Here is a 144,179-nt window from a genome sequence, read left to right on the forward strand (position 1 = left end):
CCTGATCCACCACTTCATCCCTCCAATGGCAGCATCACAGTCACTCAGGTGTCTCTGTGCTGTAATGATCCCTCCTCTACAAATTGAGTGGTGTTTCCCTTTAAAAAAAAAAAAAAAAGAAAGAAAAAAAATGGAAAAGCCGACGTAACGTGACGCAGATGCTTCCATCCATATACCCTTGTGCCTCTCCTCACGCGGCAACCATCCAGCGCACCTCCTGCATCCCTCCCCCCTGGTCCAGCCCCCCCTCCTCTCCCCCAGCCTTCTCCTCTCCTCCCCTCCTTCCCCGGGCGTGTGAGCCCGGATCACACCGCTCCATCCAGCGGAGCTCTCGGCGAAGAACCGCGGGGGGGAAACAATGCAAACCGAAACCATGGAGTCACGACAGGAATAACGGCGTCGCAGGAGAGGGGGGGCACATGCAGGTAAGCCAACGTCATTGGCCGCTGCAGAGATGTCATTTTTGCTGCGGATCAGCCTGTGAAGTGGACACAGGGCTGTGTGCATTAAAGACCGGGAGATTATGTATGAATGGAGTAACCTTGCAGAATTGGTATGGAGCTCGGTGTCATTTGAAGCCGCGGGGATCGCGCCGCTTCCTACCGTGTGTGTTTATTTTGATGCAGCTGGAACAGGGATGCTGCGCAGTGCGCTCGTCCAGATGTTTTTCCGCGTATTGACATCCTGTGCGCCCATGTTTGAGCGTGTAACTCCCCGGGGCCTATGGGCGTCAGATGCACGTTTCCACCGCTGTCAGCGTCACAGCAGGCTGGGCACTTAAACGTAGTTTTTGCCTCTTCATAGAAACGTCCCCTACTGCTGAACTGGCTCCGCGTGGACAAACGGCTCACTGTGTCTCAGACCAAAAGTAAGTGGCGTCCATGTTTTGTAGGAAGCAAAGTCGTGACATGTTGCCTCGCGCTGCAATTTGACCTTGCAGCATTTTCTGTTTTTCAGGAGCGCACATCCCACCTAACAGATAACACAAGCCCATCTGCCTCCTTGTGTGGCGTTAGAGAGAGAGTTCCTCTAATCATATCAAGGCTTCATCCAATTTCAGCGAGGCTGTAGCCCACAGGGTTAGACCAGGGCTCATTGAATTTACTCCAATTTATCCAGAGCCTTGCAATAAAAGCCTAGAGGCCTATTTCTTAATGTGACACCAAAGGAGAAGTCAGAGATGACTGGATGTGGTGTGGGGCTGAGTTTGGTTGGAGGTTCTGTCAGTAACCTTGGAGCAAAAACTAAAGTGATTTACTATGACAAGTGATGGTGACTGATGACTTGTAATCTATTTTTCCTATGCCGCAAGATGCACACTACTGTCAGAGCCATGTGGATACAGCAAATTGACCACATACATACAGTCTGAGCACTGGAGCTGGAGTATGACACAATGGGCCCATGGGCACAGACATGCACCCACACCCAGACTGAAACAGATTCTATCTTGTGTGCATCTTTGTTGCTCTTCACCCCTCTGTAGCCAGTTTGCAGTCATTTTGTTTCTCTTTGTTGTTATATTGTCTCTTTGAGGCTTAGTCTGTTTGTGCCTGTTTTAAGTGTCTTTGTAGTTAAATTGAATCTATGTTGTTGGTATTATTTTGTGTCTCTTTGAAGTTATTTTGTTGGCTTTCCAACAACAGTCACATCGAGCAGATGTTTTGGCTCTGGCCTCTTCACCTGGACCTGTGCCCGAAGGTCTGCTTTGTAATCATTTTATGCATGTGAACATTTTTTTATTTCTTTGATTCATCCTGTCAGATACAGACTACACAGTGTCTGAAATGCAGGGGTGAGGGTGAGACAGAGCTCGGTGCTGTTCACTGTCCTCTGCTACAGGTCACTTTTGTCCTTTGTAGCATGGCCATCTTGTCAGCAGCAGGCTCCTCCGTTCTCAACCAATGACAGCTCTCCGAATGCTCACGTTCCTCACGAGTGGCGGATTGACCGTCTCCATGGTGACTTGGCAGTCGTTTGCACAGCATGGTGTTTGTTCAGATGCTCCCGTGGTGGGAAAATCTCTAATTTTCAGATGATAAGCATCATCACCACAAACTATTATTGATTGATAAGATTGCAGCACTGCAGCAGTGCTTTCTGCTGTACTTCATTGCAGCTCTGAATTTGTGGAAAATCTCCATAGGCCTGTTTCACATAGAGCATGTAGTCATCAGTCTGCTCTGGACTGTTGGTTGTATTGTCACTCACAGCATTTCACTCCACAGCTGCTGGGGAGGAGCGGCATTTTCATCTCTAAGTGGTTTTAGCCTGTACGAGAAGGAAACACGTCACTGTCAATCTCTGGGGTTTGCACTGTAATTAGATATGGTGTTACTAGCTGTGTGGAGAAAAGGACTGGTGCTCCAGACATTGGAAAATATCAATATAAGCTCCGTAATATAGTTTAGGGATAGTTACATACAGCTGAAAATATGCCACTGACATACTATCACCTTAATGTTACTAGTTTCAAGCCATTTCCGTTTTACACATCCAGTAGATGTGGGGCAACATGAGCATCATCATTTGCAGCTCTATTTTAGTCTCCACCAACTCCTGAGGGGAATAGTCGCCCTTCAGCTGCTTCATGAACCAGTCCCTAATGTTGCCTTTCAGCTCTCGGGACTGTGCAGGTAGCACAGAGTTGGGTTTTAGAGTTTTATTGTTGAGAACAGATTTCTGCTGCAGTCATGAGAGTGAACCAGTATACATTAAAGCCTCTGACAAGAAGACCCAAACAGTGAGCTGAAAGTTGCTATAAAGGACAGAGGGAGCTACAGAGTTGAGTGTTTGTTACTTGTACAGTATGTGACCCCGCCTTTCACATACAAGTTGTCATTTGATCACTTTTTAATATAGACCAGAAATGCAAAGGGGTATTCATAAAATAAACAACATTTATTTTGAAATAAAAACAAAGTATACTCTGTCACAGCAGCCGCAACTGTGAATCAATGTAGATAATCAAATCATACAGGTTCTGTAAACCTACAAATGAGGTGACAACTGAGTACCACTCTCTCTAGGCCTAACTGGGCTTTGAGTAGCCCATCATCTCCCATGAAATAGGAGGAGGGATACAGGGCAAACATGTTTTTTGTTGTTCTTGTTTTTTAACTTAGGCAAGACTCCAAACAAAACAATTACAACTTTCAACATAAAAGTATCCAAAAATTAGATAAAAGTTGATTTAAAATATGTTCAACTTAAAGGTCCCGTAGTCTATAAAGTGAGATTTCCATGTCTATATTTATTAATAAAGCAAATCTATGTTCTAAAGTAATACAGTGACAGTATCTGTTCTCAGTCCACAGAGAAATGCATCTGAATCTGAAATAAATCTGAGCCTTAAAACGAGCCATCAACTTTATGATGTCACAGCAAAGCAGTCACTGCAAATATATCTTCTTATGGATCACCACTTTAGATCAAACGCAGGAGAATCATAAATCCAGGGAGTCTTAAAGGGATAGTTCACCCTAGAATGATATTTCGCTCATTATCTACTCACCCTCATTCGCAGTAACCGCACTGACGCCGGCGCAAATCACGCGATATTTGGACGGACCAGGAAGAGGAGCTTCGAGAAGCTTCCGCTACAAACAAGCTTAAAATATAGACTTATTTAATTTTTTTCGGGACAATTACGCAATTTGGGGCTTCAGCACAAGACGGACATTACATACGAGCATCATGGAGGTATTTGGATGTTTTTTTGTGTGTGTTTTTTTACGAAGAGCTCTGGTGTCCCTTTGCAACCGTTGCATTGAAATGCACTGCTACGCCGAGACCCCCTGTAACTCAGAGAAGGGACGGTGGACTCTGATAATTCTTCCAGCCCTTAGTCAACATGAGGGTGAGTAGATAATGAGCGAAATATCATTCTAGGGTGAACTATCCCTTTAAACATTTCTCACATTTTCAAACCCTGTCTGCCTTTATCTTTAAGGTTTATTTGTGACTCCTAAAGCCAGTATCCAATACTTTTCTTTAAGCATTGGACTTTTTGACACGGTTCTCATCGGCAATTGTTACATTAAAATGAGTAGGCTACTTGGCACCTGCCTGATTTTGGAGATATGCAGTGTTTGTTTGCCATTACTTTCATTATTCCGCTACGATCACGCAATAATAAGATGGTAGGCTATAGTACCGTGTAATGAGCTAAATAAAGTTTAAAAAAACATTACAAATTTGAATATAATTCAAATTTTTAACATAAGAAGCATTAGAAATTTGAATCTGATTTGGGGGGAAGATTGGCAGTCCTAGTGTTTTTGAGCTCATTTTAGTTTTAGTCTGCAACATTACCGTGTTTGGTTAATATGAGCTTTTACAGACAGCCAAACTAAACTGAGCAGACATTAGTCTTTTACTTAACTTTAAACATAACTTGCTTATGTTGCTGTGTACTGCTATGTTTTCTTATGTGTGCTGCATCATCGTCTGTGCAGTTTTACAGAATTTACTGGTGTCTTAGCCTATCAATGCATCTTCATCCTGAGTGGAGCCTGATGCAGAGAGAGTGACAGATTAATGTGTGAGCTCATGTCTCCTCCCACATGGTATTACTGTGATTGTGAATATTGATTTCCTGCTTTTATCAATGCTCTTTGCTTGTCTCGCCTTTGAGAGAAATACAGTAGTTCACACAGACTATTAGCATGATCACTTAGGCTGCAGCAGCCTGGCATGCTTTTAATCGCTGCTGCTTGGCTCACTAATGACAAACCCATGGCATCATTTATTTTGAGCTTTGACCTGATTAAGTGCAGATATGAGTTTCCCAGTTGTCTCAGATGAGAGAGTAGTGTGAAGTGGCTCTGCCAAATTAATGCAGTGTGCATTTTACTAAGAATTTGCAGCCAAATGAGGACTAAACCTTATCAAAATCCACTGAGACTATGGTGCAAAAAGTCTGCAAGGCAACTTTTAATGGGGATTATTGAGGATTATTATTTGTTCTTGTTTGAAGAGGTGCTCTGTTCTTTTCACCCTCTGTGCGTGTTGTGTTGATAATTTGTCCAGTAAAATCTGTGCTGTAGCTTTATTGCTGTGCTCTGCTGGATCTTAGCTAAGCTGATTCTTTCACTGCAGCAGCAGGGTGACTCTGCAGGACTGGCCTGATCTGTGTACCACGAAAACTGAAAGTCATCGCTTTAGCTTTGTATTGTGAATTCATTATTTTAAGCCTGCTTTTAAAGAGGAGCGTTCTGATCAAAAGGTGAGTATATTCTGGACTCATACTCTCCATCTTAATTCCTGGAGTGTATGCATGTTCACAGAGCAACAGAGGCTTGAGGCAAAGTGTATTCACTAATCATGTTACTGTCCACTCTGCTCTTGTGCTTCATGTTTTCCATTTCAAGTGAGGCCACTATGGTGGCTTTTACTCTCGATATACCACAGCTCAGCCTTCACCGCAGTATCTGCATGAACCAGCATGCATTGCACATGATTTACACAAAACCAAACGGGGTGACCCAGTGTGGTGGATCAAAGGAATTACTACATACACAACAGTGAGGTAATGGTTGTTAGTGTGGAATGAAAAGCTCAATCAAACCCCAAATTTAAATGTCCCGTATTGTACTGAGTAAGATTTCCATGTGTTGTCTGTTTACAAAGCAGTTTAGGTTGTATATTATTACTATAAAGTATCAAAGCCTCAGCCCACAGAGAAATGCACACATTTTGTTTTCAGAAATAGGGCGGTAAAACACGCTGCTGGGACTTCTGTAACTCTGTGATGTCACAACAAAGCAGTCATTGCCCTCAGTCGAACCCCACCCACCTGGACCTACAGTCCAACCTTACAGGGTTTGATTTCTCTGAGTGCTTTCCTAAAACCGAAAAACAATTGGCCAATCAGAAGAGAGACTCAGAGCCTACTCTCTTCTGATTGGCTGACAGCGAAGCAAGTGTCCATATTAGACCATTCAGCTCAATGTGGCAGCTGCTTTTATCATCCTGGCAGGGACCGGGACCATAAAGACACATGCTGCTGCTGCCAGACACACTAGGCCTACACACTGTTTTAGATAGTATGAAAGACAATCTGCAACAGTGTCCCTCCATGCACTGCATGGGGGGACAGAAACGTATATTATATTGACTGACCCATGGGCAAGTGTGTCTCATTTTCCTTGTCTCTGTCTTTCATGGACAACCAGAGTGAAGACAGTAAAATGTCAACACAAATAATGTGTCTCTTCAGTTATTTTCCACTGCCTCCTGACTCAATCAAATAAAACAGATCTGTCACAACATTAAAACCAGTCACTTGCTTTAGTGTTATGGTTGGTTGGTGTGTAAGTAACAGTGGCAGAGTAATTCAATATTACAAATAATAAATTACATTAATTGGAAAACAAGTCAAATATCAGTCATTTGCAAAGACAGGGGCTATTGGCAATCGTCTAATGATCATCCATCAGCAATATCATTGTCCATCACCATAACTTTAATGTGGTTGAATGGCTTTCTCCAAACCACACAACATTTACTGCAGTCCACATGGACCAAACGTGACATTGCAAACAAACACAATTTTTTAGTATCAACATAGGCTCTAAAGCTAAATTCTGTTCATGCATCATTTTAACAAACCAGGCAGGCAATTAAAAATTTCACAACTGTAAGTATTTATAGCACTAAGAGAACTTCCTCCGAACAGCTGTGTTTTCCAAGAAGCATGTTAATAACAGCTGCTGACGGTGCAGTCTGTCCTGATAACAGCATGAATCATCGTCATCATCTGAGCAGAGAGAGGGACTTTGACTCGGAGCGATGCTGCATTCAGCTCACAGATGTTTTATTTAAATCAGATGAGCTTCTCAACTTATGGAGCTCAGGACATCATGTACAGGGGTTTGGCTAACCTTCATCAGACAGGGAAGCTCACTACAGATTACTGTCTAGTGATGTATTTGAATGCTTATGGAGGAGTTTTGGATAACTCTTATTTATGTGTATGTATTTATTTATTTATGTATCAGCCTATTTATGTGGGGTGTTAGTCAGACATTTCTCACCTTCATGTTGAAAATTAGATCATAAGATTACTACTTGAATTTAAGTAAAGTTTTACTGTTTGTTTAGTTGTTGTAAAAACAAAAAAAACACCATTGTAACTTTACTCAAATAAATAAAGTTAAGACTGGAAATTCAAAGCATGCTGGGAAGTAGGGTATCAATTTAGAAACATTTTTAACCAGATTTGATTAGCTTGGTGTTTGAACAGTTGGATTTTTGGTCAACTCGTACATCATATCTACAATTTAACACAAGCTAGAACTTTCTCACTTTGTAATGTGATGACAGATATTCAAAGTAGATCAGAGGTCGCCATCCTCTCCAGACTGTCCATCTATAACCCCTAAATGATTTGAAATCTATTAACTGTTATGATAGGTGCTCTTTACACTGTCAACGTGACATACCTCAGCCAATCAATGAGCAAAACACATAAGTCTCAAGGATAAGTGGGGAAAGTGGGTATGAGGTACGAAATGGGAATGGACATGATAAAGATGTTCAGTTGTTAAGATTTTGAAATTGTTTAGCTAAGTTCTGATATGAATGATTGCAGTTTTTAAATTTAACTCACGTAGATAAAATCACCACCAATTTTTATATTTTCTAAGTGAAAATTAAAAGCAAAAATGACCACCAGCACTGAAATCGCAATATCTGCCCTTATAATTGCAATGTGTTTTTTTATATCACGCAGTGCTACTTCAAATTGTATTGTATATGAAAAACATTATGAAGCACGTTACCTCACAGTCACACTGATAGGACTTCATTGAAATGGAAGAGCACAGCTTCAGAGTGACATGTCTTAACTGTAAACAATGAGCAGTGACAGCAAATGGTCAGCGAGGTTGTACGCTGACAGGTCACGGCCGCGCGACTCACCGCAGAGCCCTGCCTCAGCACATTGTTGACTTCTGCCTGATTTAATGTCAAGACAACAAAGTGAGAGGAGGTTTAAAAAGTCCAGTGCATCAGTTTCCAAACACCAGTAGGGAGAGGTGTTGAAAAGTAGCTGGGGGCTTTGGATGAGCAGCACTGACTGAGCACACAAACACACCTGATCATTGCTGAATGGGTCTTACACTTCGCAGCAGTGACTCAGTGTTGCAGACCCCGAGGACGACTAACAGTCCTAAACCTCTGTTTGCCGGCATTTGCCTGAGACTCTTTAACGGAGCTGGTGGTGAGTCACACTTTCCCCGGCTCATATACAAGCGCCCTCCCCTCCCCGCTGTGCCTGACCTCAGGTGCAAGTCGTGAGTTGCATTACCACAGTCTGCTCTGTCTGAAGGAGGCCGTGTCTACCCATTGTCTCTTCATACAAAATCTTGCTTTTACTGCATTTCACTAGAGCGACCTCAGCTCTTCTGTGTTTGTGTGTCAGTACACTCTATGTCTGTTTGGCCACATTTTCCTTCATTACAAGGGCACACTGTCTTTCATAAGAGAAACCGCAGTGTCTCGTCCTGTGCAGACCTACAGGGAGGACAATGGCCGTGTCTGTGTGTGTGTGTGTGGTACTTATGTCTTTCATACTTCTGTGCATCCACATTATCGCCCTCTATCTATCTATGCACGTGCAGCCACCTCCTCTCATCTCATTGGCTTCCCTCTCTTCCTCTCTCCACTCCCTCCCTCTCTCCGTCCTATCTCTTTCTTTTTTACCTGCTCAGGGTTTCTGTCGCATCAGCACAGAAGCTGCTTGCGTGTCAACTTCAGTCAGGCTGACTGTGGCTGGGGATGGTGTTACATAACAGGCCTAACTTAATAAATCCTGTATGATGTGCTGGCGTGTGGGTTGATCTGTTGCGACCGCGGCCAGAGATGAAGAACATGCTGCCTTCCTGGGCCTGTGCCACACAGCGTGGAGTAAAAATCCTGTATTATCATAACTATGTTACACAATAGACAAAACAGTTAATGTTGTGTTTTTCCAAGTAATGCAGGACCATGATGTTGCTCTATTATCCATATATGAGGACACGAAATTTGTGTCATATTCACTGTGGCTCTGATCTAAAGCAGCCAATCAGATTTAAGGAAAGGCTGTCGGTTTGTCTATACTCATACTCATACTTCCCTGCTCCATTGCTTTCATTCACTCCATCTCTAATCATAGCTATTCAGTCATTCAGTTACGTCACCTTATTACAGACTGGGTAAGTGGACTGACCATTGATTGGACTTAAAAATGCATTAATGAAACAGGATTAAGACGTATTAACCTGGTTTACTCCAAATTAAGAACACATGATCTGCTGTCTAATGTGTTTTTCATTAGATCAATAAAACTGCCCAAAAACATCAGATAGCTACTGTCAAACTGTATCAAGTCATTCCTCTTCAGACATGTTTTAGCCCTTGTACGCATGTACATACGCATGTATAGGTATCTGAAAAAACAAATATCTTTTATTGCGATTTTGGCTTCCATCCATGCAAAAACTCAGTTTCAGGTCACTGAGAACAATTATTTCTGTAAACGGCAACTATAGTGGAAATTTATGAAAACTTCAGTTTAAAAATTGGACACACCTTCTCGCTCAATGGTCTTTCTTTATTTGTATAACTTTCTACATTGTAGATTTATACTGAAGACATCAAAACTGTGAAGCAAAAACATTGAATGAGAAGGTGTGTCCAAACTTTTGACTGGTAGTGTATGTCTTACATTATACAAATGGACATGTTAGCAGGGTTAATAAATACTGACTTCCATCAAATTGGTCTTTAATAATAATAATAAATCAGCTCCTTGTGGTTTACTATAAAGGATATTGATCATCTGTCAGAATTGTGCAACTGATCTGTTTCTGATCTGTACCGTCTCTAAGAAGATTTGAAGCGTTCATTGTGGCTCCAGACTGACTTTGATGTTACCTACATGTTCTTCTGTAAAAACATAGGAAGAACGAGAGCAGATAATAAACATTCTGATGCTGGCACACACCAGGGTCACCATGAACTGGGTGAAATTTTAATTGTGGTATTGGTTTCGTAGTTGACAGGTGAGGCAGTTGATTCCTTTATAAAATATAATAGTTAGAGGGAGGTGTCGAGGCAGAAAGAGCAACAAAGCCACACATTAGAGGCAAAAGGATCTTGGAAAAATGCTGATTGGAGTGGAGGACAAAAAAAAACATATAGTAGGAGCCCCAGGAGGGGTTCACGTGCACCCCCCTTATTTTTTTTTCTAGTCTGGATTTTTTGCATCCTTGGAACCTCTAAAATAGAGATTTGGATGATCCCCGGAACAAAACCTGTCCAAAATGTGTTTTTTGTAATGTTTTAGTACCCCTATGATACCTGTGGAATTGTTGCCAGGAATGCCAGTCAGACTGTCTTTCAAAGACTGTAGCACGCTCAAATTTCGAGCGAGCCCAAAGATAGAGATATCAATGTATTTGGGACAACCTCAGGTTTCCAGTGTGACCAAGTTTGTCATGCTACCTTGTCAGGAAGGGAGCTAAAAACCTAATGATTTAAAGTCAGATGAAAATTTTGTGAGGGAAAAAAGCCATCTACATGTTTTCAAATGGTCCCTTGACCTGTCACCTAGATGTATGTGAATGGAAATGGGTTATATGGGTACCTACAGGCCTCCCCTATCCAGACATACCTAATTTGTGTGAATCTAATGCAGTTTTGGGGGAGAACCATGCAGTAATTTGCATGCAGTGGCCTACAAATATGTCATTTCCGCCTATATACAAAATGGTGTATTTGACTATTTCTGCACACTGGGGGTTCATAAACAGTCACAGAATTGCATGAATTGGGTATAACTGGATAGCTGAGATGCTTGTGCATCCAATCAGCCTATTCAATTGTGATTTTAGTCCATAAAGTAGTGTATTGGCACAAATGGTGCTTATTGCTTATCATGAGCAATAATTCAATCACTCTTTGAAATGAACATTGGAGGATTTATTCACGTGTGCTAAACAGTAATTTCACCAAATGTAGCCATTTAGTAACTATGTATGAAATGCAATAACTTATGGTCATAGGAGCAAGAAATATGGCAAACATTAACTACTGTAGGAACCAGGGACATGTCCCCTATAGAATTCCTAGATGAAGCTTGATTTTAGTAGTTCTCTTCATCATCATACATTTTTGCTTCAATGGTCTCATCTTGCTCTTCTTCCTCTTCTTCACTATCTGCCTCCTGTGTGAGTATGTCAACCAGAGATGGAGGCATTATGGGTCTAGCAGTCCACACTACTCCACACTACTCCACAGTACTCCATAGTACTCCACAGTACTCCATCTTCATTCTTCTCCCATCCCTGGTGAAAATCACTTTGTAATATATGTTCTTGTTATACATAAAAAAGCAAACACAGTTAACAATATAATATTATTTACCAGATCTAGGTCATTTAGGCTGCTCAGAGATGGGCGTAGCTGCCTGTTTGTAACCTGCCACTCCAAAAGAAAGTTAATGCAGTGCATGTGAAGATGATACACAAGATGGTCAGAGAGGATGAGTCCCTCTCAGCTAAGTCTGAAGTGGACCTTAGACACCTCCCACCATCACAATGCTGTCGCCATCCACCACAGTGCTGTCTCTCCACCCACATTGATCGCTGCAACCATAGAGTTGCAGGTTACAAGCGGGAAGCTACCTTGGACTGCTGGACCCATAATGCCTCCATCTCTGGTTGACATATTCACACAGGAGGCAGATAGCGAAGAAGAGGAAGAACAACAAGATGAGACCATTGAAGCAGAGACTTTTGATGATAAAGAGGAATACTAAAATCAAGCTTCCTCTGCAAGAGGAATTATGTATGGGACATGTCCCTGGTTCCTACAGTAGTTTATGTTTGCAATTTTTCTTCCTCCTATACCATTAGTTATTGCATTTCATACATGAGCTCTTGAGGATATTATTGTGTTAAGTTACTGTGTGTTTAGAGTAATGACTGTTCAGGGGAAGGAACTGTTCATGATTTGTCCTGGACCTGGTGGACCTGTACCTGCTCCCAGAGGGAGGTAGGTGATGGTTTGGATGGAAGTGATCACTGAGAATTGCTGTAGCTCTGGAGAGGCAGCAGGAGCTAGCAATATACTGTAGTACAGGGAGGGAGGTGGACAGCTGATCACTTCTTCTGCAGACCTTATCACTCTCTGCAGTCTCTTCCTGTCAGTCACAGTGCAGCCAGCATACCATACAGATGGCATGGCATACACCAGCAAACTCTCAATTGAGATGAGAAGGTCTTCCTGCAGTTTGTTCCATCTCAAGACCCTCGGAGGGGGAGACGTTGCTGGGCTTTCTGGACGAGGACAGTTATGTCAGCTGACCACGATAGATCCTCTGAGATATGGATCCCTACAAACTTAAAGGTGGAACCCTTTCCGCAAGGTCAGGAGGGGGAGTCAGTCTTGTGCCTCCAAAAGTCAGGATGGAAGAGCTCTTGTCACCAACTTTAACAGACTGTGGATGGTTAGAAAGAAAATTCTTAATCCAAGCACAGGTGGTAGGAGGGAGGTTTAGTGTGACCAGCTTGTCTGGTATGATGGTATTGAATGCCGAGCTGTAGTCGAAAAGCATCCTAACTTTCCCTGAAAATTGAGTAAGTGTGGAGGATGCCACTCTATTCCAGCTGAGATGAAGATGTGCTTTCGTGGTTGCCATGCTAGTGGAGTAAAGGTTAAAGGCCTGGAAGTGGAGATGAACTGGGTCCTTTCTGCCGTCAATTATCAAGGGAAATGTCAACTCTCTGCCCATCAAGAGTGATGAGCTGGAGATATTGGACTCAGAAAGTAGATTGTTTCAAAATCATAACAATTGTGTACATCCCACCAACGGCTGCTGCTCAAGTTCAATGCAAAGTTTTCCATGCAGTCGTTGCTAGGATACAGGCCAAACATCCTGAGGCACTGACCTCAATGACGTTTCCCTGATGGACTCACTGGGGGATGTGGTGGAGAGATGCACACTGAAGATGGAGGAGGCCATTCTGAATAACTTGGATCATCCTCTTCATGACACCTTGATGGACCAGGAAAGCAGTGGTGGTGGACGGCTCCTCTGTCTTCACTGCAGGACGAAGAAAGCCATCAGGCTGAAGGTAGCTACAAAGAGTCTTCTCTTCTGCAAATTGTCAGAAGACTCTTCTGCGAATGGTCGATCACAGAGAAATTGATTTATATTCGTATTTGTAACAGAAGTCCAAGGATGTTCCAGGTAGCATCCTCGGTGGACCTGCTTGTCTTGTAGGCAAACTGATGGGAAGCAGTCCTTGATGTGCTTTAGGACCAGCCTCTCAAAGCACTTAGTGACCACGGGTGTTAGGGTGATGGGTCTGAAGTCAATGAGGCCGCTGATGGTGGTGGATTTGGGAACAGGGATTATGGTGGCTGATTTCAGGCAGTGAGGGGCCGTGGTTTATGTCAGTGAGAGGTTGAATATTTTTGTAAATACAGTAGACAGCTGATCAGCACACACTTAAAATACTTTGCCAGGAACTCCGTCAGGATCAGCAGCTTTCTTCTGATTCACTGACTTAAACACACTTGTGAACCTGATGTTCTTTGAGGGAGAGTGTGCGTGGATATGCTCAGAGGAAACTATGGGCAGCGGTGTGTGGGAGGCTGGAATTCTTGGGTTTCTCAAAGCGGGTAAAGAAGTGGTTTAGCTCCTATGTTAAAATGACCTTACAGACCCAGCCATGTTGCCCTGATAATATGTGTTTTAGGCCTTCCCACACTTGCCTGGGGTTGTTGTTTAACATGTAATCCTTCAACTTGTTCTTATCGACTTTGTTGCTCAAGACAAGCAATAAGCACCATTTGTGCCAATACATTACTTAATGGACTAAAATCACAATTGAATAGGCTGATTGGATGCACAAGCATCTCAGCTATCCAGTCATACCCAATTCATGCAATTCTGTGACTGTTTATGAACCCCCAGTGTGCAGAAATAGTCAAATACACCATTTTGTATATAGGCGGAAATGACATATTTGTAGGCTACTGCATGCAAATTACTGCATGGTTCTCCCCCAAAACTGCATTAGATTCACACAAATTAGGTATGTCTGGATAGGGGAGGCCTGTGGGTACCCATATAACCCATTTCCATTCACATACATCTAGGTGACAGGTCAAGGGACCATTTGAAAACATGTAGATGGCTTTTTTCCCTCACAAAATTTTCATCTGACTTTAAATCATTAGGTTTTTAGCTCCCTTCCTGACAAGGTAGCATGACAAACTTGGTCACACTGGAAACCTGAGGTTGTCCCAAATACATTGATATCTCTATCTTTGGGCTCGCTCGAAATTTGAGCGTGCTACAGTCTTTGAAAGACAGTCTGACTGGCATTCCTGGCAACAATTCCACAGGTATCATAGGGGTACTAAAACATTACAAAAAACACATTTTGGACAGGTTTTGTTCCGGGGATCATCCAAATCTCTATTTTAGAGGTTCCAAGGATGCAAAAAATCCAGACTAGAAAAAAAAATAAGGGGGGTGCACGTGAACCCCTCCTGGGGCTCCTACTAATACAGTAGGCTACTATACAATTTACTATAACATACTACAACATACTAAAGGAATGAAACTAGAGCTCTAGAGCTGATGTACAGAAGCTACAGCAGGATTTCAATTAATGAAAAACTGTTATTAATATAAGAGTGTCAGGCTTTATTGCCTTTAATCCACCTACGTGTCCTCGTTCACAGACTGTAGATAGAGCTTGAAAGAGGAACGCAGGTGTTACAGCAGGAAGGTGAGTTACAGCAGGCGCGTTACACTTACGCACACACACACACACAAACACACACCTCTGGCACCGAGGAATCCACTAAGATGTGTGTGATTCATTATTGATGAGAATAATCCACCTTGTTTCCTCTCTGTGTGCTTTTATGTTGTCACTCATCCTCAGCCTGTATCTCTATCTTACAGTAGATATTGGCAGGGTTTTATTTTATTTTATTTTATTTATGTATCTATTTTGAGTAACCAGACCTGTGGTAGAGACTCTCATATTTGCATTTGGCTTTTACTGGGGCATAACGCGGCGATGAGCTCTGTGTGGTCACGGGTGGGCGCGATGATGAAATGTTTATGAGAGTAGTGGAGGCGGGTGCTGCTCTGTCCTCATCTCACAGCATCCTCACAGCCACGTGTCTCTCAATACTGACAAAGAGGCAGATGATGAGCTCTCATACAGTGTCACATATAAATAAACACACACACACACAGAGATGCAGATGTGCACTCCCTCTGCTCACCTCTGCTGCTGTTGCCAGTATTTGGCCTGAGATGAGACAGATGAGTGATGATTGGTTTGTTTCCCAATGTGGCTGGGAGCTGATTGGCTGCTGAGGCCTGATGCCCTGTGTTTGCCAGCTAAGTGTCAGCTTGAGTCAGCAGCAGCGGGCTCTGAGGCTGCTGAGGCATCCAACGCCAAACACAGCGGCAGGCAGAAAAATCATGTGTGTGTGTGTGTGTGTGTGATCACTCACTTGTCATGTCTGTGTCCTCCAGGTTCCAAGCTCTGACCGGTGAGCTGAAGAGCGAAAAGTGAGGACAGAAACTTGAGGTCGTGCAGGAGGCTGTCTGGGCCCCATGTCTGCTCCTGCTCCAGCCAATCGGAGGTCTGGGTCGGGCTCTCGCCGGTAGGTAGCCAATGAGTGAGGCCATGGGGTTTTCCCTTTTCACTGCTGCTCCCCTGGATATTGTGATGATAATGTGCATAAAAAGTTCAAGAAGGCGTCATTAGATATACACATGGTTTTCTAGAGTAACCCAGAGGTTTGTGTGTGATTTGGTGTTTGTACATGATTGATATGTACATGTGATGAAGTATTGATAACACAGGCTCTACATATGGTGGATAAATAACAACTTTTTTGTTTTCATGTCAAAGTTGGTGTGTGTGTGTGTGTGTGTGTGTGTGTGTGTGTGTGTGTGTGTGTGTGTGTGTGTGTGTGTGTGTGTGTGTGTGTGTGTGTGTGTGTGTGTGTGTGTGTGTGTGTGTGTGTGTGTGTGTGTGTGTGTGTGTCTTAGGAGGGCTGGTGTTTTACCTCTACCTGACCAGACAGCTCTGGCCCTCCTGAAAGGATCATCTTGATCAAAGATTAACAGCTTTACATTATAGTATAGCTCTAGCTTATGTTCCTTTTGGTTTAGTAGAAAAAGAAGAACATGTGACCCAACCCTTGTTATTACTGGCTAATTAACATGATCAACCTGGCAGTCTTGTTAGAAGGTTGTAGCCTCAGCTCTTACTCAGCTCCGTCTTTCTCACTCTGTCCTTTGCAGTCATGGATGTGTCAACTCAAGTTTACCGTAACTTGAATTCATTTTATTGAGTGTAGTATATTGATGTGTTTTCTCCTATAGCTACTGGACTTCCGTTGCCTATTTACTGGACCTGGGTTAAAGCATAAGGCCTACTGAGGTTTCATTGTCTCTTGGGACCAGTGAAGGCTTCTTCTCTGTCCATTAAGCAGTTTAGGGTCAGACTTCAGTGTTCTCACTTTACATTATGCTCCAATAATGTTGTATGCAGTGCAGGCTGTATGTATTATACATGCTGTGTGCAATGATTTTTATTGTTGTACACAGTCAGTACTTGGATTCCACAGAGAGCCAGTTTGACATTGCTATTACTGGCTGGTGAGGATAACGAATTCCACCAAACTTCCGCCCAAACTTCTCCAATAACGATGCTTTTTAAAGTGTATTAATCACTATTCCCATCCAGATGATGCAAGCATAGAGTTATATGTGGACCACAGACTGATAACCTAAACCAAGATGCCAAGATGTACGGTTGAGATGGTTGTGTGGCCCACTGGTGGATCAATCTGTAGCTGTGGTATCCTCCTCTCTTTCATCTCTTTTTCTCAGATTCAACCCTCTGAAGGCGCTGCAGCCAAAACGCCGCTTGCAGCAAATACTGGCGTCCTCGCCCGTGCCGGTGCCCAAGCCGGCGTCGGGGTCGGGGACGACTGCGCCTGCGGCCACAGCGCCAGTGGCCATTCCTGTGCCCGCACCCCCTGCGTGAGACACACCTTACGTTTACAGTCTCACAAAGCATGCTCCATAGCTGTAGCTGTAGCTCCAGCATGCACTGTAGCCACTAAAAACAACCGATTCATGCTACCAGTCTTACTTAGACAAGGTTGCCCCTCTATTCTCTGACTGACTGTTGGCTAAGCCCTGCAGCGCTTGCTTACTGTTGTTACACCTATCAAGCTGTCCCCTGCAGTTAATCACAATGATGAAGGTAGATTTAAACTGTTTTAAAACAGTGAACAGACAAAAGATGTTTCTCATTTCCAGAGAAACTTGTGCCTAAAATGACAGCTTTAAAGGAACTACAAGGAGTTTCGGAAAGCTAAGTGTTTTCACACTACATTTCCCATGAGACTCGCACGGTGAAATTCTTGGACCGGCGCAAGACGGACGAAAGTGAAAGCATTTGCCAAGAATGTTTTCATTAATCAAGAACGAAAGTTGGAGGTTCAAAGACGATCAGATACCGTCATAGTTCCGACCATAAACAGCAATTTGGCGGCGTTATTCCCATGACCCGCCGGGCAGTGTCCGGGAAACCGAAACTAGGAAATGCTGGGCGAGTCGACCACTAAATAATAATATCAAAATAACTATAAAGACTAAACTATATATTTATCGAAAATGGACCCATTAACAAGTGTGGGTAATGTAGATTCATCCACATTACAGTAATATGAGACACTTTTATAACCAAAAGCAAACTTATCTGGATCTCATTAATTAACATTTTAATCAACTGTAGCTAGTTAACGTCAGTTTAGTGGCTGACTTTTTAGAGGCACACGGATATGGGTTTAGGAGTATCCGCAAAAGTTTTTCTGCGTTTCTGCGTTTCGTCCACATGGAAGTGGCGTTTTGGGAGGCCGAAAACAGAATTTTTTGGAAACAACTTCCAGAGTGGGTAAATGTCAAAATATGTTTGTTAGCATGTTCGTGTAGCCACCTAAAACCGATCTTTCGTGAAACGATTGTTACACCCCCTGCCCCTCTTACCAATACAAACATGGCAGAGCATTAATTCTCTAACATTAGCTATACTAGTTGGCTGATAGAACCAGCTTCAGTAGCAGGGAGACACTTCACATGTGCTAGTTGTAGTCCCCACACAATGAAGCCAAGTTAAATGATGACATGCTCCTTGGCTGTAGAAGTTAAAATGTTGTCACTACTGTTTTTGTACGCACATGTTAATGTTAAGACGTTGCCTCTTGTGTCTGTAGTTTTGGAGAGGCTAAATAAAATATACTTCCAAACTCTCTAAAGTCAGATGAGCTGCCTTAGCAAAGCCCTAAAATCCAAAGCTTGACAGGTCTGCAGGCTTGGGTGCGATTGCTTAGACTGGTCATAGAGGGCGGGGTTTAGTGAACAGACAGTTGCTGCAGCTCTGACCTGTCAGTGTGATATAAAGAGTTTAAATTATAACCACTGTCAGTCACAGACTGAGTTAAGGTGAGTTATTATATGAAAGCAACACAGAGATCACAGCTGCTGTTCTCAGTGTTGATGTTGGCATCGGCAATAGCAAACAGCACAGACTTGTGTGTTTGCTGTTGTGTTACGTTGCATCTAAGTTTATCGATGTAATTGCTGGTCAAATCACAGGTGTTCACTTCCACTTCCTACAAGCAAATATGTCACTATCTTAAAGGTAGGGTTGGAGATCCTGGAAAAATGGTTCTATAGCAGGCTACATTTTGAAAATACACAAGTCAAAGGTCCAAGCCCCTTTCCTCAGACTTCTCTCTGAAGCCACGCCTCCAAAGCTCAGGAACATGCAGCGCTTGGTCAGTGTTGGGTTTACATCAAGGTCAATCCCAATGTCAGCGACGCGGCTTTGTCACTGTGCAGCATCGCTAACAGTTCGCCAGCTTTTTCTCATGGCTCATTCATCTGAAAGAAAAACACCTAACATTATAATAACCTAGATTACTGCCTACCGGACTTCAGTGTGGTACATTGGCTTGCTGTTGTTGTCTTTTCCATTTCCATTTCCGGTCGTAACTCGTTGAAGACTCTGATCGTGCACGTGAGTAGTGCACAAAGAGCGGTACGCGCAGAGGAGGGAGGGAGGGACAGAGACGGCAGCTTGATCGACACATCACAATCCAATTGACTTTAATGTTGCATTCACGATGATTGGGTGCTGTTTTTACAGAAAAAAAGCATTAAATTAATTGGTTGCAATCGGAGTGTGAAGAGTATTTCAAACAATTTTGTAAAAAAATGCTCCAGAATAGGATCTCCAACCCTATACCTTTAATCTCTGCACTAGAATCAGAGGATTGTAACCTCATCTGGCTTTGTGTAGTTTTCTCATATCAAGTCGTGTTTAGCGGCTACATGCACGTTACGAACTGAGCTGTGGAAGCATACTGTGATCACCAGTGATCACTGGTTCACCACAGCCACTCAACCAACTGCACCCCGGTTACAAACAGCGTAAAGAAACATTTATGCACTCCATCCACTCAGACTGACTCTAACACCTGACACCTGGGTATCAACTCAGGTCCTACTGCCCACCACCACCACCTCCACCAGACTGACACCCACCACCCACCGTCCAGACACAGGTCTCATCCCAGCAGACGGATGGGATAGACTCTTGTAACTTAAACGCTGTTGTTGTATATTCTGTCCTCCTCCAGGCTCACCGCTTCAGCTGCTTCCGCCTCCTTCTCCTCTGTTAATGTCTTGGCTTTTTGTCATATATTGATCTTCAAAGAAATTCTGAGCAGTCAATATCTGGCCTCCTCCCTCACTTACTGAATCACACAGCACACGTGTACTCAGTCCTATAGCACTCTCAAGAAACTCAGGAAACTGAGTACAAATGAATTAGTTGTACTTTATATTGTTATCACATGATTGTGTTAAATACATCAAGGGTTTTGTGCTACCCATGTTGGGTTTTTATGAAGTTATCGTGTCCTGTGTGCAAATCCTTCATGGCTGCTCTGATTGGCCCCACTGATTGTCCCCTCCTCCCTCTGTGGAGGCCAGTGAATGGGCAACGGTCATGTCATGTTAAAGCAACAGGTCACTAACATTCACGATCACGGATTATAAAATATTGTAATGTTTGTAATCAGCAAGGAATGTCTCGACACAAGTTGCCCATCACAGATCACCCGTCCTTTGTCCTGATATAACTGTACTGTGATATTCAACAATGCTCAGTGGGATAGCAACAATGGTTAAAGGTGAAAATGTGTGTTTATTTTACATTTTTTAAACATTACTCTTAGGATGATATATGATGTTTTATTGGGCTAAAACTGTCTTTCGTAATGTTTCCTCATTTGTCTGGCATGGATTACTTTAAAGGAAGAGTTTGGCATTTATTCACATTCTCTGCGAGATTTAGATGAAAAGATCATTAGGGATGAATCTGGAGCCAACAGGCATTTAGATTAGTCCAGCACAAAGACTGGACGCAGAGGGAAACAGCTGCCCTGGCTCAATCGTAGCTCATTACCCAGATAGCAACGCAATAAATCTCATTGTCTTCTGGCCCACTGTACACCTTGGCTCGAGTCTGGTTCATATACAGACACTCACACATCTGGATCAATTGTGGAGCACAAATAGCAAATCTTCTTATTATGAGTCTACACCAGAGGATAACAGCTGGACTACAGATGTAGAAGTGTTTGAGCCAGACTCACTCTAAGCCACCTATCGGTATAGGTCACATGAGGTCAATGGATAAAAGAGGACTAGCCTCTCTTCCAGTTCCTTTTATAACTAAGGTCTCTTTGCAGTTTCTTACTTCAGCCTTTCTGAACGACTGAGTTGTGTGTCCCATTCTCTAAGACAAACTGGCATCCATAACTGCACTTTGTTAGCTTTTAACAATACTTTCAACAAATTTATTATAAAAAACATAATAATAAGTACATTTTGGAGCTTACAAAAGACTTCCTTTACTCATCTAACCCAGCACAAGTTTGAATAAGCAGTATTTCCCAAATTGTTATCTCATGTTAAATTATTATGGACTGAGAATGGGCACAGTTGTTACTACAGATTATTTTCTGTATAAACAGCCCCCAAGGGCAAGTGAAAGAAAATGTAATTTATTTTTCCCCTAAAGAAAAAGTCTTAAGGCTTAACTTGTTAATAGAGAGTGAAATAAATAAATAAAAAGGTTTGCTTTTCAGGGCTTCTATAAATTAATCTACAGAGGAGGAAGAAGAAGAGGAAAGACGTTCAGGTTATGTGTGGAGAGAAAGATGTTTGGTCTTTATCACTACTCTGACATTTGAAAAACTGAAGTCCCCTTTCCACTGAGATTTAAATGATGTTGCATTGACTAGTATTTGCGGTGTATCAGAAGCTTATTTAAAGTGACAGTAAGGCTCTTTGATTAAATGTTAACACTGTTGCCACTGCTCTGTCTTTACTACTCACTGAAGTCTGGGGATAATAAACCGTTGACTCTGAATTAGGTTATTTTGTAGTCTGTGCCAATACAAACCTTGGTGGCTACAAATATAGACGTTTTAAGTCTGCACTATGAGAGCAGAGGTATTTGTCTTGTCTGCCCTCACCGAGCCACTTCCCCAGGGCCACTTCTGTGTTTGAGAGCTTGTTGATGTTTGGCATCTGCTCCGCCTGCTGCTCACACTCTAACCCGTGACACGCTAGGCCTCATGCAGAGCAGCTTCGCCTCACCTCAGATGTACAGCGTGCACGTTTTTTACATTCAGGTCTGCTTGTCCTCTGTGATTTAACGCCCTGTTGTCTCTGCCTGGTCAGGTTTGACTACTGCAGGTTCATAGAGCTAGACTACGTCCCCATGGAGACAGGCTATATGGTCTCAATGCGCCCGACTAAAGGCTATACATCAACCAAGTCACCGACTAAAGGATATGCTTCCACCAAGTCCCCGGACCGCCACAGCCGCTCCGCAAACTCCCCCTCCTCCACCCCTCGCTCTCGGTCTGTTCTTCCTCCCGTTTCCTCCTGATCACTGTTGAACCTGTGAAGCATGGGAATGACCAGACCCGTTTGCGCTGTTGTGAATGTGAATGTTCCATGATGTTATGTTGTGGAAAACATCTGAGAGACTTGTTTTCACAGCATCACGTCCGACCTGTTCCTCCCTTTATGTGTGTTTCTCTTCTTTTTTTTATCCTCTAGTGAAAGATACCCTAGACTTTTTCTTTCTTGCTTTTGGAGGAATGCTTCTTTCACTTATGTGTCATTTATTTTTTGATGTTTGGTTTTCATCTTTGCAGAGCACACTCCCTCCCTGATAAACTGCAGCATCACTGTCAATGCCCAGAGGAATCCTTGTTTCTCGGGCACAACTGTCTGCTTGGCAGTGTCTTTGGCCTCAATGTTTTGTAATGTGTCTGTGTGCATTTCTGTGTTGTTTTTGGCATGTTAGTGGACCCCAGACTGAAGTTTGCTCCATTCGTGATTTGTGGTTTTGAACACAGCCTTGGTGGTTTTTGCTGAACAGATCACAGCCTTCACTGTCACCTGGAGTGTGGTTTCACATCACACTCATATTAACATTGTCTCCTCTTACTTTGGAGCAGGCGGACGCCAGCCACGCCCAGTAATAGAGATCCCTATGGCAACACCTCCCTCAGCAGCAGCAGCAACTCAGGCTCTTGTAAAGGCAGCGACTGCAGCCCCACCAAAGGGTGAGACACTGCACAGTCATGTCCAATATCCTCCTTTGCATGATTGATTATACTCACTTCAATGTAAAAGTGAACATTACAGATAGAAAGTGAAACTGTGTGTGACTTCCTCACCTCAGGAGAAATGTGAACTTGTTATTCTTACTACATGCATTTTCTATTCCCCTGCTGTTTTATGAGGCTGATAATCAGACTCAACTGATTTTCATTTTCGCTTCATTATCTAAATCGCTGAAAAAGATGTGGGCAGCAATTCAGAAGTTCCAGTCTTACAGCTTTTGTCTGAATTGCTTTTTATTAATTATATCACGCAAGCAAAACAATTTACCCAGATGTAGTTTCCTAAATCTAAAATGTCATAAATATTAAATGCCTTCTGCACCATCAACAGCCAGGGTCGATCATCCAGCCAATCCTCATGAACACAGTACCTCAGTAACAGTTTGGGGGTGTTTCATTAGACTTGAAAAAAAATGGATTTGATTGATAAAATAGAAAAATCAGAAGAGCATGTACTACTAAGGGTTGACCTTGACCACTGCTACATGTCATCCTCCCTCTCTCTCCCTGACTTAATTGTCTCTCTCTTACTGATATAATGAGAAATAAGTTAGGTTATAATAACTGCAATAAATTGAAAAATAGAATAGAAATAATCAAAAAACTCACCTTAGAGGACTAGCACTTAAACTGGATAGCTAACACGTTGTCTTTGACAAATGTATAAGGTGATAATAAGTCTATATTGTCTTTATAGCTGTTTCTTTAGCCTTAAATGGCTGAGAAATTCCTTAATAGATAGGACAGTGAAAGTATGACAGGAAAAGGGGAGAGAGAATGGGGAAAGAGTAAATGATCAACCCGGTCAGGAGTCAAACCAGCAATCTACTGCATAAGGGCACCCCAGTTTATGTCATAGTTAATGCAAGAACTTGTCAATTAAGGGATCATTCAACATTTTGGCAAATTGGCCTATTGCCATAATCGCTATAGTTTTAGGAGTAGGTTTGTTACCTTTAATTGTCAGTGCAAGCTATTTTTAGAACGGCGGAGCAGAGCCGTGAGCTGCTCAGAGCTATACTACGGAGGTTCATGGAATTTCTTGGTTTCCCTCATCAAACTCATCAAATACACAATCCAACAACTCCAAAATGCTCTCTGGACAAGTTGTGACCTGCACATTCACCACGCTATGAGATAATAACGGAACGTTATGAGACAGCGTTGTTAAAAGCGTTGTTAGGTAAATTCATGCAAAACCGCTGATGCGCGTTCCCGTCGGGGGCAGTTTTTTCGGCAAGCAGTCTCTGCATTTACCTCAAAAACAACTCTGTCTTGTAATGTTCCGTTATTATCTCGTAGCGTGGTGAATGTGCAGGTCATGAGTTTGATGAGGGGAAACCAAGAAATTCCATTATCCTCCGTAGCGTAGCTCTGAGCAGCTCGCGGCTCTGCTCCGCCGTTCTAAAGATAGTTTGCACCGACAATTAAAGGTAACGAACCTACTCCTAAAACTATAGGGATTATGGCAATGGGCCAATTTGCCAAAATATTTAACGATCCCTTTAAGGCCAAAGCAGTGTTTTGTGAGGTCCTTTGACCTTAGACCATCAAATTCTAAACAGTTCGTCCTTGAGTCCAAGTCAGCGTTTCTTTTAGAAAATTTGAAGCATTTCCCTCAAAGGTGTTACTGAGATATCAAACAGATGGATTGACGACCCCAAAAACATTATGTTGTGACACTGAAGTTAAATTTAACTCAAAATCACCTCTGTTGACCTGTCCGCCCCATGTATCCTAGACGTCACCAGAAGTACACGTCATGCACAGACAACCATGGTATCCGGCCCCCTCCACCGGAGCAGTACCTCACACCCCTGCAGCAGAAGGAGGTGTGCATCCGCCACCTGCGGGCCCGGCTAAAAGAAACCATCAACACACTGCAAGACAGGTGAGGCTCTGAGCTGTGGATAGAGATGATTGAAATAAGTCAGAAAGATTATAACCGTGACCATTGCATCTTTACCCCTCCCCTCTCCTCTGTCCACCCTCATAGGGACACAGAGATAGATGAGCTGAGGGGCCAGCTGTACAGGATGCAGGAGGACTGGGTGGAGGAGGAGTGCCACCGCGTGGAGGCTCAGCTGGCCCTGAAGGAGGCGCGTCAGGAGATCCAGCAGCTCAAACAAGCTGTGGATACTGTCCGTGCCAGGCTCAGTGACGCCGGGGGGCTGAGTGGGGACCCAGGGGTCCAGAAGTACTTCCAGGACATCAACACTCAGAACCACAAGCTTGAGAACCTTTTGCTCAGCATGGAGTTAGCCCAGGCTGGACTAGCCAAAGAGGGGGCACCGATACCAGGCTGTCGCAGCCGTGTTGGGGGTTCGGCACCGGCGTCGGTATCAGGGGAGAGTCCAGGGGGAATACCCAAACCAGCAATAGGGGGGAGAGGGTCGTGCTCCTGCGATGGCTCCCCAGCCCGCTCTCTGACCCGGAGCTCCACCTACACAAAGTTGACCGATCAGGCATTGGCGGACCAGAACGGCAACGGGCAGGACTTTCCTTGTCTGTCGGGCGACGGCACCCAGGACAGCGGCTTCGTGTGCTGTGGGGAGAGCAGCATCCCCAGCCGGGCCGACCTGCTGCTGGAGGCCGCCTACCTCTCTGAGGAGACGGCATCTTTACTCAACTCCTACACACAGACCTTCTCCCAGTCTCTCCCCCAATCTCTCTCCCAGTCTCTCTCCCAGTCTCTCCCACAGTCCCTCCCCCAGTCTTTGCCCCAGTCTCTCCCCCACTCTCTGCCTCACTCCTTCTCTCACACCTTACCTCATTCTTTCCCTCACAATCTGTCCCATTCTATGCCACACACTATGCCGCACTCCTCCACCTATGAGAAGCTGTGCACAGGTGACCGGCTGGCTCCCTATCGTTGTGGCCTGGGTGGAGTGAGCTGTATGAGCCACCCCTGCCTGTCCCACCACCACCTGTACCTGCACCCGCTGCGGGAGACGGGCATTCAGACTGAAAGCTGCCCCATCCCTGCAACAGCAGGATACCCCTCCGATCTGGACACCATAGCAGAGCAACGCACTTTCCGCTCCCAGGCCTGCAGCCCTACCTCCACCTGGATGTCTGATGAGGGGGAGGAGGAGCTGGACTCCATCACCACCACGACCTCGGTAACCACAGCGACAGTCATGAGCACAGCCACAGAGCCAATCCCACTCTCCAAAACGCCAGTGATCACTCCCTTACCACGCTCTGCTACTGTGGCGTGTTCCATGGAGAGTCCTTTGAGCGGAGGGATGGAGGAAGTTGAGGAAGAGGAGGAGAAGCAAGAGAGGGAAAACAGAGAGAAGGAAGCTGATGCAACAGAGAAGCACGATGAGACAACAGAGAAGGGGCCCGAGGAGGAAGAGCAGCAGCAGCAGGGGCAGACGGGCTCAGTGGCCGGAAATGAGTTAGAAGATCAGGATGTAGAGGAGGAGGCGGCGCCAGAAGAACAATGTGACGTGGAAGACACACCATCAGGGATGCAGGGTGATCTTAAGTTTGGAGGATGCTGTGGAGAAAGCAGACAGGGCGGGACAACACTGAAAAACCTCAACATGGAAGAAGTTGGTCCGTCAACGGGATCAACGCAGGCGGAGACCGGACAGCTGAGTCCAAGTCGCCCAGGAATATCACCAGGTGTAGAACAGCCCCATACCTCCCAGCCCAGGAGAGCTACCTCTCATGAGGAGATAGCCGGCGTCACTGTAGTGGAGGTGAACGATGAGGACAATGATGAAGGTGAAAGTAAAGACCAAGGAGCAGCAGGGGGCGCTGAAGCCGAGGAGGATGATTCGGGGACGATCCAGAAAAGCTACTGGAGTCGTCATTTCTTGGTTGATCTGTTGGCGGTGGCCATCCCAGTAGTGCCGACGGTGGCGTGGCTGTGCCGCGGTCCAGGCCGCAGCGGGCAGCCCATGTACCACATAGGGTCGCTGCTGCGAGGCTGTTGCACCGTGGCACTGCACTCGCTGCGCAGGGGAGGTGGATTGAGGCATTACCCCGCAGGCGGGGGAGACTTAGGCGGTTCACAGATATAATAGAAAGGTTTGTTCACTCTTCTTGGTTGTGGGTCTGAGCTTCATGGAAAATACCTGTAATATAAGGAGAGGAAGAGAAAGAACTTCCTGTCCAACAGCTGAGGGAGCATCCGGAACAGGAACTGCACATTCATGACTGAGATCTCCGACCTGTAAACTGTTGTGTTTGTGCTCCTTATTGTCTCTCACCCTCGGGTTCCTGCTGTTGCAACCAAGATGTCTGCTAATTCTACTGACTTGTGCAAAACTGGATTAGCTGACAGGTGAATGAGTGATCTTTGCTTGGATGTCTAACACCGATTGTTTTTGTTTTTAAGTGCAGGGAAAATGTTAGAGATTGATCGATCTGTCAGTCGACTGGTCTGACTTAGCTTCGGCATGTTAGAAAGATCACGAGGTGCGGTGCGTGTGTATACATGTATACGATTTGTGTATTTGTATGTGTACCTGTATAACCAAATGGTCTCGTCCGCAGTAGACGAGCGACACTCATTGACTACTGAGGGAAAATCCACCCTACTTCAAAATTCACCGTCACTGCAGAAAGTCTCAGCTCCTCTGTGAGTCTTTGCAGACATGGAGCTTATCCAGTATCAAGAAACAGCAACGCAGACACACAACTCAGGTTGATTCAAAGGTCAAAAACACAGTGAACCTCGCAAAGCTGCAAGAGCCATTGAGAACTTCCACACTCAGCTGTTGGAGTCAAAACCAGATTCGCTTCCTACTTGTTTGAGAATCTTATTGGATTTAAAGGAGATTGGTTGTTGTCTGATGTTTAGTTTAAGGAGATCATGATCCCATATGAAGTGGACATTTAGACTGAATGCATTAGAAGAGAAGACAGTGGAGACGCCTTGTTGCAGATACCAGTAAGACACAAAATCCAGTTTGAGTTTGGAGGCTTCAGACACACTGCAGAGTTTATGACACTGTTCAACTCTGGAAACGATTGCAGCAGCCGTTATTTGATTTGATTGTCGCAGTGATTGCAAGATATACAGTGGAAACACAGCTTACTCGTTACAAGGTAATTTACCAGAAATATGTGTGTGCATGTTTGTGATTAGCACTTGGCTGGATAATGTCTCGCTATCTCCGTCGCTGTCTGCGCTGACACCATGGCTGTGTGGTCACTCTCTCGGGGCCCAATCAGTGACCTCAGGGTTCTGATGGATCTAACCCTGATGTGTCCAAAATTATGGTCAGCTTGAGCATTTTGACACTTTAGTGAGCTCGTATGAACCTTAGCCACCAGGCCGTTAGCTTAGCTTAGCATGCAGACAAGTAGGCTAAGACACAGCTAACCCAGCTTTGTCCAAACATAAAGACGAATAAATAGATTTTATTCTTAAATAAAAATGGTACCAGCAAATGAGCATTTAAAAGTTGAAGTCTCGGCTTGTTTGACGCAAACTCAAACAAATGTCAAAACATGTTCATTTTACAGGAAGTTCAGGGCTGAAACTATTTCCTGTTTGTCAAATTTAGAAGTGTTGGTCAGTATAAACCGAGGCTACATCTTTTTTAAACATCTAACCACAGTTAGTGAACTATTCCTTCATGGTTTTACTGTTAGTAGTTTCTATTTGTTCTGGCTAACTGTGTAAATGTCAATTAAACCAATCTGAAAATGTAATAATGTGGCCAAAAAGCTCCTTTATCTGACTCTCACATGTTTTTTTTTTTTTTTTTACCCTCCAAGAAGGATATTAATAACATCTGCTCCTATATTGAAAGATGAGGCTGCAATATCACATGAACCTCTCATAGAGGGTGAATGGGAGCTCATCTTTTCTTTCTTCCACAGAGTTAACCACTGATAACACTCTCATGTGTTTGTTATATTTGAAGGCTGGTTAGCTTAGCTTGGCATAAAGACTATAACCTCCAAAACTCAGAAAATACTGATGTTCTATAATGCATTTATTGACTTGGTGCAAAAACAAACAATAGGTTTTACAGTAAGTTTTCACCTTTAACGATACCACCCAGCCATTTTCTTTATGTTTCTATTACAGTCTTTGATCTTTAGGCTTTGACATGGGCGTCATGTTTTAGGGTGGAATTGCATGTGTGCTCTTTGTATCCCGACTAGGCTGAACTATAGATCACTGAAAACAACTGATCACATTTTGGGTTTCTGTTTCACAAAACACACAGAAGAATCGTTTTACAAGCCATCAGACCTGGTTGGAAAGATGCATTATGACCAGACACTTGTTTGTAGATACTCACTGGCTCAGTTTGACACTGTTGTAGATCTGAATGAAGTGAGTTGTGCTCAGTCTGTGCTCCGTGCTGTATATTTCTGCTCTTTAATGCTCTCGTGGTGTAGTTTTAGCTGTCACTTTGGTAGTGTGTGTTTCAAGTCCACTGTACAAGAGTTAGTCACTGCAGATTAGTCAACTTCATTTGTTTAACTCTGAAAAGCATTTCCAGACACAGAGGGACTACATATTACACGGTGGTTACAAATTGGTGAGATATCGTTCTGGGTTGTGATCACATTTATGATCAGGCTGTTTCTTTTTTGTGTGAATCATGAGAGCACTCAAAGTGATTACTTGATTTGCTGATCTTGTGCAAAGGTTTAACTTTGTGTGCGTTAATAAGGGCAAAATGAAAATTTGTTAAACTGTCAGAGACTCATATGTCAGTTGTGTATCTAGACACACCTGGACACAACCTGCAAAAACAATAAATGGACATCAAAAAGAAGAAAAAAAATTGACACCAACTGAACCTAATTACTAGGTGAAAAAAAATCAGCATGAATCATGTTTTTTTTTTTTTTTTAAACTCTTGGTTGACATATTTTTTGCACTATTGTTCACTTTATGAATTTTAAGCAATTACTTGAAGCTGAGATTGTATTGGTTTCCAAAGTGCGTGTTTGTTGTCCACTGAGTTGTGTCTCACAGATTGTTCTGACCTAGTTTGACAAAGTGCTGACGATGTTTGAGGTAAATAATGACACAGATAACTGAGATGATGCAGACATTTCAGGTAGACCTTTAAAAACAAGATACACATATGTCATTATTTCATCCATAGTAAGAGCTATTCACCTCAGCTCTTGACATTTGTACCTACAGGCCACAAAATACTTGACGTTTAAAAGTCTAACTGCTGTTGCAAAGTCAAACACTAGTAGAGGACGAGTAGCTTCTTTGTTAGAGACAATCATGACATCCCCTTCCTGTGTTTTCACTGCATTGACCTTGGAGCAGCAGCCACTGAGATCCATGAAAAGATTGACTGAATGCCTTAGAGACAAACAGGACTGCCTCCTCTCCACTCAACACTTCCCCCCACATTTCATCCATAACCATATTTGTTATCATGAATTGTGTTGTGCCATCTCCTGACTGTGTGAGACACTCAGCTGAAGTGGATTAGGAAGCTAAAACAATTTCATGTTTTTACAATAACAAAAAAAGCCATATAATTAATCCTGTAAGGGAAGAGGAATGGAGACATCTCTTACTCTTGATACTAATGTGTTGTGTAAAAAATATTCTATCAATGAACGTTATGAGAGTGAGTACTACAGTTCATCTGAAGAGTGAACGTCCAGTGAACTGATGCTGGAGGTTCAGGTCCAGGAGTTCAGGTTTGTTGTCGGTAGCAGTAATCATCTCGAACCCCTTTGATTTACCTCTATGCACCAAAGTCTTTACTTCAGCTGCGTTATGTATATGTGAAGTTTATCGTATTGTGAAGTAATGTACTGATTACTAAAATATTGAATTTGTTCTTGTGTTACAAAGCCCCCAAAGTCCTGAGAGATGTATTTCATCTTGTGCAGTGTGTGGATCTTTGATCTACGATGGGTCTTTATTTATTTATTTGTTGTTTGTTCTATTTAAAAAGAACCACAGAAAAAAAAGACATGAGTAGATATAATTTTTTGCACAAGAGGCAAGTGCACTACAGTAAATGATCTGTAAACATTAAATCATAATATAGCTTGTAACAAGTATTTCTTGTGCCCAAAAATTAAAAGTTAAAGGTCCCGTATTTGACACTTTTCTTGTGTTTTATCTGCAGAGTTCATCCATATGAAGATACCTATGGTTTTTGGAAACCAAAAACCATCTATGTGTAGTTTTACATCCTTTCTCTCTGTTTTCTGAGAGAATAAATACAGATATAACAGATTTCAGGTAAAAACAATATGAGAAGGGGCTTGGTTGAGAATAGCCACTGCTCTGTTGTGACAACAATAAGTTAAAGAAGTCCTGACGGCTCATTTTAAAGCTCAGATTCTAAAACAGGACTGGACTGAGACTTTAACAGTAGTAGGTAATATAGAACCTAGACCTGCTTTATTAACGAAAAGTGACATAAAAATTATACAATACATACTTACTTAATAGATACTTAATACAATATGGAACCTTTATCTTACTCACATTTATCTCCAAACTAGGGCTGAACAATGAATAGAAATATCAAAATTCCAATATGACCAGGTGCAATATTAAAGATCATATTCACAATCATAATTATTATTTTTTATTTTTTGTTCAGTGAAAATGAAATGCATACACACATGCATTCAAACACAGATTGTCTTTGTTTAAATTTTGGACTTTGGGGACTTATTATTCAGTAAATTGTTGTCTTTTGCTTTAATATTGTATATTTGATGTATGCTGGAGATTCTAACAATGTTTTGACAGACCTGTGTTAAGCTTGTATGTCTTCACTATCCGGTCCTAATAGGGGGTTTGGTGACCTCATTAACCCTTTGGGGGAACTTTGTCCTTTACATTCAGCTGTTTCATGGGCAACATTCAGACATTATGGCCTGCAGTTTTATTGTTTTTGGATGCTGACAGTCCAGTAATTTCCCTTGTCAAATGTTCAAGTCCCAGCAGATGCTTCAGTCTCATCAAGGATGTGATTGATTTATCCATTAAAAGTTTGATTCAACTTTCCTCCATTCAGTCTTTAACATACCGCACTTTATCAAGTTCTATTGCAAAGCCAAGGAGGCCATTACCCTGATTGTCCTGAAAGAATGTCTACAGTGAGCCTCTGTTTTTTGTTTCTGTCCTATAATACACCTGAACTTCCTGCTGCAGTGTGAGGTTGTGTCAGTGTACAGTATGCGGCGGTGACTGATTGATTATATACTGCGTATATCCTTAGACAAACATGATGCTGAATATTTCTTGGGGATGACAGGAGGAGGTGGGGGGTGTTTGGCTTTTCTTTTTTATTTGTCAATATTTGAATGTGTAATGTCATTTTATGCTTTATTCCTTGTCTGTCTGAGTATGTGTTCCGTAGACTATGTAATGATAATTAATATATACAGAGGTTATACCTAGTCTTTAACATCCTACCATTAAGGATATTTAATGCATTGTATAGTAATCCAGCTGACGTCATTAATATCTACAGATAACGTATTGTAAATGAACTATTTTAATGGCAATAGTAGTGTGTACAGTTAAAGACATCAGTAGATGACATCTCCATTCACACTCCCACCACACTGTATAAAGAAAGACCAAAAGCCCCTATATTAAACAGCATGGAGGAAACGTTTCTGTTGTGTTCATGTGTGTGTTTGTCTCTGGATGTTATTGTGACGGGGTTGTGGGATCACTTGCTCTAGAATAATGATAAATGTCATGCTGAGGCAGTGACGACAAACTCCATCAAGCTAACATGAACAGAAAGATTGTTTATTTGTTTTACAATATTATCTTGGTTACATTCGTATATAAACTTTTAGATTTTCTAACTTTTTTTTTTTTTACAGAATGACAGTGACGTTTATCAGATTGCATACCTAGAAAATTAAAGGAATACATGCATCCAAACATGAACAGCATTAAAAGGAGCAACTCTATATAACAAGTAGAAATTCACAACTGTGAGCTCTGCTCAGTCTCACTGTGCTCATGAGTCAAGGAAGGAATAATACAGAGGGAAGTCTGCTAACAGCTCTGCGCAGAATAGAGCAGGTTCACAAGCTAAACCCAGAATGTGGAATTTAAATGCCTTTAAATCTGAGCAGAGGATTTTCAGCATCAAATTTGAGCAGATTCCTACAGTTAACATACATTAACATGAGGCGCCACAAACACGACTATCGGACTTGACTGAAATGGATACAGGAAAGTCAACCTTTTCAAAGGTAGTGGAAAGTGCACTTAGTGGGTCTGCCCAGCACAGACCCTGTCCAAACAAACACCAACAAGTCCCTCAAAGGTTACAACAAACACTCGCATGCTGTCCGTTCACCGTCTCGTTGTTGTCATGGTGTTTTTCGGACAGGGCTGAGTTCCAGCTGCATAGGGCGCCAAACGTCTACTGCTGCCCCTTTTCCCTACACTCTCCCCTGGAATGTGCACACAGTGTTCCCAGTACCAACATTATGAACACAGTAGTCTCATCTTGACATATTCCTGCAGAGACAGGAGATGAGATGCAAATGATACGTCGAGTAGAGAGTAGCAGCGTGCACAGCTCCACGTCCTGAATAATCTGTCATAGCGATGTAAACAGACAATAATAATCATCTTCTTTATAATTAACATGATTATTAATTATTATTTGCGAGTGCATGACACATCGTCATCTCTTGGAGAAGGTGGAAACTGCCACGTGGTCTCTCACTTGCATGTTAGAATCCAGGGCCTATAAAATTCATGACAAAATCAATGCTAATGGTACAAACTAAAAACCAACCCTTTGCTAAAACCTATTAGTTTACTGGCCTAGTAAAATGACTGTACACTGTAATCTAGATTAAAGTCAGCAAACTTTTTTTTCTCATCAGCCCCCTCCCTCCCTCCCAGGTGTTAGTTCAACTCAGATTATTAAAGTACACACATTACGGGGCCAAGTGCAGGGACTGAGAGCACAGCTGTGCAGCCATCTACATGGTACTGTGGGGCTCTGATGACTGACCATTGGCTGTTACAGCATTTTTAACAAGGTGAAACCTCTGGTGCCAATGATTCATCTCCACACTGAGGAGGAAGCTCTGGACTCAGGATAGTGTGCATGGCTTTAAAAAAAAAAACATTTTTTGTACTGTCCGTGATCTCAAATACAAAACGAGAAAAAAAACAAAAAAAAAATCATGTAATACTCAGTTTACGAGGTTAACATATAAAAAAGTACAAATGTCAACAGAGATGAGGAAAATGTAGAAAAGGTGAAGAATATTCTGAACGACTGAAGAATAGAAAAAAAGGCATTTTAAGATTATGTTAAGGATGAGAAACGGCGTCGATGATGATTGCGATGCAGGAGGTGATTTGGTATGAAGACAGAAAGAGAGAGAAACAGATAGAGAGAGACGGATCAAGACATGAGTAAGGACAGAGAGAGAGAAAGAGAGAGCAAGAGAAATATCTGTGTGTTGTAGACATCCCGACAGTTGTACAGTCCTCCTGGTCTTCACACCTCTGGAACAGAGTGATCCATGGCTGACCGCAGGAGACCAGTGGACATCCTGGAGAATGAAACCACACCTCACATCAGATCACACACAAACTTCCACAGGCTTCAGGACACTTCCACAGCTGTAGTGTGGATCGGTCGTTCAAACACTTATTATTTTTAATGACAGGGCCGATGCGTAACTCATTGACTGGACAGTTGAGATGATGTTATCCAGCTCTAACTGGTGAAGAGATATGTCTGACAGTAGCTTGTGCTGTACCTCACTTAACCTGATGAGCTTAGTTTCTGTTCTTTAGTGTAACAGAGAGCTCATGGAAAAAATAACTGATTATGAGAATAACCAGTCCAGACTGCAAGTGAGCCTCATAGACCACATGACACGGACATGACACGGATTCAAAGTGGCAGTAATGAGTGAGAAAGGAGAGTTTCTACACTTCGCTGCTTGATGAGACCTGTCGAAACAAGTTGTGACAGGTACTCCGCACATCAATGGTATGACTCCTTTTCATATTCTCATTTATCAGATAAATCCCACACACTCGTGCTGAAACACATCCGCGTTACCATGGTAACCAAAGCACTTAGCATGTTTTTACAATACACACACAGACTTAGACTTTTACATTTAGAAGATTGGACATTGCTCTGTAATGTAGCTTTTGCATGGTACAATCATAAATGGACTGTCGTCAAAACCTGTGTTGGTCCACTTTCATGTCGTAAACAAACCACAGCAGGGAGCGATGCCATTGTTTGTTCATTGTTTGTTTTTTATGTTTAATGTCAGTGTACAGTTCTTCCAAGGACAGCCCCATGGGGTTTAGTGTCTGGAGACTGGGCTGGTCCTCATCGTATGAAGCCTTGTCTGTAATGTTTCGGTTAATTATCTTGCTGTAGGATTAACCTGACTAACCGGCCTGTCCTTCTCTAAATATACAGCTACATATCCTGATAATGAATTAAAGAGTGTAGTGAGACAGTTTGCTCCAACACTGAGCCGACTACATGTGATCGGATCACTGACGATGTAAGTTAACGTAGGTCTGAACTAAATGATGAGTTGATGGCATATGACCAGATAAACTGTTGAAGACTCACCTCTTAATCATGTGTTCATAGATGAACTTGGGCATGATGGTGATGGTCATGGCGGTCGGAGAGGTGGACAGAATATCCTTGATCTGCGAATCCTGGAGTTACACACAGGAATAATGACATGTCAAGACTTTGTGTAATCAGTGAATTACTTTTAGGTTCAAGGTTTAGTAAAAACACATTCACATCACATTATAGTTCTTTTTCTGTTTTTCTCCATTGTTTTGATGTGTTTTTAGAAAAAAATAAACTTGGAGAATAGAAGAAATAAACACTAAAGCAGCTGAGAGCAAAAAGGAAAGCATCAATCTTTTATAATATAATGAACTGAGTCAAAAGTTGAAGCCTGCTGTAAGTTTGTGGAAATAAAACTGAACATTTCTTACATTTTTTACATATTTACAATATTAATTACATTAATATTTTTGACAGTCTGTTTACGGCTCTGTATCTGTGCTTTATGTCAGGTCACAAACGTCACCTGCTGTGACAGTTTCCCTGCTCTTCAGATTGAAAAGATCTGTGTGACTACGTTATCATGGTGTGTATGTGACCTGACCTCAGTCTTCAACTTTCCAAAACTACAGTCTCATCTGAGCCGCTGCACTATAGTTTCACACAAGGTCAAACACAAGGTGACACTGTTGGACATATTCTACAGTTAAAGGTTTGGTTTGTTGCTTGATTCAGAGTGTTATACGCACAGGACTGAGCATTGAGTGCTAAATGTTGTGTGACGTTATCGCTGCATTCAGAAAAGTTCATAAAAGTAGATCAAATCAAAGGAGAAAACTGTAGGAGCCAGCAAAACACAATGTAGATTTCAAACTAACAACACACTTAAAGCCGACTACATGTCTACTGGGGCAAATACTGGACAAACTACTGAGCCATCATGGCTGATAAATGCTTAACACTTGCACAGACTTGGCCTTGGTGAGTGCTGCACTTACTTTATAATCGCTGCAAGTCCCCACGTTTTATTATATTGATATTATGGGAGCAGTCATCCAGGTGCAAACTTAAAATTAGGCACCAAACATCTTATGAGAATCACAAATGTACTGGATTGTTATCTTCTCTGCTCTGACACAGTAACAAAATGACACCATACCACATCACCTCAAAACTGACCAACAGTTTCGTACACACAGAAACAAGTGTCTGACCTTGAGTCCAATGACGTTTTGTCCATTAATTTCACAGATGTAATGTTCAGTCAGCAGACCGTTGCGGGCAGCAGAGCCATCCTTGACCAGTGAGGTGATTTTTCCTGACTTGTAGATGAAGCCCACGTGGCCAGAGCTGTCTTTGTGCATGGTGACGCTGCGCTGGAATGGCCTACAGACACACACAGAAGCAGAGACCGAATTAGAAATCCACAGGTTTGTTACACACATTGGTCATTTATCAAACTTGTGTAGGATCTGGTGTAGATTCTGGTGTCAAAGTGCGCCAAGTGTCACGTGTGATTTACAAAAAGTGTGTACGTTGCCAATTTCAGTGTAGAACTGGCGTGGTGTTGATAAATCCAGTGGCTGAAAACAATTTAAATGTCACGCCTCGATACATTCCTGCTTAAGAGGCCTCATCCTGCCCACTTTACGACATGGAGACACGGAAGACGGCCAAGAAGAGGGACTTTACTGTCATCACTGGTGGATGGAGGATTAGTATGGTAGTATCCATAGTATGGTATGGATTAGTATGGTTTAATAATCATTCCGACACAGCAGCACTCGTTCCTGCATGTTCTATGCTGGTTCAAAATGTGCGTACGCCTGGTCAGACCTGGCGTGAGATATTTGCGTACCCTGCACTCACATTCAGATTGATAAATGCCGATCCTTGCGGTAGATTTGACGGTGTTTTTTTGCTGTAAGCACGTTTCATAAATGTGATGCTGAGGCTGTTTAACTGGAAATTACAGTGCACCTGGACGTCTGTCAAGTTATCAAATACAAGGTGACTCAAGGAGACTCTATGATATGTTTAGAAACATGAGACTAAAAGATGAGTTGAGCAGCAAAGTGCAAGTGATGGAGGAGCCAGCAGAGGGAGCCAAACATTGCAGCTTCTCCAGAAAAACTATGAAACTGAAAACATGATGGACAGAAAACATTGCCAGTTAAAATAGCCTATGGACATGTAAATGTAAACTAATTCACACTTCACAGTTCTATGCAAATGTGATGGCAATGTTTATATCTGGAATCTGTCACAATGCCCTGAGCTCATCAGAGAGCTGCCTCTTATCTTTTCCTCAAATAAACATTGTGTGAGTCAAAGACAATTAACCAGCCTTTCAATTAGAACTGTAACATGAGCTGTTAGAGTAAATAAAGACCAAAATGGTCAAAATCAGGTGCAGTTCAGTGGTGCAATGCTCAAATTAAAGAAACACAAAGAAAACATCTAGCCTTTAAAAAAAGTTTAGGACACATAGGTATAATCCTCAGTCCTCACCTGTCCCTGACCACAAGCTCAATGCGGGTCTCAGCTGCAGCCTTCAGGGCCTTGTGGGCCTTGTCCACGCTCCAGCCGGCACAATTCTGCCCGTTGATCTGCAGGACCTGGTCTCCAAAACGCAGCCCTGCGAGGGCCGCGGGGGAGTTGGCCTGTACCAGCTGGATAAACACTCCCTGTGAAAGGAAACAGGAAACAGATAAAACATTCAAAATCAATCCAGGCCACAGACACACAGAGAAAGAGTTAGGACAGACAGAAGACAGACACTGATAATGTTAAGCAAACACAGGAGTGACTTGAGAAAAGGGAGACAAGGACACAGGACAGAAGAGATTGTATGTTCATAAAGAAGAAGAGAAAAAAACACTGATCATTAAAAATCCAACAGGATCAGCAGAGTGCTCATGTCTGAATTGTTCATTTCAAAAGATTGGTTCCACTCTTTTACTTGACGTCCATTACTGCAGACTTTATTGCATGATGTACAAACCACGAGTGTGCTGTGTCTGGTTCATCTCAGCAGCACATTGATTACCAATACTCTGAATCCTCTTTGTTTGCCAACTCATTCCAGTCATTTCAGCCCTGCCTACTGTTTGTGCAACTCTGTACAAACTGAATTATTAACTACAACAGAAGCGAATTACCACTTTCAAGCTGGTCAAGTATCAAAAGAGAGAGACTGATGATGACAAACACCAGCAAGTCACTCTTTTAGCGAGCACATTCTAATCAAAGAAACAAAACACAAAAACAAATCATGGATTTGAAAAGTGGTTCCAACCATTTTATGCTGAATAATAAACGCAGGTGTCAAAGAGGTTGTAATGCTGACTCACGTTGTCAATGGCCCTGAGCCGGAGTCCCACCTTCCCGTCCTGGTCCTTACAGAGTATAATCTCCCTCAGCCCTGGACGGATCTCTGCCCGTCTGATCCCCACGTCTGCCCCGGTGACGGGCCGCACCATGCCCCCGACACCTGAGAGGGAGGCCACTGCCACTTGCTGAGGAGTGGGGGAAAGGATGCCAGACGGCAGAGGAGGTGAGAATGTATGAAGAGGTGGGTTGAGAAAGAACATGTTGGGGAAGAAGGAAGAAAGAGGATAAAAAAGAAACATTAAAATTCAGCTGCAGATAAAAAGGAATGCTGCATAAAATAAAAGGTGCAGTATGTGGGAGGATTCAATTTTATCTCCTCCACCAGTTAATGTTGTGCTGCTCCAACTTTGGCTTTCTGCTCTGGCCATCTAGCCCATGTGGTTATTCATGATTGTTTCATATTTATAGTGAAAGGTGTCAATTATATATTATACTGCTGGTGCAACATCAGGAAGGAATTTCTATGGAGAAGAATTCCAAAGAGGATATAGAAATATTGCAATATTAAACATATACCTTATGGCTCAGCCCTACTTTGCACTGACAATGTGGAGATACAAAAACATACATATAAATAATTAATGCTAGAGGCAAAGATATCAAGAAATGGCAGAGAGCACAGATGGTTAAATGCCAGCTGACAAGCTTGGGTGCTGCAAGAGCTCTGACATGTTGCAGGATACACACACACACATGCAATTGGAGGGGAGTGAAGAGCTCACACCCTCCCACACACTGCTCCAGGCCTGTGGTGAGTCATTCAGTGTTGTGGATCTCCACAAACACAGTACTGTTTTGCTTTGGATACATGCTCAGCTCATGGTTTTTCATCTACTGAAAACTCACTAAAAACAGTGAAAATCTAAATGTTTTGGTCACCTCAGGGCATCGGGAACAGGTGCTTACAAGACAACTTCATCTAATGTAGTATGTGGACTGGAGTCGTGTTTGTCATGTCACTCACATTATCAGCCACAGGCAACAGGGCCAGGTTCCTCTGGACTTCATCGCTGTTGAGAGCCAGTCCCATGTAATCTCCCAGCTCCTCCAGGTTTGGGTACAAGGCTGGAGACACAAGAGGAGGAAGGAAGAGGAGGGTAGGTGGGAGGGGAAAGGCAGCCAAGACAGAAATAAGGTAAGGGGGGACAGGTGGTTGGTAGGAGAAAAAGAGAGAGAAAACATGGAGGAGAAAAAAAACAAGTTTATTTTAAGATTACCGGTACATAATAAAGAAATGAATACATTAATGCATTTATATGGTAACACAAGCAGGTTGTTCTTAAACCCCTCCCTGAAGTTGAACATCGATGTACCTTGTATGATTCGACTTCACAGGTGCATAAACTCTCTTATATTTGCTGCAATTGAGTAGGTTTTTTTATATCCAACCTTATTCTTCCCTGTTTTATTCATGCTGTTAATCACAGCAGGGTCATGTTTGAGTGACACAGAGACCTCCATTGGAATTCAACTGATAATAACCACTCTGTGGTGCAGTGCAGTCAAACTTTCCTGGCAACAGTATGGAGTTCCTTTCTCTGATGGTAATTAAGTGTTACTGTAGCTATGGTATGAATATCTCCATCCCTCCCCTTTGTCTTTCTCTTCTGTCTATTTAAGTATCACAAAGATACATACATGTACACACACACAGCTTTTATGCCAAGTGGTGAAGTGTGTGAGTCATGAGCAAGTCATGCAACTCCAAACCTGAAGTGTCTACTCTGAAATTAGAGCACACTACTACAGACATGACATTGGGCTAGGACTCAGCCTCCTGTTTACTGTCAGACAGTCAGGTGCATTGTACCTGTCTGTCTCTCTTCTTGCTTGCCTGCATTTCTTTTTTGGCAACAAGAGCTTGATGTTGCCCTTGCGGCAGAGCAATGATTACTGCCAAGGTAACAGAGAGGACAATAGTGAAGGTTCTCAGACGTAGGGAAATAAATCTCTACAGTTGCATACCTGATTGTGTGTGTTAGCCAGTCATTCAGAATATACTGTGGGTGTCTCAGAGGCACACCTGCTATTTTGGTTCATGTGTGTGCACCAGCGCAAACACAGCGTGGCTGAGGTGAAATATAGATCAGAGGGCGTGGTGATTAATAAATACATGCTCAGCCAGTCACATCACCGGTCTGGTCTCTGAAATTAGCTGTGCCACATTGATGCACGATGACAACTCAGCATTCAGATCTGGTGACTGGGGAGGTTACTGAAGGACGCTGAACTTGTCGTCACGGTTTATGAAAACAGTTTGAGACTCCTTTTGTTTTGTGACATGGAGCGTTATCCTGCTGGAACTGGCCATTAGAGGACGTTTAACTGTGGCCATGAAGGGATGCGCATGAGACATGTTGACTGTGTTACTGCTTTCTATCAGCTCCAGCCGGTCTTGTCGCTTCTCCTCTGACCTACCTCGTCAACGTGGGGGTTTCTGTGCACAGAACTGCTGCTCGCTATTTGTTCTTGGCACCGTTCTCAGTAAAAAACTCTGGAGACTTCTTGTGTGTGAAAATCCCACACGAACTCAGCAGTTTCAGAAATACTCAACCAGCCCGTCTGGTTTGTATAATCCAACCAGACCTCTTCCTCAATTGAGGGAAAACTCATTTACAACTTCCTGATGTAGGCAGAAGATAGAAAGCATTAACTGTCATTGTATTACAAAAATATAATGAAAGCAACTCAAGATAGATCTATCTTAATTAGTTTGATTCTCCAAGACTAAATTAAATAGCTTATCCCTTAATACTTAATACATTTTCCTTTCAACTTGAGTGTGCAAGGTGGAGCAGGTGGAGTCAAATCTACATTCAGTGTGATCTGATTCAATCACTTAAACCACACATGCAACAAGAGATCAGTAACCACTCGTTGTAAAGTTAGAGGTGGCAGCTCTGGCTACGGTACAAACAGAGAGAGAAACACCCCTATGCTGGTAAAACAAAAAGTATAAATGATAGAAAAATGGAGATCATGATTCATCCTGTTCTCCTCCTACACTTGACCCTAATAAAAACAGAATGTGTTTCATTATTTCAGAAATCTCACAATGCCCAGTCTTATCAGCTGGTCTGCCCTCTTCTTCTTTTCCTCATTTAGATTTCCTCTTGTTCTCCTGTTGTATCACCTTCTCTTTCATTCACCTCTCCCACACATGCCTGCTCCACATCCACCCACACAGGCAAGTCAAAAGAACAAACTCTTGTTGGTGTGAGACTGAACTCTGCTCTTTTATCCAGTTCAATGCAATTTCTCTGTCCCTGCAGTTTATCCTTTGGCCAACCCCGTTCTCAATAGTCTATCTTTAGCTACAGTATGTGGGAAACGGCCCTTGAACTCAGCCATACTTCCAGATCTGTCAGGACTTATGGGTAGGACTTTTGAAATTCCACTGACTCACTCATTATGAATCTTGCTTTACCAGGAAAAAGTGTCTTGTTCATGCCTTAAGGTGAGGAAAAGACAAATCACAACTGGAGTGATCTTCCTGCTTAGAAAATCCTCCTTGAACCCCTAAAGCTTACTCCTGGGTCTCTCAGCCCTCCCTCCTTTTCAAATAAACTCCTCCTCCTCTCTCTCTTTCTCCCATCATTCCCTGTCCCAGTGCAACTACCAGAGCCAGTCTCCATGGTGACTCATGGTTAGCACTGCTGAGGTAAAAACAAAAGACCAAAAAGCCCACAGAACTCTGCATCCAAAAGAAAAGAGATGCAGAATGAGTGCAAGAATGGGGAAATGGGGAGAAGTGATTGAAAATAAGCAGAAAGGTCGTGTTCTCTCATCACTCAACAGCCCTCTGCCATCTTTTACCCAATTTCCATCCTTTCTGTATGCCTGATTTCCCTCTTTTTTTCTTTCATCTGGACATGACCCACTGCAGAGTTCAGGCCTATTTTGACACAAACCCCTCAAACCCCTGCACCAAAACACAATGTGAGAGACAGAAACAGAGAACTGCACATAGAGAGGGATAGAGAGAGTAATCACAGCCTGTGTGGGGGGCCCGTTTACTCCCATTATTGCGCAAAGACCTCACAAGTCTCCCTCCCGTCCCGGTTTCTCACTCCACACGTCTTTATCTGCCCAAAAGAATAATCAGAGACCGCCCCAGATGGGAGAGCGGGCACAGATGAAGGGATTTCTGCTACAAGTTTAACTAATTTTCCCAAGTATAAAGGAGGTTCTAACACAATGAGAGGATAACATACTCTTCTAAAGTATATGAGAGACTCACTTGATCCTGGCATCCCTGCAGTAGCAAGCTGAGGTTGGTAGGTTCCCTCAGTGATGGCCGGCATGGGGGTGGTCGTCTGGGCAAACTGGGCCTGGGCCTAGAAGGTAATTACATTCAACAGTCAAACAGCAGGCAGTTGTCATCAGCAGTATGCAATAGAGAACTGCAGCAGGGTTATTTAGGAAACATGAATCTTCTTTAGAAAAGCATGTCTTTTAAAAAGTGTTTTAAGTCTGAAACATTTTTTAAAATCAGGATACTGCTATGAATTCATTCATGGATCAAAATTAAACAGTGTACTGTGCGCCAAAGCAACACAAAAGCAACAAATTATATCTTCAATGACATGCAAATGTGACGTTAAAATGGCAAAGTTAAAACAATAAAGAACTCAGATCTAGAAGTCAGAGGCTTTACACTGACGTCCATTAAGTTCTGGGACTCAAAAGGGAGGGACAGATTAAAAAATGAATCGTCTAAATCAAAGCAGGTTGAGGCTAAAACATCCTGACTCCAGGTCAACCACCAAAAATAGTTCAGTTCCCATAAAGCTAGTTCAAGGCACTTTCATTACATTCTTGTTACTTCTTCTCCAAAGCTTTGAAAGCTCCAGAAGTTACTGTACAATTGTTTTCACAGGCTTAACAATCAAACTGAGCTGCATGTGTAAAAAGTCCTTTCAGTTCAAGAATTTGTAAGGGCAATAAAAAGCAGAAAATCATGGATCTATTACATCAGCAGTCAGTAACTTTGGGAAAATGGCAGTGTCACAAAGTTTCACAAAAGCACACTCACCTTGATGACCTTGTCGACCTTCAGGTCCTCGAGAGATGGATACAGAGACATCCTGAAGAGAACACACAAACAGCAGTGAGTGAAGGACCTTGAGAAAAGCAGTGCTTTGTTGCTGTATGAGATAACAAACCATTTGATATGCCTCACCAGACAGCTGACTGAGATATCCTCGTGTTACCTATTGTGATCCATTACCATTAAACTCCATAAAGCTACATTTCATATTAACATTGAGTCAACAGCCTCTCCACTGAACATTAAAACCAGCTCTGTAGCAAACAATGCCTCTCAACTAAATCAACATGAAATGGCACAGAGATTAAACAAATGAAGTAAATCAAACACTGCCAAAGAGAGACACATATCCTAGGAGTTTGACACTTGTAAAACGCAACCTTGGGGGTGGAAGATAAGGGGAGAACCAACTACAAATCACAGTTGGAGGACTGACAGATATATTTGAGGTAAGATCATCCAATGTCCAGGTAATCAAGTACGCAGTACACTTAAAACACAGCTAAGCATTCGTGGCAGATCCAGAAATGAAACAACAGCACCAAATGCCACGACACAAGAGCTAATAGGTTGCGTGCAGACACGGTCAGTGTGTCTACACACCACAATGAAAATAATAGGGGAACTCATTATTATGTGTGTCATGACTCCATGACTTCACAGTTCACCTCAGGCACTTCAGTCTTATCTAATCTCGCTCTCATGCTGGGTGGACATAAGGTCTGAGTGTGCGACGTCTTTGACATCGAGTTATTGCTGTAAATGACGAACATGTGGACCAAAGTCCCAGATGAGAAGAGAATAGAGGGAATGAAAGCAGAAGCAGCTCCTCCATATTGTGTAAGTGCACTTCCGCAAAGTTTCCATGACAAAGCTCCCCGATGGAGTTCAAACAATGACTTGTCACTTTACACTGACAAACACCTGGGCCTGTACAAACAGGTGACCTGTACAAACTAAGCTAGGTTATAGAAACACAATACATGAGTAAACATGGGCGAAGCAAAAACAACAACACAACGCAGGTAATAGTTAATGACTCTGAATCCCAACAGGTTACAGCCCAATTATGACTACTGTCCAAGAACTCATTGCTATAGCATATACTGTAAACTACACAGCAGCATGAAGTGGAAAGAGGAAGTGAAATATAGCAGTCAGTCAGCTGCCTGGGACTCAAGTCAAAACATGCAGCAATGTTATGGCAGGAAACCGGCACAAACATTCTGTGTACTTTGGTCTACAGTAATATGGAACAAATGAGAAGGTGGTGGCTGTTTCTCAGGTACATGTGTTAACACACTTAAAGTCATCTAGGCCTAAGGCACATAAAATGTAAATAGCAATGTTTGACTGAAGGTGGAGACCTTTGCAGCTTGTCAGCGCTCACCATATATTGTCTGACTGTCTACGAGAGCTAACTTTACTTAAATCAACATTTTATAACTCCGAAACTGGAGCAAAAATTATAGCGCATGCTAGTATTTTGTATTTGCGCAAATGTTATATCATATTGAACCTGAACCTGAATTTGAATTCAACATTTGTATATCTCACCGCTCTCACGGGGAGGGGGGAGTCATTTTAATGTTAGGTAACATGAGGACAAACAGAGCTGATGACTGAAGGAGTAATCTGATAAAGGAAGCGGTAACAAACATACTGTGTTTAATGTGAACTGGTCATGCCATGGTCGATACCAGTCTGCTTGAGAAAGAAAATTAATGGCAAAGACACCAATCCAGCGTTTTGGACTGATGAGTCCCTAAAATGATATAAAACACTAGTCTTTCTACTTCTACTTTCTACTTTCATATTGAGAACAAATTACAACAACAGAAACATCACTGATTTCTAACCCATTTTCTTCACCACACCGTGACAACTGTGTGTCACCATCACAAGACATGTGAACACATCTCTTACTCAATCCGTAACAGACAAAGTGACGGGGGATGACAGTGTTATGTAAGAAAACAGAATACCACTCAGTTGACTGCATATCTGCTATAGCCAAACGATTCGACAAGTCTGTTAATAATAGATTGAAACCACAGCATGTGTGCACAGCTAATTGTCAGGGTGCTGCACTGCCCATGTGCTGTACTTCCACCTTAGTCTCACCCTATATGTTGTTGGTTGTTGGTTGTATGGATGCAATGCTGCAGCCCTCAATGGATGTCATTTAGTGATTCTGTCTAATGTCTCTTGTTATGATTCTTGAGATCCTTTCATCCAGTATTCTCATAAATGTACTGACTGCCAAATCTCAACACCATATAGATTTCTAACATCAAAATCCTTCCTGTTATAGCCCTGTCTATCCACAGGGATATTCAATGGCTTCTTCCCTGGCCCATGTCCCACCCCTCCACCAAGTTGGATGCAAATCAATTCAGTGTCTTTGCGTAACCTATGCCGCAAACAAACAAATGCAAGTGAGAACATTACCTCTCTGGTATAGGTAATAAACAGACTAGAACTGCATCCAGCAGAGCTGACGACTCAAGGCCAAGCAATACAACAACTCTGTCTAGCTCTTACAACAGAAAATATATTAACTATATTGTACAAATGCTTATATCTCAACAGCGTGTCTGTTTTGATGTCCTTTTTTCTCAATGGAGTTTATATTGCCATTGCATTTACACAAAATTATAAATACACAATACTGAGCCAAATTAGCCCCATCACAAAATCAAATATTTGAAAGGGGCTGTATTTGAGTTATGTCTGCCACCAAATGTGCCCTCTTGCAGGTGATGGTAATATTACAACTATGACTAAGCAGGAAGGAAGTGATAGAAATAGAAGCAAAATACAATCAAAACCATTGTTGCTCTTGACAGCTCTGGGAAAATAGCTACATTTCTGCCTTAATTAAACAGCTTTGCAGTAATTGTGATGGTTTTATAAATGACTTGTAACTTGTTACAGGGAGAATGGAGGCTCTCTGCCATGACATAGCGTCTCTTGGCCGAAAACCAACCCTGCACCACCGACCTGGTGGTGTCCCAGCTCTCGTCTCGGCAGCACCCCAACACAAACGCGCCCCGTAATCTCTTGTTTATGACCGATAAGATTACACAAATATACACATCATAACATCGTTTATGTTATATAACATTATCCACCACTCCATGGATTACTTTCTCGCCAGCTTTATTAAAAACAAATGCACATGGCTGGGAGAAGGATTAGCAAAACAGAGGAAAAGCAACCAGAGTTGCATAGTTCCCCTTTAAAGTGTGTGAACCATCATAAATAAGACTGCACTTCTATGTCACATATGAACAGTGGCACGGTGTGTGTTTAGACATTCAGTTTGACACCAGCAAGTTAAATACACAATGCTTTCCAAACCAAGCAAATTATTCTGACCACAATCGCATCACTCTCCCAGCTACTCCAGCCACTACTCAATTCTGATATTCTTAGTCCTCGCAGACAAGTGCCTCATTGTGTTGGCGGACACAATGAGGCATTTTAATACCTCCTAGTGTTTACTTTTCAGCTGTGTTTGTTTGCTCCCTTTATATCCCCCCCTCATTTAGACTAACAGGCTGGAGGTATAAATGAATAAGCCTGGAAAAAATGAGTGTTTGGACAGCTCTTGTAATGACATAACCTAGTCCTCCAGTCCTCAGCAACTGCAGCTCAGATGAAGAGGGACAAGCAACATTATTTGACATGTAAAAGGAAGTTTCCTGCATTTGTATATAAACAGGTAAGACAAATGGTGATTAAAGTGTTTGGCAAGCATCCCATAAATGAATTGCTTCTGGGAGCAGATGAACTGGTCTGCTCGTTGCTACTCAAAAGTATGGAGCTAGCAAAACCAAGAGCTTTGGTGAAAACTGGAAAGGAAAAAAAGGAGGGCTAACTTCAGTAAGGCTGAACGAATTGGTTAGATACAAGAATGAGGTCTTCTTGGCAGCTTATTCCGGTCTATTGACATGGCTGGGAAAGAGACGGGGTGAGGGAGGGAAAGGGAAGAGGAAGAGGAGGAGGAGGAGGAGGAGGAGGACTGACAACGATTATAGGAAAAAAAAACTGACCCACACCCTTCCCTTTCTACTGTACATATTAAATAGGCCACGTTATAACGTTATACAATGAGTTTCGATGTGACAGGCAGCTACCATATAGGTATGTTTACTACACAGGACCAACATGTTGTTGTATTTACGCTTTAACAACACAGCAACTACATATGGCTGAGCGATAATACGCAGGGCTTAATAAACGTTAACTTAGCTTACTTATAACAGATTAGCCATTTCCATTATACTCCAACAACGAGGAAACACTCAGTGCATAATTTTGGCTTGTGTTTTGTTTTTACAGCTGGGTCTCCATAATGTTTCCTGACTAATTAAGTTAAATGCTGTAAGTCAACGTTAGCTAACGTTACGGCGCCGCACTTCAGTGTCATTAAAAATTCAACCAACGGGCTGTTAGCTAGTATACAGACACAGATCAACACCGCAGTGATAAGTTAGCTAACAGATAGGCGAAAACACAACACAGTGTAAAGTGTGTGAATAAAGACAACACGAACCGAGTCGCTGAGCAGAGTAGTCTTTGTTCCGATACAAACAGCAGGGAAGCGGACGGCTAACCTAGCCGTCACGTTAGCTTGTTCGGTAAACGAAACCCTGGACGGAACAGTTAGCGGCTGCTAGCAACGATTCGGTGCAAGGGGTTTCGATATAGACACACTCACCTTTAATGTCGTGGATGTGAGCTACGCGTGGGAACAGCAGACACAGCAGCACACTCGTTGTTTTTCCGTGTTTCTCTCTCCGGCGCTCCGGCTGCTCTTCGTCGTCGCGACCGTTCTGAAGGGGAATTCTGGAAAGTGATGTCACTGCTGGCTTCCTGCTCCTGGCAACCACGTCAATCAGTGTTGAAGTCACGCCTCGTCTCAGTCACATGAGGTGCGTGATTCATGGGGACCATTTTACACGGGTGAAACCGACCTTTTGATTAATACACACAATGACCCCCATACATCCAGAGGCCATATTTTGTCTCAGCAAGACAGAACAGGTCTGGCCCTGTGTCGGCTGTCTGTCACGGCCTCACGGGTTCTCTCAGGTGAGGGAGTTGGCCAAATTATGTGGTGGGGTAGGACACGGCTGTGTGTAATAACAAGGTAATGTCAACGTCATAACAGTTACCGTATTCATAGTCACTGCCTAAGCAAAATGTACCGTTTTACATTACATGTATGGTTTCCAGCTACTTTCAATATCTACTGATGGAAGTTTCCTCCACCATGGCCTGCCCTGACACTAGAGAGCAACACCAACCTAGATGACGTGAGAACACCTGCAGCTGCAAACAGCTGTATTTTGAATTAACTACCAATGCTTGATTTTGGGATGGCAGTGAATAGATTATTACAGTAATGAATCTAGTCTGTTTGTCATAAATGTGTGGATTAATTTCTCAGCCTGATTTTGGCAGAAAGCCTTTTAATTTGAAAATACTTATGGTAAAATGCTGCTGATCTTGATGTGGTTGACATGGCTTTTGAAATTTAGATTGCTATCAATGATAACACCCCGATTCCTTGCTTGAGTTTTGCTCTCCAATGATAGGGAATTAAGATGTGCTGCAATTCTCTGTAAGCCAGCTGTGCACCAAAGATAAGTATTTCTGTTTTGTCCTTGGGTTATCTGTCATCCATAGATTAATTTCATTGAGGGACTGTATGGGAGAAAGGTCATCAGGATCAAGAAGTAAAAAAAAAAGAACAAGTGAATGTTGGCTCTTTGTGGGGGGGGGGGGGGGGGTTTATTGGCTATGACTATCGTCTTTATTGCCATGAGTAGTTTGTTAAGGTTGTGCTTATTCTTAATATTTGCTGAAAATCTTCAAACTGATAATTTATTCCAGAAAACACAAAAACAAAGTTGAGGGAAGAAAAAAAAATGTGACAGTGGGCCTCAGAGGGTTTTATTTTTATGTAAAATTATGTAATTTGTTGAAAGGAATAGGTTTTGTGAAGCACTCATTCAAGCAGCCTGTCTGCCTAGTCCTGTCCACTGGAGTAAGTAGCCTAGACTTCACTTACATAGCCATTCTGGTGATGATGTTGTACTTTTATAGACAAATCACTTGGCAGATGACCCCTCGAACAAAGAGACACGTCACGTAACAAACCTATAGAGCGCCAAGTCAGCACCATGTTTTACTCGAGGACATTTCAACAGGTGGAGCCATGGATCAAACCCACCAGCCCTGTGTTTGTTGCACTAGTTGGAGCGACCCAGATACAATAGTAAAAAGTTATGTCATTGTTGGAGCTAATGGAGCTGAATATAATTGTAGGCCTTAATTGGATAGTGATTATTGAGAGAGAAAGGAAATGTGGGGGAAAAAAGAATAAGATCATGAGGGTCCTGGGAGCCAGGAACCAGAATCAGGACTGACTGCTAAATTCATCTGCATCCATGTGGTACGTGTCTCAACTAAACAGGGATTGGATAGTTATTTCATTAAAGCAGAAGTAAGTGATATATTTGTGTTAATATAAGTCTTAAATAGTTATATCTTCCGACAGCAATCACTTACATGGAGTGTTTGGACCGAAACACGGGTCTGTCAGTCACTCTGCTCTGCTCTGAGCCGAAGAGAAAACATTTATCGTATCCTACAGTTTTTATCCAATGAGGAGAGAGAACGGCATGCAGGGCTGTGTGTGCAGCCAAGGAACGCCGTGAATGTGGTGACGTAGGGACGAGGACTGTTATGGTGCGTTCAAGGAAACTCGTAACTCGTGTTTTTCCGACCTATGAAGTCATACCAGTTCAATCTGGTACGAGTTCACGGGTCGGAAGTTACGAGTGGCCGTTATAGTGACTTTCACAGGTAAAACAGGTCGGAAAAACACGAGTGGGTTGCCTGAAACGCTACAAAGTCGTAAGTTGTGACTTGAAGCTGTAATTTACGGTTTCAAAAGCCTGCCTGGAACGCAGCATTAGCCAAAACGACCGGATCGCTTACTTCTGCTTTAACTTTATGTACTAAAGGGAAAGGCTGAATTATTTCCTCTAAAAATCTACTCTTTTGGCTTAGTTAAGCTGCCAGGACCCTATTGTTTTCCTCAATGTTCTTCTTTCTTTCTTTCATCTTCTGAGGAAATCCTACTTCCCGTGCACAAACAGTGAAAAAAAAACTTTACAGTACTGTCTGTTTGTAATAGCACAACCTAACCCTAACCCATTTTAAATAACTGAAAAATGTAACTTTGTGATGAGAAAGTAGGAGAATAAAACCATCATAGGCAGGTGGAGAGCACTTCTTTTATTTTTTAAATATGTCATCATTGGTTTAGCCTGTAACGTATCAGCACATAACTACACAGTACAGAGGTGGACTGCTGCCACACCAGTTGCAGCTTGGCCAATATGTAACATCAACAGCCACAGTCAATTATCTGACAACCAGGCCAGCGTATTCCTTCATTTAAACTCCATTTAAAACTATTCATTTGAAATACAAAATCACTTGGATGCCTGTGTGTCAGCATTTATTTTTTCTACAACCACACAGACTTCAGTTAGGCAGCGTGGTACTTTACTGACACTGGAAAAAAAAAAAAAAAAAAAACTACAAAAAAAGAAGCACATTATCCATCATCATAGGTTATACATTAGCTTTGTTGATTCTCAGAGATAGAAAGTTGGCATCTGAAAAATACACGATTGAAGTTGTTACACAAAATAAGGTTGGGGGAGGTCACAATTTGATTGATTCCTCAGCCCCCTTTTGTAAATTTCAAGCATTCCCCTTTTTTCTAAGACATGAAAATAATAAACTCCAATTGATGTGCATCACCGCAAATCCCATCTTTGCACTGTTCAACCTGTGTATGGCTTTAAATGGGGTTTAAAGACTTGGCGAAATGAGAAGGCAAGAACATTATTAATAATAAGAATAATAGTAAAGCAAATCAGATGCAAAGCGTTCAACATCTACATACTAAGTTTTCCATTCGGGCCTGGAACATGCAGACAGGGCAAAGTAGTAGGTGTGTGGTGAGAATATTGAGGCACACATTAGAACTATCTACAGCTGTGATTGGTTCTCCTTTGCGCCAATTACCTCTGTGAAGCGCACACTTCAGTTAACAATTTAAATTAAAAAGAAAAAGAAAACAGTGGCACTGTAAGTGGACATTTCATGTTGTAAACTCCTGGTCTTGTGTTGCACTTTTAAGGCCTCCACTTAACCTTAAGCCGTCTTACGTACAGAACCTCATTTCATTCGTTCTGGCTATATGGGATACAAATGTGTGCTTTTCATTTTCTTTTATACACGTTCTCTTCTTTGTTTCAGTGAATCAATGCCATTCAACACACGCTAACTCATAAGAGATGAATGTCGCTGCTTTTAGTTCATTGGTATTTTGTACTTCTCTGCGTAACCATGCACAACCAGCACTTGAAAAAAAAAACATAAAGAAAAAAGTCAAGAGCAGTTAAAAAACAATTCAAGATTAAGAACATGGAGGTTTGTAAGGTTATGGGCCATAGTTTTTAGAAGGAAGAATATAATGGAAAAAATGAATTAACTCAGTCACAGAAATGAAAGAACACAAACTGTCATAGTTTGATGAAAGAAGTAGTGGAACTATAGACTCAAGCCTCTTATAGAATCAAGTGCAGACTCTCCTAGTTTCTCTCTCCAGGTCACCCAGGTAGGAAGTCACCTGTGAAGACAGCAAGAAGCGAAATACAGTGATCACTTTACTCAAGACTGAGACAAGCACGCTGATACCAAAAACATATATGGCAGGTAAGGCATTGGTCCACAGCTGTTTGTTTGTATCCTTTAACATTTTTTTTTATTTCATACTTGAAACTTAGATTAGATGTAGATGTAAGGTCTTAGTTAAACAAATCTATTTCATGACATTACACTGCATTGATTATTAGGAGCTTCCAATATTCAGTGTCTGAACAGCCTCTCTCTGTCCATTGTATGTTGCTTTTAGTTCCATTCGATTAAACACACACATAAAAAAGTCTGGGGATGACTGGTTTTTGTTATGACTGCAGTGTACTGGCCATCTCTGAACTACAACAAAATGAAAGTAGTGTAACTTTCTATGCACCATAATTGAACATTTGCCTGTCTGTTTTAGCCTATTCTTGACAACTATCCAAAGCATTTTTTTTTTGACAGTTTCACACCTTCCAGCCAGTTACTGTTTTCCATTTATTTCATTAAACACCTTAAATGAGCTTGGAGAGACAAGTAACAGTCAATCTACACAAAGAACAACTCAGGGGTGGCCTATCAGAGGTTACACAATTATTTTCCAAAAAGCATTATATTTACTGCAAAAACATGTTATCTCACACCATCACATTCACTTTGTCACGCCTTATTTATTTTTGGTCTTGTGGATTTAATTTTCCACACAGCTCATGGTTACAGTGCTTTAATACAGCCTACTCAAAGATCCCATTGCCCCGTGCTTGAAAAACAGGAAATAAAACAGTCACTGTGATGGATTATCAATAATCAACTCTCTCTACAAGTTGATTTTCTTTATGTAGTTATATTAAGGGACACCAGCGACTGCCTGAGATAGAAATACATAATTCAACAATCAGCATAAGCCTTGGAATCAAAAAGGAAAAAAAACAATTTCCATTCAAAAATGCATATTCACTCCAAACCCATGAATAGAAAAGTATCTTGATAGTGCTGATTTTGGAAATAGAGAAAGCTAACGTTGCTTTGTGAGCTAGCTCTGTTGCACTAAAGCTCTACTGCTCCAGATTAAATTGCCCTTCAAAGATATGGTGTTCACACAGGTTTGTGGGCCAACACCATGTTAGCCTTCTTCCTCTCTAGAATAAACAGCAGTACTGTAGCTTGTACCGTCAGAGCTACAGTAGCGATGCTAACTTCCAGTCAGGGAGCTTGTTAGCATGGAGAGCTTCCCTCTGTCAGCTGGTAAATGCTACTCTGGTAGCACTTTAACAGCTCATAAGAGATGTTACCAGTTCATATCATTACATCTCTTATGACCTAAATGCTGGCAGTATAAGTGAACTAAATTCATTTTACGATGCAGAGGGAAACTGTGAAGAGCGTAATCAAGCTAGTTACAAAATAACTATGATGGAGCAGTACATATCTGTTTCTACCCAAACAATAAATGACGGCACGGAAATAGAAGCCACAAGCAGACCGTCTGTCCATCATGCCTCCACCCAGCACAACAACATTGAGTCAAGAGGCTGCTTTAATAGCCAGTTTTATCAGTGTGAGTTACATCTAATTACACCGGGGAGGAGTGTGCCGCATGGAAAATAGAAAAACACTCAGACAGCTCCTGTGACTATCTCTAGCTGGCTGCCAACTTGCTTGTGTGTTAGCTGTTAGCTCATCAGAGCTTATGTCACCAAGCCTCTGCTGCCGTCACATGTACAACGGCATAACTGGGCCACGAGAAGAAACCAAAAGATTACTTACACGACACAAAAAAAAAGAGCTGCGGATTTGTTTCATTCCAAACCCAGCAGCTCCACGTCAAAGATGAGGGTGGCGTTGGGAGGGATGATGCCCGGGTGACCTTTGTTTCCATAAGCGTAGTCAGGTGAGCAGGTCAGCTTGGCCCGCTGACCAACACTCATCTGGAGGTTAAGAGGATACAAACAGAGACAATGTTTTCAATAGTAAATAATTCTGTCATCATATGCTTTTTAAAGAGCCCTGCTGCTGATATATTAAAGATAAGATATTTTGAAGCTACACCATCTTAAAGCTACAGAACCATGACAGTCTGCATCATTCACTAGTCACCTCATCTAAATGCTGCAGGACTGAGTGTGTGAGACACAGAGTTGCATCCTTGCTCCGCGATGTTGGCAGAATTTTTTAGAGCTGTGTCAATAAATGTATTTCAGCAGATAAAATAACAACTCATCACAGGTGAAGCTGCTTATTGGCAAGACTTCTCCCATTCAGTCCATAATGACGACATTCATCAAAAGACATACATATTTCATATGCACAGTGTGTTTCCAGCTCTCAAGCCTACCTGCACTACTCCCTCTTCCCAGCCTCGGATGACTTCCTGCTTGCCGATCTTGAACCTGAAAGGTTTGTCCCTGTCACGGGATGAGTCAAACTTGCGTCCGTCTGTCAGGGAGCCTGCAAACATGGCAATGGATAAAGGCACAGAGTCACAAAGAGTCGAGCAGCTGCACAACCTTTTAACTTCTGAGTACGCAAAGGCGTTACAGGATTCATCTCTAAGATGATTTTAGCTGCAAAAATTCTTTTAAATGAGGAGGAAACTCTGTTTTTTGTGCGAGTAAACCCTAAATATATTAACACTAGAAAGAAGTAGATCCTCCCAGCTTGTCTGACATCCATCTGCCTTGCTGAGTGTATATTCAGAGCACAAATGAATGGATTCCAAGGATCTCAGAAATAGCTGCTGCAGCTGTCTGCAGGATGGGTTTCAGTGTGACAGTCAGGAAAACGCAAGCATCAGTCCGCAGAATAGCACCCCTCCAAGACTATTTACACCGCCGCTATTACTGTTATTAGCACCAGTGAGGCGGCATGTGTGTGTGATGGTTCGGTATACTGTGAGTGTGTGTGTGTGTGTGTTGTGTGTGGGAGAAGGTGCAACATTGTACATGTTGTTAGGCACATCAGGGGGTGGCTAGCAAGACGCAGCCTTTAATCCAGGCAGCGGAGTGGGTGTCCAGTCCTCTTCTGGACATCTAGATAGCAGACTAATGGAATCAACTGTACGAGCTGAGAGGTACTGTCCAAGTATCAAAGGCAATGAGCATCAATACGCTGCTTTCCCCCCCCCCATCTCACCACCACTGCTGACATTTTCTCACACCAACCATTTCCTGCAGGCAGAGCCTTTCCAAAAAACATCCAGCAAATCCAGGTTTTGATCTTCCCTTGTACGTCTACATTTAAAAAGGCTTGTGTAACACACTATCCTGTTTCATGTCCCATTTAAAGGCTGCTTTGTAGGCTGACAGGAAGGGAGGCTGCCCAGAGAGGAAATCCTGTAGTTTGTGTGATATTAAAAAAAAAAAAAAAAAGTAACAAAAACAATGCAAGCTCATGCCTAAAACGAAATAAAAAAGACTTCACCGTGCAAGGCCAGAATGTGGTTTGCTTCAAGTGAATGCTGAAGCACAGAGGCTTGTGTTACAGAAAGAGTTATGTCTGTCTTACCAGGCAAGACGGCTGAGACAAGCTTTGCCAAACCAAGAACAGGTGCAGACAAATATACAGTGAAGCGCACTGGGAAGTAAAAGGCATCTGAAATCCCAATTAGCTGATGCTGCATGTTTCACTGTAAGTACTGTATTTACACTGTAGAGTCTTTTAACACAGCTCATGCTAGTGGCCTGGCTCTGTGAATGGCAACGTCTGTCTGTGTGACACTGGTCAACCACTTTGCCCCATACAGAAATGTCTCAATAACTATTGGATTGGTCTCAATGAAATATAGATTGATGGTCCCCAGAGGATGAGTCATAATGACTTTAACTGTCTCTTGACCACAGGATGATATTTGTGATTTTCAGTCAAGATCAAGTTGGTTTATGACCAAATACATGCAAAAGTAATGGCATTCCCATCAGCCCCTGCTGTTACTTTGTGTTGATGAATAATTAGCAAATATTAGCACGCTGAACATCTTAACATCAGATCCGCTGATGCTAACATAATGAGTGCATCAGCAAACTGAAATAATTAGAGCTGAATTGAGTGTAAATCGATTGGTTACTTGATGGAAAGTTAATCAGTAACTACTTTGATGATCGATTAATCATTTAAGTTTAGCAAAAAAAACATATCACTGGTTCCAGTTTTTAAAATTTGAATTTTCAGGTCTTCTTTTTTATATTTGTTTGTTGATAATTAGCTAATGTTAACATGCTAAACTATGAAGTTGAGAGTGCCAAACACCATTCCTGCAGAACACCAGTATTTTACCATTATGAGCATGTTAGCAAGGAGATAGCATTTTGAAAACTGGCAAGGCTGCAGTCAAATGTTAGAGCTGGAAGAACTTTGATTTATTGATTAGTCAACAGGTACTAGAAAGTTAATCAGCAACTTTGATGATCAATTAATAATTTAAATAAGTTTAAAGCAAAAGATTGATTTAAAAAACACTGGTTCGAGAGTTTCTCAAACATGAATATTCTTTGTTTTTCTACTATTTTGTCTTTGTTTACATTCTGACCACATCATGAATAGATGAACTGAGATCCCTTACAATAATAAAGAATGGAAATAATCATTGGTTCCAGCTGTACTGTTATGTCGGTCCTTTTAAGTGTATTATGATGCCACAAAGAAGATATCAAGTAAGTAAAGCTACAATATGATTCCCTGCAGGAATAATTTAGTGATTTAGATCTCTGCTGGAGGTTCATTGAGAATACCTAAAACATCTACTCTCATTCAAAATGTGGTGTGTCTGTAGCCTAGAGAAAACATTGCCGTTTTAAAACAGTGAGTGTGCCATTATTTGTGTTGCCCAGACGGTTATAATCCGCTCAGCTGAACGCCACCAACCCCCCAGAAACTCCAACAAAGACAGAGAAGCGCAGGAAATCAGACGGGATTTAAAACATCGCTGTCTGATCTGTCTCTGTCTGTCTGTCTGTCTGTCTGTCTGGGCCTCCCCAGTGAACCCCGCGGCGGAATCCGTCTGCGTCTTCTTTATTTCCCCCTAATTCTCCCCAGACAAGACAAATGACCACATTATCCAGTGATCTTGATGAGACTGTAATGGAACGCTTGGCCCAAACTGGAGCGCGCATTATTTTACGCAGTGATGAATCCAGCAGCAGAGCGCTGTCCCCGGGACACACCACCACCACCTCCTCCTCCTCCTCCTCCTCTGCTGTTGCTGCTGCTGCTACAGGACCATTGTCACCCCCCGAATACCTCCAAAACAAATGTGCTTCCAGAATAAGACAATGTGGTGAAGGGGTTAAATTTTCCTGCAGCCCAGTCGGTGACTGACAGCCTGTGCCTCTTTGCCCTACTGAGAAATCAGTGCCTGGAAGGTCTGAGGCTGGAACATGTCTGGCTGCCAGAGTTTACCAGCGTTTGGATGTGCACTCCAGCGCCCATCACCATAACCTAATGTCCCTGTGAGGATTTACAGTTTTTGCTGTGGCACTTAGAGGATTACCGTGTCTGGATGTTTTTCATAACGGGTGTAGGAGAGACATTTGGCCACAGCCGTCACTCCACTTGCAACGGCCTTCATTAGTAGAGTGCAGCGAAATGTGCTGGATTTTGTCCATGCATGCAAAACAACAAGTTTCTTATGGAGAACTCACCCACATAATGCACCACGCACGTCTGTCCTTTTTTGGGGAAAGTCCTTCCTGTGGGGAAACCAAAGAGGCGCTTAATATAACGGGCGTGTGCAATTAAAGGCGGTGTTTTCTGCGGCTCTATTGGATACATGCAAACAGAGAAGTGCAGACATGCACCTAGTCATAAACACAAACACGTTTCCCTTTTGTGCAGTCGCTTTACCGTCGCCCGGGGTTATAGTCTCGATCTCGACTCCCATTTTTTCTTAGCGGTGTGTTCTGGAGCTCTCCCCGCACCCGGCAACACTCCTCCCGCAGTCTGTCTGTGTGTGTGTGCTCCTCCGGCGGATGCTCTCTCTCTCTCTCTCTCTCTCTCTCTCTCTCTCTCTCTCTCTCTCTCTCTCTCTCTCTCTCTCTCTCTCTCTCTCTCTCTCTCTCTCTCTCTCTCTCTCTCTCTCTCTCTCTGCAGGGAGACCAGCGTCAATTTATCATGTTACACAACAACACTTCCGCCCACCACTTCCAAAGTAAAAGCCGCAGAAGCTGATAGGGTTTCCCCCTGGTTTCCCCCCTGGCGGCCATAGTCCTAACAAAAACAATATTTTTTAATGAATACATCTAAATACAAATGTCAATATGAAAATATAGTGGTATAATGTGTAAAATAATAGTACTTATTATTAAAGATTCATAAAGAGTAAAAGAAAAGTTCAGGGGGCAAATTTACCCATTATTAGCTAATGAACAAGTGAAAGACACAGTCATAACAGAGCACACACAGTTAAATAAATTGTTCTATAACTCACCTGATACATCGATAGGCTGAAATTCTTCTCTCAAATGCTTATTTGTGCATTTTGAATCAGTTTTGAAGAGATTATTTCAGAAACACAAATTACATTAGATGTCCATCACTGCAGGTGTCTAACAACTTAGTGAGGACACCTGTTGTGACTCTGAGGGTCCAGATTTCTATTTTAGAAGGCATCATAATATTAGTGAGTAAATATTATATAATGTAATTAAAATTATTGATTAATTAGCCAATCTGGTTCAATATTTCCTCTTTGCATGTTCTTATGCACAGTATTTGATAAATACATCGAACTGATCATTAATGATGTGTTATGTGTCCCACTGGCAGGACAAGGACTGAGCCTGACATTAAAGCAGCTGGATAGAGTTCAGCCATCCTTAATCTTATTGTTTACATCTGAGCTTTTCTACTGAGACATGTCAAAATGGCTTTTGGGTGAGAGACCCATTGTGGAATAACTGTTCAGATAATTTGTTTTAGTAAACGTATGAACGCATGACTACAATGTAAACTGAGAAAGTTTTCTGATACAGCTTCATCACTACTTACATGATTCAAATCTTTGACAAAGTTGTAATTGATCAGATTATTCAGATCCAACTGATATGTAGTAAAGTGAGGGCTTTCACACTTGTACGGCACTGACGGGGCATTAGGCGAGCTGCATGCTTTTATTTTGAAGGCAGATTAAGTTTGGTATTTTTCATGTATCTGTGACTAACTTGATATCTGGTAGGCAGTGTGAACATTTTAACACTGTCCTGAGTGTGTGTGTGTGTGATTTTTTTTTTCACATTTTAGGTTTGAGCATTTGTTCAAGTGAATAAAAAATTCTAATCCAGGGCTCCAGACATTTGGCCCCTAAATTTTGAGACAGTACAAGTAAATCATTTGTCTACTTGCGCATTTGCAACCAGTAAAATTTGCGGGTTTTTTTTTAAATACACTGGTGAAATGTGGAAGAGGCCAGTCAAAGAATCTGGAATCTGTCATTACAGGTGTCAGGCCAATGTGTATGAGGACTATGAATGAAAAGGAATGTGAATATTTGCTTTGCAAGTAGATTTACAGTTTGCACCCCAAATTGTTTTGCTTGCGCTCATTAAAATTTGAAGTTAGGGGCCACTGTGCTCCTAGTAGAATTTAGTCTGGAGCCCTGTAATCTCATGGATTCCCTCTCATATGTATTAATGTATGTAAAATATGAATGCATCATATTCATGATATTCAAAACTGGCAAAAACCAGCCGTCACATACTGCTGTGCCCTGACTGCGGTGTACTTTAGGCTGTTCTGGCAAACACTGCAGCGTGAAACAAATGAGGAGAGAGCCAGTGAGGCGAGCAGGCGGAGAGGAGAGTGGTTGTCAGAGATGGTGCTAATTTAGGTGAACAGCTGAGTCAAAGCATCCCACTGTCCCAGCAGACACTCAGATACCCTCTGCTCACATCGCCACAGCAAATCTGCAGCCATAGCAACACCTGCATCTCACTTCCTGTGGAAAATAATAACAGCAGGTGCTTATAATGTCCACTCTATTGTGCGCCAACTCAAACACCAGTAAAATATTTTCACCTTTTGACTTGTTCAATTTCCTAACTGTCTTCATGATTCATTATATCGCAGTTTTTGTTAAGCAGAGGTCACTGTATAACAGCAGCTAATTGGCTGAGATGCCATGGAGTGTCCACGTGGGCGTGCATTACCAAGGAGATAAATGTAGATTTAAAATGCATTAAAATAAAGATGGAAAACAAATAATGTGAGTGTCAGGTTTTTAGGGGCAAAGATATTTCAAGTGGTTGCTTCATGTTGACCAGAAGTGACACAGACTATCCAGTGAGGTGACCTCAGCCCTCTTCAAAACAACACACAGTGAGTCATTCTCTCTTTTTCTGACATCAGAGAAAGACCTATATTATCTAACTGGTCCTCGAAGGTATCAACTTTAGTATTCACATAACTGTGCTGGAGCTATCTTTTTTCGGTCATCAAAGTTTTGCTTTTAACAGCTATTTGCTAACCAGTCAAGAAGATAATATTGTGCTGTGTGTGTGTGAGATCAGCATCAAACTTCATTCGTTTACACAGCATGAACTGCCTCCAGTGATGAAAGACAACATGCTGTTTTTTCTTCTGTTTCTACCATTTTTCTTATATTCTACTGAAGTAGCTATGCATGTTAAACAAGCTAGCCCCAGCCCAGTCAGACTGTCTGGTCACTTTCAGAAACCCAGTCACTGTAGCATCCAGTCTGTCTTGGAGAAGCAGAACAACCAAGAGGGAGTATTAAGTCTCCTGTCTTATTAACACAGCAATGGCTGAAGCTGTTGCTGAGTAAAGAGCTGTTCATGCCAACGTTGGCAATGCAGCAATGGAAAAAAAAAATAGCTCACTTATCTACAACAATAAAGTCATTTATATGCTGTCAATAGCCTCTTGTTTGAGTCAAGTCTTAAGCTGACTCAATTACTTCTGTACTAACACCTACAAAGAACTGCTATAAAAAGGTGCACAACTGCCTGATGTGATTTAGTAGTATATTTCATGTAAACATACTGAATAACAGTCATTACATTCAAAGCTAAACCTACAATGAAAACACAGGACGACTTAGTTCTTTATACATCAACCATAAAATGGATTTATTTTACCAGAGGTCCAAACATATTTCTGTGTTGCCCGAGGATGCATAGAAGATGTCAGTGTGTCATAAGAATTCAACTTCCACTACGACGAACCGGAGTTTACAATCTATATCTTCTTTTGTTTGACCATTGGTTTGACCATAAAGCCAAGTGTAGCTGTAATGTTACACAATATCAAAGTGTGTAACTGGGACAATCTTACAATCTGTAAAGGAAGGAAAAGAGAAGGAAAAAAAAAGGCATCTTAAAAAAATAATTCCATCTTGATTTGAACAAAGGGACGAGTGTGTTAGTGGAGGTCGATAAAGGAGAGTAAGGCTACTGGTATAGGTTGGTTTGGAGGAGGAAAAAAAAACCCTCAGTGTTTTGTGATACTGTTACACTTTTCACTCCGAGAAGAGTGTGTGGAGAGAAAAGCAAACTTACAAAACCACACCACTGTCATGTACTTCTAACTTAGTCAGACTAGTATTCCTAATGTGGTTCTGGTTTGTGCTGCTGAGGCGGAAACAGACTGGGAATCTGCCGCTCGTCTGGTGAGGCTCCAGTGTCTGATCGTAAACGTAGCTGAGGGGGCAAAATCAAGGTAAATACAAGAAGGAAAAGTGGGCTAGCAAGTTAATGGAAAGTAGAGCCAAGTTTAGTGAGCATCTCTGCGACCCAGCTGCTCGTCAGAGAGCTGGACCGCTGCTGTGTTTTTTTGGGTTACGCCATCTACTGCTGTCAGGCAAACACGACCTCGTCACAACCGCAATCCAGCAGCATCGGCAGCTGTACAGAACTCTGAGAGAACTCTGCTCCATTTTGGAAGATTTTTTTTTTGTCCCCTCTCCCCACCCCTCGTTACTGCCCGTCACAGGGGTGGAGGGGTAAGAGTGAGGGGGGGAGGGGGTCTTGGGGAGCAGAATGTTACATTTCACTTTAGAAAAACAAAAAATCAGAAATTAGAAGTCCATACATAAGTCCGTGTTTTCTCCTCCCTTCAGAAGGGGCAGCAGGTTTCACATGGCCGCAGTGCTCAGCCACACCACCAGGGGCCGACCTTACTCTCCCCCCTCTCACTTTAGCCGCTGGACGATGACGGCGTTGAGGAGGTTGGCCTGCTGCAGCGTCTGGCTCTCGTCCTCCAGCTCCTTGTTGGGGAAGGTGATCATGAGGACGAACTCTCTGGCGGCCATGGCAGGCCGAGCCGCCACCACAAACTGGCGCACGTCAGAGATCCTGAAGGACACGACGACACATTGTGAAAAGAGGTTTTGAGTTTTATTCAACAGCTACTGATTAAATCTCAACAGAACATTTCATTCATACATCGGCGATGTCTGAAAAACACCTGTCAATAAAATTCACGCAGTGCAGGGAACCAAGAGTCCTTGTACTAAATTGGCCAACACATGGAGGTGTGTGCGCTGATAGAGACGACGGAACGGAGAAACCATAGTGATTAAAAACAAAGCGTGCTTCACTCCACGTAGCCATGGCTTCCAGAATTATATAAAAAAGCGATGCAAAGACGAAATGTAGTTTGTCTCTGCACCATCTCTGTTTATATGAGTGGTTTGTTTACTCAGATACAGAGACAGATAATAACGTGAGTTTCTGAAAATGTACATGTGTTTACTTAGTATGCAGCTGTTATAGAAATCATATTCTGAAGTCCATGACCTTTACAGAGGTTATTTGCTATGTTTTCTTTGCTGCTGACTGTTGCTTTGTGCTGGAAACGGGTGGGGATTGTCAGTTGACAGGAGCCTGAGCCACTGTTGAATTTACTAGAGATTATAAAACACCCTTTGACCAGGGCTACGTCTTCAGGGCAGAGTGGAGGCTGCAGTGAGGAGCTGCTATTGGAAAGTAAAGAGGGCTAGCTTGTTAGCATGCTAAAACCGTTTCAACATTGGTCTTGCTTTGCATCACGGTTATTGATGAGTAAATCGATGAAATTTGATGCTGAATTCACAACATGTTCTAACCGCCTGTTGTACAAATACCTCCTTCAACATCTGCAGCAGGTTGAAGATAAAACTCACTGATCTCTACAGGACAACCTGTAGTTTAGATGCCAGCTTCAAGTTAAAGAGAGTGACTCGGTCACCTGTGGGTGTGGTTGAACTTTTGAACCAGCCTGCCACCGTCGGCCAGTCGGATCTGAATGTTAGTGACGGGCTGGGAGGGGTCGAGGGTCACGGAGGCGGTGGCTTGGGCCTCGTTGGCAGTCTGGTCCTGCTGGGAGGTGGCCGGAGGCTGGACCAACTCTGGAGTGGCACTAAAGAGGGGAAGAAGAGGTGGAGGGAAACAGACCAGCATTAGAAAATGCATAGATTAACCGATCCGTCAACCACATAACAGGAGACAATGGTCATTTCATTTTCAATACGCACTAAGGCCTTTCTTTCAGGAGAGTGGATTTAATGTTTTTAAGAGTTCAAGACCTGCAGATACCCTGTCACTTTTTCATTAGTTAATCTTCCAACATCTCACTATGAGAAACTAAAGCAGGTGAGACAATATATTCAAGACTCCTGTGAATGAAATTATGGATTTTAAGCACTTTGTCAGGCCTTTTTGATAAATCATGGCATTAAATGATTCTAAAAGACTGGAGGTCTGCTTTGAGCCTATGTGTGATTCATAATGAGCTGCTCTTAAAGATTTAACCTTCACTTTTCTGTAAGCAGGAGTAAGTAGCTTAATGACTGAGTCTTTATCCTCACTTTTAGCAAAAACCTGTGTGTTCTCTCTTAAAGAGGAACTAAGCAGGATTTTTCCCGTGGCTATGCTACATTTTTACCCTAATTAAAAAGCTCTGGAATAATTGTGATAGTTAACTTCATGACTTGTTACGAGTGAGAATGGAGGCTCTCTGCCTTCCACCTGGTGTCTCATGGCTGCTACATCAGTGTAGTACCTGGCCGCCGCCCCAGTGTCCCAGCTCCCCTCTCTTCACACCGCGACACAAACGCGCTCCGTAACCGTTTATGACAGTTAAGACTACATGAATATACACGTTGTAATATGGAATATGTTATATAACGTTATCCATCGCTCCATATATTGATTTTTCGCCGGCTTCGTTGTAAACAAATGCACATGGCCAGGCGGAGGGTTAGCAAAACAGAGGAAAAGCGACCAAACTTGCATAGCTCCTCTTTAAGTTTAGAAAAATCTGTAGTAAAAGTGTAATTCTATAAAGGCCATATACTGAAAGTGAAACAAAAGCTCTGCTGTATCCTTGGCGCTGACACAAAACTCTCTTTCATTTCATCCACAATTATAACTGCACAGTGATGGTGAAGAAGTAACAACCCATGTGTCATTTTAAATGTATTGCTTTTCAACTACTGACACTTTATTACAGAGTAGAGACAACCCTCTCATTGACATTTGAATCCAGTCCCACAGTTTACACTAAAAATAACACGCCGTATTAGAAACCAGTCATTTCCTGGAAGGATCCCACACAGAGTTGATTCCCAGACTGAAAATGATTCATTCCCATGTAAAGCAAGTAAGACTGGTTCACCAGGCTCTATTTAAACCTCACACTGAATTCAGCTGCTGCCCTCTGATGTGCTAAAGATAAACAATACCCAACCCACATTGAATTAAACAACCACACGGTTTAATCTCACCTTCCCAGCTTCTGTCCTTCACCTCCAAAGGCTCTGAAGGCCATTTTGGGTTTGCTGAAGTCCTCATCCCGGTGGTCCTCCATGTCCAGGTTGACCTGGCCCCCTCGAGATCGCTGCCTCAACTCCAGGGGGATCTCTCTGCAGGGTGACAACCAGCAGGTGAACAGGGGTTAACCAAGACTCATTCATGCCTTCATAGCCTCCAGAGTTGACTCCCATCACTGATTTAACAAATAAGACCATTATACAGACCAAAACTAGGAAAAGAGAACTTATTACTCCAGTTCCCAAGTCTTTGCACCAGCTTCTAGCTCTGTACATAATTGAATTCAAAGTTTTGCGTATCGTCTACAAGTCACTTAAAGGTCTGGGCCCAGTTTATTTCTCAGACGTTCAATGTATGAGGGCCTAATAGGTCTCTAAGACCTGAGCGGCTGATCAGTTAGTGGTGCCCTAGAATTAAAAACTAAATGGTAAAATGGCATCCGGCCATTATGATGCCCACTGCTGGAACCAGTTTCCAAAACAGCCTGAACTGAAAGTGGCTTTTTAAGAAGAACCTAAAACTGCTTAATTCAATCATGCACTCTAATTAGACATGATCCGTTTTCTAATCTGAGTTTTTATACAGTTTTCTTACGAAGCTTTTAACTTGTATTTGTTATGCTTCTCATAATTCTGTTAGGGCCATTGAATGGCCTCTGTGTATGATAATGAATAAATAAATTTGCTTTGCTGAATCACATCAGTCAGTTCTCAGTGCTCTTAATGTGTGCTGTTTAAGCAGACAGAAGCTCATGGTCAAATCAGTGATACAAATAAAACACTGGTAGGCGTATGTCCGTATCAACACTGAGGTCACAGTGTGTCCGTGTCCCCGTCCCTGTGGACTTATAATGACCATATATGTAACTCAGAAAAGGCAGAGTATTCTCACCCCCTTCTGATCGCCTCCAGGAAGTTGGCATTTCCAGGATCGCTGTAGTTTCTGAGTTCACCGTTATCCAGACTGAATCCCGTCTTCCACAGTTTAAGCACAACATGTACCTAACACACAGTCAAACACATACACACATTAGTGCACCTGACATGGATGTGGGTAATATGGATTCATTTTGGTTTGCATGTGTCTGGGTCTGTATGGTATGTACTTCATCTCGGAGGAGGAAAACGGCCCTTTAGTTGTTTTCTAAACTGTGTATTCCTAACAGTCAATACATTATAGAGTCACCAGCTCCGATATAAGAGCTGCAGTGACCAAGTTTAACTAGGTCTATGCAGTGTGGGTGGGGAATGACTGATCCATCTTCTCCGCTCAGTTCAGTATAAAACACGTATCCTCAACTCCACTCTGCTGCTGATGATAGCAGCTCATTATGCATGACAAATAAATGTGTTTTATTCCACTCAGATCCACTTGATAAACTGAAAGAACATAAAAGTTGGACATAATTAAAGGTCGAGACATGGTAAAAGGCCAGGCAGCAAATAACTCAGTCTTCCTGGCACTAACTACCGTCCTTTATGTAACTCCACTCATGAGAGCTTCAGTATTGGATTAATGATTAGCGGGTCTCCTGGAAAAACCATGAATTAATCATAGTCCATCTGTTACTGTACGTTCTTCTATACTGAAAATGTAACAGTGCATAAGGGATTTCATCTAAAGAGCCAATAAAAAAAACAAGAATCAATGCACATGAGAATGAAGTGTCATGTGGAGGGATTTCGTGCAGGATATGCCCATCAGCCATTTGATGCCACAATATTGCAGTGTAAACATTTGGACGACAACACATCCTTTGTTTCGACAAAGTGCCAAGTCACAGCTTCAGGTTGAGTAGGTTTTCATCAATACAGACAGGCCTGTGTTGGAGATGTAGAACTTTTAAAACAATGCCCAAAGCTTGGTAATTGCAGTGTTTCCTCTACATTCATTTAGTGGCGGGCCGCCATTCCTAAATCCTAGCTGCCGCTCATTCAATTCTTTTTTTTTTTTTTTACTGTCGCAAATACACCACCGCCGCATGTCTCCACCTGGGTCGGGTACTCGCGAGCACTAAGGTAAACTACAGATAACTATCTTGTATCAGTATCTACTCTTTGCACCTCGTCTGCACCTCGCTGACGGACCACAGCGTGTTTTTCCGCAGCATCATTTAACTCAGGTGACAGAAATAACAACAGTCTCAGTAAGATCAGTGGTTGCCGTTGCCGGTGTGTTTTTAAATTAGCGGGTTTGATTCCCGTGTCGGACATCACGCTCGAGTGCTAATGGAAAAGCAAGCAGTGAAGCTGCAGCCTCCTTGTTGTAGAATCTCTGCCTTTTAGTCTGGACTGCAGCTCAGTCACATTGAGCTCGACTCTGAGGCTAATCCACCTCTTTGCCCTGAAAAGCTCCGGCTGCTTTGACCTAGGGCTGGGCGATTATTGCAAAAATCATAATCACGATTATTTTGGTCAATATTGAAATCACGATTATTTACACGATTATGCGGGGGGGGGGGGGGGGGGGACTATGCAGGATTTATAGCTTGACCATGCTACATTATTACCCTAAATAAACAGTGCCAATGTGTGTTTAAGGTTTTTAAGTTCATCATTTTAAATATTTATTCAAAATTAATTTAAAACTTTTTTTTTTAAGTTTTATGATCCAGCAGCAGAAACTATACAGGATGTTTAGCTTAACTTTTCTACATTTTTACCTTGAATAAACAGATTTGGAGTAATTGTCATGGTTTAACTTATTAAGAGGGAGAATGGAGGCTCTCTGCTTCCATGTGTGTCGCTTATTGCGTCTCTGGGATGAAATCCAACCAGGGAAGATCAGAGCCTCCGCCCCGCTGCGCTGTCCCAGCTCTCGTCACAAACGCACCCCATAACTTTTTTTTTCTTTTTTTTTTGACGCGCCCCATAAGTGATCTCTTGTTTATGACAGATTAAACTACCGTACATAAATACACGTCGTAACATCGTATAACGTTATCCGCCGCTCTACAGATTGCTTTGTAAACATATGCACATGTAGCCTACGGGCCGGGGGAAGAGGAGGAGGAGGAGGAGGAGGAGGAGGAGGAGGAGGAGGAGGAGGAGGAGGAGGGTTGTTGTTGTGCGGCCGCTTTGAGGAGACGAGCGAGTGTTTTAAATGATTATTTCCCGTTCATTCGTCCTGAGCGGTGGCCGCTGCTCTCTCTTCACTGGCGCTGATTTTTAAACGCCGCCGTCAACACACGAGTGGACTCGTGCAGTGCAGGCGCGGGGGCGGAAGCGCGCATGTGTGTTTTTCAGAATAGAACACCAATGAAAAATTATCGTTTTTCTTCGATTACAGTGTTTTTATGATCGTGAGAAGCCAAAATCGTAATCACGATCAAAATTTGATTAATCGTCCAGCCCTACTTTGACCATACATCTAGTGCTGTCTTGCCGAATGATGCAACGTTGTCCTTAATGTTTAGACATTTGGCTTCCAAATATCAACTCTGAGTCATGTCTGAGCTCTTTTGTGTATGGTCAAATGCTATTAAGTATGAAGCTCTGGACTTTTTGCTTAAAGTTCTCCGTCTCCCACACTGTTCTTTCCACATTAATTTAAACCCACTCAACCATTAAAGCTAAGATGGCAATTTAATGAAGTATTGATTACTCTATATCAAACTGACCTGCTAATGCTCAGAGGCTGAAGAATAAAAACATAATGAACTGTCCAAATACTTTAGGTCTTAAGTAAAGCTATTTCCAAGATTATGTTTCTGCTCACTACAGTGTAAGACACATGACATTTTGAATAAATATAAAAAACATAAAGTCCTGATATCTAAATGCTAATGAAGGTGGAGGCTCACCTCCACACAGCTAGCCAATCACAGTATTGGGTGAGTGAGTAAGTGTGAAGTCCCGATTTTTAATGGATGTACTATTGAATATTTGCAAAGATGCAGGATGCAGAGAGAAAACAGGAGGCATCAGGATCTGTACTCACATCCTGCTGGCTGTTGGCGCCATGCCTCTCTCCAGCCACGTAGGCTGACTCCTCCTCAGGAGCTGCTCCTAGCCTGTAACCTCCACCCACGAAGGCCTAAGTAATGAGAGATGATAAATAAAAATCAACTTGAGACAGAACAAGATCACCAAAAGGATAGAGAATTACAAAATTGCACACCTATCCATTTGAGCAAATGCAAATTTGAAAAAATAAAAAGACAATACAGGCAGAACATAGAGATGGAGGCCATCAACATGTGTTTTCCCTCACCTTAGCTTTGGAGGGCTCTCCTGGTCCTCTCCCGGGTCGGTCCAGAGGAACAGCTCCATGTTCTCTGGCTCCTTTGAACAGATCCTCAACCACTTCGTTGGAGCTCTTCTTCTTGGGAGGCCCAACGATCTGCTGCCCACTGCGCTCTGATCCGCCCGCAAAAAACCTGGACAGGCACATAGACAGGTGTGGCTTTAATAAAAGAAGAGGGAATTCCTCCACAAATTACATAATCATCACTGTGAGGAGAAATACGATGAGCGGTCTATCTATGTTCAATCACAATTGCAGAGTTGCAACTATGTAAATGTGATGGCAATTTTAAATGTTGGCCTCATGTCTGAATTGGTGCCAGATTCACAATGTTGTTATTAGTTTGGATGTGTAACAGCTCTGTAAAACAAGTCTGAACAAGAGTAAATACGAGTTTTGTTCTGCTGTCTATAAAAATTCACTTAATTGTTTAATTATATCTAGAAAAACATGTACAGCATCTATGTAAAATGTATTTCAGTCAGAACTTAATGTCTTGTTGTTTTATTTGTGCCACTGACGACATTACAATAATGTAACTCTGTTGTGAGAAGGTGAATGCGCACAGTGTTCAGGATTCAATGGCAAAATACGTTTTGTAATGTGAAGCTGCCTTAGATGCATAGAGGCTGAGATCATAGAGTCACACCCAACTGTGCGGTGAAAAGCTTCACTGTCACGACAAGAGCTCCTTTGGAGATAATAGCACACTTCAGCACAGTGCACTTTGTCATACACACAAAAACATAACTGCAGTCAGTCAGCGAGTGTTTAGAAGAGAGTACGAGAAAGAAATTCAAACCCTGCTAATAGTAACCTTCTCACTACCACACACCTGTTTGTACTGCAAGTGATAGAAACTATCAAACTCTAGGGAGGACACACCGTCCAACTAACTTGACATGCACCTGATTTTAACCATACCAGCTTGATGCTTACTAAACAAAGCAAACATTACTGTTATTTTTACAGCAGCTGGCCAGGTAACGGCTTGTACTTTGTTTAAGTTGTGCATAGGCAGCACATTTAGAAAAGACTGAATAAACTCAGACATATCCTCAGCTATGTGAGGTAAATTCTGTATAACTGACATAATAAATAAAATAATCACTGTCCTTTAGTTCCACTAGTTTGCTGACTGCAAATGGAAACGAACTGAAAGGCCATTTGCAAACCCACAGAGTCCCTTGACAAGCAGACGACTGCTCTGCTCCGGCAGCAGAATCTGTTGATGCTGCAGAAATCTAGAAACGACCAGCCCACAGTGGATGAGGTGAGACCAAAAATAGTTTGGTGCATTCTGGACTAACACCCACTAGGTGTGACTTCAAAACACTGTGGGGATGTGCGGCACGTCACAGACGTTTAGGAGGATCAGAAACACATCAAAGGGCTACTGTTACAACACACGCTGGGCAGCGACTTCATTTTTTTTTTACTTGTCTGTGTGTCCATTTTAATCCCTTATCCACTCTGAGGTGTCCTACAGCATGACACTTAATCCTGATCGGGACCATGAATGTTTTTCAGTAACTGCTGATTTGTGAGTTTTGTCAAATAGGACGGAAAAAAGATAAGAGAGGAGAAAACACCTAGATGGTTCTTTCCTACTCTCACCAGGTGCTGGCTGCGAAAGACAAGACAATACTGGAGCTATAACTCACCTTTGGCCTTCCTCCTCATCGCTCTCCTCCTCTGCCTCGTGCATCAGATCACTGAAGGAGGTCACTCTGGGCTGGGAGCTGGTGTAACAGAAAAACACATGCACTGAGTTGTGTGTCACAAAGTCATATCAATTATGAACAATGACGATGATTGATGGCAACAGCACTGTGTACAGCACTGTGGCACAGAACTGGCTGGTGCACACAGTACTGTTGGACTTTGGGCTGACAAAGAAGCAGTGAAGAAGTGTGTCATTAAATTTTCATTTGAACTATGCAGTTAAAAAAAAAAAACATTACCTTGGCCCTGCAGACCGGGACACTGAAGAGCCTCCCTCAGGTTGAGGTTGAGGAAGCGTCACTATGTCATCATCAGCTCCATCCTCAAAGAAACTGGCCAGTGCGAGCTAGGGGGGGAAATTATTATTATGACAGTGTCACGACAAAATCTTAATTAACAGCTCAATTATCGGAGCAACAAGTGTATTTATGGTATGACCTTTCAAACTGTATCTCAGGCAGGAGCTGGATAACTACTGGGGTCTATTTTACGTGTCAATTAACGTGGCGGACTGACATGTTTACATTGCTGCCTCTCAGCTGACACATTGATTTTCTCTTTCTATTTCTAACAATGAAGGCGTTAGCCGAACAATAACAGACATAAGGTTTCGTTTTCCCCGTGTATTTTACTCGTTTATCTCCATGTACTGAACCACAAACACATATTTCAACTGGGAAAGTGAGACTGCTGCATTAGGCTAAGCAGCGTCCTTTGCTAGGTTAACTTGGCTGAAATTAACGCTGCGTTTAATCGTCACTGGCTAACGCTACCTAGCACGGTTGAATGGGCTCTAGGTTGACTAACGTTAGCTTTAGCCGAAACTTAACGGCGACCTACTTTACCAAGAGCCGACAATAAAGGAGCTTTTCATAACAGTGACCGTGTCGGCTAACTATCTTAAAGCCGCCTTGTTGTCGGTGACAGTGAGCGGTCGGGCCATTGTCAAACGGTGACTTGCACAAATTACCGGCAACACATGCTAACGTTAGCCGGCGAGCTAGTCGCCTGACACTCGTGATGAGAGCACCGTTTCCCCGGGGCTGCCCCGGCGGCACTCCGCCCGGACGGTCCGGGGAGAGCCGGGGGAGACCCACCTGCAGGTTCCAGCCGGCGGACTCCAGGAAGAACCGGGCCCGCTCCTCGTCCACATCGGTTACAGCGACGAACTCCCTCACTGATTCCTCTTGGCTCGCCATTTTGATTTGCTCCTTCGACCGCTCGTCCGCCTCCACCTGAGGAAACAACAGGCAACAGTTGATGGTTCCTATGTGGTTTCACACCGGGGACAACGGCCGCAGTGACCAGGACCGAAACAGAAAATGAAATGAGGCGTCCAATGTGTGGGTTACAACTCTAGTGTGATGTTTTTTAAACAGAATGTCTGACTTTACATTTTAATACGCAATAGTCTCTTTTTTAATAAAACGGACGTGCTGCACTGCTGCATTTGACCACTAGGTGGTAGTGTATGCACACACAGGTTACACAGAACCACAGATAAGCATTGTGTTCAACCATACAACAGAGGTTTTGACTGTTGACCCAGGGATCACAGAGGAGCATGTGCCAGTGTGAGTTGGTGCATGTGGTTGTATACATCTTATTTCTGTATTCCCTATGCAGATAATTTATTGAAAACCTAATGATGTATAACAAATCATCACACTGAATGCAGGCAGCATTTCTACACATCATGCATAGCCTATTTGATAATTATTCATATGTGTCAGTAAAAAATGCTTTTTTTGCGTAAAAATATTTTTACTCATAATAATTTCATATTCAGTTTTAACAACCGACTCCCTTCTGTAATTTACTTAGATCTTCTAGCCTATTTTGTCTTGCTGGGGTTTTCATCTTATCTCGTCTCATTAATCTGGCCCACCCCATCTCATCAAGATGTGACACCTCAGTGTGACAGGGCATATAGAGCTTCTCATACAGCGATCAGATCCTTAATCTGCATTTTATCACACTTCTCAGCTCCTATCTCTAGTGGGTCTCCTTGTGCAAATCCACCGCTAAACAGCTGCTGACTGAAGTGTGAGACGTCTCACCTCTGTCAAAGGTGTGCCTCTGATTTCAGTATGGCAAACAGATGGAGAGAATATTCCCGTGGGAAATGCCTTTGTACCCCTGATAAGGTGTCTGATGGCGGGTTGGTCAGATGGCACAAAGTAATAAGTATGAGACAGATTGGGAGCGTCTTAATTGTTTCTAGGGGGGAAAAGCGTTGATGGGGTTTTCGTACGTTCACCGTTGGTTGTTTGATCTTCGAGGCTAATTAATCTGTGGAAAAGTGAGAAAACCATGTTGTCATGTCATGTCGTGAAGCACAACCCCCAGCTCTTCCTCTGATGCACACAAAGAGAGAGAGATAAAATACAAAAAATACAGTACATCACGCTTGGTAGGTCTAAACATCAATGATTGTATATTGTTTCCCCTTTGGATGTTTGCAGCTTCTGGGTGTGTGTGATGAGGCAACAGCACCCGGATACAGGGCAAGAGAAGAGAGGAGACAAAGAAGACAATGGCAGAGAAAGCCATTTAAACCTAAAGACTGAAGCATTAAGAAGACGAAGAAACAAGACAAACACTAAAGGCAACAAAGAAGTAGGTATTGTGCAGTAACTGTAGAAGCTAGTCACACACCAAAGCTCTACAGCAGGAGAAAGGACAAAACACAAAACACCACAGTGACAGTAGGAGTCAGCCATAACCCAGGTGACGGGCTGTCAGCAGTGACTGTCGATTGCCTCAGGAAACCCTGAGGGCATGTTTGTGTTCATGTATGTGTAGTGCTTTATCTTCCCATGAGGCTTATGGCTGACATTGTTGTAGTGTAAAGATGCCTCCATTGTATATAAGACTTACAGGCAGACAAAGGGCACTGATTTCAATTTGAATGTCAGCACAGTGGGAGAAATATCTGAGGCTCTGATGACAGAGCCAGGAACTGGTTTGGTGAACCAGATGGAAAGAAAATGAAAGTGTATGAATGTGATCCAGTGTAGACAGAGAGATACAATCAGACAAGAAGTGAGCTGGTTGAGCCCGATAAGCTCAGGCCTTTTGCATAAACATAAAGATTATATGCTTTAATCATAGACTCTAACATAAAAACGGATGTAGACTGCCGGTCTACAAAGTGAAGCCAATGCGGAAGTGCCTTAAATCTGCATTTTTAATGAGTATCAGGGGGCGTCTACAACACTGGATGCAAACAGAATACTACATTGGACAGCTTTTTTTAGAAATAGCCTTTTCACTTTATTAGGAGAAAGAAAAAGAGAAAATCAACACCCGTCTCATGTCTAGATGCACAGAATAAAACCATGAACCGATAGTTGATTAAAATAGCTTAGCATTAGCACAGCTAGCCCTGCTCTGTCCGTCTGGCCAACAGGGCCCAAAAAGGCTGAAGCATAAAGATGCTTTTTCTGCATAATGGACCCAGGAATGAATGAAGTGTCATCTTTGTAGCCAGTGTCTGTTGAGCTATTAATGCATTAAGCTAAACTCACTAATTTTAATAGAGAAATCTTACAGTCTGAAAGAACAATAGCTTTACAGGTCGACATATTTTTAGATTTGAGTGAGTTGCAGTTTTCCCCATACCTGTTGTCTTTATGCTAATCTAAAATGTCAAGCTATTAATTGAAAAATACATGGTTGTGCGTACAAAGGCAGTTTATCATGTGCTAATACTTTTCATTCCCATCATAACAAACTGTACCAGATTTGTAGAGTTATGTGTAGGCCTATATGTGTACTATATGAGTTATGTCATGACTATGGCTACTGATAATCTGAAAAGCCATCTTGTTTTTGTATGTTAGAGCAGGAGGACACATCTCATGTAAGTGTTCAGATGATGTGACCTCTTGCACTTTGCCATTAGAAGAGAAACACACCGTTGTTACAGCAGCATGATAATTTAACCTTGAGCTACCTGCAGGTCAATAACCAGCAGAACATCGTGCAAGACAGTTGCAATGACTGCTCATAAAAGTGAAGCTGTTGCAGGAGGTTGATTAGGGCAAGCCTCCATAAACCAAGACACACCACGAACACCCCCCACCCACCCACTCTCTGTGTACCTCCCACCCCCACCCCTCTGAATCACATACACACAAGTTGTGAAATTATCTTGCTCCTCTCTCCTCCCTCTGGCAATGGCGCCAATGTCGTAACGAGAACCACAGCATCGTTTATGACTCCTGACAGTTAGTTAGTGGGGGTGGGTCTCACCCCACCCTGGGCACAGCTTGTCAGTTTCTGGAAAACACCTAACCTTTTGACCGAAGGGGCACTTTGGAATAATATTTCACGGAAAACAGAGAGTAATGAAGTCAAATTTAGAATAAAACATATTATCTCTTGCTTGTGAAATGTGTGCAGTTTTCAGTCTTATCTGAGCAGCATGTAGAACCGCACCTGCTGACTGACAGCGACTCCACTACGTTAAACCTGCATGGTCTCCTTATATTTACTTTTCATGTGGACTTTGCTGTCAGACCTATACACATCCACCTACATTTTCAACCCCCACCCTTTGTTCATCGTGGTCCCGCTGCAGGCGTGTCGAGCACAGCACAACAATATATCTCCCTGAGCTCCAGACAGGCAGAAGCTAATAGTGAAAATGCTGTGTGACAGGTCAAGGCCTTGTGTAAAGTTAACTGCCACACGAAAGGTCAACAGTCACAAACCATTGGTTTCTTTAGAGTCGACCACTGCATATTATGAATGAGTAATGGACAGGGGTGATGCTGGGCTACATGCGTAATAGAAAAACATGTTTGCCAATAACTCAATATCAATCAGTTATCTCATAAATACATGCGCTTCATTGTAGTTCATTGTTTTCCTTTACGAAGCAGCTTTGTGAATTAAAAAAAAAAAGTAAATCGTTGTCTTCATTCCTTCAGCTCACCGCAGGATCTGTAGCCAACAGGCTGTTATTATCTCTTTGTTATGTTTTGCCACAAGCAGCCGTTAGGATTGTCGGGTATTCGTTTTGCTCGTATCAATGTCACCACCAGCAGTGGTTTAGTCTATGGAAACCACCAGCGCATTCAGGTATTTCCCTTTGGGAGGACTTTTCAGATCACCAGACAGACACACCACCATAGAGGTCCAGGTGAAGTCAGCTCCAACAATGGCGGCCCTGAGGGTTGCTGTCACTGTGGGGTTTTGTTCCCACCCATCAAAAGCCTAACCACAATTACAAACTGTCAAATCTATTTCTTAGGATCTGGCTGACATAATACCGCTGGGACATACCTTACATCACTCCCTAATGTGTTAAACATGTGGAAAGTAATTGAGTATTACTTGACTAAGGGGCTCTAGAGGAAGCATCTGTAATGGTTCCCCATTCACAACATCTGCAATAACATATGTTTTTACAACACGTAAGGTCAGGATGGGGGGAGATGTAATCATAATTGATTATTGGGTTACACTGATCGCTAATGCATGACCAGAAACACTCACTTGACATAGATAAGCAGCAGCTGTATGACGTCAATGTACGGCGTTGGAAAAGTAAAAATATTTAAATAAAAATCATTCAAAAGTTCACACTTTAACTTCATGTGCCTGAAAACTTGAGTTCAAAGTAATATATTAACAGAGTACAGAAATATATGAACAAAAAGCCTCAGGTATATTTGAAGCACTGAAAAACTGTAAAACTGCTTCATCAGGACTTTGTGGAAAACGTTTGATTACATTTGATTGACAATCAAAAACAAACAACGATCCACATCATATATAAACAGGCTGCTAAAAAGGAGGTTAATGTTGGACCACCCATCTGTTAACAAACACAAGTAAACAGAGGATCTGTGGTTCCTCTGGATAAAAAGCACCAAAGAGTCGTCTCTATATTCAAGGCTTAATGATCTAGAATGAGAAAAAAAAGTTCAGCTCTCCAGTTACTTATAATCGTAACAGTTTAGACTATAATCCATGTTTACCATAAGCAAGAAAAACAGAAATGTTGTACTGAAAACTGACCTCTTTTGCTTGTGTACTTTTAATTCCAATGTTTATAACTTAAAGTTGGTCTGAATCTAGTTATGGCACATTAACCAGTAAAGTAGGTTTAATGTGTTAATGGTATAAATTGTATTATGAACATATCACATTTAAATGTAAAATTGAAAACATTGAATGATTATTAATTATATGTGTTATATACTGGGGTAAGAAGAAGAACATAGGTGTAAAGCAACATAAAATTGAAATGCTGACTTGAAATACTGACTTTTTTTTAAAGTCAGTATTTCCGAGATCTTGCCGAGAAATAACACAGCACTGCTGTAGTGTAAACAAGCAATAGGCTATCTACATTTCCAATCATCACTTTCCCTTGAGTACTTCAGGGATGGGCAGGGCAGATATACAGACAATATCATCTTCTCTCTGTTTTGCTTCAGCTCGTGAGTCTGGGCAGTGTGAAGACAAGAAACAGTCTGGTATCAACAGGAAGATGGAAAGAGGAAGGGGCTTATTATCTCTGTAGCCATTATGCCGTTAAGATAGCCCATTAGTTTATTTCCTGCATCTCAATAGATGTTTGTTCTGCACGTGCACATACTTGAAGTCAGTCAGTCTGTCTGTATCTCTAAAAAAAAAAACCAAACCAGAGCCAGTTCAGTTTTTTTTATCTCCATGGCAGCAGACAATCACTTGATACAGTTGGCATCACCGGGTCTGCAGGGACCAGAGAGGAGCCACTGACCTACATATGACAGGAGCATATCCACTGTAAATCACACTGGATTACATAGTCTGCATATTGTAGCAGATCATAGAGTATATAGATCATCATATAGCAGCACCTAGGTTGCTCTGATACTGGCTGCAGGCGGTACAACACTGTGAAGAGGGTGATTGAAAAGGATCCAATCCATTCTCTTATTGCAGCAGGAGGCCATAAATCTGGACACAGCCCTCTCCTCGTCCCTCTGCCAGAGAGAGATTTACTACAACCAGCAGGCCGCCTCCCCCTACCTCTCCATCCTCTCTCCCCTTCCTTTATTTTCGCACCTTTGTCTCTTCCTCTCTCATTTTTCCCTTTCCTGCCATTTTTACTTCCTACATTTCCTCTTTTTCACTTTGTGCAACCCCCCCTCCGCATCCCAGTGTCACTGAGGGTCAAGCACCCACCACTCCCTCATTGTAACTCAGACACACACTGACACAGCAGCGAACAAGTTTTAATTAAACCCAAAGTGATTTGCAGCTGAGAGACCAGCTGCAAATGAAGGTAGTGAATGATAGAGCGCTTTACATAAAAAAAATCAATGTAGCTTCTTAAAATACACTGAATTTGCCATATTGTGCACTTTAAATGTCTGATTTTTGGTAATATGGATAAAAGGCTCACTTATAGAAAACAGAGCAGTAATGTAAACTGGTTAATTTGACTCCCTAAATTACAGTAATGTAACTGGCTCATGTATATTTAATTATTTAATCGTTAACATCCACTGCTAAAAAATATTAGATTAATATTAAGGATTAGGGCTGGATTTGGAACAAAGTTTATCTTATATATTTATATAGAAAGTAAAAAAAAAAAATCACTGTATTCCCTCTGTAGGTCACACAATAAGGGAACAATACACAAAATATAGGTCATAAACAAAATAAAGTGTATTTACAAGTTGCTTTAGTCACAACTGACTTTCAGCATTTCCTGCCTTCAGCCCATGTTTACCAGCTGCCTCTGATCTGAATAAATAACCATTAGTTTCTTTCCACCATGACGTTTGAATTCATAACCTGGAGCCTAAAATACGCAGAACTTTCAACACTTTGGGTCTTGGCTCTCTGCAAGTAAATAAACCTAGTTCCTAAAATGTTAAACTGCTCCTTTAATTAGAAATAGCATCAGAGAGAAGATGATGAATATTTAAAGAAAAAAAAAAGATTTTTGTAATGTATAGAGGGACTAAAAATAAATCTGTCATAATGAATTTGAAAGTCATGTTTTAATGCTTATATCTGTGTTTTGGTGCAGGCAGTTCCCAGGCAATTATGGGCCACATGTGTCCATTTAAATAGCACCTAACAACACTTAGAGCGTCCACTCAGGAACTTAAAAAGAGACTCAATGAGCCTGTCTAATCATCGGTGCAATAAAGACCCGGGGCGACGCGCGCTGCTCTTAATGGCTGCTTAACCTCGACCAGACGAAGGTAAAAACAGCCTATAAACAGACATTAAAACCACCTCATCTCTTTGTCTCTTTGTTTGTGTTTTATTACCACAGCAGAGCGTCCAGACGATGTCCAACGCTGACACTGCACACACACACACACACACACACACACACACACACACACACACACACACACACACGGACACAGACACGTACACACGCATCAGCTGTACACTCTCCGTTTGGGGTAATACCACATGACATTCCTCTAAATGCCTCTCCGACGACCCCCCCCATCCCCCATGCCCCCGACTCCCCTCTGCAGCTTTCCAACATTTTTATTGGTGCTGATGGAGAGAGACCCAGGTCACCGTGGTAACCACATGCTCGGCTAGATGCAGGACCTCATCTGGCTGTGGACGGGCGTCTGTGCCATGCCTGCGAGGAAACTGCCCCAGATCTCAGTTGACATTTGGCAGCCTTTAGTGTCTGTGTGTCTGAGTTAGTACACAGTACAGTAGATGTTTGTCTGCGGGGGAGGGGCCGGTGACTCTGGTCCGTGGTGAATATTTTCTATTTCTATTTCTTGTGTGCTGACAGCATTTGGGCGCTTCTTCACGGGTGCCTTTCATGCCCTGGCACCATTTTAGTGTGTTTTTATTGGTTTAAATTGGTACGTTTAAGCTGACTTATAACTGGTTTGGGTAAAATATTGATTTGCTTCATCCAAACTAGGCGTTTCAACACACACACACACAAATATACACACGAGCACCAAAGTGTCCTCTTTTCATGTGAATTAAAGATTCTCTTTTCCCTTTTTTTTGCTTTTTCATCTTCCCAGTTTTTTCGGGGGTCTTTGAATTTCTGGTTCAGTCATCACACTTTAAAAAGGCTTAGTCCCTCTCCCCCCAATGCATGCGCTTATGTAAGCCACTGACATTTCATTGTTGCAGGAAAGGAAGATAGGGAGCGAGGGAGAGATAGACGGAGAGAGACAGAGAGACAAAGCACCGAGTTGGAAAGACTGAGAGCGATTAACAGGATTATACAGATGCATGACTGTGGCTAAAGCCTTGAAAAATCACTGTCCTCACTGACGAATAAGTCAGCCTAATGACAAAATCAATTAATACCTTTGCATCTGGAGGGCAGTCATCTGCGGCGGATCAGTGCTGATGTTTCACTCCGGCCCTGTGTAATTTTCTCTGACAGTTGATGAAGTCAGATGCAGCCGTCATCATTTATCTGAGAAGAAGAAGTTGGCGGTGGCAGTGGGACGCTGCAAAAATGTCTGGCCACAAGAATCCTGCAATTAGGCAGCATTATGGAAACTGTAGGATTTAGTAGTTTTTGGAAGCTTAACCCACACTGAGGATTATATAAGTCAACATATGTCTGTCTGAACACTTTGTTTTTAATCTTTCTCCTCCAAACCCCCCAACTTCATGGATATGCAACACTAAATCGCTGGAACCAATAAAATTGCACCAGCATCTCTACTTCATAAACACATAAGTCAATGCTGGATTTATTTCCTCTGTTTTTATTGTCCTGTGCACAGTGAAGGCACGTGTCACGGGACATAGTGTCAATAAAGGTTTAACAAATTAAGTAATTAGTGTAAAATAGCTCATTTTCACAGTAACACCACTTCATGTTCACTGGATTCACGTGTACGGTAAATCTGCATGAATCTTCATCATTGTCTTTGGATGAACTCTGACCTTTGAAGCCGTAGCAGTGGCCACATTAAACTGTCTTAAAGATGCAACAAGCTCTGTACTGTATTCTAGCCACTTGTTTGCATGTAAAAGCATAGAAAGAAATCACAAGTGATGGATTTTACTGACATATTTTTTGTTAACTTCAGACCTCGTTTCAGCCAAACCATTCCAACCAAAAGCTCAGGGGACAAAGAGGTGCTAAATTTTTCCGGTTTTAGGACTCATTCCTACAGCACTCTGTTGGAGATGAGAAGGTGGAGGAGCTGTTTCAGCGACCACTGTTTCCTGTGGTAAAAATCTCACTTGTTTCATAAACAAAGGACAACACAGTTCAATCTCCTCTATGGCTTTAATAGGCTTGAAACTCTCCCAGTGGAATCATCAATATACTTTTTGATCAAGAGCTGAAGGCCTGAGAATGTGAACATAAAGCTTTAACAGTAACTCTCAGACTGTTGCCTAAAAACCAGCTTCCCCTCTCCACAGCAATGGCAGCCGAGGCTCATGGTTATTGTAGGCATGCCATGTAAAATCCTATAATATGATTATTACTTTACTAAGAGTCTAGTTTTTCTGTTAAGCAGCCAGCAGCCCCTCCCACTTCTCTCCATTTTACCTCTCCTGTCGGATTATAACCTGCTGCACAAAGGGGGCCTGTGGTGTCTGGACAGTGATGGGACAGTTGTCTCAGGTCACCCTTCTCCTCCTCCTCCTCCTCCTCCTCCTCCTCCTCCTCCTCCTCCTCCTCCTCCTCCTCCTCCTCCTCCTCCTCCTCATGACAACGTGACATTTCAGCCACAGGGCATCATCACATGACTTCATAGGACATCTTCAAAGTGTATGATCTCACAGACGTCACTCGTTCAGTCAGAGGACTGACCTCTGTCACCTGATGACATCAGCGCTTCAGGTCTTTGATTTCAGGCTTCAGATCTTTTCTGTTGTGAGACACTGACTTTCATGTCCTGCACCATGCAGGATGGAAATTCACTTTCAGGCTGGACGTTCCCTTTAGATCAAAAAGAAAATCTGCACTTATTCATGAAATTTCTTAAAACACGTCAGGAAAAACACTTATGGATTAGCCAGTTTGGTCAACTTGGAGCGAGCTGATAACAACTACTATCTCTGCAGGTCATGTGATTGTTTCTGCTCTAAAAAGTCTCATCTAATCCTCACCTCCTCCATTTAATTCATAAAATTTTAAAGCGTCATGTATTAAAATAAAAATATTCACATGCTCAGGTCAAAAACAGGCCGTGGGTGAGACAGAGCGCTATTTCACCTGTTTACTCTTCACCCTTATTCAAATCAGCTGAGATGGGAGAAGCAGGCTGCGGAGAACTGTCCAAAGTTGTGCCACAGACTCTGGGTGTCGGTTACAGAGTCAGCCGGAGCAGAGAAAGCGATACCGCGGCCTGTGTGTGTGGAGATAACGAGGAGACAGAGGAACAGCCTCAATCACACATGAAAGGGATTTGTGGAGGCTGAGTTGAGGTTCTTTTTCCCTGGAGTCCCTCCACCCTCCGTCACACACACACACACACACACACACACACACACACACACACATGCAGCAGCAGCAACACACACTTCATCCCTGACTTTCCGTCTCTTTTTCACACATGTAGCTCCTGGCTCCCTCCTCCCCCCTCCTCTCCTCTCTGATTCTCACAAAGACAAAACAAGTCCTTGGATCTTGTGACAGTGTTGTTGTCGTTGTGCTATCTGTGTGTTTTTCTTCTTGTCTGGGTCTTTTTAGTGCTGCTGTCTATCATCCCTCACCCCATCTCCTCTCTACATATACATACATCGTCTGTCAGCCTTTATCTTTTCTGATTTGATTAGACGTTTTGTCTCCGTGTCACTGAACAATGGGAGTAAATATATTCTCTTCTAAATGCATCCTTACAACAGCTTCTTCTCCACTTTTCTCACTCATTCCTGTTTCATCCCTACCTTCCCCTTTTCCTCATCTCTGTTTCTTCTGGTGCGGTTTCCTCTGCTCCCCCAGACATCTGCCTTATCAGACAGGAAATAGTGGAGAGTGGCTTCCTGTCCCATATACTCAGGGCAACATAATGGTGCCAAAGTAAAATAGAGAAGTCAGACTATTTATTAAATATTCAGCGGATACAGCAAAGAGCTCACCAGAGCATTACATTAATTTTTAATTGAGGGCCTCCAGAGTCGTCCTTTACCGTTTTCCCAGTTTCTTATTTGGTTTCATGTGTGAATGTATTAACAATTTTAATTACATCAGGCATTTCAGCTGCACCAAACAGGTTTCTGTTACATGATATTAAATATTTCTGTCATATTGCTCAGCTTGAATCACATCAGCCTGAAGTGGGGAATACTATTACAAGGCTTCAGATCATGGATTCATTAAGGAGGACTGGATCTGGATCTGGATGTTCAAAGACTCATTCCTTTCAGATGTTTCCCACTCAAACTATATGAAACTATATGAATACTGCTGCATGCACTTCAACCTACTTTTACAAAGGATTTGCAGATACATTTCCCATATGATTTGGAAACTTTACCTGCTTTTTGGAAATTACAGTAAATCGCAGTTTCTGTGTTATAGCTTCCTTCACATTTCTTTAAAGGAATAGTTCACCAAAAAATAAAAATTCAGTCATTAGTGACTCACCCTCATGCTGATACTCTGGAGTAGTTTTTTTATTCCTCAAAGTGCATCTGGAGACCCAGGAGGCCGGTTTGTAGTCCAACGAAAACTTAATATGAGAAAAATAGGGCCGACACAAAAACGTCCATAAAACTACACAAAAACCATTTCATATTGCTCCACACTGCTCGCCCACTACAATCCAAGTGTCCTGGAGGGATATAGTCCAGAGTTTACTCGAACCAACATCATTTAGGACATTTTTACAGCCTAAACAGTCCTGTATTGAATTTGCCTCTGGCATGCTCTCACGTTCACGCAATGCATGTGTGCATCATGCCTGACACAAACAGGTCCATAAAACTACACAACTACTCCAGATGCACTTTGAGGAATAAAAAACTACTTTCATTTTTTGGTGAACTATTCCTTTAAACTTTCATGACATTTGACATTTAGACATTTGACATTTAGACATTTATTGTCCCTCTAGGGAAATTCTTTTTCACATGACCATTTACATTTCGTTTCACCAGACACATACAAAAATTCATAGTCTCAATGCGTCCCTCTACTTGAAATGTGTTTTGCTTCCAGTTAGTACTTCACTTGTATATCTGAGGCTACGTCCAAACTATTACGTTTTCATTTTAAAACGCACATCTTTTGCTATATGTTTTCGCCTGTCAACACTTTTACTTTTTATACTTTCCACGTGGGGAAAACCATGGCGAACAATATCTGTATCACAGCAAAGCATTTTGGGGGGGGGGGGGGGGTGTTTTTGCTCTTGGAGGCCCCCCTACTGTTGTGGAGTGTGACCCTTTTACAGTGCAAACACAAGTTGCAAATTGAGCCATCCTCACAGACAGTGGTACATGTTCATGTGTTGACAGACTGAAGCTGATGTAACTGGCAAAGAAAACAAGATGACAAGTCTGGTGTCGGTCCTGTCTTCTGTTACAAAGTGTTGCTTTACTGTAAATCTCTGATAAACACGTTAACATACCAGCAGGATTTTGTGACATCACAGCTACCCTGTAAGTCGGTCGTAGTCATGGAAACTACGAGCCTCCAATGCACATTAACTGAGAATGAACTTTAAAGCAAAATAGTAGCGGTTTTATGTCTGGTATTTGTATATTTATAGACTCTGGAGTAGTAGAATTTTTAACAAGGTGAAAAATCTTGATCTAGGTTTTGGAAACTTGCTTGAAGGAATTCCGTGGGACTTAAAATTGATGATGGATTTACAGATAGTGGACTCACATCAGTCCAGATCAGTCAAATCAGTCAACAAGGTACTTAGGACTCACTCATTAGGTTCACGTCTATCACCCAGCTCGTGTAAAAACACTCAGACCTGCTTCCCACTCTCTGTTCCCCTGACTCATCTGTCAAATGCTGAAACATCGCAACTATGTCTGTTATGCAGCCAACTGACTGCACTGTCAACTTTACCGGGCCTGTTAAGTGAAAGCGTAAGAGGAAGAAGGAGCAGACATTAGTGTGACGGTGTGACGCCTGTGAGCGTTAATCAGACCCGGTGACTTTTGAAAACAAGAAGTAAAAGAGAAAAGAACAGGGAAGAACTGCAAACATTAATGGGGAAAAACAGGAAGTTAATTGAATTTTCAGAAATTGCACAAGAGTTGCATGTGTTGTGTTGTGTGTTTTCTGTCTGGGAGTACAGACGATGAGGTGAATGATCTAGGGCTGATAAGACACCCTCAGGTACACTCCCCATTACCTGGGGGGGCGGCTCTTGTTGTGCGGGTGCATGTGAGCCGCGAGCATGCTCACGTTAGCGTGACGCACATGTAAGAGCATGTTTGCGTGCTTGTGCGAGTGTGTGTAGTTTGGCGTCAACTCCCTTCATCCTAGCTGACGTCACGGCGACAGCCACCGGTGATTCAGTCAGTTGTGTGTTGTGCGCGAGTGTCGGTGTGTGTTGGAGCATGATGTGTTAGATTCTGATGGAACCTTTTAGACAGAGAGAGCTGGAAAGTGGAGACGATTTAAAGCAGTTGACAGCACAGTTTGGATGAAAAGATGAAAAGTGAGAGATGGGAGAGACACCCACTGTAAAAAATATCCACCTCAAGATCCCATTTAAGCTTTAGACCTTTATTTCTCGTGCCATTTGACTTCATTTTTAAGTGTTTTTATGCACATCATGCAAGCGAGGACCAGGCAGTAAGAGGGGCATATGCAGTTTTTCAGTGTGTAAGTGTTTCTTTTTCTGCAGTTTCACTTGTTTGGGGAATGTTCTTGTATCAGTGCCTTGACAATAGACAAAACAAGGCCTGGAGTAGCCTACAGTATCTTCTTTCTTGTGTCATGAAAAATGACACAATAAAAGGAAATTCTTGGAATAAGCAGACTTTTATTGTGAAACAGTTTCATCCCTTTGGCATATTTGGCACAAAGAGGGAGATTTTCCAGAACTAATCACATGTTGAATGAGTAACTAAGATTAATTATTGACATTTGAAGGCAAAATGCCTGAAAACATAATATAAGGGGGACGTACTGGATGACTGAGGTTGGATGACTCCTACTGCTGGCAAGTATCCAACCTGCTGATGTTTCACAGAGCAAAAGCAACAGGACTGCTGTTCTAGGGGGGTGATCCTGACCTATGACCTCAATGTGGGGGAGGATATGATGAACTAGGCATCCGATGACAAAACATTTACTGTTGGACCAGCTGCAGAGACAACATGCAATCATTTTTGAGACGGCATTAGAGACGGTGGAGGATCGTATGTGACACAAAGTGGTATGGGATCAGATCTCTCACCTGGCGTCAGTGACGTGGGAGTCAGATAGAGGGAGCAGAGAGGACAAGGCCCTGCAGTGTGAAGCGGATGACAACATGACAGCCTATTATAACATGAATTAAGTCCTGAGCAGGAACAGAAACCAACACGCTGTGATATTAGCTCTCCCTTTGCCAGGAGGTGAGTTTAAAAGCAGCACAACTGTGTGCTTGATACAGACACACAGATGGAAAGATACAGCACACACACACACACACACACTGTCAGTCAAGCACCTGCAGACACACACACTCTCTCTCCAGTGAAATTCCACACCGTCTCTCCGTCCTGCCTCAGGTTACGTTGCAGTACGTGAATAGCAGCTATTTCACAGATAGAACTGAGAAAAACAAGTGAATGATGTGAACATTTCTCCTCCAATGAGGGAAAATGAGAGAAGAATGTTTTACTAGAGGCAGAAAAGAAGTATTCATTTCCTATCATCCCTAACACACAGGTTTTAACTTCCAAAGTTAAAACCTCATGCAGGACTCCACTGTCTGTGCATCCTTAAGCTTTCACACCTCTTGCATAGTTGACTAATGCTCCATCCACACCACTGTTTTACGTTTTCCTTTTAAAACAAAAAATGATCCACGTCCAGAAAAGTGTTTTATCTCCATATCAGAACCAATCTGTGTCCATATGACCACACCTGGAAACGCATGCCCAAGCAATCTTGTACACTGGGCATGTAAAAGCGTGCATGTGTTGACAAGAAGCATATCTAATGTGATTAGTTGGAAAAAGTAGCTTAAGGCCATGTCCGCATACTATTGATCGGATTAATACACACACACACACATTGATATGTTTTCATTTGTGAAGAGAAGTGATCTCTTTCCTGGCAAGTGCTATTATGATCATTCACTGTGCAGGCATGTATGGTGTTTCTCCCTAAACGGGGTCAGCCCTATGTTCCCACAGCCCAATGATCCCACAGCCCTATGTTCCCTCATTTCTAAGAAAAAAATTTCCACTGAAAATTTTGAAAATTAGGTCCTATGTTCCCACAGCCCTATGTTCCCTCAGACCTATGTTCCCTCAGGTTTATGTTGCCTTATTTCTAAGATTTTTCTTATTTCTAAGAATTTTCTCAAAATGAAACTCTACGTCAAGTCATTTTTATTTTAAAGGGATGATTCAGAGTAATTTCAACCTAGGGTCCTTTGCACTATGACCTACAAACTTTCTAATGCTTTGTTTACTACTACTAACACTATTTGTACTACTGTAGAAGTTTGTCTAAATTGCACTAACTCATGGAGGTGAGTTTAATTTCGGTATAAGGGTTCGTCACTCAACCCTATGTTGGAGTAGTGCTAAAAGCTACATTACATCTGTAGTCAACTGCTACTGGATAATAGGTTGGGTGTAATTGACTACGAAATTGGGAGAAATGGGGATAAAATCAAATTGCAAGCAAAGCAAATTGATCATAAAGGAAATGTGGGAACATAGGGCCTAATTTTGGAAAGAAAGAAAAAACCTTAGAAATGAGGGAACATAGGGCTGTGGGAACAAAGGGCTGAGGGAACATAGGGCTGTGGGAACATAGGCACGCTCAAGAAGGTTGTCTACCTGCAGCAAGTTGGTTGTAGAAAATACTATGTGAGCAACAGCAAAGGCAAATGTGGTCAATGCTTGTAAGTCATTACCCATGTTGCTTTCACCATTGCGACTGCTAAGAGCCAATCAGGAGGAGACTGTGAGTGTCTCTGCCAATCTACACCAAGCAGCAAACCTCCCAAGCTGAAAGACAAAGACAACATTGGACTACCAAAAACTGCACTTCCTCAAATGGCCACTAGTCTTTGGCTGCAAAAGTGGGTCAATCCCCATGGACTCCCATGTTACAATTACTGTAACAACTGTGTAGCAGAAAAAAACACCATTACAGCCTGGTACAATTTACACATTTAAACATTACCAAGGCTTAACATTTTGCCTAGTTAAGGGCGGGGCATCTTTGAGTGTCAGGGTGGGTGATTGATTGCATATTTGCCACAAGCCCAAATGCACCAAATCTCAGCTCCACACGTGCCCCTACTTGTTGCCTATGGATGATCCTGCAGTTCAGTCGAGATAGGCACTGCCAGTATGGTGCTGGAGGAGCAGTCCACGCTGAGAAGCTAAATCCATCTGTATTGTGTGATGTATGGTCTAGAACAGGGGTCTTCAACGTTTTTCAGACCAAGGACCCCCAAATTAATGGAGAGATTAACCAGGAACCCCTTTAAATATTTATAAAATTTTGTATTATACTAAAGTGTGCCTAGTACCATGTATAAACATACCCTGGATTCAATACTCAGCCATTCAAATAATACACAGGTTCATTTATAAACATACCTTGTTAACTGATACAAATGCCGATATCAACAATGTCTTTCAATTGCATGCAAATTGACGTTTTTTTTTTAAGCATAAATGTGCAAACAAAAAAATATACAAAATTGTGTAATCAACCAAAGATTTCATGAACCATCATGCAGTACTACCTCCGCGGACCCCTAGGGGTCACGAACCCCCTGTTGAAGAGCTCTGATCTAGATAGATAGATAGATAGATAGATAGATAGATAGATAGATAGATAGATAGATAGATAGATAGATAGATAGATAGATAGATAGATAGATAGAAGCTTTATTGTCATTGTAAAAGAAAATACAACGAAATTGCCAGTGGCCTCGGCGTCAACAAATGCAAACAAATATATACTGTATACACAAAACAACATGCACAACCAGTCTGGCCAGCAGGGAAAATAACTATATAGTAACTAAAATGTATAAAAATATATAAATAGACTAAAAATAACAGTGCAATGGCAAAATGTTTCTCTGATTAAACTAGACTCAGCATTTCTAAAAGTCTCAATTTTAATGTCTCAAAAACGAAGGTAAAATTACTTAAGTAATGTCTTCAAAACACATACTTGAACTTTATCTGAAAAACTCTTTCTCACCATCGATGTGTCAGCAGAGCAGGGCGGTCACTATTCATGTGAAATTCCAACATTCCTTCAAACATGGGGGGAGAAGTTAATATTTGAACTGTAATGACCTGTTTGCGTTTATAATTCAAAGCCTAAGCACAACACTGAACAGTACCTGGCATCTTTATCCCTCATGCCTCCACTCAGGTTCTCTAAAATTCTTCCAAACAACAGTGTTTATGTTCCTGCTCTCACAAGGGCTGCTAAATTGTTTTCAATTATGTTTTATCTCAGAAAAATAATCAGGTCTGCTGCAGACTCGGAACACCAGCCGTGTATGCCAACACGCGGTAAGAGCCAAAGCTGTTATCACCTAAATCTGCTTTTAAAAATCAGGTGAGTTCTTGCCAGATGAAGGCAGATTGATATGGATACAAACTATTCCTGGAAGCAGTGACATTAAAACAAAGTACAAAAAAATAACACGCTTTTGTATTGACCTCTAATGATCTTACCGTAACTTTACACATTAATAAAAATGAAAATGAAACTCACAGTGAGAAAAATGTGGGAAAAGTACAAGTTATGATTCACTGAGGGCCAGACGTGTTGAAATGCCGCTGTGAGTCAAGAGGCCGTGCTGCAGCAGCATTGTGTAAAGCTAGGATGTGAAATTGCAGTGTAGTTAAAGTGTGAATAACAGACACCCTCAGTTACTCCATACGGATCACTGCCTCATATAGATTTTGTTTACACTTTGCAAACCTCAGCCACCTCTGAAACACTCATGTTGACAACATGTGCTCTGCTTATGGGCAGCTTGATTTCAATTATATCCAAAAAATGTTACAGCTTTACCTCAGACGTTCAATGTTAGCTAATACCAGCTGTTAACAACACAGTATGTGAAGAACCTGTCTACAGATGTTGCACAATGCTGCCAATGTGGCTAATTTAATGACAAAAATAAGACTAAGTGGCAAATAAACAGATAAACTAATGTAGGCTACCAGTTCTTCTAACCTCCAGTCATCCACACACTTAGATTTTGTTATTTTGATATGTTTCTTAGAGATTAACACCACCACACGTCTGTGAATATAATATGAGCTAAGCTTAGTTTAACTAAGCTAAACTTTAATTTAACCTTGCTTAGTTTAGTTTAGCATGGCCAGAACCAAGTGCAAATTGTTACCCTGACATCACATCTTTAAACCAATTTATCATATCATTTTATCTATAAACAGAAGTAAACATGACATGTTGTGGTTCTATGGATTGTTGCAGGCCTAAACATAATGACAGGAGGAAACACTGTTTCTGTTTGATCGATCAGTATTCTTGGGCAAAAAAGTGCCAAAAAAAAAATACAAAATGCATCTATTTCTACTTGGAACAAATGGTTCCAGTGAAAGGATTCCCAGTCAATGTCCGGGGCAGGTTTGGTAAAACTCTGTGTGAAGCTGACTGGGAATAAGAGGCCAAGGATTAGATGGCCGCAGGTCGGGGTACATGTAAGAGGATTGGTCATGTGTCCAATAGTCTGTGAGGAAAACAGACAGATGAACAATCAACCAGCTGTAAGCCTGGAGTCAACAACAGTTTATCATCCACCCTCATCCCTTTCTCTTCCTCAACTAGGAGACTCATCTTATTCTCCTTCAGTGCCTTTCCTCAAATTCCACATTCATTTTTACCCCTGAATGAATCATTTCACTGAAATATTTCTGTGTATTTAGGTTACTCCACATGTTCCACCTTCACCCTCAGTAGTCTTAATACCCCTCCTGCCCCCATTAGCACCCTCTCACTCTCTCTTTACACCCTCTCTCTTCATCCTCTTTTCAACATACCCCCCCCCCCCCCTTCTCTTTTGCACCAAGCACACAATATGAAAGAGCTTTACTATAATCATTACTCTAATCACCCTTTCCCCTCCAAGTACCCCCATTTCTCTTCTGTAAAATGGGAGAAATTGTAGGTCATCAGCCAGAAGCCTCTGTGAGATGAAACAGGCATTCACATGAAGAACCTTCAACCCCTCACCCATATTCATATCTAGCCTATCAGCAATGTTGTGACTGAGTCAAGCCAGGAGAAATAATTAAAACTACAGATAAGTTTCAAATAGAATCATGAGAAATTCAGAATTAACTCTTGAAATAGGTCAATACACCAATCAGTCAGATTAAATGAATCATTTGATATATTGGCAGATATGTTCAGAGTTATATTTCATGGATCAGTCACTATCTATAGAGCTGAAACCATGGGCCAATTAGTTAGCCAACATTACCAATTTGTATTTCGTCTTATGGACAATCAGAAACAACACGTTGTGGAGTAAGGTGCTGTAATTACAGGAGGGACAGATCTCCTTATCTAACTCTCTGTAGAAAAGCAAAGATGTTTATTTCCATGTGAATCTACTACTTTGACCTAAAAATCTTTGTAGTAGGAAAAACTTGCTGTTTCAGTCGAACTATCACAAATCTTCGTCTTATAATTTGCATATGAGTATTTGATGTGACAGCCAGTAGATAAGACTGGGTTTTATCTCTCCCACAAAGCAAAACATAGAGAAACGTCTCCAGTCCAGAGGAGAGGAGATGTGTGTAGACTGCTGTGTTTCACTTCAAGCCCCAACACTTCTCACCACAGGCTGAAGCTGAGTGTTGACATTAAACGCTGCAGATCTTTTGAATCAGCTCTTCTCTGCAGCTGGACTCTGGAGTTCAGCTCCACCATGTTTACCTGGCCTCTTTCTTTCACTACTCACATGTGCTGCACACACTCGCACAGACATATACAGCACGCTGCAACCTCCCCCCGCCTCACATGTTACGCATGAGCAAACAGATTTCTTGCACGTGTTTTCTCACACTGTCTGAGTTTATCTTTTCATTTTATGGAAGTGTTTGATTAAATGCTTACATGATAATGACCACTCTGCCGTGTACAATGGCTCATCTTTCCAATTTCATGTAACATAAAGAAAATGGGATTCTTATAAAAAAATCTTTCCACATGGGACCCAGGACTTTCTTTTCTCAGCCTAATCCTCTTTTGTTTGACCCTCTTTACCCTGCACCACCCTTCCTTTCCCATGTAAATGTCCTCAGCTTTTTCTTCACCTCCATTTCATCAGTGCTTTGTTTCCTGTCAGCACTGCTGTTACAGCGATATCACACGAGATTCCTATGTTTGTGACCTGGTTTGATTCCCTATTAGTGCACATGTTATGAAAACTTTTCTCTCCTTCATCAGCTCTTCATCTGTTTATTTTTCTGTTCTGCAGCCTGAGATATCAATTATTTTTTCCTATCCCCTGTTTTCTTTGGTATTGTGCACATTTATTCCAGAAAGTTCATTTTTTAGCCATAGCATGCCAGCCTTGCCCCTGGCACTGTTGATATTGGCCAGCCCAGTCCAGATGTAGACTGAAATATCTCAACAACTATTTACTGTAATGGATTGCCAGAAAATTCAGTACAATAATGCTGACTCATCTTCTTCCTGGAGCATCATCAAGTCAGCATTTTAATTTAAGTATTCAGTTCAGCCTACCCCTTTTTATGTCAAAAACAATATACTTTACAACATGTTATTTAGTGAAACCATTTAACCTTTGGCTTTGTTTGGGGCTTTGTTTTGTTATCACATGACTGTTTTTTTTTTTTTTTTTAACTGTCTGAAATAAATGTTCTTAAATCAAGTCTGTCTAATAGCTTTATTTATGGGCAAATTCCTTCAACTAGCACTACCATCAACCTCAGCTGTACTATGTTAGCATGTAAACATGCTATAAGAAGGTAAACATGTGAATAATTTTACTTGCTCAAGTCATTGTCAGCATTAGGATGCTGAACTGTAGCCACTGTGTATCTAGCAAGTGCAGCCAGCAACATAACACATAGCACTATAGACTCTTTACACTTTTCTACAATACATCACTTTACTTCAAGTCTTTCAAGAAAAAGTCCCTGCAATAAAATGAAAAAAAAGTTTATTCTCATCCTAACTGTAATTTCCAGTGAAGCACTTTCTCGTCCATGTCGTCCTAGATGCAGTGCCTCCATTTTCCACCACTTTCATGCATCAGCTAAATAGTTGAAATACGAGCTCCAGTGTGTGCTCACGTCCAGGCCATTTCATTAACCAGTCCCATTTGAGGCGTCTCTTTCTCACATGAGAATCCTTGCATGAACAACCACCAGAATTTGCCTCTTTCTGCTCCTTTTGATCCCACAGCCACAGACAGGGCTACATGGGGAAACCACGCTAATGGGGTACATACTTGTCCCTCCACCAGTAAATTCCACATGAAAACCACATACATTTACATGGTAAATGAGCCAAATCTGAACAACCAGTTTCTGTTGTCATGAGAGACGTCTTTTTGACTTTTTCACATTTGTTTTTTTTCTGGGCTTCGGGTTTTAAAATGACAAAAGTGCTGTTAAGTTCTCAAAGCTAACACTAGCAGGTTATTACACTCTGCTGAGCCGATGGGCTGTGTATTAATAACTGTATCAGTGTGTCACAGTGCCACTCAGGGTGCATGTACGGTCAGGTCAAAGAGGGTAAATACTGAATGCAATCAGCCTAAACCACGTTCATCAGCTGCTGCAGCTGCTCCTCTCCTCTGTGAGCCTGATCTCAGAAAACCAGTGCCTCTCTATAATTCATCTACACCCTTTCTACACATGCATGCAAGCACACTCACTTACCCACCCATGCATGCTTGCAGGCACACATCCACAACTGTCAACACACACACAAATGCACACACATACACACACAGTCAGGCTAACGACAAAACTGCTTACAGATTCTCTCTTTACATATTTCATGAGTTCGACTTGCAGGTCTGAGTCTTAATGGAGAAATGCAGCTGAATTATGGGCCCCTGGGTGCCATGTTTTATTGGTCACGTGTATATGCAAGCTTGAGGAAGATAGCTTACTACTTTGACACACTTATGCACACACACTCTCACAAACGCAAACTTGCCTTCTGTCTTTCTTGCACGCACGGATGCAAACTGCTTTCTGTACTTTCACACACACAGCTGCAATTTGTGTTCTCTGATTGACAGAAAGATGTTGAAAAGGCTTGTGGGATCTCACCACGTGAAATGTAAAAGCTTGCCTGGTCTGGCACTCAACTAGGCTATTATCTTCACATACAAGAACCCCCCTGTCTCACACCATTACACACCCACACACACACACACACACACATAGTGGGGCAGAAAGAGAAAGAGAGGGGACTTTTAATGGTGTGACACCTTTTATGGACAGGAAAATGTCCATCAGAGGAAAACAGATGGAGATGGAGGGAATACCATCATCATTAGCTTCCACCACACACACACATACACACACACAGAAGAGGCAGTGGTGCATCTGAGTGCTTGTGCACAAGACCTCAGAGGTTAAAACATGCCCTCATCTCACTGTCAGTCATGATAACAGTTTGTTGAATTTGCCAGCGTGGCCGGCGGAGGAACATTCTGTCCTCTTTTCACACTGTACGCCTCATGATTTCACCCTCATCTTACCTTCAACTCTGCCTCAGTTTTACATAACTCTCACAACAAACGATAGAAATGTGCCCCTTGAATAAATGAGTGCGTTTATGGCGTTTTTAAAGCACACAGGCCACGTTCAGAAATGTCTCCCCAGACCCAAATAAATCAAACCAGAAGCGCTCACTCGAGCCAGAGCCACTGCACCTTAATAATGTACTATTTTACCCCCCCCTACACTCATACACAAACTTTCTTTCCTGTCTTGCAAAATTCCTTGGCTCATTCTGGCGACCTAGTTTACAGCCCTCGCCTCTGAGCCACAGAGAGTTGGTTCCTTTTGAAGATGCACTGAGCAGCACAGCATGACAAGCCCATTATAGAGCAGGAGGAGGAGAAATCGCTCAATTACCAACTGGCAAGTCTTGAGGGAAAAGCAATGTGCACTATTCACTTATCCATATCTGTTTTTATTACACAATAATAATTATTATTCTCAAGCATTAGGTTGCACACAATGATCTATTCTCACTCAGTGTATATGTTACAGACTCATGTATTTATACATTTTTCATCTGCATCTGTATCACATGTCTGCTTCTTATTATATTTTTATTTGCATTTTGTATCAGAGATCATATGTTGCTGCTTATAAAGTTACCTACACACTGTCTCAGAGTTTCCTGGCTCATGCTGCTTAAGTATGAATCAGTGTTTCATAAATATGAGATAATAAGAGAAAACCAGATTGATTGTGTAGGAAGTAATGGCGAAGCCACAAATATGCCATCAGTGCCACCACACATGCAACGGCTTTGGAAAATATTCTGTCTACTCCACGACTTTGGTATTTCATACAGAACACAATAACCCATAATTGCAACGTGAGCGTGCTCCTATAAAATTTAGCCAATGTATCAAAAACTGACATTTCATGTTGCCTCACAAAAGCAATCAGGACCTGAAGCTTGGTGATGTAGCCACTACTGTAGCTGGAGAGCTAATGCTGTGTTCAAGATGCCACCTAATGTCTGAGCTCCCACTCATGAAAGTCGGAGAAAAAAATATGACGCGACTTCTCCAAGAATCAGTTGTCTGATGTCGCACTAGAATCTGCACCCACGCAGAACCACACTATCAATGGCAAAACATTGATTAATAAGCATTTTTAATGCCAAAATACATTAAAACATTATGAAATATAGAATATTTACTTACGCTATACGGATAACCTGCTGATGTTGTAGAACACAGCCTATTTATGTTGTTATTTCTCTTCGGTTTTTCTAACCCGTTTTATTATTCTAAAATGCTTCTTTTTTTAACTTGTGTTTGTGCCCTTTATCATGTTCTAATGCCTGATGTGAAGCACTTTGAATGCACAGTTTGTCCCGGTCCGCCATGTCTTTGGTTAGTCTGGCGTGGTGTGTCTCAAACACCTTGAAGATGGAAATCAGCAGGGAGATTCCAAGTTCCGAGTTGTCTCGAACGCAGCATAACACTGACACGCTAGCTAGCAAGTGCAAACAGTTACAGTAATCTGATGTAGGATATTTCTGGGATTGTAAAAATGGCTGCTATCCTGACAGGTGGCTCACTGATATACTAGACTCCACAAACTGTCCCTTTCACTGGTGGGTCCACACACATAGCTGAAATAGCTTTATGTTTTGCTATAGATAACGTCTACATTAGTTTAGACAATGGAGGTTAAATTAATATTGTGTTGTCATGTGGCAACTGAATCCTTTATTCCCATTAAAGGGCAATACTGTCAAGGCTTGTGATTGGTCAATGAATTGAAAACACAGATCAGATTCACAACAGCTGAACTCAGCACACATAAACTAATACACTCATTGCAGCAACTGATTTCATTAAAAGACTTCACAGTTTTAAATTGACCTTATTTCCCTTCTGGATTTAGGAAGTATGTCCCGTTTGTTCTGGCAGATCCTGCCAAGCTCACTCAGACTGGATGAGAACAGATGTTTTCTGGGGTTCACATCTGGCCTCTGGCCGGGCCATTCGAGGACACCCAGAGACTTATGCCGAAGTCGCCCCGGTGCTTTCTTGCTTCAAGTGTGTGGTCGTGCTAAGAGGTGAATCTTCTCCACAGCGTGGCGGTTGTGTGCGCTCTCATGCAGGTTCTCCTTTAAGTGTTAAGTGACATCCTCCAGGTGTGCTGTCATATGCCTTTTACTCAGGAGGAGCTCATTTAGCCACTCTACCATAAAGCTCTTACTCACAGATTTTTCTCCTTCCAGCAGGTTCCTGTATCTCCACAGGGGATTCCTGCTACAGTGGCTGCTGGGCTCTTGGTCATCACTCAGACTGATGCTGCTGGTTCGGCCATATGCGTAACTCCAGTGTGTGCTCTTTGCTATGATGCAGTTATTCAACGTTTCATGTCCCTGCAAAGATTATGGTCTTGACACAATTTCATAACAGATATCTTTGGAGAGTGGTTCGATCTTCAAAGCTTGGTGACATCTGACACTGTATCCATAGGAACGTAGATGTGTGCCTTTCTGAAGTGTGTTAATTGAACTTTCCACAGGTGATATTTCAAGAGCAGGGCTAGTGTTAGCTAACCAAAACCTTAAACCTAACTTAATGGCAATCAAAGCAAACAGGATCCATAAGGCCTACATGTGTAAACACGTCAGATTTCAGTTTTCTACTTTTAATTTTCATGCTATTTTGGATTTTTGTCTGTCAGCTACAATTAAACAGCAGAATAATAATTTTGAATTCAATCTAGCACTATAGAGAAAGGATTTGAGAGGTTTTAGGAGAAATCACAAAATGCGAGATTTCAAGATAACAGCTTGCATGGATTGTTTGTTCTTGCAGAGAGTGGTGCATCTGCTGGGCTTATTATCCAGCATCAACAACGAACAGTGACCTTTGACCTGATAAAGTGATAATGGCTTAGCAAAACAACATAAGTGTACATGCAAAACACACTCGAGGACACACACCCCACACAAGTGCGTGAAGGCATTTGCAGAAGCAATCAGGGCAGGCATACAGGGCAGTAGATCCAACCATGCTGCACTGATGAATCTGCAAACACAGAAACACACACACACACAGTTAAGCCTTAACACTTCTATGTGCACGCATGCACACACACACGTATGCAATGGACACAAATATACAAACACACACACAAATCCCTTGTACAACAATAGTGAAATATTAATCCGGGCTCACAGGCAGACTTCCAGAGGGGCCGGTGAGATGAGACAGTACCCGACAACAGTAACGTACATATCAGGAGGTTTCCCCATCGGATCACCAGGTTATTTCACATTAAAACCGCTCCACTTATTTTCTCTCCGTCCTCCGCCGCACTATTAGAGTTTAGTAACCGACTTCTAGCTGCACGAGGCTGAGCAGCAGCCTGGATCTGGAGTTGACACGAAAGCTGTGTGTTAAAACAAAAGAGTGGAATCAGTTTGACAAACTGACACCACGGCCTTTTACCGTCCTGAAAAAGTAATTCAATAAAACCAAAATCCTGCCGAAAACTGGAAGCGCAGCAGTGTGTGTTACTGCAGAGCACGTATTCAGTGTGACACAGCGTTTACACAGTCTGTTTGATTAACCACAACATCTTTGGTTCTCTACAGGGTGTCATCATCCCTCCTACAAAAGCTCTACCACCATCAGACATGTTTCATTTGCTATACTATCTCATATATGGGTGCAGACGTGTATGGTATAAGGCATGTGATGCATGTGTGTTTGATATAAGAGGGTCCACGTGCATTCAAGATGTCATTAGTATGCAAGAGAAAAGGCCAGTTTGTTCATGTGTGTGCATGTGTCTGTTTGTGTGCACACTGCACGCTTCACTGAAACAAAAGAGATTGAGGAACGTGCAGAGTCTGAGCTTTGCCGCCTTATGGAGGCAGTTTTTTACGGATGTTAGCTGGAACCAAAAGTGGGCTACATCGCTCATTTGTAATTAGAGCGGGGTTTTTACTCTGCTGTAAATCTCCTCAGCTCTGAGAAGACAGAGGAGGATGAAAGCCGACCTGAAAGAAAGACAGAAAGAAAGAAAGGGCTGCCATTGTTTGTGAGAATGTAGCAATTGTTTGTGTTATTTACATGGTCTGAATGTCTTTCTGTCTGGGCTCCTCCTGTCCGTCTGTGTTCCAGGCGGAGGAAAACTTTGGGCTCAATTTGTGAAATGATCTTTTCTGTCGCTTCGTCGTCTCAGCTGGGAATCAGCGCCTGGATCAACTTGAATTCAACTTGAGCTGTAAAAGCATCAGGTTTGTCTGGTTCCTTCGGGGGAAGCTCCACTGGGAGAGTCCTGCTTCAAGTGCAGATGAAGCCATCAAGCAAGTTTTTGTTCAGCGGGCTCCCAGCACTGCTGCTCTGTACACAGGAAAAAGGCCCAGGGTTTCAATTTCCATCCAAGTGTTTCATATTTTAAAACGGGGCAATACACACATTGCATATTGTGAAATGTTCTGTTGTCAGTTGCGGCTCATCGTAACTGGCGCAAACCCTCTCCACTTGGCCGGTTGTTGTCTGTATTAGATACTTTCCCACTGTCCAAACGACAGCTGCTCATGACAGCTTTACTGTATCACTGAGTACCAGCTGTGGTCCAACGGTTCTCTCTTTGAGACAACTGGCACACACACAAATACACACACACACACACACACACACACAGACGTATGTTCTCTATGCACATGAGGCCCCCGTGACCAATCGTCATAATGACTCTTATGGCACACAAGGAGGCGTTGGAGGCACATGTGGACAATAACCGCCCAAACAGAATTCAGTAGCAGACGGATCTGAACAAAACAAATCCTGCACAAATGACACATGTGTTTTATTCAAACGGACTCATCTCCTCATCCTTGAAAGTTGAACTGAAATCTCTATTTGCCGCCCTTTTTGTATAACGCTGAGCTAGTTGAAGTTATTGGCCATGCTACATTGTACAATGGGGAAAAACAGGAAGAGCTCTGGTGTGTAACTTGATGCATATCATCAACTTAATAACATTATTTCCACAGAAAATCACTAAACTGGTTGAGTCTTGTTCATATTAGTTATAAATAATATCAATAAAATTGTGGCAGCAGGCTTCTGTCATCTCGATCATGTGGTGTGAGGTGATTGTGTGAGTCCATCCTACACTGTGGCTCACTGTGTTCAGAACCTACTAACAATACAGTTTGACGTCAAAATGAACATGTAGTGTGTTCCCTCTGCTTTGTATGTAAATTTTGTGTACGTGAAAGATACCTGGAACTAAAAGAGCAAGAATTTCTGAGTAATCACTGTGAGCTGACTGGACTGCCCCATGATGCATGGCAGCTCAGGCTCCCTGTAAAGTCCACATTAGTCAATCACTGTCACTGCTGGTTCATGTGAAATCCATTCTAAAAAAAACTGGCGGTTGACTTCAGTTTGACCATCAAGGTAATGGCAACTAATTTGTTCATTCAGTGAGCAGTATACAGTGCATACTCATGTGATATGTAGTAGGTAGTATGTTAGTAGGTGGCTCCAAACACAGCCTGTGAGTCATTGTGTAAGGCCAGATACAATACAATTGTCATCTTAGAGGCAGACTGCGTTGTTGTGCTGATTTACAAGTTTATACAAGATTCATGTAGAAGAGAGCAAGAGAGTTTTTTCTTCATGTAAATATTCACCAAGTGCATGATGGGATATAATGTCAAAGAAATCTAGTCTTTCAAATTGTGATTCTTTAAAATCCCAAGTCTTTACAAAATCTGATAATAAACACTGATAACATCCAACTACCTATCATGAAACATTATATTATGTATTTCCTCGTTGCTCAAATGCATAATAATAATACATAATGCATAATAATAATGCATAATAATATGCATTTGAGCAACAAGGAAACAGGGTTCCAATTTAGTATTTGGTCACATTTTTCATCTTGTATCATTAGTGACTGAATTACCACACTCAGTATTTGTGACGACTAATCAGGTTGAGGAGTCTCTGTTCTCCTTGAAAAGCTAAAGCTACACCCACAAACTGAAACTGAAGAAAATAGTCAACATAATCCACTTTTTTTTCTTACCTTTTATTTGTTCAGAAACGTCTGCACTCAAAAATATCTGACAGTGCAGGGACACGTGCAGATTTCAGGGCTGCAAATGTTTAACCAAGGGCAAAAAGCGACCGTTATCTTATCAAACACACGCACTTAGCCATAGGAAAAGCTTCTGCTTGTCTATTGTGGACACGCAAAAGCAGGTCAGAGGTGATCGGATACTCACAGGGAGGAAAATATGAGGAAAGCTGTGAGTAAATAAAGGATACAGAGTGGGAGGAGGATTATGAATGAAACATGGCTGCTGTTATGACAGGAGAGGACAGGTACAGTGCAGGTAGGTGCTGGTTCATGCATTGTCTGACTCAATAATACATTCTGGTTGAGTGCTTTGATTGGGCCTGTGTGCATGTGTTTTGGACATGGTGACTAAGTGTTTGGCTGAAACAGTCACACAAAGGGGAATTTCTTGGTATTCTACGTCAAATGAAAGCTTGTCCAAAACAAACAGTCGCAGGGGGGGAAACCCGCCTTATGAACAGAGATGTCTTTACAGATCAACACTGAACCAGCACTGTGGTGCCTTTGTGAAGGAGAGTTAATAGGTCATGAGTTTACAGGTCATGAGTTCAGCTGTGGAGACTTCACCCCACCGTCAGCCCCATCGATGTGTTGGGGCTGCCCCTCCAGCTGCCTGCTGCTAAAGGACATGTGATGTCAACATCCGCAGGTTACACGGTGGGTTTCTATGTTTTCACCATTTTACTACAAATTAATTACAATTTACAACACAACACAACTGCCTCCCATTTCCTGTCTCTCTCTCAACTCTCCTGTCCATTCAAGGCAAAAAAGCCCCAAAAAATATGTAAAAAAAAAAAAAAAACTCCTGTTCTCAACTCACAACAAACCAGATCAAGGTACAGTTTATTTTCATGCCAAAAAAATGAATGGAGGTTAATGGCTAGATGTCTAGATCCAAAAGTTAAAAATGGCCCAAACAATGGTTTACTGATGCATCTATTTAACACATTAACTGCCTTTAATAACAGAATCCAGTGATATTAATTTTTCATGTGTATTAAAATAAAATGACAGCACAGAGAATAAGATGCCACATTTAAACCTGTCAGAGTGAGAGAGTGCAATATTTATAGATGCTTTTTGAGACTGACATAACTAGGGCTGCACGATATGCAAAAAACAAACAAACATCATTTTGTGATTATATGGGCAGATATTATGATGTAATTTCATTGTGAATTGTTGGTTTTAATTTTCACTTAGGAAATATAAAATTGATGATGTGGTTTTATCAGGTCATGTACCAAACAAACATGCCCCTTCACATCTTGAGGATAAAAATATTTGTTGTCCAGGGCGTCTCTGTAGTTACACAACACTTAGGGTGCTGACAATGTACAATAATGTTGTGACACATTTTACTTTCATCATACTAACAGTACATTGTGATTAATTGTGCAGCCCTCGAAATATCTCAACAACTATAGGATGGATCTGCGTGAACTTTAGTGCAAACACTCATGGACCCCAGAGATGATGGGTAATGACTTTGCAGATCAAGCCACCAGGAGCATGTTCTTATTGATGGTGAAATCATGTTGGATTCACGGTAACACTTTACAATAAGGTACACAAAATTAGAGTAGTTAATGAGGAACTAATGAGGAACTAATGAGTAGTTAGTGAGGAATTGAGGTACACAAAATTACAGTAGTTACTGAGGAACTAAGGTACACAACATTAGAATAGTTACTGAGGAACTATACTGATTAATTAACTATTAGTTAATGGTCAGTTCTTCAGGAACCCCTGATCAAATTTCAGAGGAGTAGTTACTGAGGAACTAATGAGGAACTATTAATGATCAGTTCTTCATTAACTCATGATCAAATTTCATAGATCACAACTTGATGATTAGTGAGTTACTTCATCAGTACAGAATCATTACTCAATAACATGTCCAGTAGTTAACCTTTATGACCTAAAGTGACACATAATGAGTGGTTTTTCATTTCTTCATCTTCATCTTTACATTAGTAGCCTAGTTCCTTAAAAAAATCACAGACAGCAGGATTCTTGAGAAGATTGTATTCATTAATTTCAGACCACATACACATCAATATGACCATCCATCTTGCCTTCGAAATAAATATGATGTTTGTCACATGTTTGGTAGGCTAAATGAATGTATCATGGGGCTGTGTAGTACTGTATACTGATCACACCGTGGTTCACAGTAAAGTTGTTTGAGGTGCACAAAATTTAGAGTAGTTATTTACTATGAAACAAATTTGGAATGAATGAGGAACTCAATATTAGTTTTTTATTAATGGTGAGTTCTTCAGTAACTCCTAATCAAATTACTGAGGCACTAACTATTACTTAATCATTAGTTACCCTTTTTGTGTACCTTAAGGTAAAGTGAGACATCAAAATGAGTAGGTAATGAGTACTGAATCATTACTTAGTTAGTTAGTTCCTCATTAGTTCTTCATTAGTTCCTCATTAACTACTCTAATTTTGTGTACCTTATTGTAAAGTGTTACCGGATTCACTATAGATCACTCTTTTTTCTCATCCTACATTCTCTGTTAAAGCATCCGTATTTATATAATGCTAAACATCGGAGAATCAGTGAATCTTTAATTGAGTTGTGTCTTTTTTTCTGTGACCATGAAGAAGCGACAAGAGACATGAGAGTAGGAAATAACAGCACAATGGGAAACTTCCCTAATTGTAACTGTGATGTTGGGCAGGGACGGGGAATTTTTCATTCAGTCAGAGGTCAGGTAAACATCAAGCCTCTGAGAGAGAGAGCTCCACTTCTCTGGAGCAAACTCCCTCTCACTCTCTCTCTCTCACACACACACACACACATACAAGTGTGCCGGTCACACTGAGTGTGTGCCTGGCAGCTTTCGTAGGCGGGTAAACTCCATGTTTCCGCTGATTGCTGTGGAGCTGCTGGCCAGAGATTTTGTTTTGGCTGCACATGGACAGAGTGAATTCTCTTCCAAACATTAAAAAAAAAAAAAAATCACGGTTCTGTCAGACTTTACAGTAAGATGACGTACAGTATATGTGAACCACATTTTCCTCACTGTCTCCCTCACTGAAGGGCCTGTGCTGCAAAGAGAGCCAAGTTACCAGTATTTCGACTCCTGGTCGGTCCCAAAAACTTCAGCTACTGAATGAAGGGAAATTTAAGGCAGAGATTGAAGGAGGATCCAAACACAGCCTGTGAGGCTCGTCTGTTTGGCGTTTGCACGTGGGACTGTTGTCGTGTCAGAGTACAGCAGATCTGTTCCCAGATTTCTTGGCTGAGGCTGAAGCCATAACTCACAGGTCAGTCCACCTCCGCTCAAAAAGTCCACACACCAGTCAGAGCAGAATGAGCCATAAAAAATTCTGGGATAAGAGAGAGTGTAGGAAGATAAAATACACTGTATTTTAGATAGATAGATAGATAGATAGATAGATAGATAGATAGATAGATAGATAGATAGATAGATAGATAGATAGATAGATAGATAGATAGATAGATAGATAGATAGATAGATAGATAGATATTCACAGAATTATTGAAAATATAGGGCTATGCAAATCATCCATCCAACCAAACATAAACACAGAAATAACCCCCTGGATTAGCTAACTACTGACAGATATATTCCTGGTTAACAGAATTATCTGGCCACTATACTGAAGCTGTGGGTCTACATACTGGATAAACACTGGCAAATGAGAGATGGTTTCTTTTTGATATTGCTCTCCAATTATTAAAAAAAAGTGCAATGGTTGGTCCATCCCATCTATTATCACAAAGATGATTGTGATTTATTTCTCCTCGACATTATCCAAACCACAGTGGAGGCAGAGCAGCAACAAGACTGTGCAAACAAAATAACCAGTGTTTCCGTAGATTCAAGTGTGTTATGCCACATAAGGTTACTGAAATGTTTTTTTTGTTTGTTTTTTTAATCAATCCTTCCTCTGGATTCAGCATTTCCTTATAGGTCAAGAATGGAAAGTTTGCATGACAAACACATATGGCCACAGTTTTGATTATAAGGCCAGGTTAAAGACTGCTGCACTTTTCCTTTAACACCAGTTTTGTGACTTTTCCCAGTAAGTGAGTGAGTCAATAAAACAGAAGACATCATTTTCTCCAGTAGAGTTACACACTGTCCTCTGTCCTGAGTGTCTCTCAGGCTTTTATGCACCACTTTATAAGTAAGATAAATAATTGACAATGTTTCTTTGCTTTCTCCTTAAGAAGTCTTAATGTGCCTCCCGTGTGTGTGTGTGTGTGTGTGTGTGTGTGTGTGTGTGTGTGTGTGTGTGTGTGTGTGTGTGTGTGTGTGTGTGTGTGTGTGTGTGTGTGTGTGTGTGTGTGTGTGTGTGTATTACAGTTCAAATGCAGCTCGGTTCTGCCGTGTGGGTGTGTGTTTTGCATGCATGTGTTACGACATGTCCCCCTCTGCTGTGGTTTGTGACTACGTCAGTGTTGCAACACACACACGTAGTCCAACTCACTTAAACACAACTTATGCACACTCATCTTAACGTAACACACTTAATCACTGTGCCCTCTCATCCCTTCCTGCTACTCGCACCACATCTTCCTCTCCTGTGGGGAAACACAGGACTCGACTCGTCATGCGGTTTCTTTTTGGTTCCTATGATATTAATGTTTGCACTGAAATATATTTGGTTAAATGTGAGCTCTTGTGTTTAAAACTGGTCAAATCAATAGATTAATGTCATTAGTTGTGCAGGTATTTGACAATGAATCAAAGTTTCAGACTATTAAAATTCTGACCTGACGGTGATGCTAGATGGAAAAGACAAGACACTAAAACTGTGGTCTTTCCTCTGGGGACCAAAATGTCATAGAAATGAGCTAACTGGTGGAGATATAAGAACAGTCCTATATAAAGTTGGACATAGCCTCTGTGACGTCACCCTCATGCTACTGAAGAGGGTTACATGCTGTCATTCCGACATCCCACCACTCTGACATCCCACCATTTAGACATACTGCTATTCCGACATGCCATCGTCCCACCATTCTGACAAGGCTTTCAATACAAGTAAATGTGCGTTACTCAACAGGTGACTCCCTCCTACTTATCTGGACTCTCTACAGTACTTCTGGACTCGCTCTATCTATCTGGCCTGTCTAGCCTCTACCTGGTCTTTTTTACTAAACTTAACCAACTCCTTTCTTTATTGCCTAAACCCAACCAGTGCAAAATCTTTTGGGGAAAAAATACGCTATTAAAGGAACTGTCAGAAAGGCAGGATGTTTCAAAAAAGAAAAAATTAACATCATTCCGACCATAGGAGGCAAAACTTGTCGGAATGATGGGACATTTGATAGAAAATTAAGTGTTGCCATTTAGACAATTAGAGGCCTACAGTACGTCGGACTGGTGGGATGTTGGAATGGCGGTTGCCCCCCTCTGAAGAGCAGTTTCAAAGCTCAGAGTGAACTGTCCTGCTGTCGCCATTTGGCAATACCTGACTCCGCCAAACTCCTGGCTAATCCAAGGATGAAGATGACAAAGACCTGGAGCATGTGTGAAGCCAAGACTTCACCCACTTCCCAGTGAGGTTGTCATGAGGGAGGGAATTAGCTGCAGAGACCAAATGTTCTTGTTTATTTCTGCAGTAAAGTTGGACACACTAACACAGGAGTCCATGGGGACTGATTGGAGCCAAATTCAAGTGGCCATTCAAGACACAGCAGTTAGTTGCACTTCAATGTCGGTTTCATCAATCACACAGCTGACGTTTTCACGCTACAGTTCGGGTCACGGTGGTCATGAGCTCATCGCTCAAAAGCAAATGGTGATAGAGGAAACAGCTCTGCTCTTTGAAGACGTGCTCTGTGGATCCAAGCTGCAGCGAGGAATCTGCTGAGAGAACTAATCCCATTAACAAAAACACACATGAACATGAGCGGCTGAATCTAAAATAGCAAATATATTCAGCACAAAGACGAGAGCGGAGGAAGCTGCAGCAGCAACAAGCAATCAGAGTGTATCAGAGGGGCAGGAGTGAGGGGTTGTTGTACAATGGCCACCCTGATGAATGTGACTGGATGTGACTTGTCAGATGATGTGAAACAAGAATTCAACACCTGATTTCAGGTACTTGACAGTAGAGAGAGACAGAGAGAGTTGCCAAGTAACAAAACCTAAGAGAGGAAGCTGGAGAGAGCGTCTGCAGACTGCAGGGAGAAGATGCAACCGCCACACAGAGGCCTGGGGCTCGGATCCAGAACATTCTTGCTGTGTATTCTCCAGCCAGCGGCGTTAACCACTACACCACTGTGCCGTCCACAGTCAACAACACAGTGAATTCAGTGCTCTGCCTGAACTAAGGCCCAGTTTAAGAACAGATTTTGGGTCTGATTAATGTTGTAGTCAAGACCACCTAACCTAAGACCGAGTCCAGACCAAGACCAAGACTTTGATGGGGTTCGAGACTGAGTCCAGACCAAGACCAAACCAATGTGAGACCATTTTCAAGACAGATTCAGTGCCAGTACTCACAACAGTCATATGGCTTGATATTTAGATTAATCCTCAACTAGAAAGAAAAGATAATTTGATATAAACTGCTGATGTCTCCAACTTTTGACACTGGTGCAACACACAGTTTTTCAGATAGTTACACAAGCATACACTTTAGTGGAACAATAAGTTATTAAATTACATTACATCAACCAAAGTGAGTGACAGAGAGACATTAGTGATTTAAAAAGAAAAAAAAAAGGTGTCACTGCAGCTTTGGTCTTGACCGGTCTTGAGAAAAAATCCAGAATCCAGCTCCACCGAGACCGAGACAGAGTAAAAATGTAGACGATTCGAAGACCTTCAAAATGTGGTCACAAGACCGGTCCGAGTACCACAACACTAGGCCTGCTTCCCAAAAAGCGTCAAACAACCAGTTGTGTACTTTTACAACTGGTTGTACAGCCAGCTGGTGACACCGATCGTCCTCCGTATTCTGAAGTCACAATTGATCACACAAGTTTCTGTGCGATCCCATGTCTGAGGGGGTTCACCACTGTGAATAGTCTGGTGTACGCATTCAGAGGATTATAATGTTAAAAATGAAACGGTCCTCATGTCTGTGGTTTACCTCTCATCAACCCGTGGTTTTACACAGCCAGGTCTCTGTTGCATCTGGCTGAAAGACAAAGACATGCAGTAAATAATTAGTTCTGAGCCAAAAGGGAGCAGCAGGTCGGTCTAAATTAAGTTGGGTTCCAGTGGATTTTATAGTTTCTGACAGGTCTTCATTGCACTTTTCCAACATATTGTCTCTTTTCCGCGCTGTACGGCCTGAACCGCAGCAGGAACTGCAAGTGTCAGCAGAAGCTCTGCTCAGGAGGGACGGAAAAAAATCATTTGAGTGTCTTTTTTTTTCTTACTTAAGTCATTAGAGACACATTGGTTTTACTGCAGGCTGCGGAGTCGGCCAAAGGAGTGAAGACAAAGACAATAAGCTCTTCATTTCACTCGCTCCGCACACTTGGATCAACACATCGCCACGGCAGCCCAGAAACACACTAGGGTTGTCTTCACAGGAAATCTAACCTACCATTAGGTTAGTCATAATCACTGAAGATGCGTATTGACTTTCATGGCTTCAGATGGGTTCTTTGCACTTTTTCAGAACACCACATTATGTAGTGTACGCTCACCATCACCAGCTACATCTAGAGGCCTGGAACAAGATTGAGGGTATTTGCCGTTTGATCCCTGTCTGAGGCTGGCTGGATGAAAAGATTAAAGCTGCACCAAATGTATAGCGGAGCGTAAACAAAACACAGTTTTCGGTGTGTTTTTAGGCAGCCGGGCAAGTGTCCACAGCTGACATGATTCAGATGAACAGATAGAGTCGGAGAGGGGGAAGACAGAGGAGATGGATGATGAGCGAGATAAGGCGAGCAAGGCATCGCTCTGCAACAACACGTTAAGCTAACACAGACAGCCCAGTTTTGTTTTCCCACGGGATATACAGAGGGTCCCAGTGAAAGACACACACACACACACACACACACACACACACACACACACACACACACACACACACACACACACACACACACACACATGAATATAGTCAAAAACACAGAGATCCCATCTGCCCCAGCGCTTTAATCAGCTTATCACTCCCTGCACTGAGACCATTCAGAACGACTATATCAAGCTTTGACATACATTAGCAGCACAACTGGGATCAAGCAATATACAGTTTGCAACCCAACACCATCGTCACACACACACACACACACACACACACACACACACACACACACACACACACACGTCCAATACACTGCTGCTAAAGACACTTTCCACACACGCACATGTGCACAAATTGGGGGCTTAAGCTGCATGCAGAGCAAAACACACATCCCAAAAAAAAGATTGGACACATCCTCTGCATGTAAGCACCATAGAAATCACTAAAACACACAACATGAACAAGGGAGAGACACGCAACAGAGCATGCACAGGCAAATACAAACTGTGTGTGTGTGTGTGTTTGCATTTCTGACTGGATGCCAAAGCCCAGCTGATCTCTCAGTAAATATGGACATATGGTCAGCCTCTGTAGGGAGAGGAGGAGAGAGACAGAGCATATGAGGATGACACGGAGATGGTTCTTGGCGAGTTTCCCCCCTCATCTGTCCACCGAGAGACCGCAGCAGGCGGAGACATCTTATCCACCCAGGACATGTGTTCCTTTTCCCAAAAGCTGACATGTTTAGCCTTTTGGACTCTCCACTTCACGGCGGGGAGCAGGTCAGAGGTGTCCACTCGCGGTTATGTAACGATGAGACTATTCACTGGGTGAAAACAAGGGAATTGTTGCTGCCAGACTGACTGGTTAGTTATGTAAGATTCACAGAGCTGGTCGAGGAGCTCATGAGAATCATGGGACGAGTCGGTCAAAACATAAAACTGTGGCAGCTACTGTCGATCTGCAATCTGTCTTCCCTGTTACAGAACCCGTGACCTTTGACCCGCTGAAGTTTACTTTTCAATCTCTCAGCACTGTAGAGAATCCAGTCTGATAAATGTTATCATTTTCTTGAGGCGTCCAGCAGCCGGACTAAAAGACACTCAGAGGCTGTGTCCCGCTTCAGGGGACACAACCTGTTCAGGCTGTCCTTAATGATGCAGGCCAAACAGAAATGAGATGGTCTGACCACCAGCTGTGTCCACTCTCAATGTAACGTCAAAAAGCGCCACCACACCTGTCACCTAGCAACCTTGAGTTTTTACTGTTGTACTGCAAGTTGTTTAACTGAGCTGAAACCAGATATCACATTAAAGGGGAACTATGTAAGTACGGTCGGTTTTCTGCTGTTTTGCTAACCCTCCTCTCGGCCATGTGCATTTGTTTTCAACAAAGCCGGCAAGAAAGCAATCCATGGATCAGTGGGTAACATTATCTATCATAAACGTGTTAGGATGTGTAGTATTATCTGTCATAAACAAGAGATTACGGGTTACAGGGCGCGCCATACAAGAGCTGGGACACCGGGTTGGAGGTTCTGATCTTATACAATGTTGGTTTTCAGCCAAGAGATGCTAGGTAGCAGAGAGCCTCCATTTTCCGTGTAACAAGTTACATGTAATTTATTTTTAACCATCACAATTACTCCAAAGTAACACCGGGGCTGTGTTTAGCTCAGTTGGTAGAGCACTCGCCCCATGTGTTGAGGCTACAGTCCTCACTGCATTTTCCTCTTTAATGGGTTATGGTTATCCTCTGTCAGTGTCCTACTGCCATATTACATCCATTACTAGCACACAATGAATCCTAGGATATGTCGAATCCTCTATTTGGAGTCTTCTTCAGGAAATGAAGGCCACATTTCTCTGCTGCATTTGGAGGAGCTTTCAATATGAGACTGTCTGGTTGTGACACAGTTGGTCCTCTGAATCAGGACACAGGTACAGAAAATAGATGCAACATATTTCAATTCTACCCTTGTGTGCTCATATCTGTGACTAACTGTCAATTTAAGACTGATGGGTAAAATGCATGTAGATTAAACTGTAAGCATTGGTGTCATTAATTAAAAAAAACTACTGACTGAAAAAGAAGATAGATACTTGTTACACGGAGAATCTTTGGAGACATCTTTATCTGTATATCTATTGTAACAAAAAACTGGATGGAGTATGTTTTACAGTGTTTTACTTGCAGATTAGCAAACTCTTTACACACCATTGATTAGCAACTTTAATCTCATCTCACTGAAATATTTTGTTACGCATCAGATTTCTCAATGAAACGTACCAGGAATGACCACTTGACTTTGAAAACCTCTGTTTTGTCAGACAACCTGGACCCATATCTCTGGGTCTGGACTCTCTCTCCACATCTGGTTGTAGCTGCTCGGCTAACTGCTCGATCCTAGCCCGGTGTGGTCTGTGTCTGCTAACAAGCTTTTTCACAACAAACCGCAACACATTGCAATAAAAGAGCAGCAGTAGATAAAACAGCTTATAGTTTAATGATGGAAAAGTTAAAAGTCGGCACAAATGAACAGTTGATCTAAATTTAGGGGATTTTATTTAACATTTGGGGAAGTTAGGAAGCTTTGAGGATACTTTTTCCTATCTGCAGTTTGGATAGGAACATTGACTGAGGATTGACTGTTTATCTGTAATGACTTTTTTTCCCCTATTACAGGTCCTAACCCTAATTACCATAGTTACTAAACACTTCAGAAAGGATCTGCAAGTTTAAAAGTTTCCGTTGTACGGCCCCTGATGAAGTCTCGACAAGTATTCGGCTGCATCAGTGTGACAGCGTCAGAGTAGGAAACAGACTGAACTCACATCAGACAAGCAGCAGCAGCAGCAGCAGAACAGCTCTGACTGGACGTCTGTTTGCTGTAATAATCACTGCATATGCATCAAATCCCTGTCAGTCCTGCAGTGTCTGTCACATACTCTGGTATCTCTCTCTCTTCTTCCTATTTCCACCTCCCTGCAGCAACTCTCTTCATTTCTGAGCCTTTAAACTGCTGCAATCTGTCGGGCTCTCAGATCTCAGCGTCTCCCTCTCCCCTCTGAGTTGCTGGCTGTTAATCAGAGCTGCCTGGGACGCCAGGCGGCTGCTGTCATGATGCCCAGCCCCGGGCTCCAGGCAGCAATATTTATCATTGTCAACAAGCGTGCTCCGATTCACCGGCCACCCACATCCTTAAAAACCAACGAGAGAAATGAAGTGCCGTGTTTGTGGAGGAGATCGTGCAACGCAGTGATGTCATGATGTGAAAGGAGCTGTGGTTTGTGACGAGTCCAGCTCAGGCAGAAACACGGATCTATTATAAGACCATCCATGGACAGAGACCACCAAATATTAGCAGCGATCACCAGGAGTAACAGTTGATCCTGAGAGAGGGAAAGAGGCACCAAACAAGTTGCATTGTGGGAAATCTGGAAAAAATCTGCCTTTGTCGCTTTGATTTAGATCCCTCACCAGACTCATCAAATAGGCTATACAATCCAACAACTCCAAAACGCTCTCGTGGACAAGTTGTGACCTGTACATTCACCACGTTATGAGATAATAACGGAACGTTACGAGACAGTTGTGTGCGAGGTAAATTCATGCAAAACCGCTGATGCACGTTCCCGTCGGAGACAGTTTTTCAGCAAGCAGTCTCTGTATTTGCCTCTAAAACAACTCTGTCTCGTAACGTTCCGTTATTATCTCAGCGTGATGAATGTGCAGGTCACAACTTGTCCATGAGAGCATTTTGGAGTTGTTGGATTGTGTATTTGATGAGTTTGATGATGGAAACCAAGAAATCCCATTGGCCTCCGTAGTGTAGCTCTGAGCAGCTCGTGGCTCTGCTCCGCCGTTCTAAAAATAGCTTGCACAGACAATTACAGGTAACGAACCTACTGCTAAAACTATAGGGATTATGGGCCAATTTGCCAAAAATGTTGAACTATCCCTTTAACATGTTCTATTTTTCTAATACATAGATATTTTCTTATGATGCAGCTATTTTTCTTGTGTATTTTATCTACATCCCTTTCATATTGTGTATTGTTGGAGCAGCTGTAACATGACATAACTTCCCATGGGGATAAAGCAGTATTCTGATTATGATTAAAGAAACCTTTCCGTGTGTGAGATTACAAAGTGGTGACTGGTCTTGATATTGTGGCTGAAGTATCATTTACTTCTCTTTCTAGTCCTGTGTGTTCCCATGTTTCTGCCTAATCATACATGTGCTGTGAGTTGCTACAGTTTCAGTAGCAGAGTGCCCCTTTCACACCCAGTCATTTTACCACAGTGCGTTTTATTGAGCAGTCGCTCTCTTAAAGAGGGTGTGGTGTGGAGGAGATGGTGGAGGGTGGGGTCATCGTCACCCTCCAGACTGCAATCTGCAGCACATAGTAACACAACTTGTGCACAGCCTTAATGACAGCCTGCCAGCACAAGACTTGAGTGAGAGATTGTGTGCGTGTCCACATTTTGCCAAGTAAATAATGCAGCAGTCGAACACGATCAAAGTAAACAAAAAAGCATTGAGGGAGCTGGGAGAAAGTGCTGCATGTCAATTATTGATGCTGAAATGAGATTTGACGAGCCAAACACCTGCCTGCGCTCAACTGGTCCCGCACCAGATTTCACTTCATCAGGACCTGGGCTTGGCCGTGACGAGTCATAAAGTCCCACAGCACTGAAGAAATGTGAGGAGTGGCAGTTTGCAGCCATATGCTGGAACCAGGAGGGTCTTGTCCTGGTGTTTACAGGCCACTTCAAAGAGCAGAAAAATAAGACAAACAGTAAACAACGAGATGACTTTAACATTTTTTTATTAACTGTTTAGAATACACCGTGGTAAAGCATTTTGGATCTTCACTTTGTAGACTCTTTGGGCATCCAGTGCCAGATTCAACAGCACTTTTTGTTCACTGTCGCTGCTGCTGCCGTGTTCTCCCCCTCCTCCTCCCCCTCTCTCCGATCTCTGCTGCTTCCTCATCTACCTGCGACAGCCACAGGTACGCCGAAGAAACTCAAACAATAAACCATAAACTCTGTATCCTAAAAAAGTTAAAGGAGCTCGATGCAGAGGGCGGAGAGCTCGTACACGGTGGAGGGGGGAGAAGAGGGAGGGGAGGCCACGGACCTCCGCTCTCGCTCCCACAGCGACAAACAGGAAGTCAAATAAATACACAAGTCTCACGTTCTTCTGTAGCTTCCCCGCGGAGCAGCGGGGCACATGTAGCATTCCTCTGTTTACAACATCCTCGCTTGTGACTGGTGCCTGTGTTTGCATGTGTTTGTTTTGTTTTTTTAAAATGTGATCCTTAAATGTCGATCAGATTGCACTTCAAAGCAAAGAGATTGAATTCTGTACACACTCGTCCGATATTAAAAAATACATTAAATTACATTTTCCAAATAAATATTGGTCCATTTTCATTAGTATGCCAAGTACATCTTCCTGAGACACTTTCAGAACCATAGACATATTTATACACCATAGATATAATTATTTCTATCCATGATCTATACTCTTGTCAGCCTTCCCTTTCACCCATCCTTTGATCATCTCTCCGGAGGCAAAAGAAACTCTTCATGCTACACTTACTTCGACCATCCCTCATCATATGACTTGCTCTCTCGTCCGTGTCAAGACATACGTAGTAAACAGATTCCTGTGGCTGCACCAGCGCAGCGTGATCCAAGACGTGAAACCATGCTTCAGATGCAGACGCACATGGAGACATCGTTACAGTCGAGATACGTGCACACACACACACACACGCCGCCAACTGACCTGAATGTCCACCTGTGCTGTGAAGTGATTACTTGTGTTGAGAGTTATACGTGTGCTTTGTTGAGAGGGAATACCCTAAAGTAGATGTATACAAATGTTTCACTCACATGCTGACAAAAACTTGTAGTAGAATAATTATAATTATAATAATAATAATAACAATAACAGTCTTACAGCCAAAACGTCTTTTTTCTTTTTTTGAAAATACAAATGTGTTTATGGAAGCTTTTTGTGACGTTTCACAGTATCAACGTGGTTCTCGACAGTCACCACACTGTAGCTCTCAGCAGTGTGTATGGAACACACACACACACAGACTACACGCACACACGCACACACACATTAAGTACCTTTACATGAGGAACCACAATCACAAACATCATCTGGCTTCATCCTCACCATCATCATTTACACCAGTCTATTATTGCTTTAGTTTACTGATGTTGTTACACAAGAGCAAGTGAAGGAAATTGGGGGGAAATGTATCGTCCGTCTCGTCTCCCAGGGAGGCAGTCCTGACCTGCAGCCCGGATAAGAGCTTTTTTTCAAAACAAAAGTCTTCACAGGAAACAGAAGTAACAGTTACTGAATCATCCATGAACGTGATGTAAGGCAGCGGAGGATCATCAGATGGGTATCCCTTCTTCAGACGTATGTGTGCATACAAAAAGTCACTGTTCTTTGTCTTTGTCAGTTCAAGTCCCCGTCGGTCTATACGTTAGAGACGGCGCTGTTGGTGTCTCGCGCCTGACGGATGCCGTACAGCCACTTGATGACCCGGGCGTTCCTCTCGATGACGGAGATGCCGTATGGGACCCGCTCGTTGGCTCTCGAGGGCCCGTCCTCGTCCTCCTCGCCCTCCCTCGCCCGGTCCGCCTCGTCTCCGCACTCGGAGCTGGGCGTGCTGACGCTGCGCAGCTTGGACACCGACACGATGTCCGAGTTGGCCCTCGTGAAGCGCTCCACGCCGCCCATCCCCTCCACCTCGCCCGGGTCCAGCCCGCAGTAGTTGAAGAACCGCTCCAGGTCGGCGGTGGCGCGGGAGTAGCGGTCGCTCAGGTCCGATTTGGAGCGGTGTAAGGATGGGTGCTTACGGGCCGACCCCTTGGAGCTGGCGTTGGATATGCGGGTGAAGGCGGGGGAGGCGGGCGGGATCATGCCCGCTCTGACCAGCAACGGACTCGGGGGCAGGTAGACCGGGGGCGAGGGCAGGGTTATGGAGGGTGTGGTGAGCTGGTTGTGAGCTGGCGGAGGCGGCGGCGGGGGGACCTGGGGGTGTGCGACTTGGCCCTGGGGGGTCTGTCTGGGCCGGAGCTGGGGCTGCAGCTGGGCCCTCTGGGGCTTCCTGATCTCCGCCTGAGGCCGCACGTCCACCCTGCGCACAGTCACTGAGTTGGGGGAGCTGTAGGGAACCGGCGCCCCGATGCGCGGTGCTCGCGCCGGGATTGGGGGAGGACGCCGGGTAACTTCTGCCGCGGGCGTCCGGAGGTTGTTATTGAGCGGAGAGGAAGTGGAGGAAGAGGTGGAGGAAGAGTTGGCGGTGCCGTGGTTCAAAGGTTTGAGGTTGTTGAGGAGCCGGTTGTTCCTCTCCTGCTCGGCCGACAGGCTGCTGCCGATGCTCTTCGCTCCTGATGAAGGCGACGATGAGGAGGGGGAGGTGGAGGACGAGGACTGGGACGAGGGCAGCGGTCCGTCGCACACGTCGTTGATTAGATTGTTCAGAATGTCCAAGTTGAGAGCGGGTCCTCTTCTCCGCATCGGCCCCTCTCTCCCTCCTCCGTTCTCCACGTCGGCCGGGCAGCGGGGGACTTTGCGGGCCGGGGGGGTGCTGATCTGGCAGTGGAGCATCATCCCTGGGGGGACGAGGGGCTTGCGGATGATGGGTGGTTTGATGGGGGCCTGGCGGGTGAGGGCCACCTGCTGGCTCTTGACGTACTTGGCCTTGTCCGCCTCCAGGCGCTCCACTGCGCTCAGTTTGCGGGCCCCGGGCTCGGCCTGCCGGCGGAAGTATTCTGGGCCCTTGTTAAGTATCCTGAAGGGCATGGCTGAGGTGAAGGGAACGCCGGCCAGACGGCCATCTGAGGGCCGCAGGGTCTCCACCGGCATTCTGGAGGAGCTGACGGAAAGAGAGAGAGATGTTCAGTCAGAAGGTTGTTGAAACAATCATGTGCAAAGAAACAAAGAGCTGATGAAAACAAGCTCAGACTGTGAGACTGGTTCAGCTAAACATGAATAAGTGTTTTCCAGCTGTGTGATATGAACATGAGGAGGTGAAGAGTGAAGTGACAGAAGGAGAGGTGGCTGAGAACATCCTCGCCGACCGAGCTCCCTCATGTCCCCTCTAAGCTTAAGAAAATAGCTCTTTTGTACTCTCTCTTTTCTTCCCACTCTCCTCCTCCCCCTCCTCCCGGCCCCGCTCCCTCGCCCCCCCAGAGCCCCCTTTAACTTCCTTACCGGTCGCTGCGCTGCTGCTCTCACTTCTCTCCCTTTCTTCCTCCGTCGCCCCTATTGCTCTTTTATCCTTCTTCGTTTCCCCCCTCAGTGAAAGGCTACTTGTGGGACGGGGTCGGTCGAGGTCAAATTCCACATCGGGCCCGGGCCGGACCACCTCTATTGGCACAGCAGTGGCCCAAGAAGGGGGTGAGGGCAGTGGATCGGGGTCACGGTGCAGCTGATGGGAGCTCTTTATCCACAAACTCCTGGAAGATCAGCCGGGCAAAGACACCGGCAACTCGACAGCCTTTATGATCCCCCCCCTCCTCCTCTCACGGTGTCTGTCCAACCCGTCCGTGCAGTGCAGCCCCCTCCTCAGTCCACGGTCCAGCTGTTAATACACACAAAAAGCCGGCAACTCAGCTGGAGAGCCCCACAGTCCTGGAGAGGGTTAAAAAACAGATGCAAGTCCAAGTCAGAGTGTGTTTTTCTGTCCGTCTCTCATTAACAAAAAAAAAAACATCCACACACACTGATACACACACACACACACACTCTCGCACACACACGCTGCTCTGGCTGACAGACAGGGACTCTCTTCAATACTGAAGTGGAGCAGACGGGACAGGCTTTAATACCACGTCTGGCTCCTCCCAGCCCGGCCAATCACATGTCGGGCCGGGAGCCTCGGCGGGGGCACGCGGGGGCGGGGCTGTGGGCGGGAGGCGCGCTCGCATTGGTCCACCTCGAAAGGGATTCTGACCAATTGGACCCCTCCCCCCTTGGAGCACAACAAAACACTGAGGCAGGGTTTTCATTCAAATGAAAATTCTTTGAAAGGGAGAAAGGGGGTGGATGGGAGAGTGGGGGGAGAAGGTGGGGAAGGGGGGGAGAAAGGGAGAGGAGGACAACGGGCAAAACAGCTGCAATTTTTTACATAGAGTTGCATCAAGCCCAGTGGGGTGCTATGAAAACACTGAAAGATGCACAACTGTTCCTCCTCTTTAGCTCTTTGTCTTGTCCTCAGTGGAGACACAGTGTGGACAACAGAGACACAGTAAACAATGGAGGATTATCTCACTCTTCAGTCCAACTCTGCCCTCATTCGGATTTGAACCTTTTCGCTGGTGTTTGTAATGCAACAACAACAGAATCTAAAAAAACTGACCCGAGAAATGCAGCAGAAACAAAAACACAGACCAGTGGAAGTTCCTCTTTCACCCAATTACTCTCACTTTTAGCAGTTCAAAGCACCGCTGACACAAACACTCACACAAATACACAATGTTCATCTTATTTTTCCTCTTTCTCCAAGCTCTGATTTCCCAGAAAAATCATCCTCTCCCTCCCCCTCCGTCCTCCCTCCTTATCATTTACAACATTACACTCCAGGTTACATCACACCCAGTCGGTGCGCCCGCTCTCTCGCTCTCTCCTCCTCCTCTTCACCTCCACCTCCAACATATCTATCCACACATTTTTAATTAGTCTTTTTATAGCAGTCTTCTCCTGTCTCTCTCAACATGTGACCCTGTTTCCCCACATCTCCCCCCTCTCTCTCTCTCTCTCTCTCTTTCTCTCTCTCTCATCCTTGAACAGCAGATGAGAAAAAGCAATCATGACAGTTAAGACTTGGACACACACAGACACACACTTATTTTCAGGTACTTCAAGAGCTTGAAAACTCAGAGACGTGCGCACACAGCCGCACACTTTACTTTCATCTTCACCATGTGACAAACCAAAGACGAGTCTAAAATAGTCCGGCTTAAATTAAAAACACATTTGCATCACAGAAAATAATTATTCACAAAAACCTCATGCGACCAAAAGCCTTCAGGAAAAATCCTGAGGGAATACATATAGAGCGAGAAAAGAAAAAAGTACTGTTAGGGAAAAGGAAACAAGCTCTGAGTAAGAAGGAAATTTCACATCTTACAAGGCAAAGAGAGGAGGGAGGGCTTCGTTAGTTTCAGTCGGGGGAAAACAGAAACTCTCCAGATGAGACATACAGGAAATGAAGACGACTTCACCACAGTTGGGACACGCGAGACATTCAAAAGGACTCAGTGATGTGTTGATGATGAGGGCTCGTCCTCAAAACCTCAAGCTTCAATTCATTACAAACATAAGAATTTATATAATAAATGTGCATAAAGAAAGTTCACTTGCAACACTAGTTCAACACAGTATGGTAAAATACAAAAGACCACTGTAAAAAGTGGAGACAACCGCTATCAGCCCAGGGAATATTTGAATACAGGCAAAACATACTGTATCTGTGAAAATAAGTTATTATTATCTTATTGTACTGCACAGAGTTTTAAAATCTTACTTTTTGAGCAATTTGTGTTCACAAGTACACTTTATGGTCATCTTTGTCGTTACATATACTCAAATGCTTTTCTGACAGGAGGGTCTACTCAGGAAACAGAAAGAAAAGCCCGTCTGTAACGCCGGGGGGAAAAAAGGCCTCGTCCACCACACTGAAAACACCAGCTTCACTACAGCAGCTATAGGTAATTATAGAAACGGTTGTGTATGTGTCCATTCATAGAAACTCATCCTGAAGACTTTACCAGAAATGCTGAAGACAAACGTGTGGTGGCGGAAACCTCGGCTCCCTCAGGTTTAGTATGCTGTGGCCTTGTCATTACCCTCACACAGGCCTCTCCTGGAAAAAACACATCCTTTGAGTCCACATTTAGAGCCTTTTCATGTCCACAAAAAAAAAAGACCAATGTCTTTAATAATGGCCGATGGCTGGGTCTGAGAAAATGACACAAATACTTTGACAGAGGTCCCAGTTTCTGCCTTTTAGCGAAATATGATGACGTAATTTAAAGTCTCCATCCCAGCTGCTGTGACGCACTTTACTATATATAAATCACGTAAACACAAAGGAGAAGATGCTTTGGTTGTCTCCTGAGCTCAACTCTTTCAACTGAAGGTGTTAAAGCTACCACGCCAGAGCTGTGCGCACGCAAACACACTCTCTCCCTCTCTCACACACACACACACACCCACATAAAACCCATTTCAGCTGATAACTACAATCCCATGATCCGCTCATTATTCTGCCTCTTTGTTTCCTTCCTGGCCTCCGACAATTCAGCCATGACACATGATACATAGAAACAGTGGGCGATGGAGAAACGGAGAGTGAGTGTAAAAGCATGAGCAGTAATTATTGTTGGTGCAAGGTCTTCACAAAAAAAAGGGTCAAATAAAAGCAGTTAAATGAATTTGCACATGGAGATCAGTATGTAAATCAAAACCCAGTTACCTTCCTTAACGCTGGGCCAGAGAGCGATCAGAGCCATCTACATGCAAATATTGTTGGCCCAGATCCTCCTCAATCCTAAAAAACTGCAGCTTTTGTCATTCATTTACTCATTGTACATTGTATAGGTGCTAACGTGTATGAGAACAGCACCGTTAAACCTCTGGCTGCCACAGAACAAGGTGCGAATTGATCCAGTGTGGGTCAACGTGTGTGTAGCAATAACTCCCTGAAGGGAAACAAAAACATCCCTCTGCCTGTTCGTCTTGTTCATTCCCAACTTTCCATCCATCTCTCATTTTTCCATTCATGTTCACACAAAACAGCTGATGTCTCCAGAAGCGACGAGCGCACCGCAGGCACCGACCGCAGCGACGGACGGACCCACGGGTGATATTTCTATTCCGCGATGGAAACTTTGCTCGGGGTCGATTATTGCGGAACTATGCAAACCGCTCCGTTGTTATGAATCTACCCTGCTTTTAACAGCCACCGTATTATTAGAGCGAGGGCAATGAAATGCCTTATGATGTTCGCTGTGCGTGTGTGAGAGGGATTGTGTTTCACTGTGACAGAGTGAGTGAGTAATATATTAGCAAGAGACAGAAAGAACGGAGGTGTGCATGTTGTCCAGATTTGTTGGGACGGGTGGAAGGGGAAGCTGCAGCTGAAAGGAAGAGATGACTCGCACTTCACCACAACTGGATGACTACGGCCCTCTACCAACCAGCCCGCACAACACTAATTATAGGGAGAGCCCAATATTTTCTAGCACTTAGTAACTGAATATAAACAGCAAACACCAGCACGTGAGGAAGAGGAATTCAGGAGGAGAGGGAAGAGGAACGAGAAACCAATCTGTATCTGATGGTTTTCTACTTTTCTTCCTAGAAAATGTGACAAAAAAAAACAAAACAGGAAGATGCTGCAAACAATGTTCAACATGCAGGAACAAGGTTTGTTTGTGTGCGTGTGTTTGCGAGTGTGTGTTCTGTGACGCCAGCTGGGTTGCCATATCTCGGTGGCCTTGGTCCCAGCGGACGCTGAACCCAGACTAATAAAAACAGGAGAGACCCCACCTAAAGACGTGTCACCAGAAAATCCTGTCCTGACTGAAACTCAGAGAAAGAAATGAAGATAAGATGGTTTCACCGGACAACACGACTAGAAAACAATATCCACATCCCCTCAATCTTTGAGTTAAGTTTGTAGGCGATGACTCTTTGAGAGAGTCACCTTCACCCCAAGCAGAGGGGGGAGAGAAAAAGGGGGAGGGCAAGTTAGTCAGTAGTGATTTCTGTTGGTTCTTCTCCCACTGGAGGGACGAGCAGGAAGCAATGACGCATTTCACAACAGGAAATGTGTGAGAAAGGGAGAAAAAGCAAACAAACGTGCCCGGTTGGAGTGTTTGCCTCCGACTGTGGGTGTGTGACCAGCAGGTTGTCCCTGTTTTACGGTGACCTTAGCGTCTATTTCTGGGCCTTTTGGACAACAGCTCCTTCACTGTGTGAGCCGATGGTCCGACCATCCACTGCTTAACAAAGATGGCAAAACTAGGAAGAAGAAAGAAAATAGATCAAGACATCTTAATACAGACTTCAGTGTATCCTCTTTCAAAAATGTGGAGATCCGTGAAGCTGGGGCTACACACACACACAGTCTTTTGAGAATGACTGCAACTGTAATGTTTTTTTTATTTGCATAGAGAATTTATATTTTTATGCACAAAGATAAGGGCAAACATCTAAAGATGAACACCCAAGTTCATCCTTCAGCTTTGAAACTTAGTCCGACAAAACAATAATTATCAATATAAACTAAACTATAAACTCACAATACTGGTGTTTCCTGCTACACCAGACCTCTTACATGAAAAGTCAAACGTCGGTTTGATATTGGCGTTACCTCCAGATGCTGCTCCCATTAACACACATACTTTTGCAGATTGCCCCAGTTATCAGGTTTTAATCAACCGTGGTTAAAAATGTCCCATATGATGTCATCACCACAGATGGAAAACATCGCTAAGTCAAATAATAATGTCAAGTGCAAAGCCATCAAGTCGTCTTTACAATAACGCCGGAGTGAGGCTGAGTGGACATTAGAGAGACGGGACAGGAAGTGAGGAAGGAAACACTGAAGGACCTTTGTGCACCGTATCCACGGAAAGATCGGCTCTTGTCCCAGCTGTGGCTTGGACACTTCGGGCTTAATTGACTCAGTTAAGCATCTTCCTAATGTCTTCTGGTTGAATAATAGTCTATAAACCTCACGACGAGTCGGGTTCATACCCAGGCCCCCGGCCCATCACCCCACATGGACGCCCTGGCTTCAGTTTTTAAGTCAATAAAAAGCTTTAAAAAAGAGAGGGTTCAAAAGGTTATCAGCCACACCCCCCCAGGGCTGATTTAGGGCGCTCCAAAGACAGCTAATGAAGACGGAGAGGTGAGCGCCACGGGACCAGACTTCACAGGAGTCAACCCTTGGTATCTTGGCTTCACCACAGCGCCGTGCAGTTATCATCTGTGGCCACGCCGCTCATTTCCTACACCAAACAGCTCCTGGCTGGGCGGAGAGCTCCTCTCACATGCATGACTGAAGTGTCTGGACCCGAGCGTTATGAAACCGTGTTATGCACCGGGGTCTAGTCGACTGCAAAAACAACCATTGAACCATAAGCAGACAGTTATTATAGCATCTAGATCCATCTTTGTATGCCCCCTCCCCTCCTCCACATCTGCCCATCACTGTCTGCGTCTGTGGCCCCGGGAAACACACACACACATCCATGCGCAATTACACCCAAGGGTGAGATGGGGAGGGGTGAAGCCCTGTGTCTAGTGCGCTTATGTGTAGCTGTGCATCCATGAATGTCAGCATCCTCATTTTCTCTGTGAGTGTTTATGTGGTAAGGAGAGTTTTGACTGAGTAGGTAATCAGTGGAGAGCAGGTGGCTGAGTCCTCCCTCAGGAAAACTAAGCCAAGCATCAAAGATTAAAACATTATGACATCTGCCATTTGCCTGTGTGGGCCAAAGAGGAGTAAAAATAAAAGATTGCAACATAAACAAGAACAACAACATGCATTTTGTCATATTTACATTTACAAGTAGCATCTCGTCGTCCAAAGATGAGACACTGATAGACAGTCAGAGATTTTCCCACACACTCTACTGATGTGTACATTCTTTAGTTTAGTGTGTGCCTTTTGCAAAACCCAGTGGAAAACAACACAACATAAGCCTCCTGTGGTAGCTTTGAATGACAACATGCCAACCTCAAGATTTAGTTGAGGAAAAAGGATCTTTTTTTTTTCTTTTTTTAGATATAATAAACATATCTCCTTTTCTCCCTGTAGCAGGCAACTAGTATACAGGATTTACGATGCCCAGAGAGACTCCGGCCTGGCCGAGTCTCTGGAGGGAGAAATAACTGATCCAGCAAAGAATTTGTGCTGATGATGGAAACTGATGGTATTCCCCGACTGATCTGCAAATCCAGATTTGGAGAAAAGTAAAAAAAAAAAGAAAAAAAAACTGCATGTTTAAATGTGTTTGGATCAATGGTTGGAGGCAACTCCTCTCATCTCACTCAGGTGCAGCTAATCTGTTAGGTAACACACACACACACACACCTGGGGACACATGGGCACAGAGACAGAAGTGTGCTTAAACACGCTAATTCAATTACATGCCAACTGCAGACTAAAGGACACACAACTACATGAAGCACACACCGCAGTAAGTAGAATTCAAATACACACATGTACACACACAGCTGTTTGTGGCAACAACAAGGCCTGAGGGCAAACAATAATGCACAGAGATATAAGATGACCCCCCCGCCCCCTCCCCTCCCCTTCAACATGCTGATGATGAACACATTCCAGAGACATGCGAGTTACAGAGCCGCCACACACACAAACACACACACACACACACACACAGAGTGGGGAGGGAGAGTGGTCACTGGAGTCGCCCCAGTGGCTTGGCCTCACTGTTGGTTTGGATACAGGGAGTGTTTCACTCACACACATGCACAAAATCTCACACACACACACACACACACACACACACGGTTGCACACGCACAAGTACAAACACAGTCGCACACTCGGCTCATTCTTGAGCTGTTAACCCTTTTCTTCCATGACCATCTCTGCACTGACGGAGAGAGGAGCTGAAAGTTTAACAGGTGAGTTTCTGTTTGTTTTAGCCGACAGCCTGAGGGGATCTACACACACACACACACACACACACACACACACACACACACACACACACACACACACTTACTGAAAGATAAGTAAAACCATACAGGGTTCATCAAACTCTTTCAGATCTTTGCCCTTTATCAGCTCAGTCTGTGAGACAATCTGAGGACACACCAACACTTTCCTTTTCTGCTGGAAACACAGTAGCCTCAGTGTCAGGTTGTCAGAGGCACAACACACACACACACACTCAGCCCGCCTGCCACTGCCACACAGCCTCTCACCCCCTTACAGCTGAAGGAATGAAAATAGTCCTGGAACAGCGCTGCCAAATGTTATAATCAAGACCAGTATTTTTAGATTTGGCATAGCATGTCAAGGACAAGGAAGCACAGGCTGGGACAGAAAGAGACAATAGCTGCCTCGGTCATAATAGAGGTTTTCAGTTGCTCTGCTGCATGGTGAGCCCACAAGTGGCAGACTGACACTCCTCTTGCTATCATTAGATATTAGCAGCAACAAATGATCTCATCTCTCCACATATAAAATTAACAATAAAAAGATATAATAACAGAAATATCATCTTCAACCATCACTCTCGACTGTTTTAATCACACTTGCCAAACCTCGTGTCTACACACTGCTCTGTTCAAACAGGACAGAAAGATAAGTTTACTCACATGGAGGCGGTAAAATCCCTAAACTGGGTCTCAGGAATAAGATCAAGCCGAGTCGCACTCAGAGATGACTGTAGGTACAGCTCTCAGGTCTGCTACGAGCGCCGCTGTGCCGGTATGCGAGCAGCAGAGTGCTGCTGCGTGTGAGCGAGCAAAACAAACACTAACCTGAGCGTCTCTCCGCTCCTTAGGCTAATACGCTCTCCTCCTTCTCCTCCCACTGCCGGCAGGACTCCACCCCCCTCCTGTGCAGAAGCAGGAAGAGAGTTGGGAGAGCAGGAAGCACGAGCCTTCGGTTGTAATCACACGATCTTTCTGGCTCTCTCATTATCCTGACTTTCTTTAGAAGTACCACTTCCACTACCCACGGCACTGGCACTGTTGATCCAGGAAAGTGAACAATGCTGCTTTTGATTTGATTAATCCTGTTGCTGTTGTGGCACATTACAAGGATCAGTATCAGTGATCGTCATGACTAAAACAAACAAATAAAAAAAAAGACACATTTCAGTTCCGTTAAATGAGTTTTTATCAGTGTCTGCGATGTGATTCCACAACCAGGACTTGACTCTGCTTTGATTGACGACCACTTTGTCTTTTTCTCCTTATTCCAAACAAACTGCTGCAGCCACTTTGGCAGACGCTGTTGAAATTATCAAATGCATCCTTCCTGTTCACAAGAGGAGCTTTCCTGGGAAAGACACGGCAGCAGGTCCAGCAGGAATAGGCAGACATTTAAAAACTCTCTGCTTTTGTACAGTTCCCAAGTTTGACGCGTCGTCTTTTTAATACAGGATAGCTTACAACTTTATCATGAGATATCAAATGATCTGATAGAATAACATCTGATAGATATCATTATGATTAGTCACTTAAAGGTCCCATAAAGTAGACATTTTTATGTCTTTTTTTTTTTTTTTACGAAAAGCAAGTCTACATATTCTATAAATACTGTTCAACCAATACAGTTTTACAGTTTCCTAAAAGTGATTAATTAAGCATTTAACTACTGAATCTATCAACTGTTCAATGCACACAGTCAGTATTCAGAAACTGTGCCTTAAAACACGCTTTCTGCTATTTTGTGATGCCACAACCATACATGGACTACGTTTGGGTCATTTAAACTTTAAAAGCTGCAAGCAGCCGTTCTGTTGCCAACGTACCAAGATAGATACGAGACAGGAAGGTGTTGAGGAAACGCTGCACAATTATTGGATGTCAGGGATATGTCACTGCACAGTCCTCCCTAGAAAAACACACCGATAAGCCACAGTAGTAGAGCTGACATCTGAGAATTGGAGGCTGCTGCAGACACCTTGTACTGTACATGTATACGTGTGGCACTTGTTTCCCATTGGAAAAGTGGACAGTAATCCGGCGTTGTTCAATGTATAAACACACAATCAGCCGCAACACTGAAACCAGTTACCTGTTTTAATGTTGTGGCTGATCGGTGTATATTTCCATATGTAAATGATACTGACCTTCCAGCCTCGTTGTAGCCAAACAAAACAACTATAAACTACATCAGATTCTCCACATGGTAAAAACACATGATTTGAAACAGTTATTTTCTAGAATAACACAAACCTTTACAGAAAGTGTACAGTGCATGTCTGAAAGGAGTATTTAGTTTTAAGATACTATCTTTGTACAGTTAAAATCAGATTGACATCAACTCTTATTACCTGGCAGCATAATTACATAATAATAATAGTTATAATGGTAATTGGCTGACTCAGGATGGTTTTACTCTCTAAATCAGTGGGCACTTGTCTTCGCTCCTATCAAAAGTTTGTTTCCCTTCCTGCACACCGTGGCTGAGCTGCCCTTCCTTCTCACAGTCCAAAAACACACACACACACACACACACACAGCAGCGGTGCTTATTTAAAGGAGCCAGCAGGGCGGGGAGCAGCAGGGCAACTCGTGGTACACACACACACACACACACACTAAAACACATGTATACAAACACACAGAACCAGGAACCCACACCCACAGTCTAAAGACAAACACACACATGCGGTGGTCAGTCAGCCTCCCGAGGCGGCAGCAGCAGCAGCGGGGAGCGGACTTCCACTCAGACCCCTAGCTGTTGAGGAAAAGTAAAGCGTTTGCTCTGTAGTTTAAAACTCACAGCGGGAGAGCACGATAAATATTTCAGCTAGGTCAACAAATTCCGACACCTTCCCTGCCGCCGTTAACGCCATCACTCACGCTCTCCTCCCTCCCTTCCTTCCTCCCCTCCCTTCCACTCCTCTCTCTGAAGACCGAGCCTGGCTGACAATCACATACCTATCTGCTTTTTCTTCCTCCTCTCATATCGTGTTTGGTTTTTTTTTTACTTTGTGTCACTCCTCTCTTCAACTTTCTCCTTCCCCTCCAGCCAATCCTCCTCACATCATGTGAAAGCTACATAATCTCTGTGCCTGGGGGGAAATACTTTCAATGTAACTCTCTGTGAGCATCCTCGCCTCCCCTCCAGCAGCGGTAACACACCTGCATGGGAACACACACCCTTGCACTGAGACTCAAAGGAGACAGGTGGATTAGGAGTATTAGTGTGAGTGTGTGGTGGCCTGTCATTTGGCCAAATACTCCGTGATCCATGATACTAAACACAAACACACACACACACTGTTAGCTCTCTTAACAATTCTCATTTTTGATTCAGCAGCTGGAGATGTATTTTTACAGTGGCCTCTAGCAGGAGGCGAGGGGTGTAAAGTTACTGCAGCTCCAGCTCCTTTCTCTCATACCAAAATCATAAGCACCCTCACTTGTTGCACATGCACGCACACACACACAGACAGACATTCCACAAATGCAGGGACTCACCAGACTTACATCTCACATTACCGCTCACATTACACCCCGACATGTCCCAGCAGGCCCCGTCTGTGTCGCCCTGCATTTCGGGGGTTGATGCAGACATCAAATTTTCTCACCCCCCCCTGAGAAAATCTGATCTTCAATGTTGTGTATAACAGAGCAGACCAAATTGGCTCAAATCCTGGACTGCTGACATGGTAATTGACATCCAAGTCTATCAAGTAAGAAACAGTAATCCGGCGTTGTTCATTATGCATGGGCATCTGTTACAATTAGTTATTATCAGACAGGGACATTTAATCTCCTGCACATTTAATCTGTGCATCAAAGCTCTCATCTACTGTTACAAGCACCGACACTGGGACAGTGACAACAGCATGCTTCAAGTTCACAAGTTAAAGGGATAGTTCTATATTTTGGTAAATTGGCCCATTGCCATAATCCCTATAGTTTTAGGAGTAGGTTCGTTACCTTTAATTGTCGGTGCAAGCTGTTTTTAGAACGGCGGAGCAGAGCGGCGAGCTGCTCAGAGCTACGCTACGGAGGCTAATTTCTTGGTTTCTCTCATCAAACTCATCAAATACACAATCCAACAACTCAATCTTGAACCCATCAGCTCAACATAACATTAGGCTACATTACGAGACGGAGTTGTTTTCGAGGTAAATTCATGCAAAACCACTAATGCGCATTCCTGTCGGGGGCAGTTTTTTGGCAACCAGCCTCGAAAATGGCTCCGTCTCATAACGTTCCGTTATTATCTCATAGCGTGGTGAATGTGCAGGTCACAACTTGTCCACCAGAGCGTTTTGGAGTTGTTGGATTGTGTATTTGATGAGTCTGGTGAGGGAAACATAGAAATTCCATTAGCCTCCATACCGTAGCTCTAAACAGCTTGCGGCTTAGCTCGGTGGTTCTAAAAATAGCTTGCACCGACAATTAAAGGTAACAAACCTACTGCTAAAACTAAAAGGGATTATGGCAATGGGTCAATTTGCCAAAATGTAAACTATCCCTTTAAAATGTCACTTTGTTGTGTATCATTGTACATTGTATACATGTGGGTTTTGCGTTGTTGGTTGGACAGAGGAAACGAGCAAATTCACATGCTGGAGTGAGCAACAGTTTGGCATTTATAAATGAAAAATGAATCAATACATCTCAAGCGGCGGAGTAAACTTGGTAAAACAAAATTTGCCAAATTGTTGAACTATCCCTTTAAGACAAAAAAGTTGAAAAAGACAAGAATGACTTCCAAATTCATGAGAATGAACCTCAAAAAAAACTTTGGATCCCACCCCTGATCAACATTTCTCAGAAAGTTCCATTGTAAAGATACAAGCAAAGAGCACTTAGTTAGGTAATAGTCTTAAGTTATCTGCCCAAATTTGCATTTCATGTCTTGACATTGGCCATGGAAATGTGATCATTCCATGAATGGTGATAGACGGCCGTTAAAATTCAAATACCAGGTCTGGTTGCACCATCGCTCCACGTTTGTTGACTTTCACATACTTCGTCATGCTGCAAACAGACAGAGCAAATATTATGGGCTTGTTTAAACATTAGAAGTTCTTTAGGCCAAAATGTGACTCACTTTTTAAAAAAAAATAAATACAACGAACAAACTACCGTATCTGACTCACAGCAGAGAAAACTCTGTATTCAATGTAAATAAGGGGAGTTCATATTTTAAAGAGAGCAGTGACATTCACGTCCCTGCTGGTCTGGATGAGCTTTATCAAAACGTCAAGGGACATTTTGCATAGAGAAGGACTTGACTTATATTTCTTTACAAACACAAACACGGAGCAACATCACACGATATCTTAGTGTTGATTTTGTGATGACAGAACTTGATCAACTGGTACAAAGGCAGCTATTCTTTTAAATCCTGTTTGTCCTGCGACATTACAGGCAATTTCTTAAAGGGACAGTATGGGACTTTATTGGCTTTTTATTGACAAAAATCAAATATCGCTTTCATAAATACGTATTTCACTGAAGTGGAATCGCGCCCGCATACAAACGAGCGCTTTCTCGTACCTTAGAATGAGATGTTACAAGTCGTTACAAACATACAGGGGGGGGTTCACCGAACCTTCTCTGCCATGTTGAATCGCCATGTTTTACGTTCAGTGTCACCGTGGCTGTAAGTAACCTCAAACTCGGGCCGCCGGAGCTTCTCGGCTCGGGGAGAAAGTTTTCCAGACAGCGCCTGTTAAAACTGTCACCACCGTGTAGCTAGTGTGAGGAAGGACGGAGGCACTGGTGTTGCCTTCAGGTGCAGTCAGACACCTGAATGACGCCGTGAGTGACGCCGTCGGCAAACCAACTGGATGTTATTTTACTCGACGAGAGAAAGCCGGTAAAACGTGGGTCAGGTAAACAATACGACATCACCATGACAACATATTGTCACGCCTGTATTGTTTTGCCTCGTGCTGGCGGACCGTTTGTTTACATAGAGGCTTGTTTATCCTGATACATGCAGCGTGTGTTGTTTTTCTGACTTCTGCCCGAGTTTACGTAAACGCAACAGCAAGAATACGTGCCGACATGCAACCGCACCGCTAGATGGGGGTAAATCTCACATACTGTCCCTTTAAATCAAATAACAAGATTCCACTCATGTCTCCTACTTCTACCCTAATGATGAAAAACCTTCCATTTCTCAAAGATCAACACAGCTAATATCCAAAATATATACCAGATTTAGTGTCACGTGGGACAAAGAAAACCAGCAAATATTATTATTTGAAAACCTGGGACGTAGCTGCTTGTTTCTTGAAAAATGATCAACACTGATGACCTCATGATCATCAGGGTCATGTTTTTTCCAGAGTTGATAAAGCTCATTGTTTTCACCAGCCTTCGACTGAAATTCATATGTGAAAATCATTTATATTATTCATTTTTAATTTTTATTCAGTATTTCTGAAAAACTTTCAAGAGCAACTTGAGTTATGTTGTCAAGTCGAAAAAATGCTGTCACTGTAGACTGCATCAGTTATTGGACATTTAATGCTATTGATAACCACATACACTGACCTTTTCTTATGAGTTCATAGGACTGTGATGCCCTCACGTGCGACTCTGCAGCTACATAAAGATAGCATTGTAACAGTGATCCCAGCAGCAAGGATCCGTATCCGTAACACACAGACATGTCTGAAGCTGTCTGTTTGCGCTCTCTGGTTAATAGGTCAGTGGGCCCAGTGTAGAGGGGGCAGGGTAAATAATGGTTAACCAGAAGCATGTTTAGTGACCTCTAAAGAGCCGGAGGCGCTGACGACAGGCAAACTGCAGAGTTTGTCTCACGTGTAGCGAGGAAGCACGGCCCTCGAAAAGGAAAAAAAAAAAAGTCTGGCATCCAGACTGCTGTCGTTTGTCTTGGAGGGATGGGGCAGATGGTTGACAAGGGAGATCCTCCAAAAATACACGAGCAAACACACCCACACATGCAAATGCCCCTCCCAGCTCAACCAGGGTGGGTGTGTAAGGGATTCACGTAGACAAAATGATGAGTGCACACGTTTTACAAAACCAATCAAAGACACACGTAAACTCATCAAACCAGATATTGTGTTTGTCGTTGCTGGTTCTGTCTTCACCGTCTGGCTCCCAGTCTCTGACCCAATTACTGGAAATGACTCAACCTGCGAACGAGCCGCGTGTACAGGAAACGGCAGCAAACAGGTACGACTTCAGCAGAAGGCAGAAAGACGACTCAACACGCCAAACAATGTCAGCCTCGCAACAACACAATCACGTGGTGCATTTACTGTTCAGTTCACACATGTTGAGGTCAGGTGTCATCATCAGCACTAAAAACAAAATGATGAAAGAGCTTGCAGAGCACCGATCTATCACGCTGGGTCCTCTTAGCTTTCAGCAGATACAACATTCAGGTTTCACTGACCACCAGCTCAGCTCAGACTTCCACTACAGGGAAATGCCAAGATTGCCAAGAAGATATCAAAATTAACCCCAGAGGAGAAACTTGTAGCTAAATAAGTATTTGCCTGCCCCAGTCTGAATCTGTGTAGTCTGATTCTGGCACAACATGACAACAATTATTTCATTATTTTTCTCATTATTACATTATTTATTTCATTATTTCTACAATGTAAATAATAACCCTAACAATAAGCTATGTATTTCCTGTTCAGTAGGTATATGTTGTTGTTGTACATTTAATGGTTTAAAATATCTTTTTGTCAAATGCAGGACTTGGTCTCTTACAGAGTCAGCTTATATGGAAATCCAGCTGCTTTTGCTTGTTTTATACTTTACTTCAGTTTAAACCTGTATGTTTTCCTGTGACGTTTCAGCATCACACACAAACTCTAACTCTAAACTGAGTGATAGGCTAATTCTGAAAAGAAAAACCATTTTAGACTGATAGAAACCAGTTAGATTTTTCACAGCAATATAAAAGTGATGGATCTCTGTTGACAACTTGGACACAGCATAAAACATGGCAATAATGATTCTCACCTACACGACTGAGGGACTAATCAAGCTACCACTTTTTTGATGCATGCTGTTACCATGGTTATATATGTATTTTTGTGATCTATTGCTAATTATGGATGTTTCCATGCTTTCTTCCTGACTGTTCACATAGTGTTCATGTCTCTACAGCTACAGACTGGAGTACCACATTAGTCCTCACTATAGAGCACGGATCAACTTTAACCTGTTCTTACTCCGGGATCTTTACCTCACTTCATTCACCAGCCATAAACTGGGAAGGGGCAGCGCTCTCACACACCTGGCAGTGGCACCACTGACACACACACACACACGGCTGTGAGTGACACTGGCGAAGAGAACATCACTGGAAACACATGCATATCAAATGCGCTACAAATTCAGTCACAACAACACAATAGATGTGCTCCCATGGGACACTAAAAAGTGATGCCCAATGTCCAATTGTGACTTCTGAGGTTAAAAGCATTGAACAACAAGTGCATCCCAGCAGGTTTATCAACACCACTACCGATCGGATAATACAGACATCAGGATTCTGTCAAAATTTCTGTGAGCAGAACAGCCTTTGGATAAGATAAGATGTCAGCATGGCTTCAAATCACCACAACAGAATGAATCTCATTATAAATCAGTCAATATAGAATATTAAAAAAAACTAAACGGTTATTTGACCATAAACATTTAATACTCACTGGCTAAAAATACTCACATGGTCAGGTGAAAGAAAAACAAACAAAGGCAGCAAATCGGTGTCAGTTTGTCTCTGTCACGCAGCTTCACTCGGTCACACAAGACAAGCTGTTTGCATGTGAGGAATCTGCATGTGAGTCCTCAGCTGCTGACCTCCAGAGTCCGGCAGAAACAGAGACACGGCTCGCCAGCACAAGGAGTCACACTGACCTCATTGCTCAGGGGGGAGAGTCGCCCAAACTGGGATCACCCAAGGGCCAATGACTGGAGGGGAACTCCAGCCACATGACCAGTACTGTCTAGGATATTTGGGCCAGAGAGGGCTTAACCGGACTGTGGAACTAGCACAAATGCAAAGGCTACTCTTTAAGAGTGAGGCATCAAACTATAGGTTTATAGAACTGAAAGCAGGATAAAACAACGGAGTCAAATTATCCATGAAAGCTGAAACCTAATCATGGAAATATAGTTTAGTCTGCGTTGGTGTTCATTTTCATTTCAAAACATTGAATGGTTCACTTAATACTTTATTTAAACAATTAAAATCTATGATTTCTTTTACATTTTAGGGAGACTTACCTTTTAGTCCACTATGTGTATTCAACAGCTCCAGTAGCCGGTTACTTTAAATATTGAGATAGTAGGACCAAAAAGTCGAATGCCACTTTTCCATTCACTTGAATGGATAACAACACAAGTCCCACTGTTTCATTCTGTCATTGAATGGTTGATAAAAAGATCTCACAAATTACTACAAAAAAAAATCCTACATTCATCTGCTCTATTCGTCCTGCAGTTACTCAGGGTACAATAATATATAGGTGTCTGACACAGATGCAGGGCTGTAGATTACCGAAGACTCGTTCACATCAGATAAACTTTGGAAGGTGTTTTTGCACATGCTAGTACAAGTCCTACCAAATGTATGCACAAGAATGCAGGGAAATTTGGTTTCTTTGCTGATGCTAAACTGCCTGCAACGCCGCCGTATAAAGTCAGACTGTCTCTGTGGCTCTGTGTGTGGTTGTGTTGTAAACTCTGACCAAGTGGAGCAGATTATACTGGTCGGAAACGTTAAAGCGACATAATATGACCTCACCGCTGCATGGCTGTGCAGATAAACCACACTCAGAGCTACGTCAGCGGCCAGATAAAGGCCAAACACAGGTAGTACCACGAGGCAGACGATATCCATGTAGAGACAGAGAGACGAGAGACAGACAGGAAGAGAAACGGTGACATGAGCCATGCAACCGCTGAGTCAGTCCCTGCAACACAAGGGCAGTGTGGTTTTTCCCGTGGTGACACTTCAACCAAACTCTCATGTTGAACCTGGGAAAAACTCAACTAAAATAGCACTCATTGTCCTCTCTTTAGAAAAACATGCATTTAGATATTTTGTAAAATCCAACAGTGACCGGTTTGTACTCTGTAAAGAAAAACAAAACTCATTTTCCCATGTTGTTCTGCAACAACGACGTTGGCTATAATATTATAGGCTGCAGCGGGTGCAGCGTAATCTAGCCCAGGCCACACTATTATTTGCTGGCTATTCATTGTGATGGATGGTATGTAGGTTTGGTAGGAAAAATATATTTTCCAGCTAATCACAGGCTTGCTGGCGCGGAGACACGCTGGATGAGCTGAGAGAAAACAGAGAGCAGCACCAGCATTAGCTACAGTGGTTAGTTAGTCTATTATGCATGCCATCCCAGCAGGCTGATGTAACACTCGAGATTAAATGTTCCAATATGTCTGTCTGTGCGGCAGGCGGCAGCTATGTTTAAAGCACAAACTGTAATATTGCCACCGCTGACATCTACCTTAGTCCTAAATTAGAGGAGGATTCCCTCATTTTTTTCCCCAAGCCAGCGAAAACTCACAGGGCAGCAGCACCACTGAGACCAAAACACTGACTATTATAACCAACAGGATGGACAGGCAGAGAAGAAAAGACCCTGAGAGAGCAAACCCCATGAACCAGAGCTCAGACATAGTGACTCAGACTCCACAATACACTGCATTCATAGTAGGGCAATACAGCTTATAACAGGTTAGTCATCTGGCTTTCCTTTCTGAACCCAAGCATTTAAAAAAATATTACCTCATTAGAGCCTGTGGTAGCTGCACAGAAGTCAAACGTGTCAATAACGTGAGCTGGGTCTTGGTGTTTTTCCTTCAACAACCACTTGTTCTGTAAACTGCCATAAAAAAAAAAAAATTTTAATTACCAGCACAATTTCTTCCAGGAGTCCACCATCATTTCTTGAAGGGATAGTTCAACATTTTGGCAAATCGGTCCATTGCCATAATCCCTATAGTTTGTAGAGTAGTTGTCGGTGCAAGCTATTTTTAGAACGGCGGAGCAGAGCAACGAGCTGCTCAGAGCTACGCTACAGAGGCGAATGGAATTTCTTGGTTTCCCTCACTCCTAAACGCTCTCGTGGACAAGTTGTGACCTGCACATTCACCACGCTATGAGATAATAACGGAATCTTACGAGACACAGAGTGGTTTTTGAGGTAAATTCATGCAAAACTGCTGATGTGCGTTCCCATCGGGGGCAGTTTTTCAGCAAGCAGTCTCTGCACGTGCTTGCTTGATGACGGAAACCAAGAAATCCCATGAGCCTCCATAGTGTAGCTCTGAGCAGCTGGCGGCTCTGCTCTGCCGTTCGAAAAATAGCTTGCACCGACAATTAAAGGTAACAAACCTACTCCTAAAACTATAGGGATTATGGCAATGGGCCAATTTTCCAAACTATCCCTTTAAAATGTCACTTTGTCCAACCAACAATGCAAAACCCACATGTATACAACGTACAATGATACACAACAGAGGAAAGGAGCAAATTCACATGCTGGAGTGAGCAACAGTTTGGCATTTATAAATGAAAAATGAATCAATACATCTCAAGCGGCGGAGTAAACTTGGTAAAACAAAAGAGTCAGGAAACAGGAAAAGACGCCGAGTTCTGTTTCTGAGAAAGCATGCTTTCACACATGCACCGTTTCCTTAAGTGCTTATTCAGCGAAAATGGAAATTAATTCTACATGAAGAAATTTTGTCCATTTCATTAAAAAAAAAACTTCTTGCTCCACTTTTAAGATTCATCAGAAGCACTTAATCATGACTTCAAAATCATTTCCCCCACCAGCTCTGCAAAGCTGCTGATGGAGGCGATTTGAGCTGCTGAATTAGACAAAAGGCTCCGTTACTAGTGGAGTATAATCAGCCAACATCTTCCAAGTGCATTACATAAGCTGAAGACCATCTCCTGCTCTGATACCACTGATGTAAAACTTCTCCCCCCCTGGACAGGACATCAGTGGGTTGTGGTGAGCCTCTGTCTTGCGGTGGGGTTCGGACTTAAAACCCCCATAAGCTTCTTTCCAGACACCACCAACCTATGCACTTCCTCCCATTTGATCTATCCTCTTGTCTAAGTGAAGGAAACAAAATCTCTGCAGTTTCTTCAAAAGACAGATGTGAATAACAGTGGGCAGTTGTACACCACTGCTAAATGCACAATGTCATGAACCCAAACATTTGAAAAGTAGTGTGCTTTTTCCATTTAAGGTTTTTGTTGTTGTTGTTGCTCCTGAGATGAACACTCACTCACAGAGGGGCCAGTAAAAAGACTCCATGCTGCGTGGACAAGACTTTCCTAGGCTGCAGGATGCACATTCCTGGCCTGCAAATCATTAAGAATGGGAATTACGAGCTTGTGTGTTTGTTTTTGTTGCCCAAGGTGAACACTTCTTGCAAGTAATTTGCAGTATTCGGTGAGCAGGAGCCAATTATTAAACACCGCAACAATTTGGCTGCTCTGCTTTTCCCACATCATTGTATTGATGGCTCAAGAGGTGCCAGTGGATTCAACAGTGTGACTTTTTGGAGCAAAACAAAAATGACCTCTGACCTGCCAGCAGACAGGAACCGTGAAAATCAAAGTTTGCAACAGAATTCGGTAATCTAGACTGAATCCGCTGATCCAAAGAAAATCAACCAGGCCAACAGAGGAAAGGTCATCTGATCAAACAGCAGCACATTACATGTCCCAACTTCCTGCTCTGATGAAGAAAAAGGAACAGCTCTCCTCCTGCTTCCAAAAACACAAGTGTAGAAACTACATCAGCCGAGCAGGGCGAAGTCCTGTGTGACCTTTAGGCCAGACGAGACTCACATCCTCCAGCACTCAAGTGGACTTCCTCTTTTTATGCAACAGGCTGAATGTTGTCTCACAGCTTTCTACACTTGTTCCTGAAACAAAAAAAATCCTGTGGGGAAAGGCCTTGTTATCTAACACCACCTCCCCGAGTGAAATCATCTCTGCAGATTACCAAAGAACTGAGGTGGTGGTCTCCTCTCCAACACACTTCAGGCGACAGGGAGCAGATAACAGCCTCTTTAAAAGCCAAGTACGCTATGCACGGTGTCAATGGAAATGTGACCACATTTAATGAGAAAAAAATCTTGGTTAAAAACCAAATGCCAGGAGCAATGAGGTGAATTCAACCAGTGGTTTTCGTTAAACCTACCGGTAGTTCAAGTCACTTTAGCCCCCGACCATTACGCATAAATGATGTGATGATATCCTCGGGTACGACACGTTTATTGAAAACTTTAATATTAAAAGAACGAAAGACAAAAAAAAAGACGTACTCACCCGTTTATTAAGCTCCTTGCTACAGTCCAGTGAAGACAGTGGTACGTCGGACGCGGAGCAGGTATTTCAGGGTAGAAGCGGACGTTAGTGTTTGACCAGGTTTTTTGTTGGCTGAAGTGTCCACTTTCACAGAAACTTTCAATGTTGGCGCGGTCGATACCAACCGTGAGCTCCGGCTGCTGCGACACACACGGTGCTTTGTCATGCACACCTTTGAAATGCAGCAGGACGTTTAAAACACGTCAGCAGTTCAATGTATGTCCGTTATCGACGATTCAATCGATTGTGAAACGCTGAATACCTTTTAGTCTCGTAGTTTACGAGTGAGTCATTTCGCGCACCCCTAAAATGATCCCCCTTTTGGTACGACCGGGGTTCACCCGTTCACCTCATTGGTCAACCTGGGCCATTTACAGATTTGGAGGACGCTGCGTGCTTGGTACCTTGGTAACCGTTTCTTCTCGCGAGAAGAGGAGGCAGGATACAAACTGAAACAGATGTTACGTAAGAAGTGAACGTTAAACTTTTCAGTGCAAGTAATGGACAGTCAGACGCCCCAGTCCCCTCCTCCACATTACCACCATTAGTCATCATAGCCGGGTATGATGCTTACAGATGATGACACTAGGAAAACATCTACTGTCACATTGTTTAAAATCCTCTGTGGTTTAATTCTAAATGAAAAAGGCAGTGGGCTGAAGGATTTTTTGTAAAATCTATCATTTGTCCTTTATGAATGTGGCCTACCTGTTAAAATGTGACAGAATCACACCATTGAATGTTCAGTAGGCTACCATATCTGTGCAATAATCACAGCAAAATTGATGTTGTATGCCAATTGTGAAAATAGCCTAAATAAAATAAGATATAGGCTATAAAATACCCTATAAGAATTTAAAAAGAAATAAGAAACGTAGCCTATTTATTATATTTGGCCTTTATTTATTCAGGTAAATCCATTTGAAATAGAAATCTCATGAAGCTCAATATTATATGAAGTGACACTATACTTGTGTGTTTTTGTAGGATTACAGCAGTATTGACAGAAGTAGTCTGAATAAGGTGAAGTTAATTGAGTTTTAAGTCTGCACTAACAATCATTTATGTGGCCACTATAATCTTACATAATGTCCATCATACTTATAAGGATAATATTCTTAATCCTAGCAATATACTAATAAGGGATCAAACTGAGTTCTTACAGCATTGTTACGGGCCCTAAAATGAGGGAAAATAACTTTTCATTCCATTTTCCAGTCTGTAATAAAACAAACCAAAACACTCAATCTTTTTTTAAATGGTAGGTAAACTGGAAAGTTAGCGGGGTAAACTCTAAACTGCATCTGCCCCCTTCATGTTCTCCGAGGGGCCGGTGGAGGGGGCTTGGGCACAGCTGACAACAAAACAAGCTGGGGGATGATCTAATGTTTTGGCAACAACCTGTTTTAATTAACTAATTCAGGATGACCTCAGCTTTCTAAGGAAAGTGGCTTGTTCTTCTCCCTCTTTCTCCACGTGTGTGTGCAGAGGAGGATGCAACACTTACTGCACTTAATGTTCCCACAAGGACAATCATTGTTTTTCTGTTCCTCAGAAACCCAAGTGTTATTCCTCTACATGCTCTTCTTAGAATTAAAGAGGGGAGGCTAAACGTCTGGATAAGAGTGATAAGAGTGAGATTGATGCAATGAGTAGCCTATACTTGCCACACATCAAACAGCTGCTGAGCTGCGTGTGAGGCGATCTTAGCTCAATCATATTATAACTGCAGGCGTTTGGTGGTTGGATGTTTAGTTTCTTATGGATTTAGCTGAAATGTGTTTCTGAAAAACACGCGGATAGGAGAAATAAAAAATAGAAAACTTGCAAACCTGTGACCTGTAACCCTGTGCACCATTCATCCTCAGAAAACAAAAAACCACTGAGATTGGATGAAATGTGGGAGAGGTGAGAAAGAGGCCTTCACACTTGATCGGCAGCATCAGCATCACCTCCTTTGGACTGCAGGATACTTGTTAGGATGGAAAGAACATCGCACCAAGCTCTAAATTAAAGGTGTTAGTTGATCAGCAAATGATACACACCTTGTAAATGATCCTTCTCTGTTCTGGTGAGTTTGGCACACATCCATCCACTAAACATCACTTAGTGCAGCCAAACTACAGGTTTTATAGTTTAATTATAGACAGTATGTAGTTTTATTATTTAAATTGCCTGCTGCAGCCCACCACAGTGTGGCTTGGTTTGGGAGGGGGATTTAAACTTTAAAGTGCCCTCCCACCGCCTTCACTCTCCTGAATGCCCAAACACAGAGACACAGCCCCTTTCCCAAAGTGCTTGTTTCCCTCCTCCTGCCCTTCAGTGTCAGGCCGAGTTCAGACACACAACAGAGACGCTTTGAAAAAAACTTGGCCCCCTCCTTTGTCTCAATGAGACCACTGCACTGGCACAGTGGGGATTCAAACATAGTGGGATCGACATAAAACTGTCCTCCAAAAACAACCTAAAAAAAAAAAAAAGCCACAGAGCAGCGTAGTGTTCCGGTGACTGAAAGGCCTCAGTTTACTTTCATTATGTAAAAATTGTTTATTCTTTCACCATGTTTCATGCAATATTATTGTATTCTGTTCAATTACACTCTTTGAGCCATGTCACAATAGTTATGTCATGATCATGATCAAGCTTGAATTGCTAAGGATCACACCCTTAATCCAGGTGACGACCCACCTGCAAGCCGCCCAAACTCCTCCTCCTCCTCCCAGCCCTCTGGCTCCGAGGCAGCTGACCTTTACCCTGCTTTCACCCCACACAGGTGAACATAAGCATGGTTTAAGGCAATGCTCTATTATATTACTTTTCTTTGCTGCATTAATCTGCCTGTGTTCTTGTTAAAAAAAAAAGACCTTTTGTCACTGACATATAGAGCTATTGATGTCTGGAGACACAACACTGCATTTAATCCACGTCTCAGCCTTGAACAGAAATGAAATAAAATGAAGCTGGTAAAACAGTCTTTGGTGTTTTATGCATTTGAACATTGTCTGTGGTGAAAGAGAATGAAGCCTCTCAGATAAAATCTTCATCTCTGTAAAGCAGCAACAAAAGAAGGAGTGCTGAAAAAAACTTGAAATCATTATTTTCCTTTTCTTTTGTTACTCTACTTGTCATAAAACAAAGGCTGTGGTGTCAGACTTGTGCGACTGTGGCTTTATTTAGTGAGTCTGGAGCAGGGATGTGCGCTGTGGTGGGGGTATGGCAGGTCCTCATTTTTCCACTTACATAACTGTCTTATCTTTTTCTATCTGCTACCTGAGCCCTGGGCGTCAAAACACACCTCTACACTCCCACACCTTACCGACACAAACTCTCAAAGTGCAAGTGTTCAGAAAAGGAAACGGCCTGGGGCACTTTTCTTATCAATTAATGTTCCGCTTCTTGAACAGTCATGCCATTAAGCTCACGATTAGAATCATAAACATGGCTGTTTCCTTTCTTTTGTAAGTAAGAAGCTTCGCATTCAGTAAATGCAATTAGGCGAGTTGACGCTGGACAACTTCACTTGTCTGAGCTGAGTTGTCCTTTCAGCGACTTCCAGTCAAGGAGGCGGAAGCTCACAGAGCCTCAGACTCTGAACCTGAGTTGAACTGCTGGACTTCAGAGAGGAGGAAATCATTCAGAGGCTCCTGGGAAATGCAACGTCATCGACTGCTGAGGTTGGTCTCCAAGGGCAGAATATACAGTCAAACAGGTAGTGGAAGAGAAAGTTGTTACGGTATATGATGCATCAATAAGGCACAAGTGAGCTGTGAATACTTGACAATGGCTTTGGCATTTCCTTTAAGCAGAACTTCAGACATTCCTCAGTGAGGATGTTTTTCTTCCAGTGACACTGTATAAATAGTAAACCTCCATTTATGAGGTTTCGTCAACTGCACTGGAAACCGCCTATAAACACAACACTGACCTATTGTCACTATATAGAGGTGTTACAGTAAACCCGTGAGGTAATTGTTTACCATTCACACATTCACAGTGCAACAGCAACAATACAGAAGTGTAACAACATTGTAATAACATCCTATAATATACACATAATCAATCATTTAAATTTAAATCTATCAATTAAAGACATTTTAAAATGTATTACGAAACATTAAAAAAAAGACCTAGAGGAAATTGACAAAAGGGAAGACAAAAGTCCACCTGGAATTCCTAACAGCTATCAATGCTCTTTATCTTCCTTTACAATCTATAAATTGACTCAGATGAAAAAAACATTTCCATGTAACTGACGCAGCAATCCTTCCAAACCACCGACATCATGTTTACACTTGTCTCCGATCACTCCATGTTTCCATTATGAAATGTGGGCAAAGTTTAATTCCTTGTAAGAGCAATCTTGAGGCTCATCCAGAAAACAGACTGATGCTTTACAAAGAGTTCAAATCAGAGTTTATGATGTAACAAAATAAAAGTGTGCAAAGATAAAGCAATTAACAAGTCAGTAATCTTTTATGCCCAGCACACGACTTTGTTTAAAATCTAAATACACGAGACATGAAACACTGACAAATGCATGAAACAAGACACAAAATACAACTGATACTGATACTGATACGTGTTCTTTCATATTTCCAGAACATTATCACAGTCAGTCATCTTGCACACAACAAACACTCCTCTCATTCACACCCACACACTTACGTCTGTTAGTGTCTTTCTCAGCTCTGCTACAGGTTCCTTGTTTGGTTGAAATGCTTTGTTTTATTATCTGCCACTGCATTGTCTACACTACAAATGAATCACCTCTTTCCATGAATGTAACATAGCGTTTGTTTTTTTCCATAGCTTTTTTCCCCCATAGTTTCTTAGAAATAAGAAATCATGTTTCAGCCACAGTGAATTTTTCAAGGCCAATCAGGAAGTTACCAATCATTCTGCTTCTTCTGACAAAACACCGGTGGGACTTCTACATTGAACAAGGTTTTATACAAGATACTTTCATGTTTTGTCCAGCAGGATAATCGTAATCAATAAACTAATATCCTTCCATTGAGCTCTTATTTGTTCTAATGTAGCCTTTCCTTTCAGAAAGTTAGAAACAGTTTGTAAGATTGCAAGTATAAACGACGTGGCTATAAAGCCAGATTGGTGAGTAGATCAGTTTCCATGTTTGACATCAGACATGGTGACACTGAACTTCCCCAAACAACTTCCCTCTGTATTGTCTCATTTAGCCAATTATTAACAATCAGATAAAAAAAAATACAACTGGGATATTTATGGACATATTCAATATCAGATTTTAGAACGAAATGTGAACATGTCTTGAGCTTGTGTCACAAAAAAACCCTAGACCTCTGGATGAGAGAACCAGACTCAGATTCTAATTCATTTCCAGATTTTGGGACTCATTCCTACAGCGCTCCAATTTTTATGCATCTTTAAAAAGAACATAATGAAAGGTAATAATTCAACTTTTGCAGGATATCAACATCCATTGCTGGGTTTCATTGCATACTTTGAAAAGAAATGCATGAGGAGGCCATGACTGTCACACACAGATTAGAGGAACACTGATATATTTTTTGTCATTTTGTATTGTACTAATTGTAATGGCTGTTTAAGTATTTCTTCTATTCTATGCTGCTTTCTTGAGAACTGAGGTCTGTACATCTCTTACCATACTACAACGTTCACAGAGAACAATGTTTGGAATGTTTGGATTTCTGTGAGAATTAAAATAATCATGTGGCACAACGTCCACTCAGCTTTTTTTCTCCCCTCTCTGGCTACATATCATTTCCCTCTGACCTTGACCATATATGTTGATGTGCTGTTATTATCAGCTTTCTCCATCAGGCATCAGA

At 42.7% G+C, this 144,179-nt stretch overlaps 5 protein-coding genes across 7 annotated transcripts; 1 reads left to right on the forward strand and 4 right to left on the reverse strand.

The window, feature by feature from the left end:
- Positions 1-15,637: 15,637 nt before the first annotated feature.
- Positions 15,638-26,846, forward strand: snphb (syntaphilin b; the record flags this gene model as incomplete). The annotated part of the gene is made up of 6 exons (XM_083975774.1): positions 15,638-15,687; positions 21,857-22,003; positions 22,645-22,752; positions 24,554-24,703; positions 24,809-25,934; positions 26,157-26,846. The coding sequence occupies 6 exons, from the start codon at positions 15,638-15,640 to the stop codon at positions 26,844-26,846; spliced, it is 2,271 nt and encodes a 756-aa protein (XP_083831900.1).
- A 5,681-nt stretch (positions 26,847-32,527) lies between these two features.
- sdcbp2 (syndecan binding protein (syntenin) 2) lies at positions 32,528-48,658 on the reverse strand. Its single transcript, XM_083975136.1, has 9 exons — positions 48,503-48,658; positions 43,762-43,813; positions 42,967-43,063; positions 39,691-39,791; positions 38,687-38,851; positions 37,845-38,020; positions 36,548-36,719; positions 35,382-35,473; positions 32,528-34,329 (listed from the first exon to the last, which is right to left on the reverse strand). The coding sequence occupies exons 2-9, from the start codon at positions 43,810-43,812 to the stop codon at positions 34,275-34,277; spliced, it is 909 nt and encodes a 302-aa protein (XP_083831262.1). The 5' UTR covers position 43,813; positions 48,503-48,658; the 3' UTR covers positions 32,528-34,274.
- A 2,428-nt stretch (positions 48,659-51,086) lies between these two features.
- On the reverse strand, positions 51,087-58,498 carry fkbp1ab (FKBP prolyl isomerase 1Ab). The gene is made up of 5 exons (XM_083975769.1): positions 58,348-58,498; positions 58,146-58,193; positions 54,845-54,957; positions 54,277-54,437; positions 51,087-52,498 (listed from the first exon to the last, which is right to left on the reverse strand). The coding sequence occupies exons 1-4, from the start codon at positions 58,382-58,384 to the stop codon at positions 54,309-54,311; spliced, it is 327 nt and encodes a 108-aa protein (XP_083831895.1). The 5' UTR covers positions 58,385-58,498; the 3' UTR covers positions 51,087-52,498; positions 54,277-54,308.
- A 3,060-nt stretch (positions 58,499-61,558) lies between these two features.
- Positions 61,559-72,499, reverse strand: nsfl1c (NSFL1 (p97) cofactor (p47)). The gene is made up of 9 exons (XM_083975622.1): positions 72,335-72,499; positions 71,477-71,583; positions 71,177-71,254; positions 69,480-69,645; positions 69,207-69,302; positions 66,159-66,268; positions 65,222-65,359; positions 63,685-63,855; positions 61,559-62,810 (listed from the first exon to the last, which is right to left on the reverse strand). Exons 1-9 carry the CDS (start codon positions 72,434-72,436, stop codon positions 62,648-62,650), a joined length of 1,131 nt encoding a protein of 376 aa, XP_083831748.1. The 5' UTR covers positions 72,437-72,499; the 3' UTR covers positions 61,559-62,647.
- A 41,579-nt stretch (positions 72,500-114,078) lies between these two features.
- Positions 114,079-133,801, reverse strand: LOC310988814 (protein FAM110A). Of its 3 annotated transcripts, none has more exons than XM_083975574.1 (3): positions 133,660-133,801; positions 117,463-117,882; positions 114,079-117,124 (listed from the first exon to the last, which is right to left on the reverse strand). In XM_083975574.1, exon 3 carries the CDS (start codon positions 117,112-117,114, stop codon positions 115,720-115,722), a length of 1,395 nt encoding a protein of 464 aa, XP_083831700.1. In that variant the 5' UTR covers positions 117,115-117,124; positions 117,463-117,882; positions 133,660-133,801; the 3' UTR covers positions 114,079-115,719. The 3 variants fall into 3 exon arrangements, with proteins under 3 accessions (XP_083831700.1, XP_083831701.1, XP_083831699.1); XM_083975575.1 differs by lacking the exon at positions 133,660-133,801 and adding an exon at positions 131,502-131,547; XM_083975573.1 differs by lacking the exon at positions 133,660-133,801 and adding an exon at positions 125,616-125,765.
- Positions 133,802-144,179: the final 10,378 nt, after the last annotated feature.

The sequence above is a fragment of the Trachurus trachurus genome (genome assembly GCF_905171665.1).
Source record: "Trachurus trachurus genome assembly, chromosome: 7".
Lineage (NCBI taxonomy): Eukaryota > Metazoa > Chordata > Actinopteri > Carangiformes > Carangidae > Trachurus > Trachurus trachurus.

Bases quoted from the DNA above. Each gene is read 5' to 3' on its own strand.
- sdcbp2 (XM_083975136.1), bottom strand. From the start codon at position 43,812: ATGTCTCTGTATCCATCTCTCGAGGACCTGAAGGTCGACAAGGTCATC. The intron at 43,064-43,761 runs GTGAGTGTGCTT...ATTACCTTCTAG, and splicing joins AGGTCGACAAGGTCATCAAG to GCCCAGGCCCAGTTTGCCCA. The intron at 38,852-39,690 runs GTGAGTGACATG...CCCACTCCTCAG, and splicing joins TGTTGCCTGTGGCTGATAAT to CAAGTGGCAGTGGCCTCCCT.
- fkbp1ab (XM_083975769.1), bottom strand. From the start codon at position 58,384: ATGGGAGTCGAGATCGAGACTATAACCCCGGGCGACG. The intron at 58,194-58,347 runs GTAAAGCGACTG...GTTTCCCCACAG, and splicing joins GACTATAACCCCGGGCGACG to GAAGGACTTTCCCCAAAAAA. The intron at 54,438-54,844 runs GTAGGCTTGAGA...CTTAACCTCCAG, and splicing joins GGGAAGAGGGAGTAGTGCAG to ATGAGTGTTGGTCAGCGGGC.
- nsfl1c (XM_083975622.1), bottom strand. From the start codon at position 72,436: ATGGCGAGCCAAGAGGAATCAGTGAGGGAGTTCGTCGCTGTAACCGAT. The intron at 71,584-72,334 runs GTGGGTCTCCCC...TTCCCCCCCTAG, and splicing joins CCGCCGGCTGGAACCTGCAG to CTCGCACTGGCCAGTTTCTT. The intron at 69,646-71,176 runs GTGAGTTATAGC...GTGCCTGTCCAG, and splicing joins GATGAGGAGGAAGGCCAAAG to GTTTTTTGCGGGCGGATCAG.
- LOC310988814 (XM_083975574.1), bottom strand. From the start codon at position 117,114: ATGCCGGTGGAGACCCTGCGGCCCTCAGATGGCCGTCTGGCCGGCGTT.